General features: G+C 40.9%; 9 protein-coding genes and 1 pseudogene across 14 annotated transcripts in view; 6 read left to right on the forward strand and 4 right to left on the reverse strand.

The window, feature by feature from the left end:
• The first annotated feature begins 11,695 nt into the window (after positions 1-11,695).
• On the forward strand, positions 11,696-34,037 carry stox1 (storkhead box 1). The gene is made up of 4 exons (XM_080036608.1): positions 11,696-12,130; positions 29,231-29,383; positions 29,756-32,471; positions 33,422-34,037. Exons 1-4 carry the CDS (start codon positions 11,797-11,799, stop codon positions 33,573-33,575), a joined length of 3,357 nt encoding a protein of 1,118 aa, XP_079892734.1. The 5' UTR covers positions 11,696-11,796; the 3' UTR covers positions 33,576-34,037.
• A 1,732-nt stretch (positions 34,038-35,769) lies between these two features.
• LOC307257926 (uncharacterized protein) lies at positions 35,770-42,317 on the reverse strand. 2 transcript variants are annotated; one of them, XM_080037289.1, is made up of 2 exons: positions 42,165-42,317; positions 35,770-39,598 (listed from the first exon to the last, which is right to left on the reverse strand). In XM_080037289.1, exon 2 carries the CDS (start codon positions 39,476-39,478, stop codon positions 37,820-37,822), a length of 1,659 nt encoding a protein of 552 aa, XP_079893415.1. In that variant the 5' UTR covers positions 39,479-39,598; positions 42,165-42,317; the 3' UTR covers positions 35,770-37,819. The 2 variants fall into 2 exon arrangements, with proteins under 2 accessions (XP_079893415.1, XP_079893416.1); XM_080037290.1 differs by lacking the exon at positions 42,165-42,317 and adding an exon at positions 41,394-41,462.
• A 1,757-nt stretch (positions 42,318-44,074) lies between these two features.
• ftr14l (finTRIM family, member 14-like) lies at positions 44,075-49,409 on the forward strand. Its single transcript, XM_080037292.1, has 7 exons — positions 44,075-44,680; positions 45,012-45,107; positions 45,699-45,932; positions 46,396-46,555; positions 46,856-47,059; positions 48,085-48,221; positions 48,685-49,409. The coding sequence occupies exons 1-7, from the start codon at positions 44,273-44,275 to the stop codon at positions 49,066-49,068; spliced, it is 1,623 nt and encodes a 540-aa protein (XP_079893418.1). The 5' UTR covers positions 44,075-44,272; the 3' UTR covers positions 49,069-49,409.
• Positions 49,410-51,386: 1,977 nt separating this feature from the next.
• Positions 51,387-81,912, forward strand: LOC307257458 (transmembrane protein 150A). The gene is made up of 8 exons (XM_080036697.1): positions 51,387-51,575; positions 52,703-52,952; positions 60,627-60,674; positions 61,524-61,610; positions 62,834-62,901; positions 68,034-68,161; positions 77,273-77,450; positions 78,096-81,912. The coding sequence occupies exons 2-8, from the start codon at positions 52,888-52,890 to the stop codon at positions 78,344-78,346; spliced, it is 825 nt and encodes a 274-aa protein (XP_079892823.1). The 5' UTR covers positions 51,387-51,575; positions 52,703-52,887; the 3' UTR covers positions 78,347-81,912.
• Positions 81,913-84,634: 2,722 nt separating this feature from the next.
• Positions 84,635-91,781, reverse strand: mat1a (methionine adenosyltransferase 1A; the record flags this gene model as incomplete). The annotated part of the gene is made up of 10 exons (XM_080036843.1): positions 84,635-84,737; positions 85,212-85,399; positions 85,807-85,989; positions 86,230-86,322; positions 86,475-86,600; positions 87,544-87,687; positions 88,164-88,276; positions 88,626-88,748; positions 88,976-89,053; positions 91,715-91,781. The coding sequence occupies 10 exons, from the start codon at positions 91,779-91,781 to the stop codon at positions 84,635-84,637; spliced, it is 1,218 nt and encodes a 405-aa protein (XP_079892969.1).
• Positions 91,782-99,632: 7,851 nt separating this feature from the next.
• LOC307257583 (peroxiredoxin-like 2A) lies at positions 99,633-101,877 on the forward strand (annotated as a pseudogene). The gene is made up of 5 exons: positions 99,633-99,768; positions 100,546-100,637; positions 100,908-101,048; positions 101,463-101,627; positions 101,776-101,877. The product of its transcript is annotated as a peroxiredoxin-like 2A (transcript).
• A 740-nt stretch (positions 101,878-102,617) lies between these two features.
• On the forward strand, positions 102,618-109,960 carry LOC307257421 (peroxiredoxin-like 2A). 3 transcript variants are annotated; one of them, XM_080036650.1, is made up of 7 exons: positions 103,928-103,994; positions 104,907-105,134; positions 106,291-106,464; positions 107,297-107,388; positions 107,777-107,917; positions 108,336-108,500; positions 108,856-109,960. In XM_080036650.1, exons 2-7 carry the CDS (start codon positions 104,948-104,950, stop codon positions 108,949-108,951), a joined length of 855 nt encoding a protein of 284 aa, XP_079892776.1. In that variant the 5' UTR covers positions 103,928-103,994; positions 104,907-104,947; the 3' UTR covers positions 108,952-109,960. The 3 variants fall into 3 exon arrangements, with proteins under 3 accessions (XP_079892775.1, XP_079892774.1, XP_079892776.1); XM_080036649.1 differs by lacking the exons at positions 103,928-103,994; positions 104,907-105,134 and adding an exon at positions 102,618-102,660; XM_080036648.1 differs by lacking the exon at positions 104,907-105,134 and having other exon boundaries at positions 103,873-103,994.
• A 792-nt stretch (positions 109,961-110,752) lies between these two features.
• sfxn3 (sideroflexin 3) lies at positions 110,753-121,575 on the reverse strand. Its single transcript, XM_080037395.1, has 11 exons — positions 121,496-121,575; positions 119,545-119,717; positions 118,682-118,852; positions 117,280-117,378; positions 116,612-116,687; positions 116,390-116,475; positions 115,693-115,820; positions 115,299-115,348; positions 115,039-115,088; positions 114,870-114,917; positions 110,753-114,561 (listed from the first exon to the last, which is right to left on the reverse strand). The coding sequence occupies exons 2-11, from the start codon at positions 119,706-119,708 to the stop codon at positions 114,465-114,467; spliced, it is 969 nt and encodes a 322-aa protein (XP_079893521.1). The 5' UTR covers positions 119,709-119,717; positions 121,496-121,575; the 3' UTR covers positions 110,753-114,464.
• A 2,794-nt stretch (positions 121,576-124,369) lies between these two features.
• On the forward strand, positions 124,370-141,998 carry pdzd7a (PDZ domain containing 7a; the record flags this gene model as incomplete). Its single annotated transcript, XM_080036844.1, has 17 exons — positions 124,370-124,568; positions 124,849-124,986; positions 125,268-125,442; positions 126,433-126,609; positions 127,416-127,563; positions 129,131-129,191; positions 129,955-130,238; positions 130,766-130,997; positions 133,342-133,500; positions 133,920-134,095; positions 134,628-134,719; positions 134,824-134,915; positions 135,048-135,116; positions 136,711-136,938; positions 137,194-137,670; positions 138,009-138,109; positions 141,822-141,998. The coding sequence occupies 17 exons, from the start codon at positions 124,370-124,372 to the stop codon at positions 141,996-141,998; spliced, it is 2,985 nt and encodes a 994-aa protein (XP_079892970.1).
• A 1,733-nt stretch (positions 141,999-143,731) lies between these two features.
• LOC307257811 (leucine zipper putative tumor suppressor 2 homolog) overlaps positions 143,732-144,179 on the reverse strand; it is a 48,592-nt gene continuing 48,144 nt past the window's right edge. For both annotated transcript variants that reach the window (XM_080037151.1, XM_080037150.1), the window contains one exon: positions 143,732-144,179. This exon is cut by the window's right edge and continues 2,718 nt beyond it. The gene's annotated coding sequence lies outside the window, so the exon portion shown is untranslated.

Raw genomic sequence — 144,179 nt, forward strand, 5'->3', positions numbered from 1 at the left:
TGGACTGCTCTGACCTCCCGGTGATGTAATATGTTTGCTCCCTCTCCCGTCACTCCCTACACCAGCAACACTCGCTTTCTTCACTTGTTGCCACTATTGTATGACTGGGTTTGCACTAAAGGTGCAGTCAGTGATTTTTAGAGATAGTTTTTTGTCAAAATCAGTGTATATTTCCACACAACCTGCTCTGTAAACAGGCACTATAGCTATCGTGGGCCCCCTTTGTTTACATGTCCGTTTACAGATAGGCTGTGTATTAACACAACATGGCAACGTGAAAATGGGTTAGGCAAAATATAGAATTGAGAGCTGTCATGGGCAGTTCCTGGTTTCCTTCCATTACGCATTGATTTTAAAATGACAAAGTGTTGACATATAGAGTGCAACATAATAAATAAACAAGTCCCAACAAGCTCACAGGAGCGTTTAGTGTTGTTTTCGTCAAGTAGGCCTATTTATTTTGACAGTCAGCGAAGACAGGCTAATGCTCCCCTTGACCACCAGTATTTGAGCTAAGCTAATCTGGATGAGCAACCTCTGTCTTTTTCTTTATTATAAATGCACGGGCACGCAGTTAAAGGAATGGTTTCTATCGCCTTGTCTCGAACCAAAGAGGGAGGCAACAAGTTATATTACAATTACAAAATATATTTTTGTACTATTCCTTTAAATCTCACCAATCACTCACAAGACCATTTAAATATACTTATGTAAGAGCCTTTTATAACTGTCCCAATAGTGTTAGGCCTATTGCAGCTGTGACACTGGCTGCTAAATACGGTCCCACCCAAAATGAGACCTAGTTCACATTAACTTGACTTAGCGGGAAACATCCCTGTCTGTTTCCAGAGGCCTGTCTATGTCATTTCCTAGAGAACAATGACGATCTGTCACCCAGTACTTTGGTTATGTGGCGGCTTTTGTCCCGGTGTCGAGGCCTGAATGCCTGACAAACAAACTGCATTTGTCCCCCGAGGAACCACATGCAAGCTCCTCCACCCTCAAACTCTTTGCAGCAGCACCAGCTGTGTGTGTGTGTGTGTGTGTGTGTGTGTGTGTGTGTGTGTGTGTGTGTGTGTGTGTGTGTGTGTGTGTGTGTGTGTGTGTGTGTGTGTGTGTGTGTGTGTGTGTACAACTATTTTTGAGTGAACCAATTTGAGTTTTAGACCTCAGAAGTGAGAACGTCTTTGGAAAGTGAGGACATTTTAGCCGGTTCTCACTTTCCGACAGGCCTTTTAAAGGGCTGTTTGAGGGTACTTGGTTAAGATAGGAATAAGATTTAGGTCAAGGGTAGACTGAGGGTTGTGGTAAGGGTCTAGGGAATGCATCATATCAATGAGTGTCCTCACAAGTATAGACCAAAGCCAAGTGTGTGAGCTTTTGCACTTGGCTGTGCATGGTTATGCGTATGCATGCACTTGTGATGTGTGAAATCAGACCCAACCGCAGAGAGCAGGCCAGGTAACCCCACTCCCACACTGCAACAGAAGGCTTTTGTGGACACTTCCCCGCCCCCCAACCCCAAACCCCACACACACACACACACACACACACACACACACACACACACACACACACACACACACACACACACACACACACACACACACACACACACACACACACACACACACAGACACACACACACAGACACACACACACAGACACACACACGCCTGGTATCAAAGAGTGGCTGGACTCACAGGCCGATCTGCTGACAATCAGGCCGTTTCAGTGCGGGGTCGTGGGTTCCAGGGGAAGGGGGCAGACGGGGTTAGTAATAAGAGTTTGGTTTGGAAATTGATCACGTTGCCATTTTTCCCTCCCTGCGCTGATTCTCGCTTTCCATGTAAATCAGATGGTTTTGGGTTTTGGAGCGTGTGCAGATAGAGTATGCTGTTACACTGGCCTCATTGTTGCTTTAACTAATTCTCACTTTTCCATACACTACACTAGGCCTACCCCCTTCTCAAGAGTATAGGCTACTTTGGCAAGTCACTCTTTTGCATTAACACCCTCCGTCCTATGTGCATGTCAAAAGTTCACAGTAAGAGTTATCATGACAAAAGGAGCTCCGCCTGCCTCACACACAGCCCATAGAGTCCCAGCGGGTCGGCTCAGAAGTCACTGTTTGTTGCTAGCTCTCTGTATTGTTTCTGGGCCATCCCGTCTGTGATGGTGACACAAATGCTGCACTCAGCCCAAATGTAGGCAAACAAAACAATGTGTTATGCTTTAAATGTGGATTCAGTTAATATGGAAAAAAGCTTGTTGTCAAAATCTCCTTGACGATCTGCTTCCTCTCTGTACTGTGTGTGTTCGCTGGAAAAAAAAGCAGTGTTAATATAGCCTACAACAGCCTAGGCTCTGTAGACTGGTATGCAAACAAAGTGGCTCGGACCGAACTGTACGGAAAGGTAGACAATCACTGATTTTGACAACAAGCATTCTCCAGAATAGCTGACTCCATCTTTAACCCAAAATCAAATGAATCTTGATTTGAAGTTACTGAACCCCCCCCCCCCCCCCCCCCCCCCGACCGAGTCCTTTTTAACTTCACAGCAGCAGCAGCAAAGCAATCGCTCTGGTGAACTTGGTTTCACCTCAAAAGAAATGTACTAGATTTATTTTTGCGCTCATTATTGTCTGGATGCATTGTGCGGCGTAGAATTGAATTCCCTGGGCAGTTTAATTGTGACTCGAGAGATAAGTCATTCAAACAACAACAAAAGGACCCAGCTTCCCTCACACATCCTTTTCTCGGGGTAAACAAACTTTTTTTTTTCACTATTTGCACATTTCAGAGTTTTGCCAGACACCTCTTTTTACCACTAAAGTCACACAAACAAGTTGACCGCCCACTTACGTGTTGTTTGCTATTCCAGGTAATTGATACATGAGAGGTTCCATTGAGAAAGCTCTGCCTTTCGCCGCGGCAACCTGGAGTGGAGAGAGGGAGGGAGAGGAAGAGGTGGAGAGAGAGACAGATGGAGGGTGAGAGAGAGAGATGGAGGGTGAGAGAGACAGAGAGAGGGAGGGAGGGAGAAAGAGAGAGGGGGAGGGAGGGAGAGAGAGATGGAGGGTGAGAGAGAGAGATAGAGAGAGATGGAGGGACAGAGAGACACAGAGGGAGAGGGAGAAAGAGAGAGGGAGAGAGTGTTAGGTTAGGGGGGGCCCCTGTTCAGCTGGGGCGGCAGGAACCTTGCAGCTTCCTCGGGACGGGAGCGACACAGCTAAGTGGTGTAGCTGGTGAGGAAGCGATCCCCCTCTCTAAAGGCCTTTCCCTGGGAATACTGGGTTACACTGTGAGAAAGTCCCACAGTTGTTTTTGACAGCGAGTGTATTTGGGGCCCGCTCCCATCAGGGAAACGCCCGCCGTCCGTAGACCCTTTAGCACCAGCAGGGCACCGTCAGCCCACTATGTAGTGACAGCTTTCTCTAAGCTTTCTCCACGCCTTTTCAATAAAGTCAGAAAATACATATGTTCTTTTTTCAGTTTGTAGTGTCAGTAGTCAAAGGTCGGACACCTATTCTGGAGAATGCTTGTCGTCAAAATCCCTTTTTTCAAAATCAGTGAATATATCCTCACCTACCTGTCCGTATTGTGTGCGTGCTGAGTCTAGTTTAAATACACAGCTTAGTCTCATAACTGGTTTGTAAACAAAGGGGCACACCATTGCTAGCAACATGTTGTTTACAGAGCCTAGGCTGTGGATAAACACTGGATTTTTTCAGCACACACACACAGTACGGTCAGGTAGCGAGTACACCGAGGGCTCTGCTGGCTGCCTCAGAGAATGAACTGTAGTACTTTTATAACATTTATATATTCATCCAGGTATTCTAGGTCCTGGGACATCCTATTTGTAATATTTTATACAATTCAGCTTTTTTTTCTCAAATGAAACAGGAACTTCCTAGTAGCTAGACTCATAAGGACTCAAGTGCAGCAGTGTAAGTAGGACACTTAACAGGGCTATAACATGCAGGTGGCCCTTTTATGGCAACTGTACACGGCTTCACATCAATTTGAAGTAGGTTTCACATTTCACCGCTTAACAATAGTCACACAAAGCGCAGTATTCATCTGGGCTTAGCATGTACAGTTTGGGGTAAAAACAGATATCCTCTAATTGCCAACTGCATGCTGCCCTGAAGGAAAGTATGTCACTCAATAACATAATCATACAGTGGGAACCCAAGATTGCCAGCACAAGCTTGCTATTTGGAAAAACAAACATTCCCATTGTAAAATTGTATAACATGGCTGTGATGTGGTGCATGCAGACAGGGGTCAAAACGTGTGTGTGTGTGTGTGTGTGTGTGTGTGTGTGTGTGTGTGTGTGTGTGTGTGTGTGTGTGTGTGTGTGTGTGTGTGTGTGTGTGTGTGTGTGTGTGTGTGTGTGTGTGTGTGTGTGTGTGTGTGTGTGTGTGTGTGTGTGTGTGTGTGTGAATGGTAAACACAGGAAACATTTCCATTCAGGCCCAGCTGGTACAATAACTACCAGTCATTGGAAAAGGCTGCAGGTGTGCAGGGTCATCAGGCCGAGAACTTAAACCCTTACATTTAAATATCCGGAACACATGTGCCAAACATCTGAATCCATGCTTGCTTCCACTTCTCTTTCCCCGTGTCTGAGATTCATGTTAATATATCACATGGTAAAATGTTCTGATCTGATTTAAGGCTTCGTCTGAGCTCAGTCCATGTACCTAATAATATACTCTGATGAAAGGATTATTGGCACAGCTATCGTCTCCATAGTAGATCATGTTATCTGTTTAACATGCTAATAAATACATAGACCATCCATCCCCCTCTCAAAAGGCCTTTCCCTGGGAGTACTGGGTTACATAGTGAGAATGTTCCACGGTTGTTTTAGATAGCGTGTAGCCGTACGCTCAAAGGGATAAAATGAAAGTTTGTATGTGATATTTACTATTTTCTTATTTTAGTCAAATCCCAAGGAACCAACAATGAACTGATAACTCTAACAAGTAACGTCTGCATGGCATGTCTTATTCCTTTGTGTCATTGTTTATTTTTATTTTATTTTTATATATATATTTATATTATATTTTATATTGTCCTCCATTGCTGTTCAAAACTCACCACCAGTTTGTAAACGCTGCCATACTGAGAAATACAGAGATGGTTTTGTGGAGCTGATAGGCTTCATCAACTTTGTGTCAAATCATTTGGCGATGGCTTAATTGTAACCGACATTCATTTAAATGAGAAAGTTACGCACCATAGCTTTAAGATCAGCTAAATGTGCCCAGTATTGCGTGCAAGGTGACAGTAACTGTCTTCACCAAGCCTCCTGAATCCTCCAGCTCTGCTTCCTAAACTTCCTTTTCTCTCACAGCTCTAAACAGACAAGGAAGTCTCTGCGAGGCGTTTCCCACATGCCTGACATGTCACTCTGAGCCAGGGGTCGCTGGGAACAGTCGCAGCATGCTCTTCCTAACAACAGTGTCCTCTCTGTGTGCTCTTTCATGAATGCAGTGGTGGACAACGTAGGCTACGCAACACTAGTACTTAAAGTTGCTACAAGGAACTTTTAAATATTTCACATTTTTCCTCTGATGATCATAAATTACATGTAACAGCAAACAAGACCATCAGTGCAAGTACGTTTTTTAAATAGTCATGGGTGTGTGTGTGTGTGTGTGTGTGTGTGTGTGTGTGTGTGTGTGTGTGTGTGTGTGTGTGTGTGTGTGTGTGTGTGTGTGTGTGTGTGTGTGTCAGTGTTATAATATGAGCATGTGTGACTTCATGTGCCGTTCTCTGACCCAATAAAAGTAGGTCTATTTTTTTTTTTACTCCTCGGGCCTTTCACTCACTAATGAAGCTCATATGCTGCACACCTCTTTGATGTTACGTTACCGTGGAGTAGTGCATGCTCTGCTGCTTCAGTTCAAAGCCGCGCTCGTTTAGATCCTGGGTTAATATAGTTACAGGCGGCCTGTGTGTAAATCTAGTGACAGGTGACACGTCGCAGACCAGAATAAGCCTTTAAATTAGTGAAGATTGACAATCAGCAATGTATCTTAATTATTTGGTTCCATAACTCTTCATATGGGGCCACAAGCAGGTCAGAATTGTAGACTAATAAGTCTATCACATGCAATTGTGCTTTCCGTTTTGTAGCATGCTGTCACATTATATAGTGACATTACCTGTGAAGGTGTATTTTAAAAATGTTTGTGTAAGGACAACCTCACTTTCCCCTTTATACCTAACATCCGAACTATAGCATTGTCATTGTAATCAGGATAATGTTAGCATTCTGTTTTAAGCAACAGTGAGCCACTTGTATGGCTGTAGACTCTTAGTTTAGCTTGATAAATTATTCAAGTTTATTGGAAATTCATTTTCGCTTAATAGATCAATTAATAATGTCAGCACTACTTTGATTACATAAACATCTAAGATCAATAGTTCCATCCAGTAGAGTGAACCAGCCCTCTATCTCTGTGCTACTTTGCTACACGTTAACCCGTGATAAATCCATCACTCAGGAACAAAGAAAGCTCCATGGTAACAAAGACAGCGCATTATGGCTTTAGTGAGGTCAGTGTTAGATGGGAGTCGGTTGCACCTGTGAACTCTGCAGTGTGTACATAGTGTGTACAACGTGGATACTAGTTCACACACACACCGCAAAGACTGTGGAGGAAAGATGAGACCAAACGTAAAGACCCTCCCGCATTCTCGCAACCTCAAAGTGCAGCTGCAGACATCTCTCACATGGCTGTGATCTTCGGCACGTCCACAGGGTCCTTTGTGTGTGTGTGGTGTGTGTGTGTGTGTGTGTGTGTGTGTGTGTGTGTGTATCTTCAGCATGTCCACAGGGTCCTTTGTGTGTGTGAGGTTCATAAGGGTGTGTGGGTGTAAACCATCACTCACCACTACACAGCGCCTTCAGTGACTCTAAATCTCTCTCTCTCCTCTTTGTTAAAATGTCTTTTAAATCGCTCAAGAGAGTAAAAAGCAAAACCCTCCTAAAGTGCTCTGCTGGATCCTAGACTTATTAAACCAACATGACTCAATTATAACCCAGACTTAAGTAATCATGTTTTATGGCCAACCCACTATCATTATGTCCGTCTGGCTTCCTACTGACTCCGTAAAGTGAGTCTCTCTCCCCGGCAGGTTTCACTTAAGATGTGCATTGATTTGTGCACCAGAAAAGCACTCGGGTGTGCATACATTACTGTCTTAAATGTCAGTACACACAGGCAGGACTGAAGGCAAAGCAGCCAGGTCTTCCTTTGATCCCGGCTGCGATGGCAGAGTGCTGAAATAATGAAATCGTAATAACAGACTCTACCAGGGACCGATGCAGGGACATGTTCACTCAGGCAGAAAGGATTGGGGTTTTTGTTTTCTGACGGGAGATAAAAGAAAAAAGATCTTAACCAGCAAAAGGGGTTAAAGGAACGACATTTTGCCTACTTCCTTGGCTGAGCTTGATGAGACTACTTGAAGTTATAGGGTAGTTATATTCTAATAGTTTGGGAAATAAGCTCTTGCAGAGAGTTGGATAAAAGACCCCCCTTGAATTTTAAACAAGCTGTGAGGTTAGCTTAATTTAACATAAGAACTGATTGCAGGGGAATAGCTAGCTGGCTTGAGTACAAAAATGCACCTCCCAGTGTCTGTAAGTGTACTAACTAACACACTAACAATCCAATGTTTGTTTATGCTAATTGCCTTCCTGACACGAGACCAATCTTTTAATCTTACTCAGCAAGAACCCACATTTCCTGAAATGTTGTTGTTTTATTTAATGTCTTAACCTTTAACTATGCCGAGTAAAAAAACACAATGTCTAGAGATTAAACTCGACAGTTCAAGACTGCCGTAAAGTTGGAAAGATGTTCACAGATTCAAACTTGTTGGGATCAATCACTCATAAGCAAAAGTTATTACAACACAAACCATGCAAGCTTGACTGATAAATGAACTGCACTGTATAAGAGTGAAGGTATTAAATATTTTTCTCTTCTGTGTCTTGCTTATTATCTGTCTATGTAGTCCTTTCGACAGCCCACAGCACACAGACAGCATTATATTATTAGTCGAGCTTGGAGGAAGTCTGGTTTCAGTAAAAATGCGGTCACTGACTCCACCTTTTTAATACACAATAGCAATCAATCGTAGCTGTGGGGCCTCATTCGTCTTAACTGTCCGAATCGTCATGTCCTTTCTGGAATAGTTTACCATTTGTCACTGAACAAATGGCCCTACACCTGACCCTATAGACCTCTGACCTCAATCATATGACCATATTTGGGTGTGTCCTCTCTTTTTTAAACTAAGATTTAAATTCCTCAGTGCGATCCTAACCCTAACAAAGAGATGATACACCCTCTAAAACACATATAAGGCTTGTGAAAGGTATGTTTTTATTAACGCCAAAGGTATAGGTGTAGGCTATATGTACTAATGTGCAGGAGTTCCGCCGAGATTGGGGACGATTTGGGTCGGATTTATTCTTGGCATGGAGGCAAAGGGGGGAAGCCTTCTGGGGATGTTTTAACCAAAAAATGTCCCAAGAGCCGAAGCTCCTTTATAGCAGGACCAGATGTTTCAGTTTGTAGTTTGTATGTCGAGACCCCCAAATGTTAGGATCAGGATTGCATGTGGTTCAGTGAATATTATCATATTCAAAATATACACTGTGATCACGTCGAGGTCGTTGGCCCTCCAGAAGACACCTGATAGTACTTTGAAATGACTCAATGCACAAGAAGGGGGGAGGGGAGGGGGCAGGGGGAGATATATGTATGCTAATTGAAAATCCGGGGGCCACAGTGCAGGATTTCATGTAATTATGGTAACTCCGTGAACTTTGCTTCTTAATAATCAGTCCCACCAGCAGACTAAACATTTGGAAGAAAGAACCCTTTTAGATTTGTAAAATGCGGGTCGGGCCGGCGGGGCAAGTCCCATTGTCCACACTCGAGATAAAACAAAGTGTGTGTGCCAATATGTTTTATCTGAAAGGGAAGTTGACTGGATGGAACAATGAAAGCATTTCTGCAAGACTTCCATGTTATGCAAACAGTGCTAAGAATGTTTGTACGTGTGTTGTACCACACATGCTTTGCGCCGGTTTCACATTTTTTGTATTTCCTGTAGTCTTGTTCCTGTGTCCTGGGGGTCTCAGACAAACACACACACACACACACACAGTACAGAGTAGACTATGTAATCACAACGTCCCTTGTTATATTCGATTCGGGGGAAATTTGTTGCATTCCCGATTTCTCCAAACTCATTTCCTGGAAGCTCTGTACTGTCTAATGAAGAATTGCTCCAAACAAAGTAACTTCTCATATTTTTTTCTCCAAACTATTCTCTCTCCGCCAGAATCAGTGTGAAGGTCTGTGAACTCTAGCGGCTACGTTACAGCTATAGGAGCCAGGATAAATGAGCCTAGAGCCAAAGGTCTTCTTCCAACTTCTGAGGAAGGTGAGAGAGAGAACAATCTAAACTGACACATAATGAATGGAAGAGAGCATTTGGTAACTCATTATGACGTGATAATGATCATGTCAAACTGTGTGATACGTCTTGCAATAAGGAGATGAGAAAAAACATCACTCTCACACAATCAACATTTGTCCCTTTACCAATGTTCACATCTTGACAAAACGATCTAGTGTTAACGTGATAAGCCTTTATCAGGTTATAGCGGGATACTGATCTGTTTTTTTTATTTCCCTACTGGCATCAATTCGCTGCCAAACCAAAGGCTTGACCGTTCCCACATTTTTTATTATTTTTCATGTCTGTATCAATTTATGCACATTTCCTTCAGACAGATGTTGTATCTCTGGAAACTTCAGGATCTCCACCCAATTTAATATAAAGTTCAGTGTTGGCAGACAGTACAGCGTGAGCCTGCAACGACTGGTCAGTCATATACGTTATTATCACAAAGCTTTAAAAAAATCCTTGGCCAATGGACAATGAATCCCTTCAACTCATTTCTTATTAAAAAACGTGGATCTTTAATCCCACACACACATAATCTTAGCAGAGTTTTTCCCTTTTGCCCTTCCACCTTCCAGTCCTCTCAGCTTTCCCCAGTCAGGCCGGTCCCGGGCCAGGCACATAATTCACCCTGTGTAGGCCGAGGTGATGTGTTCTTTTCATGTACAGAGGAAGCGCAATATCCTGTTCTAAAACCACACTGAGGCAGACTGGCCCCCGGCCGCTCAGGGGCCAGAGTGCTCCTGAAAACTATGGCCACAGGCTCTCTGGGACGTGATATATGAGGTGTGTGTGTGTGTGTGTGTGTGTGTGTGTGTGTCTCATTTTAGTAGCCCCATGTTCTTGGAGACAGATGCACTTTTATTGGAAATGTATTTTACTTGTTATGCTGTTGTTGTGAAAGGCATTATTTGAATTTGCTGTTATAATGACTGGGAATACTCTCTTGAGATGCTTTCTTCCCACACTGGCTCCACAATTGAATTATTTCTGTGGCAACAACAACTTCTTCTCACCGTGAGGTTTTGTGACGGAAATAAATAAAAAACAAATATTATGACAGCCTACACCCTTTGCACAGGGAGTTTCAGCCTCTCCCTTCTGGACAGAGCTTTAGTGAAGGTGTAAAACCAAGCGGTAGCCTATGAAAACAGCTTTCTTCCACTTCCAGATTCCAATCACACTAATGTTAGACACATTTGCTCAACATATTTAGGCAGCCTGTATCTATCATTTATTCATTCATTGTTTTTTTAGAATGTTTTATATAGTTTTTACTTTTCTATGTATGTTAGTGTCTGAAATTGTGTTATGGATGATGCTGCACTTTTTAACTGTGAAACAAATGTACCTAAAGTAACCTGAACCTGAACCTTATATGAATTCATTCTAAGTGACTCAACAGAAGCTACCTCCAATCTGTGTTGGCACTTCAGTATAAGCTTAGCGTCTCCTTTGATGGTCATTTGTGTACAACTTTTTGTGCAGGAAGTATTTTACAAACTCTCCATTCATGTTTCTGGTCCTAATTTAGGCCTTTGCTTCTGCTTTTACTTTGCTGTTGGTGATTCTGGAGAATACTTGTCATCAAAATCGTTTTTAATAAAAAATCAAAATCAGGATATCTCCTTATAATCCGCTACCTGTCGTACTGTTGGTGTTCTGCTAATTAATCCACCTTTAATACACAGCATAGGCTCTGCAAACGGGCATGTTGCTATGGAGGGGGCGGGGGGGGGGGGGGGGGGGGGGGCACTTTGTTAACATACCCTTTATACAGTTTACAGAGCCTAAGCTGTGTAATAACCATAATAACACTTTTCACACACAATATGGACAGGATCATGAGGAGGTTTTCCCTTATTTTGACACAAAATGATGATTGATTAGATTTTCTGCAGACAAAACACACACACACACGCACGCACACACGCACTCGCGCACGCACACACACACACACACGCGCCGCTGAACTGTCAGTGGGGGGTGTATACCTGTTTGACCATCAGCAACATTAGCATTGAGCTGATGAGCGCTCCTCCTCTCTGCCAGCGTCACTCGTTTCCTTGGAAGCGGAGAGAGAAACCGGTCGGTCGTTCCTCGCGCCCCCGGCTCGCTCACTCACTCACTGCGGGACCCAGACGCACACACACACTGGAGGAATGCGTGGCAAAACACCGCTTTTGTTTGGATTTCCAGAGAGGAAACGAAGCCCTTTAACGAGTGCATTCCAATTCTAGCATGAAAACCCCTTTCTGGAACCGATAAAAAGCGATTTATATATAGAAATGTCTCTCCAGCAGCGCGTTGTTCAACTGTCCGCCGCCTCGCTCGCCGTAGTCCTCGGCCCGGACGAGGAGAGTTTACGCGCCGGCGGTGATGGGAAACTCAACGCCAACATCGCGACTGGCCAGGAGATCTTCGCGGACTTTAAGGCGCAAAACGTGCGCAGTTTCTGGAATAAGCGGCTCGTTAAGGCCATAGCCGAAGTGCACTTTCAGGGATGGATGGAAAATCTGGTGCTTTTCATTCAAGGGAACGCGAACAACTTGGAGGTGCTGAGAGAAGCGTGGATGCGTCGGGCTCTGAGATCACCAAAGGGATTTATCATTAAAGCTGTCGGTATGTAGCCTCACGTTTATCACTGTCAATGAACTGTCATCACTTGTATGATAAAGTAACGGGCTGTTATGAGGTTAACCAACTGTCCAGATGCGTCCAGAGTCTAGAAAGTTGCCAGAACCATTCATATGACAGTAGAGTAGTGTTAAAGGCTGAATGCAAAAATGTGAATAGAATAGTATTTTATATGTGATGGCACAGGAAATAAAAACACTACACTTAAGAGTTGCCACTGTCACGCAAGAGCATTATGTGTGTGTTTTTTCTTTTCTTCTGTTGGGAGAGACTGTAGACTTACCACAACCAACAACATGTGTTTACCACACTGAGAGCGACGTGTGAAAGCCATAAACTTTGAACAACACAGAGCTGGCAGGGTCTGACACCCTTCCTCCTCCTTTGGATTTAAAAGTTAGACACAGAAGTTGTTGTGTGATTTCATTTATGAGTCAAGAATAGGTTATCTTCAGTGAGTCCTTCTTTATCTTAACACAACAGGTTTGGACTATTTTTTAATACCCTTATTTTGTCACTGAGGTAACTGCCACTTGTACCTTGGATGCTGCAAGAGTGGACCCTAATTTTAAAGTGTTGAGACGTAAAACTGCCTCAAAACTAAGAATGACAAGCTGATGTCTATTCATTCCATCTCATATTTCAATGTCGTGCAATGCTCCTTTTCTCTGCTGAGTTTTGGAGGATTTTGTGACCCTCCCCCCCCCCTTGTTGTCTACACTGTGGTATATTTACCAAAGCTTGTTAACAAAGCTCTGTATAGCGTGTAATTACCTTTAATCGCTCCCTTTCCAGTGGATCTCCCCTCACAGATGTGTTTTTAGAGCGCCACATATGTAGCGGCACAGGAACAATGAATAGGAACCTTTATGTAGCCCCCCCCTATAGCCATGAGCTCACGGGCTGTAAATGCCTGACAGCACCGGCTGCTGGAGAAAATGACAAACCTTGTGTGTGGCTCTATTAGACTTAATGACAGTATTCTGAAGCGACACACCAGATTGTTCACGTCATTGTTTTGTCTTGATTTGATGTTTTTCTGCAACAAAGCCACTCCACCCAAGAAGTGCACAATCTCTCATACATTTCCTTATTTTATGTGGCATTGTTCAAAGGGAGCCCCAGAGACTCTTGCATTTTTTTGCTGCTGTAATTGTTGTGCATATGAAAAATATCTATCTTGACTCTTGACTTGAAGGTGTAATAGTGTTGGTGCTCGGTTCTACAGATGTTGGGAAAGAAAGCTGCTGCAGGTTCCTTTTGGTTTATGAAACTGTTTCTGAGCAACACACTCACTCACTCACTCACTCACTCACTCACTCACTCACTCACTCACTCACTCACTCACTCACTCACTCACTCACTCACTCACTCACTCACTCACTCACTCACTCCCACACACACACACACACATTGCCTTGCCGCTGTCTGTCTACCTGCTGCCTTTGTGTCAATCCATCAGCTCTTCCACATTGAGCGGCACGGACGCGTGACGTGAGGAATGTGCTTTAAAAGGGAGGATGAGACCACACAAGGGGAGAGACAGGGAGAGGCGTGGAGCGACAGAGTGGCTGGGGGGGTGGGAGGTAGACAGGCCGTCCCGCTGTGAGACAGATTCTGGCCCCTATAAGCTTCACCTCAGCACACAAACAAGCTCCATATGAGCCACTGCAGGCAACGCTAGGCCTGGTTATTTATTAGGTGTGTCTCGATTATTCTACACAACCTTTATTTGATTTGATTTGGTCGATTTCAAAGTCAAGATTCGATTCGATTAGATACTCTTTTTTTAGTTTGTTCAGTTTTCATGATGGATTGCCTCTTTTTTGTAAGTGCAGTCCACGCACGCACACACACACACACACACACACACACACACACACCCCATCCACAAACACATCATCATCATCTCTCCGCGTCTTCCAAACGTGTGGGCTTAAACAACGATTCCACCTTAAATTTCATAGGTCAAGATCGAGATGTCATTTCGATCAATTTCCGACTTACACTCTACTTCGTGACACCCCTATAACTAATGCACAGCCTCAGCGCTAAGGTAAACCCACCCATACAATGCATTGGTTCAGACTCGGATGCAAAGAAGGCGTTGACACCTCATGTGTTTGAGTTTCACACCAGAACCTTGTAAGCAAACACTTGGCTGTGTGTGTGTGTGTGGACATGTCCCCTCCTGCTACTCCTTAACAAATCCTTCACTTCTCACTGCTGCTGCAATTTGTATGGAAATCAGAGCTGGCGTTCTGTCAGAGCCTAGTTTACGGCCTTCTCACTGAGAATGGGTCAGCAGTGAATCACTTTGCGACTAGCTGCCGCTCTTCTGCTACCAAGGATATATTTATGTCCCTCGGTTTTTCATTGCCACCGTGGGTCTGTGGAAGTCAGAGTCTTAGATTGATATCAGGCATGGACTTAAAAGCCTTGACATTGGCCTGGTATAAATATGTCGGCTGGAAAACAGAATTGTTTTGAGTTATGGGCTACAGTGAATTTCAAACAACCTTATTTCCTTTCTAAGGAAGGACAAGGTGGACACGTGGCTTTATTGACGACGTGAGGAGGAAGGCAAAGGAGCTAGTTTACAAGATGTGTAGCTGAAGGTGATCGTGATCGTAAAAAAAAGCTTCCGGACAAAGAAGACACAATCACTTTGATTAAAGCTCTTATGAGGAAGGAACATTTACATGTTTATGAAACGGTGTCATTTTACCTCTGATGGTGATATAAAATTAGACCATTGGTTAAAGCAACGCTATTTTTATATCGCCTAGTTATTATTAATGCCTTTGCTCTGGACCAACTTAAAAAACGACTTACGGCAGGCAGTCCAGAACAGCCTGTGTTACCCAAACGCTACTTGATCAATCAATTTACTTTGTTTTACCATCATCGTATTACCAATATTAATCTGACATTGTCACATATAAACACATTACCTCATCAGGATGCATCCTGCGGTTTCTCTTTCACTCGCTTCCTAAGCAAATGCAAGCGAGTGGACGCTGGTGTCTGAAAAAACACTCTAATTTTTATCCAAGTGTGATGCTAGAATCAACACCAACCGAAATATCCTCGTTGCTGCTTTAATTTGTGCTTAAACCTTTTTGGCCCTGTGTGGTTATCATTGGGGTTATCAGTCTACTATGGGCCTCTTCTTCCAAGGGGGAGAATATGCAGAGCAATAGGTGATGGTTGATGGATGTATGGGATCGTGGTGAGGCTATAGGTAAACAGACAGGGTGAGGATCTAGCATGAACAGCCTGCGTTGTTATTCCTTGTGGGAATGGGCCCCACTGGCACTGGGGATGAACTCTCCGCGTCAAGTCAAGTCAACTCAACTCACAGACATCTGAGTATTGATATTCAGATTGTCTTATTTTATACTCTAACCTGGATCCTCCTAATAATCAGATATGGTTTGCAGTATTCCTTTTTCCGTTTACCATCATTTTTGATAACCCAGACATTTGGAATCACATTGGAAATTATGAGAAAATTTTAGTTTTTCTCCTGAATAAATGTACATCATTGTCATTTTTAACACACCAACCAAAATCAAGCTATGGTGTCTGTAGGCTGTATATTCAAATAGAAATCCAGTTCCCTCAATTGGGTCATATTTATTTACTACAACATACTACTTTATTTATTTTTGTTTAACTAATCTAGTTAAAATTATTTAGCTGGGAGTTGCATTACTCAGCGTTTTTCCCTAAAGGAATAGTTTAACATGTTGTGAAATGTGCTCGTTCACTTTCTTGGCAAGAGTCAGGTGAGAAGATTTATGCCACTGTCAAGCCTCTGCACATCACAATGAGGCTAGAGCTCGGAGGCGAATGGATGATTAACATTAAGACTGAATACAGGTAGAAACGTATAGCCTGGCTCTGCCCAGATTTGACAAGATAAACATGTAAATGAGTCTTATTTAAGGTGCTTGTAGGCAAGGTTTTTCTAACTTTGGCAAGGGCCACGCAGATTAGCTGTACTGCCGTCATAAATTAACCCTCCTTAGAGAAACTTTGAAATGTTTATGAAACAGTTTAATTTTTCCTCTGATGATCATAAATTAACTGTCACAGCAAACGGGACCATCAGTGAAAACAACAGTATTCTTATATCTTTATTATTAATGCCTTTGCTCAGGTTTTGATCTCCAGGGAACTTAGACAAAACGATTTACGGCAGGCTGTAACATCCTGAGTTTCCTAAACGGTACTAAATCGAAGTTTACTTTGCTTCCCCGTCGTCATATTACCATTATTAATCTGACACAGTCACCTGTAGATACAATACTTCGGCACGACCCCGGCACGCGCTTTGGTGCTGGTGTCATAAAAACACTTTTGTAAAAAGATGCCGCTAGTATCTGAAAGTGCCTCGTAACTACTTTAAATAAAATAGATAAAATCAGAATATGGGCTTCAAGAAATCAGTATTCATATAACTAGGGATCTATTGGATCTCTTCAGCGGTTATTGGTGCCTCTTGTATTCATGCCTGACATTTTCCACCCTCTTTAAAAAACTGAATTCATAATTCTGGATGATCTCAGTCTTGATTAGTTATTGATTACATCAGACTAACTAACTTACCAAAATAGGTTCCAATATCAATTTGACACGGCGGATAATGGAGCCAACACCAACAATACACAGTGGGCTTACTAAACGTCTAACTTGACTTTGGCATTAGTGATAATTACCCTACAGCCTACATTATAGCAGAATACTGAGAGTCCAAATTGGCTGTATGGAAATCCAATTTGAATAACTTTGCCAGTATGTTTTTCTGCTAAATGGGATTGATGGATGGATGGATGTATGGATGTATGGATGGATGGATGGATGAATGTATAACCTGAAATTAACATTACTTCTTTATTACCTTCATTTCTTTGTTAGATATGGTTCACCTATAAGATTGCCTTGGTTATTCAAGACAAGAAAAAAGCCCTTACCTTGGCCAGATGTTCTGCTGACCTTCAAAGCAACAACATTTACTCAATGCAAAGGAATGCATCGCAATAAAGTCAATTTATAGCCCCTGCACAACCTGAATAAATTCTGTAAGGTAATAAATTGTTCTTGGAAGCAAAATGTCATCTCAATACCTTGCATTTGTCTTAGAAATAATATTTTTGATATCAACAGTGAAAGGCATGGATGGCTGATTAGAAAATGTAAATAAAAAAATATCTCGTCTGGTCCAAAGCCTACAGTTTTGCGGTTTTTCTCTCAGTGTGTATTCAGTGTTTATTACACAATCTCTGGCCCCGTCTTGTTCACTGTTTGTACTAGCGCTATGCTAACAATACTCCAGCAGATCCACACCCTTAAATCTGGAGTGACTGAAGTCTTTTGGTTGCATTTGTAATCCATTTCCTTCCAACCCAGTTTGAAATTCGGCAGATTCCTAAATTTGTTATTGAAGTATTTCAGAACCAGAGCTCCCGTCCAGTGTCTTCATATGATCCACTGCTTTTTAATGCACAAAAGCTTGCACTTGAAAGTATCTTTGGAAATACAATCACACAGGAATTTGTTATCACAGAGGCGATGTTAGCGTAGGCCTATTATCATTCATCAATGCTAAACGAAGCAAAGAAAACATCCCCTCTAAAAAAAGGTTATAGCAATAACAAAAATATAATGCGATATAACCAGCGACCCATTTGTCTGAGCAGGAGATGTGAATGTAGACAAATCCCACGGGGGAAACCCAAGCAGTCGCTGACAGGGCGTCTTAAGCTGAGGGATAGAGAGGAAACTCCTCAGCTGTTATTGTTGGCGCCGGTCCACTCCAGAGCCGCGGGTGAGTGGCCCAATATTTGGGTCGATAAATGGGGCCGATATGGTTGATTCGCAGTGGGGGTGAGCTTCCTTGCTCAATAGGAAAGGATGTGGCGAACAAATGATGTGCTGAGAGGTAAGGCACGCACACGCATTACTCTCTCAGACATGTGGGTCTCGTCTAAGAATAGAGGTCAAGGTTTATCTGAAGTGTGTAGGCTACTAAACCATTTTATACAAGCTCTAGGAAGAGAAAGCTTTTAGACAAATGCAGCTAGACATATCCAGCCACTGTCTAGAGTAAGTTTGTTTAAAACAACTGAAGATTAATGACAATATACCCATTATGTTATCTGTAAAGCAATCTTAAAGGTGGAGTCAGTGATTCTCGAGAACGCTTGTTGTCAAATTCACTTTTGATTAAATTCAGTGACGGTCTCTTCACGATCCATAACATGTCCGTACTGTGTGTGATTTTGACTGCAAGCATTCTCCAGAATGGCTGAGTCCTCCTTTAAGTCAAAACCTTTCATGTTACAATTCAGTTAATTTCTAAGTCAATTGATTGTTTTGGATAAATATAATTAGGCATTCTTTGAAATACCAAACCAACACTGAAGTCAGACACAGACAGCTCCACAGGGCACCAACACGGGGTATAGCCTACTATTATACGGTAATTGGTTTTCTGAAATAGAAAGATTGAACCAACCGCTGTCACAATCCAGACTCTTCATCATTTGCAGCCTGAAACATATTTTATGTAACAGCTTAATGTTATACTATTAGTGTCAAGTGAGCTAGAGAGTGATTACGTTCCTCCAGTATTGTTTAAAAGCAGTTCAGACGGCAGCATTAACTAGATCTCACACAAATGTGCTTCTATGAGTGTTTTCTTTTCTCGCAAATCAGTGTTTAACCAGAAATAAAATACAGACATATACATTAACATGGGGGTTCTTTAACAATGTTTTCAGTAATAACACATTGTACCCCAGGGGGCATTCCTATCCTGCAGTTTGCCATGTGGAAAGCTCTTCTAGTAACTTAACTCGAACAAAAAAACTGAAATTGTGGCTTGATTTAAATATATCCATATTTTTGTTAAGATGTATCCTAATATAAACAGTTGAATGTTATTAGAAATTGGTTTAATGCTGATCCTTGGAACACTAGCTAAATGTAATTGATAAATGACTAATATAGCTAGTTAGAAGTACATTCATGAAATGATTAAAGAAATAGCTGGTTCAAATGCAGGTGAAATATTTAGCTATAAGTAATAAACAATTAAAACAGTTGTTTCCTCAAAGTAACGGATAAACAGTTAAAATTGAGTAAAGTAAAAACAGTTAGCTAGCCTAATTAATGAAAAATGTTGAGATAGGTAGCTAAAAGTAATGAATAAACTGTTAAAATAGTTAGCTTAAAGTAACCGTTCAAATAGCTTGAATTAAACATATTCTGACCATGACGGGTGGTGCCACAATGTTGGGATGGACTCATGAAGCCTAAACCAGCAACAGAAGCTGGACTGGCCAGTGAGTGAAGAACACCTGGATACTGTAGTGATGTGTGTGTCTCTGTTCCTCCCCTAACAAACCCTTCTGCAGCTAACTGACCTGTGGGCTCGCTTGTTAGCAAAGAGGTCACCACCTTTGACCCGTGCTGCTTAGTTAGGACAGGGTGGGCCATTTAAACTGGGGATTGGGCCCGGCGAGGGGGTGTCATGGTTAATAAGCCCACATCTGGAAGAGTTATGGCCATTAGTGAAGCGCTTTGAGACTCTGACAAAATACCCTCATGAAAGGAGACACCCCCTTGTGTGAAAATACAACACTTTCAAGTGAGAAGTAAAAGGCAGAAATGGGGCCGTGTCGAGCCGGTTTCCAAAACTCAGGAAATGATCTCAAGAGTAAATGAGGCATTTCAGGAATGCTTCATCACCTCATGGTATGGCCAGTTAGATTAAACATACAATCCACATTAAGAAAACTTCAACAGTGCACCATAGCAATGCTCTAGTTGTTCTAAAAATAAGCATTTTGGAGGGGCCTACAGTGTACAGTATGTCCCAAAATAATATGGCGAAAGTGACTTGAGAGGGTCTCATTCATGTACATGTTCAAAGAGGACCGGTGCAGTTTACAGAGGTTGATTTGTAGGCTATGGGACACCTCATTACAACACTGGCTGTCTCTGCGTATAAATGTTTCAGCTCATGGATCCACACACATCCTGCGGCAGAGACAATAGTGGGACTGACTCTAAATAATTCAGAGCAGTCTTTATGAAGCCTCTGGTTTCAACAGGAGAGCATGGATAGATAGTCCCTCACTTAGTCTCTTTGAAAGATGACAAAGTGACATATAGTTCATTTTCATGCACAATAAGAATTTAGTTAAAATACTGTTAGGGGGCGCCTTTAGCTCAGTCGGTAAGGTGTCCCCCTCCCGGGCCGGGCCCAGCAGCAGACTCGGGTTCGATTCCCGCCCGCGGTCGTTCTCTGCATGTCACTCCCCTCTCTGCCCCATTTCACTTCTGTCTCTACACTATCAATAAAGCATAAAAATGCCCAAAAAATATCTTAAAAAAAAAAATAATACTGTTAAAGGAAATGGTTTCAATTGTTTCTAATGTTTTCAGAAATATGTCCATTATGTTTCAATTACAACAAGATACTACTTAAAGCAGCTATGAGGAGCTTTCAGTTTTTGTTGATTCTAGCGGAACCTTCAGACAAAAGCGGTAGTGTTTTTACGACACCAGTGTGCCCATACGCGTGCCTGCGGAGTGTGCATTTGTTTAGTAAATGAGGGAAAAAGTCGGCTAGAGAATAAATTTAATTTCCAAAAATGTAATCATCTCATTGGCTCTGGATGAACTGTCCACAGTCTGAAAAAAATAACAAGTCTGCAAGTCCTCAATTTCATTTTATGTAGGCCTAAGTGCTCCACTCATCTGTGGAGTATCCCTTTAACTGGATGTCTTCTATTGAGATGACATTTTTGGTTAAACCTTTTACACACCATTTCTTAGGTTTGTGATGAAGTAGTTTCTCCGACGATTGGAACACATTTGGCCTGAGTGGGGAGGCAGAGGACATACTGTATATATAGTTTCTATACATCGGGTGATTCTATCAGAAATGTGAAAAACAGGGACATGGCCGTTAAAGAACAAAGCAGAGGTACTGTGGTCGAGGTTTAAATGGCTTTTTCCAGGCGTCTGGCAGCAGCAGCACTGGCAGACTGTGGGGTAAACGTTCAAGTTCATGAAAGCAGACGAGAGCCAGATATACCGGGGTGTGTCCCATAAAGTCCAAAGGTATGAGGTAAAAAGATGAGAAAATAAAGTGTTTGGGCTTTTGAGTCTCGTCTACTGGCACCGTGTGTGTTCGTATCATCTTACGCCAAGCACTTTGTGGGCCGTGTTATAAAATACAGGCTACGTTCACATTGTTATAGGTGGTCTGGTAAACACCTGGTCAGGTGTATTAACCATTTTACAAGACCATGATGATAGGGTTTTACTCTAATTCAATACCAGCCAGGCCTTTTTCTTTTTTTTTACAGTTTTTAGGGCATGAGCTAGATCGCTGTTCAAATTGTTCTCAGGGAGAATCAGATGGTAAAAACATTATTTACTGGCATTGCAGGTGCGGAGATTTTGCAGCCAAGGTCTGCGGCGACCAGATATGTGAGCAAAGATGTTTTTAAAACTCTTGTGAATGTCAATTTTTGAAAAGCTTAGTCACAGCCTGTTTATGCTTTCTTGCCAGCATATGTTAAATGTCAAACAGTCGGTTTACAAAGTATGTCCCAAGGCTATAGCTAGATTATAGAAAAAGCCACAACTACACTCTCTGCTGCTGTTTCTTCTTCTTCTATTTGGCGTTGTATTGCATGTGGCAGGTCGTTGCCACAGTAAAGGTTCCCATGGTGACACCAGTCAACACAAAGCTGGGCCTGTGTTTCCCGTCAATGCTCAAAAGTTTTAGCTCATGAATCCTCTTATGGCTTTGTGTGACTTTTTCTTTTTATCTCTTGGTGTGGTTTGTACTTGTAGATGTGGCATTTCAAAGGTCATCGTTCATAATCCTTGAAAAAAAGGGATAAAATTAGGTTTTACGCAGTCACAATCTTGGCCATATTGACCGGTCAACAAACGTGATTTCTCCAACACTGATTCCAAAGAGGGCACAGTCCGGATTTCACTCTTTTCCTCCCACTTTAACAGTCTTGTTTAATATTTAAACGCGAGCACTCGGGTGAGACAACAGAACCGTCAATGGTTCAGATTAAATATTTACCTAATGGCTTCAAGTTCAGGAAGGAAAGCTGGTTTTACTGTTGTGGATCAATCAATAAAGCTGTAAAATGAACATTGGTGCAGTCTGTCCGTTTTATTGGTTATTGCTGTGAGGAATTCTGAGTAATTACAACAACACTGTCGGCACATCTACATGAGGTAAAGCCTTCGGTGATCGCGCATGGATTTTATACCTTCTGCTGTACATCCAGGTTTTTCTTAATCAACAGCTGAACCATTTATTGGGCGCTTCTTGGGATTTTTCAGAGCTCCTGCACCAGTGTCGGGGGGCGACATCAGTTTGTGAACGCTGCCATACTGAGAAATACAGAGATAGTTTTGTGGAGGTGATAGGCTTAATCAACTTTATGTCATCTCATTTGGCGATGGCTTGAATGTAACGGACATTCATTTATATGAAATAGTTTGTGCACTATACTGTAGCTTTTAAAGATATTTATTAAGGACATGAAAGGGCAGTGTTGTTAGGCTGGCCGAGGTTTGGTTGTTGGGGACATTCGGGCAGAGATTGCTCTGTGAAGGGATCTTTTCACTCAGTTTATTGGGCCATTTAGGCGCAACGCCCAAGTGTGTGTGTTTCTACGCCAGTGAAAGACACTAACTCGTAAACCACTTGCAAAAAGTGTGACGCAAACACACACACACACATGAAGAAGAGGGTGGGGTTATGGAGGCCTGTGTTAGACCAAAAAACAAAGGCAAGTGGTTGTGGGACTGGGAGGGAGTCAGTCATGACATAAATTACATTTGGCTTCTTTCCCGATTTCATGAATTTTCCCGATGAATGTTTGACATTGTCTCAACAGAGACTTAAGTCAGGTCTCTGGCGGACTGACTGCAGACTCACTGGAGCGTGTCCTTCCAAAGGTCCCAGACTATTGGGAGACAGACAGACAGACAGGGATTCTGCCGTTTTGAGCCTCAAGTTCACTTTGAATGCCATGCAGTGTGTGTCCTTAATGAGGGAGAGAGAAGATTAGCCTGTTTGCCCACCGAAGCCTTAAAGATTAGATACTACCAGGATTAGATTGCATGGTCTGTGTGTCATCTGTGTGTGTGTGTGTGTGTGTGTGTGTGTGTGTGTGTGTGTGTGTGTGTGTGTGTGTGTGTCGCTGCAGACACGGTTCGAATCCAGCCCGGGTCGTTCTCTGCATGTCAATCCCCTTCCCGCCCCATTTCATCTCTGCCTCTCCAAACTCTAATATATATATAAAGGCCTATCAAAATCATAAAAAGATAGTTTAGACATAGCACGACCGACCATCATATTAAAACAATATTTCCCAATCTGAGTCAGTGCAGCTCATTGCAGCTCCACACTATACACTATACAGTATATACTGTAGGGCTATACTGGTGTGGTGTGTGAGTGAGTGAGTATATTCTTCCGAGACACTGGACTGTCAGGAGGTAATGCAATCACGTATGAAATGGGACTCATGTGGCTCTGAGGCCAGCCAGAAACACAGTCATGATGTGAATGTACATGTGGCATTGATCAGTTTCTTGAAGCCCAAAAACATGTCAGTTGGGGATGGAGCAGAGAAGGTCTCCGTCAATCATCTCAACAATCCTGAAGTCAGCGTTCTATCCCCCCGGGCAACCGTTTAAATTCTCTCATGCAAAGTTTATGACATGCGGGAAGAAATCAGAATGCATGTTTTTTTAAAGATATGCGTGGAGCGGAATGGACAGCTTGGGCACAGTCATGTTATTTTAATGGTGAATACCATTAAAAGGAAAAAATGTCAGACTTTTTATATAAAGTTGCAATGATCTTTTGATCTCAGACAGTGGCCTATGAATTATGCATTTTATTGGTGGTTTTTATTGAGAAACTCTTGATAGTATGTTGGAGGCTATTGGGAGGGCGTATGAGGTTTAAAAAACACAATCTCTACTCATACGTCCTAAACTAAATCAAATGGAAAGGGAAAATGATTATTTGCCTATACAGTTTTGGCTTTTCTCAAGTCATTGTTTCTACTGGCAGCTTAAGGCCGTCCTTGCCTGGTAAATACCCACATCTTTTTTGAATTCTGCACTGCCCCCCAAAATATGTTAAGCCTTCAAAGGTTTGACAACACTTATGACATCATGCTGACATCACCAGGTTTGTTTTCTCAGACTTGGAGCCAAAGAGGACATTACACAACTCTTCTCGAAGGCTGATTCTAACCTATAGAATCAACAAATGACCATGGTGCTTGAAACAACAATGTTTCTGCCAGCAGTATCTCACTTTAAAGGATTATACTGAACTGAAGCTTCTATAACTTTTGCCTCGACCCAAGTCCTTTGTTTTCCTCCATCTAACTTGTGGCACGGGATTCTGTTGCCATGGCTCCCAGCAGGCTATTCAGTGCAGTGTGTATGACAGTGACAATGAGTGTAATGTCGGCGGCCCGGTCTTAGATTACAGGAACACAGAGCCCTGTTCTCCCCGGAGACAAGTCAACCTCTACCGAACGGTCACGCCCGCTAATCTCAGACTCAATAAACACGGGCACATCCTTTTATAACAACTTTTTCCCACAAATAAACTGCTGTAGGTGGATTTTTTTTTTCTTTTTTTCACACCTACATTGTCGCTCTCACTTTTCTGTTGAATTGTGTTGCTATCAGGCCGCTATTAAAGGTGGAGTCCGCGATTCTGGAGAATGCTTGTTGTCAACATCACTTTTAGTCTCCTAACAACCCAGTGTCAGATATCAGATATTCACTGATATTGACAAAGTGATTTTGACGACAAGCGTTCTCACGAATCGCTGAGTGACTCCACCTTTGAATGGCATGTGGGAAACGGTCTCTTGCTTGAATCTATTTCTGTTTTCAACTCCATAAAGAGAAAACATCATGCTAGCAGGTGTCCAACAGGATATCCTGCTTTGAACCCGGATATGGACAAAAGAGGATAACACTCGTCCACTCTGCCAAAACAGCTTCCATGCTAAAAAAAATGTCTGGGAGGTACTGGTAGTGACTTCTCATTTAGTTTATTGATTCCGTGCTGTTAAGACATTCATTATCTGCCTTCCTCTGACCCTATCACAGCCTGGCTGGCCTTTTGACTGGTTGCTATAAGTGGTTGCTATGTGGACAGCCTGCACCACATTCCTGTATAGGAAGTAGACAACAATGTGGAGCTAAGTCAGCAGCACTAATTCACAGCCCAGGGAGACACACTGCTATTGAGATATCCGCTCCGAGGTTTAGTCAGATTAACGTCTTCTGTCGGAGAGCTCGGCAGAACTTTACAATCCTTCTGTGTGTCATAGGATCACCGACTCCCCTGTCTGTGAGGCTTAATAGCTTTAAGTGGGCTCGCTGTGCTGATAATTGTTTTTTTACTTTAACTTTGACTGAGCTATAGTCTTTGCTGAGGATAAAACAAGTTCTAAGGTTCCTTAAAACACAGGAGGAGGAGCGGTGGTTAAAATACGTTTCCAGATTGTTTTTCCACCAGATTTCCGGATTGGGTTACACCTACTTTTCCTTTAATTGTACAGGAAATGTTGTTTTTTTTAGGCTATGGTCCAATAAATCTACCTGCGTCTCGTCTAATAAGTTATAATTGAGATCGACAGGGCAAAGAGTTCAGTAGGATCGACTTGACATACAATCTGAAATCTGATGACGGCAAAAACCATGTAATTTTATTTTATTACAACTAGACAAACTGTAGGCGTATATATTTTAGAAGAGGTTAATTTGTCCCCCTTAAACTTATATGAAAGAAAATGAAAAAGAGCTAACATTTATATTATATCCTACCTTTAACTATATATTTCCACAACCCTCAAGTGGACCATACCACCTTTACCTTCCTGACCCCTCACCATTTCAGTAGCTTTTGACAATAGAGTCCCCATTTTGTTTACATACCAGTTTACAGAGCCTAGGCTGTGTATTAACACTGGATTTATTTAAGCGCACACACAGTACGGACATGTAGCAGGTCATGAGGAGATATTCACTGATTTTGACCAAAAGTGATTTTTTTTGAAAAAGCATTCTCCAGAATCGCTGACTCCAACTTTAAAGTGTCCTGCACAATTTTGAAACGAAACCTCCGCCCAGTCGCCCATGCAACTAGACTAAACCTTTTTGTTCCTTTTCTAATTATTATTCCCTCTCGTCTGGTTTGTTCTGTCAGATATTTGATTAGTTGTTTATGTTCCTGGCCTCAGCTGAAAGGGTTCAAGTGTGAGGGATGTAAATGTTTAGTTTACACCAAGTGTGGAGCTTGGCCGTGTGTTTTTACTGAATGCCCTCGGGGTGGATGGGAGAATCACTCCCAGTCACACACGCACGCCAGCAGCACGCACGCAAACACACACACACACACACACACGCCACATGTTTAAGCTTAAGTCTCCACATCAAACATTTGTACACAAACTGTTGTTGTCAGCACAAATGGAAACTTGAAATCACATGCGATGCGGTAAAGTGTCTCTGTCAATACATTTTTTTTGCCTCAGGCTTTTTAGCATTACTTTTGTCTCACACAACATGGCAAAGATACAAATAATATTAATATTGAGATAAAATGACATACACAAAAATAAACTATGGCCAAAGTGTCCAATTATTAAGATTTTATATTACATTTTTCAATTAAATTTTCTCTAAGCACTTCTCTAAATTAATGTCCATTCTGATACATGTAAGCTTTGTACTCAAGTTGTATTGGGGTAAACAAAGTAGGCCTACAACAGAGTAACCATTGAGCCCTTATGTTTAAGATCACTGTTTCTTTATCTCATTATCCTTCTTCCACCCACCGGGCTCCTTATATTAACGAGGTGTAACTGATTAACTAAAACCAATTTTCCAGTCATGTGGGTAAGGTTATGTTGGTGCCCTTGTGTGCGCCGCTCCCCAGCCCAGATGCTAATCATTCATTGGCTGTGGGATGTGCTTTGTTTTGGTGCTTTCAATGAGTTTACTTCTCACTTGTAAACACTCTTTGTGCTTTGTATATGGGCATGTTTATCTGTAGAATAAGATCAAGCAGAGAACAAATTGGTGTTGGCCTCTTGTATATACAGTCTATGCTATTGGCATGTCAATATCTTAAATAACGTGTTAAAGAATAAACGTAATGCATTCTTAGGGATCCCACACCCAAAACTTTATCCTTACTACAACCACATCAAAGCCAACCCAAACCACCTCTAATTTCAACCTCAACATTAACATTTGACCTCAACTGTGAACCCAATACTAGCCACCTAAAAACTAAAACCGTAGAAGAAACATTTCTATTATCAAGCTTAAAGGCCTACTTCACCGGTTTGAATATGAAGGTGTATTGAATTCTGAGATCCTATGTAGTATAAATGTGCAAAACATTTTTAAATTGGTTCATCCTAGCCTGAGAAAAGGCAGAAAGAGTTTTTTTTTAACCCTATATTAATCTTACTGTGACATCACAGTAAGATAAATATAGGGTTAAAAAAAAATGACTTTGTAAATATTACTGTGATGTCACAGTAGGATAAATCACAGTAATATTTACAAAGTAAGTTTTTTTTTTAACCCTATATTTATCTTACTGTGATGTCACAGTAAGATTAATATAGGGTTAAAAAAAACACTCTTTCTGCCTTTTCTCAGGCTAGGATGAACCAATTTCAATTTTTTTTGCACATTTATACTACATAGGATCTCAGAATTCAATACACCTTCATATTCAAACCGGTGAAGTAGGCCTTTAAACACAGCCTTGGCCGCAGTTTACAATGGCGGTGCCCTCTTGGGACATCTTTATTGAAGATTTTTTTGCTTCTTTTCTTTCAGCAATTCAGGCCGAACTGGAGAAGTCTAATAGAACTAGTACATGTAGGCCTAGCTCTTCTTTGTTACATGTCGCTGAACAAGATAGCACATTCCTGACTTTAACATGTTAACCAGTTAGGTAACCAATTATTGAAAAATACTAAACTGTGTTAAGGCCAGACACTGTCTGCAGGCAAAAAAAAATAGTTTTCCTAAGCACTGGTCAATTTTTTAGTCTATTTTGCTTCTTGTAGATTGATTGAAACATTTCTGAAAAACATTGTAACACAAACAATAATTGTTAAAGTATAAGTAATCAACTGGCAAAGTTTCAAGATGATGTCTATAAGTTAAAAATGTTACCCTATTCATCTACAGTGTCACGCATGTAGTCGAAAGGGCGGAAGACTCTTGCTGGCCAAAAAAATACTAAACTAAACTAAACTGTTTGCCTGAGGGAACTGAACCACTGCATGTTGGTTCAATTACTGGTCTGCATTGTGTTGATTGTTTTTGATTCTGGTTAGATTTAAAAGCGGCTTAACTTTATGAGTTCAAGACCTTGTGGGTTCTGTCTTACAGGCCCGCCAATGATAGGCTGCAAAGTGATGAAGATTGGTGGAATTTTGATTCGAAACAAATTTTTGTGGACAAATGTTTTCCAAGACCATCTCTCTTTCTCACTCTCTCTCTGTCTCTCTCTCCCTCTCTGTCTGTCTGTCTGTCTGTCTGTCTGTCTCTCTCTCTCTCACACTCACTCTCAATATGTTTGTGTAAGGGCACCTCCTATACGCGTATAGGCCGTATGACATGGGGGGTCAGGATATCTGAGAAAACTGTGGTCATTTCTGTGGGAGTAATGGAATTCCGCGGTCTGTCCCAAATGCTGATGGAATTTCAAAAGCAAGTCAGGCATGGCTCATATAACTCACATAAATAGACCACCTTGGCCATGATTTAGAGGGTGGTCAGACCAGGAATGTCAACTTCAGTACTTTAAAGTTGTTTTCACTGGCATGGGAGACATTTCAGAGGGACCTCGCTAACCCAGGTGTGTTTGTGTATATATGTGCAGCAGCGGGCCCACCTGTTCCACTCACTCATTTCCTCTGTGTGTGTGTGTGTGTGTGTGTGTGTGTGTGTGTGTGTGTTTTTCAGGTGACCTGTCCCCGGTGCAGATGTCCCCCGTCCCACAGTCCCAGTTCATTCCCTTGGCGGAGGTGTTGTGCTCAGTGATCTCCGATATGAATTCCTCCGAAATCATCGTCAACCAGGAAGCTCTTATCAACTACATGAGCAAAGCCCACCCAGGTAAGGACTATTGTTTTATGCTGTATGGTGATAGAAGTCCACTGTCATGTCTATACAGTAAATATGGAGTTAGTCAATAGTTTAGTTTAAGACTTATTGTAATATACCTTTTTCAAGTACTGGTCAATTTTGATATTTTTGCCTATTTTGCTTCCATAATATATCTTCTTTCATACTAGTATTAATGAAAGGTTCACAATGTACATTTAGGTGTTTATTTGACTAAACTTTGTATGTTTGCATCTGTATATTTATCCTATAAAACCATCTCAACATCATTCTTTTTCAATACTCTGAATCAAAAAATCTCAACTTCTAAGGCACTTGCAACTAACTTAAACCATAAAAAAATGTTATGTCTGTTTTTTTCAGGGATAACCATCCCCACTCAGGACATCCTGTACAACGCTCTGGGCTCTCTGATCAAGGAGCGCAAGATCTACCACACGGGCGAGGGCTACTTCATCGTCACGCCTCAGACCTACTTCATCACCAACAACATGGTCCGGGAGAAGAACTGGTGGAGCCCTGGCTCTGCCGACGACCCCCCCTCACCCCCTCCCATCACCTACCTACTGAGCAACGACGCCTGTGTCGAAAAGGCTCAAACCATGCCCGTGGCGCACTGCAAGTCTTGTAGCTGCTTTAGCGTTCCCCAAACATCCACCAATACTAACAATATCGCCCCAAATGTTGCAGCTACGCCTGTCACTCCCTCAACCGTACCAGACCAGCATTCGGTCTCCGTTTCCGTAAGCGAATGCACGGGCAAGAGCTTAAAATGGCCGCGACCGTTAGACCACAAACCCTCCGTGCAGCATCAGTCCACTTCCACAGCGGCGGACTGTCAAGCGAGCGAGATCAGCAAAGCCACCACGGCCACTACGAACGCCACAAGCCGCAAAGAAAAGGACAGCAAACCGGGGAGGAAGTTTGGTTTAAGTTTGTTCCGCAGAAACGTAAATAAAAAGGAGAAGCCGAAGAAGGAATATGCTTCGTTTTCGGGCCAGTTCCCTCCAGAAGAATGGCCAGTGAGAGACGAGGACGACATGAACAACTTACCGCGTGATTTGGAGCACGCCATCATCAAGCGCATCAACCCCGAGCTGACTGTGGACAACTTGACGCGCCACACGGTCCTCATGAAGAAAATGGAGGAGAGGAAAGAGAGGGTGATAGACAGAGTGTTGATGGACAAGGCTCTGGATAAAGACGACAAGGGAGTGGACAAGGGAATGTCTACGGAGATCCTGACATACTCCAAAACCAGGCACCATCACTCGTCTAAGGCTGCGGCGGTGGCGGCGGGCCCGGGGAAAAGGTCTGCTCAGAAGGCCTCTCGGAGCAAACGGAGGGCTCATTCATCCAGAGAGAAGCATAGGGAGAGGGATAAGGCTAGGAATAAGGCTCCCATATGTGTGATTGATGATTTACCCGAGGCGGAGGATTTGATCCCCGCTCGGCTCAGAGTGGAAATCCCCGTCGATGAACCGGATCAAGCGGAAGAAGGTGGTGGGGCCGTGGAGGGGAAATCGCTCTATAAGAAACGCATTGAAAACCCTTTCCAGACCCAGCCAATCAAAGACACCGACACGGTTATTCCCGCGAGCGTCAGCAACAACAATAATAAAGAGAACAGAAGAAGAGATGTGAAAGAGGGCAAGGCTCCGGGCGCCGGAAGGAAGGAACGAATCACGGGTCACCGCTCTAAATCCTGGGACCCCCATCGGGCCAAAGTGATTGTAGCGGGTGAAGAGAGCGCGTTTAAATCGCCTACATCTGAGGACAGGTATGAGTGTGTACAAGAGAGGGACCTTTCTGCCGACATAAAACTAAATCGAGAGCTGCCATTGGACTATAGCTCGGCCTATCCGCAGAGCAGCACCCTCCGGATTGACGACAAGGTCAAGAGGGAAGGAAACGGCAAAGAAGTCTGGGAGATGGAACGTAAAAATTGGCCTTTTCAGGAGGCTGAGTTAAACAGTGTACAAGAACACAGCCAAATTAAAGATGGCGGCCTCTCTAATGTCCAACAATACTCCAATACTAAAGCCAATCTCCCTTCCCATCCCTACGAGCCTGTCATAAACCACCTGTATGACACGAACCCGCCTCCGCCGTGGCCTAAGGCTTCTCTACAGCGAAAACACTCCCTAAAACTCTCAAATAAACTAATAGAAAATGATATTCAAAGTATTCAAAGACCGGGGGAGATGTCTTCAAACCAGCCGGCGTATGAAACTACAGCCACCCAGGAACAACAGCAAATAAAAGCCGTCAATATGAGTAGTTTTAGGGTGCAAAGGGCTGTCAGCCAGGGAGAAAGGTCGGAGGTTACCGCAGATAGCAACCATTTAATAACAGACAGTAACTCATTCATAGAAGATGACTACAGGCTTTATGAGCGAGCGGAAAGTCAAGAGGATGAGGACGCTTGCAGTTCTTTGTGTATGAACGAAGAGGAGATTGTAGATGCCTCAAATGTGTATGGAACGAGTGTGTCGGACTACCATGACCACCAGTCTGTTTACCAAAGCCGAGAGTCCGATTTACAATATCAGGCACCCAACAGTCACTATTACAAGTCCAACTTTCACCAAACAACGCAAGTCACCTCAGTGCAAGATTCAAGGTTCAGCACTTTCAAAGATCTCAGTCCCACAGAAGCTTCCCTTAGCCCAACGAGACCCGGAGAGACCAACTGGAGGCTCCAACATAATCACCATAGGTCACCTGCGACTAGCCCCAGACAAGGTGCATCGATCCTGGGCGAAAGACAACGAGAATATGAGGTCAACGTTGATCTGGATGGTCCAGAACAATCGGAGGTGGTGGACAGCAGTATATTCGACTACTGCCAGACCAGTGAGGTGGATTCAGACACGGAGACGGTGCGTAAGTCAGGTGACGAGGGCGATGGAGAGTCGTCTCACTGGAGGGCGGAGGCCGGGGAAACACAGGAGGACCAGTTTGACGAGACGCACCGAGCCGCTGTCGCCATAACGCCCAGAGGGGCGGAGCTAAGAGAACCGGGGGAGATGGGAGAGAACCAGAGCATGACCGGAGACAGCGGCATAGACTCGCCAAGGTGAGTGGACTCTCATCGACTAACTTTGTTCATATTAGCAGGTTTCCATCGAAGAGAAACTAAAAAGATTAACTTTGTTTTTCAGAGGTCGTCACACATAAACCAAAAATTAACAACTAATATCATTCAAAACAATAACCAAATATTTTAACAACTTCCATGAAGGTGAATCGACCTGAGTCCTAAATAATAAACCTTATTTTTTTTTTTTAAACGGCCCATTCGGACTTTTCATTAGGACAATTGGAATGGATGGTCAAATACATTTTGATGAATACAAATCACGATAAAATGTATTCCTTTCATTTTGTGGCCCATAAATAGACTGCTGTTTTAGAAGTTTCTGTCTCAAAGAAAGTCATTTAACTTCTTCTATCACTATAAATATAGTTGAACTACCTGCAAGCTACTGCAAAATGTATTCAAACTACTCATTTAATAACAAGTTTTATATAGGTCAACAACCAATAGAGAAATTATTCTCACACTTTATAGGCTTAGCTCCACACAAGACGCATCCCGCTGCATTCTGGAGGAGACAGGCAAAACAAACATTAGACTTAGGGTTCGTTAACCTCTGGGTTACATGTCTGCGGTGGGCCTTACTTCCAATTTGAGTTTCTTCCCTTTAAAGTAAGCTGAACAAACACCTTGCGGCCCAATTACAGCGTCCAGTATTTGGACAGAAGGGAGCCATTTTGATAATTGTGTGTAATTGCCGTCAGTGCAGGACTCAATCTTTACTCATGTTATAATCAAAGAGGAAGACATTGAACTGGCTGTGTACCCCCGGTATGTGGGAGCACGTCACCTGGTTTGTCTACCTAATGCAATTTCTAATGTGTAATCTTGATGTATTCTATGCCCCTGTAAAGCACTTAGAATTGGCTTGTGTCTGAATTGTGCTGTATAAATAAACTTGCCTTGCCTAATGCCCAACTTTTTTTTAGGACCCGTGTCAGTCTGGCCTCCAACAACACTGTCATTCTGGAGGGGCTCAAGAGACGAGGCTTTCTGCAAAATTTGGAGAAACTGCATTCAAAAACCAGCACCATGCAACCCAGTCGCTCACTGCTACAGCTCACTCCTGTCATGAACGTATAGTACATTTCAATGGCTGCATACATTTTCAGTGCTAGAAACTTCAATCACTTTTAATTTTCAAAATCCGATGGAACAGATTTACTTCCATATACTGTAAATCTCTGAAAAGGCCAAAACCAAACCATGTGCTTGAATCTTCATTTCTATGCAATAACTATAAGGTCAGACACAACATTTCCATTAAGAAGGGTTCATAATGTGTTGCCTCCTTCCATATATTGATATGTATTAAAAAGGGTCTGTGTACAGTATATATATTGTATTCTTTTTGTAAATATTTTTTAGGTTATATGCTATGCATTATCCATTCACTACTATGTGTTTGTGCTGTTAAATGCACAATGTATTGACAGTGTTTACTTGTGATATAAATGTACAGTTTTCTTTCATTACATGCCTACATGGGTTAAAATGTTCATAACAACATTGACTTCTCCTAGCGTTTTCTTTTTACTCTCTTCATGTAGCAATTACCACAAATAAAAATTGTGTATGTAAACCAAGGCGTCTGTCCTGTCGTTATATAAAACATCTACTATCAACCAAAGTAAGTGACTGCAATAATACTGTAAGTTATTTTCAGCACTGCTAAACTTCAGAGAGCTGAAGTTAAGCATGTTCAATATAAAGAATCCAAACTCAAATATTTTAATTTTTGTGTGTAAACTAGATAGTACGCCTTCTTTTATGTTTTTTTTATGTCAGTCTGGCCAATATGGAGAAACCATACACTTATGTGTTCAGATTTTAAGCATGTTTCAAACTGTGAAAAAAAAGTACGTATATATTTAATTGAGCATTTTCCAACTTTCTAGATCATGTAAACCCTATTCTTTTTGACCCAACCATTCTTTTGAATATAAATGTCTAAATAAGAACTCTTGCTTGAGCTTGAAAAACAGGTTTAAGTGTCTCTAGTGTCATATCAGTGAGGAAAACCAGAAGCTGCTTTGCACCCAGGGGCTACTAAACTCTTTATTTCTGAAGGTTACAGTGACAGCAGATCCCAACCTTGTGTGTGTGTGTGTGTGTGTGAGCGAGAGAGAGTGTGTGTGTGTGTACCTCCACAGGAAACTAAAAGCCTGACTTCCAGCTGTGAAAGAATGTAAACCAGAGTAATGTATGCGCGAGTGTGCAGTCAGGTACTTTCCTCACATTATGTTGATTTATTTAGTTACCATGCCAATGACATTCCTTCATATAGATCTTATTACATCATTATTTCAGCTGCTCCAACGGTTACTGATAGGCTCAGTTCTGGCATGGTTCCAGTTTTGAGACTTTTAATGTTCCAGCTGTAGGAAGGATATGGGTCTATTAAAATTGATGTAAAACACTATGGGATATTATTGCCTACCTCACATCTGGAGTTGGCTTTTTTTCAAGCAGTTTTGCACTTTTGGTTCCATAACATGTCTTCTTTCATCCGAGTATAATTTTTTTTTAATACAGTTGTGGGTGTTCCTATTACTGAATATTGTCTGTTTGCATCTGTATATTTCTCCTATACAAACATCTATAACAGCCATTCTCAACATATTTTTTAAAAACAGAATATCCACTTCTAAAGCAGTTACAATAACTTAAACTTTTCATAATAATTTTTAGCACCATTTTGAAGGTATATACAGAAGGATTTGTTCATGTCTGATTTATGATGCATTTTTAAGACCTGTACATCGCATTTTTTTATTTATAAAATGACAAAGCCGTTTCTAAAATTGGTTCAGTAAACACGTTGGACACATATTTTAAATAAAAAAAGAATCCAAGTTCGGCTTTATTTTACATCTAGATGTTTGATTTTAAAGAGATACACATTTACCCATCAGTAAAATATCACCAAATTTGCATATTTATTCAAACTTTTCTGAAAATTGTAATAGAAAAATTGTCTTAATGTAAGTTTTCAACTGGTAAAGTTTCACGATGATATATCAATACGTTACACATTTTACCCTATTCACCTGTAGTGTCCCGCCTTGATAGAAAGGGGGTTGGACTTTCAAATCTGGTGCTAGAGTGACACCTTGTGGTTAAACCTAAGAAGTGCATGCAAGTCTATTCTGTATTGGCTACTAAAGTCAAAACACTTTTATATAATGGTAGAAAGTAAACTAACATTGTCTCGCCATCATACACCAGTCATTGTCCTACGAAACTAAATAAAAACGGGGCCATTTCGACACCACGGGAGAGTCAACAACCTTTATTTTATCCATATATGTGCCACTCAGAAATTGGGAAGGTGTTACAGGATTTGCCCTTAAGAGAAGCCTATAATATGGATCATTTACAATTTCTTTCTACAATGAGGCCATTGACAAAAATGAAGGGGAAATAAAAATAAAAGACAAAATGGTCGTAACAGTGTAAACACATGGTAATAATATACAAAAGCAAAATAAAAGCAATAGGTATCAAGTGACATCAAATTAAAATGTAGGGTAGGTTAGTTATGAACAACAAAAGACTCCTGAAAAACCCTAACTTTTTCCTCTTTCAATGAACAGCTCGGCATACATTTCTACATAGCATGCAATAAGGCACCTATATCTAACACAAGGAAGAAACCTATGCTACAGTTTTGAAGCACATATTGTTATCCAAATGAAAAGGAAAAAAAAAAGAAAATATTGCTCACCATATGTTCACTCCCATAAAAACTGTATATCTCTCATTCCCTTTCATACAACCCAAGCCATGTCTAAAAAAATACATCAGTTTGTAAAAGATATTTTACACAGAACAGTAAATAGAGCGCAGTCCATTTGGAATTCGGACAAAAATCTTGTAAAAGTCAGATTCTTATGTAGTCTTTTAGTATACACAATCATTTTTTTTTTCTTCTTAGATCAAATTGTGATATTTTACAGATCCAACAGGAGTAAAGTTACCGATATTCTATACACAGGTAATTGTTGAATCAGTCTCCAAAGCAATAAAAAATGTGTTTTTGTAGTATTATTTCATGTACAATTTGTGCTGAGTACAAGGGGAAAATAACTGCACGGTAAATAATTAGGACACGGATCATGTTAGAATATTCTACCCAGTAGGTTTTTATTTTCTATTATGCATCACTTAATGGCTAAACTGCAAGTCATAATAGAAACAGGGTGTAGTCAGCCAGTATTGCTTACTGTACAGCCTATGCAGAAATATGGGGTCAAGTGATTCAGGAGAACGCTTGTTGTCAAAATCACTTTGTGAAAATGAGTGCACACTAAGTACAGACAGATTGTGAGGAGATATTCACTGATTTTGACAAAAAGCATTCTCCAGAGTCGCTGACTCCACCTTTAAACTCGTACACACATAAGATGAAAACCTTATAATTATACAAGATGGCTCATGTCTGATAGTGGAGCCCAAATTCAAGAACAAGCTGCATGAAAACACCCGCAAAATCTTTTTTTTTTAATCTCCAACACTTAAAAAAACAAATTAAAGTCATAAAAAGGGGGAAGAAAGAAAAAAAAAATGGAGACGAAAGTGGATCTTACTATCAAAAATGTAATCTTTTGGAACAGCACACTAGTCACCTATACATATATATATAAAAGAAAATCGTAAAGTATTTACATTGGATTTCTGCTGTTAACTTCTCGTGGGTTATGTAGGGTGAAAAATAAGTAACTAAATCAAAAACAACAGTTCTTGTTCACCAAGTGTGTTGGTAGCGTTGAATAAAGTTGCAGCTGAAAAGCGCATCATGTGCCCACCTGAATGTACACAAACTGAATTCTTCTATCAAAATGACTTAACCAAAGGGATGAGACATATTCTCCCAGGTAACAATTGTATCATGTAGATCTTCAAATCACATTGAATTTTTTTCTTTTCTTTTAAAAGTGTTCAAAAAGGTCCTGGAGCAAAGTGAAGAACAATCACATACAAACAACAGAGGCTCCTTTCACAATCTATTATTTTAAACCCTCTCTTCAAACCGAGCAGAGTCCCCGGTTCAGCTCTGAATGATAGGCTACACAGTCTTTTTCGGCAATTTCATTTTTGAAGACTCGAGTGTTAGCGTGTCCCGTCTCTTCTCAACTGCTCCACTTCCAACATAGCAATGTGCTGACGTGACCATATTTTGTCTATAGAAAGTTGGGGGCCGTTTTTTCCTGTTGATGCTAGGACCCATCGGTAGGACACAAACAGTGGGTAGAGCATGGATATTATTTGCGCTTGAATGGGGTGGTGGGGGAAGGCATATGGAGAGAGTGGACTGTTTGCTGTGCTCACTGATCTACATGGATCCTATGATGTCTGGAGAGGGACGACGAATGGTTAAAGCCTTTTCCGCACTGTGAACATCTGTAGGGCTTTTCCACAGACAGAATGCGCTGTTTTTGGAAGGCTGCGGTGGGGAAGCCCTTGCCCGTGGGAATGGTGGTGTACTGCTGCTGCGGTGGCGGCGGCGGGGACTGTGGCTGCTGCTGTTGCTGCTTGTTCTCCAGATGAACGCGCTGGTGCCTGGCCAGGGACGAGGAGTGATTGAATCTCTTGCCACAGTGGGCGCAGGTGTAGCTCTTGCCCTCCGAGTGGACTCTTTGGTGCCGGGACAGGGAAGAGGAATGATTGAAGCCCTTGTCACAGTGGTGGCACATGTAGGGCTTGTCTCCTTGCTGGTGCACGCGCTGCTGCTTGGGAGGAGTGCCGTAGGACATGGTCTTCCCGGGCGGCGGTGGGGAAAACACTGGGTTTTGCAGGTGGGTCTTGTGGTGGCGAGAGAGGGAAGAGGAGTGGTTGAAGCCCTTGTTGCAATGTCTGCAGGTGTAGGGCTTGCCTCCCGCGTGGACCTGCTGGTGCTTCTTCAGATGGCGTTTGCGGACAAAACTCTTTCTGCACATGTTGCACTTGTACGGCTTCTCGCCCGAGTGGATCCTCTGGTGCTCTCGCAGGGTGGCAGCGGCCGCAAAACACTTGCCGCATTGTGCGCATCTGTGGGGCTTGTCTCCCAGCACGACGGCGGCGTGGGTCTTCTGATGCTGCTTTAGGTTGGAGGTCGTAGCAAAGCCCTTGCCGCACTGGCCACACGTGTACGGCTTCTCTCGTGCGTGGACTTCCTGGTGCTTTTTCAAATGCCTCCTGCGGACGAAGCTCTTCCTACACTGGGTGCACTTGTAGGGCTTGTCCTCCGAATGCATCTTCATGTGTTCTCTCAGAGTAATGGCCGCCGCAAAACTCTTGCCGCACTCCGAGCATCTGTGCGGTTTGTCTGGCAGATGGATCATCTGGTGGGACTTCAGGCTGAAGGCGTCGATGACATCTTTGCCCATGATTTCCACGCCGGCAGTGTAGGGCTTTTCTTTCATGTGGATCTTCATGTGCTGCTTGAGACTGGCCTCCACGGCAAAGCTTTCGCCACAGTGGACACAGATGTATGGGTTGAGGTCCTTGTGGATCTCAAAGTGTTGGTGAAGATCTGCTATGCTGCCAAATATCTCCCCGCACTCGTTGCACTGCAGGCCGTGGGCTTCGTGGATGATCACGCCGTTCTCAGACTCCACCGTTAACTCCCCGCCGTGGTCCGACTCCACTTTCACCACGTGTTCGTTTTCCGCCTTGAGCAGCACCTCGCCCAGCAGAGCCTCGGCCCCCGTCGTCTTGATCTCCGATGCCGAAAAACAATGCATTTCTCCGTGCTCCACCTTAATGTAATCGTGGTCCGATTCGGCCACGATGGCCTCCACACACGCCACGTGCCCGAGCTCTGAGCCCAGACCTTGGATCTTTAAGTCTCCGCCGTGGATCTCCAGCTCCAGTCCACGCTTCCCGTCTTCTGTCATGATCTCTGTCTCGGCGCCGTAGTGCAGGTCGACATTGTGGGCTATGACACACTCCGACCCAAGTGTGTCAAGGCCCGGCGTGTCACATTCAGTCTCTGACTCGGCCATGAGCACACACTCCAACCCCACGACCTCCGTCTTGAGGCCGGATGAGGACGATATTAAGAGAATCGGGTATAAAGTTTGCTTTGTTTAGCGCAGCGCTGGTGCTCTTGTCAGTAGGGAGACCTGCAAAAGAGGAGAAAGAGGAAACATTAATATGTTGTTTGGGATGACTATTTATAAAACACAAAAAAAATTCAAAGCCTAGACTATGCAAAGACTATTAGGTTAACGGTAGACACCGTAGAACTCAACACCACAAAACAATCTTGACAATTTAACAATTGAAACGATAGAAGAAAGGGTGGAGCAATTTGACAAACAATGTGTTGGCACTTAATTCAACCCGGCGGCACAAAGAATATTGGGACAAGATCGGGTCCCAACCTGCATCAAACATGTCTACATGTTATGAGAACCCAAAACTTGTTTGTCTGTCAAACATTGCCACCATTAATATATAAATAGTCAAATATCAAATTACAAAGAAGCCTAAAGATAAAGTAACTAAACTGCTATAAATTGAATTCCTCCAACTACACATTCCATGTATTAAAAAAAAGATTGTCTTGGAATAGATTGATCGGCTATACACATTAAAAGAATTCACTAAATAGTAAAGCTAGTTAGAAATAGACATCCAGCTACCCACTCTACTGGAGAATGAACTATGCTTTTAGTTTGGGACGACCTGCTCAACCTCAACAAACACAAAATAACACTTAGGTGGTGGCACAACAGCAAAGGGAGGATGTGTGGTTTATTATCAGCTGAACAAAGACAAGTCCTTAATGTTTGATGATATTATTTATTCTGTGCTACTGCATAGCAAGTGGCCCATGTTAAATTGATCTATGAGAGCAGCAGAGTATGTTGCAGTAAGCTCATAATATTGAAGGACTGGGTTTAAACGAGAAATGCATATGTTTAGGGCGTTTAGTATACACACAGTTGTGGTTTAGGTGATAAAATGCATTTCCCATAACTGCAAACCTCATCTGTCAAACAGTATGATTCTGCTTAGCAATCCAGGTGATCATTTGCTAGCTAAATTAGCGCTAAAGGTGAGCTCCAACCAGCTAACATAATTGATAAAAATCAAAGTATACTTGAACTCATGATCAAGCTCCCAATACCGACTTAATCCACACGCCAAACCCAGACAGCCAATGCAATATTAATCTATACACTTCGCAGTGCGTTTCAACAGAATACCGATATTAACACCATGAAGCATTTAAAGAGCAAGGGTTTGTTATTAAACATCGAACTGCTCGTTGCTAGCCTACAAAAACAGCTACAAATAGCCTTCATAGCCGCTAGTTAGCTGGCTATGGTCGAGGGGCGACTGGTTAACGACACAACAGCATTGTGTTAGCCGCTAATGTGTTCACGGTTTAGCCCGCTAACTAGCTTAGTAGCAAAAAAAGCATCTGGCTACTAATTGCAAGAAGGACTTCAACTGCAGTATACTTACATTAAAATAAATCGTCGAATTAAGTCGTTTGGGGATATTTTACTGACGCAACTACAGGACGCGGAAATTCCCCTTGTGCAAGCTTTAACAGGCCATCTTGTTGTGTGCCACAGCAGCACATCCAGCTAGCCAAGATTACATGCTCGCCTAAAATGGCTGCCGCGAGCTAATGTTAGCCACGTTAGCTTCCGCCCTTCAAAACATTGAAATCACCGTGGCAACAACCTCCTAACGAAGTCAAAACCATATTAAACGTAGCCTTGCAGCAAATAGAAATCGTAGTTATAAGTATGATGTGAAATATCGCTGAAAGGGATCGCTTGTGCCAATGGCAAGTCGGTTAGCAGGCTAAAGAGCCACACCAAAATGCTGAAACAAAGATGGCTAACCGTGAGGGAGACGAACACTGCTAGAAAAGCCCGGGAAAGGACACCGTTTACTCACATAACAATCAACGTAGAGCAGAAATCCAACAGCAAACACAGGTAAAAACACGTCAAAAATGCATAACCCTATCACACAAGGGCTTTAAATGCCACATAAACGAGGACACGACGACACTTGGCTGGGAAACGTAGCCCTCCTATACTGCGACAAAACCGCACACACGACTCCAATTGGCGGCCTGTAGCAGCTAATACCAGCAGGCTACGTAGCCATGATGCCAAGCTAACGAGCCAGCTAATCCAGTCTGCTAGCACGGCTACAGCAAGCTCCCCAGTTCTGGTACCACTACTATAACACTAAATCGGAATATTTGCTCAAAACGACCATGTTTAGTGTGGTTATGAATACGCAGATAGGTAAATTAAAAAAGGCGGATTAGGCCCAAATCTACAGACATCATTTCTACATAAAATATCCTGGATCAGATTCAAAGCTGAAATAACTCCATATGCCAGTAAATCGCTGCTTTTCCATCAGCACAAAACCTTACAACAAGAATAGTACGAATCAAGGAAGGCCTGTATTTTTCCATTACAAAGTTCGTTACAATCACAACTAGAGACAAATAGAGCCATACAAAGAAATCCAAACACTGAGGACTGTAATAGACAATAAATAAGAGTATATACAGATAAACACACACTTCCCTCTTCAATAACGCTGATACTATTCATGAAAAAGTTGAACTTAAAACGATGAATAACCATCGGGACTGAGGAGGATTACACCGGTTTCAAAATATAATAATTCGTGCAAGCCGACACCCACCTTTATGTCCTTTTTTTAGTTTCGATTGCAGAAGAAAAGAGAAAAAAAAATCGTTTGTTTATACGCTACAAACTCTGGCTTGAGTAGGGGCTTTGCAAGCTGTAGTCAGGCTCGGCAAGCTGCTGTGGCTGAGTGTGTCTTCCTCTCTCTGGGTCTCTGTGCGAGTAGCTGGCGCCACAGCTCATCTGGCGCCAACGTTGAGCTACCGACGCACTTTAGCGAAAGCAACGAAATGTCGCTACAACACAGCACGGCGCAATGTACGCCCCCTGCAGGCTCGGGGTGGTAGTGAAAATAGCACATAAAACACTTTGTTTATGATATTCAATTGAGAATTATTATGAAGGACTAAAAAATAAACAAGATAGTAATGTATTGTAGTCTAATTCCAGTGGCCGAAATAGTGATCCACATCATTTGGCTAGATTTACTGGTTCTAAATCAATATATTTTATTTTCAGTTTTTTAGAACACTTTGAAAAAGTCAGTATATTGCCACAATGGTAGAGCGTATTCATCCTTATTGACAAATATTTTACTAACACCACTGTGATATATAGTGTGGGGAACAATACAAAATGTAAACTATGCTGAGTGGGTGGGTGTCTGCTTGCTAATTGCAAAAATGTGGCAAGCTATGCCACACTACTTTGAAATGATCACATTCAATGTTTATGTGATTTCCCTTCTTAATGTATGAACTAGTTATTTCTTCCACTAAAGTTCCATGGGAATTTAAAAGCTCATAAATCTAAAATTGCCTACAACAGCCATATATTTCTTTGTAGGTTTTTCAGTTGTAGCTTTGAGGAGAATTGTCATCTTGTTAAGATTTCATACAGATGCTAAACAGTTCTTTTAGTATATAGGATACTTTATTTGAGGAATATATTTCATGTAGTAATGAATTAGTCACCAAGATGAGGCTGTTTTCCCATTGCCAGAGTTGGTAAATTAAAATACCCTGATAATATGGGCACCACATACAGTATATGGTACATATCATGGGCAGAAGGAGTCTAAAAATAGTCATAACAGAAACAAACAAAAAGTAAAGGTCATTCATTCCTCACAGTGTAAGGGCTTTATAAATCAACTTTTCTTCATCTAGCCAAGATGTAAAATACCATAAAGCGTGTTAATATCAAAACATATATATAATTATTATTATTTTATTTTACTTCCATTATTTTAAGTTTTAACTTATTCTGGGAATAAGTGAGAAGTGTAATTGTGTCACCAGAATAATATAATGGACCCAACATCTGCTTTGTGTTTGTATATTCCTGTGGTCCTTCAGATGTTTGTGAAGGCGTTCCTGTGCAAACAACAGCCAGATCTAACTTTGAATTTGGTTTGAATCATATGTAGATTATTGCCACCTTTGCAAAACAAATGTAGCAACCACATATAAATGCAGATTTCCTCCCTTTCAAATTTTTCCGATTTCCGAAAATAGATAACCTCAGACACACACACACACACACACACACACACACACACACACACACACACACACACACACACACACACACACACACACACACACACACACACACACACACACACACACACACACATGCCCCTCCCCCCCACACACACACACACACAGACACACCCAGTCCCATGTGCAATATTGACAAAAATATAATTTTATTTAAATACAGCTCTGAAAACAAATTAAGAGACCTCTCCAAATGATCAATATCTCATAGACTTACTGTAACATATAAAGACTTCTGTTTTATGTCAAGTCCTTCGTCAAAGCCTTCTTTGTTTGTTTAAGGCAGTGCATTTGTTGTAACACCCATTCCCTGACTAATAAATGCCCAACCAGGAATACTGGTTTTACAGAGAGAGTAGAGTACATAGCTGACATTCTGTCACACACACAGCGCCAGTCACACAGTTTCACTGAAGCTGTTCGCGTCAAGGAACTAAGGAACTCTAATTTTCTCTCCAAATACAGCCTCCTGATCACTTTTACTCAGCTGTGGATCTGAGCACACTTTACTAAGAGGTTCCAACATTGCTACAGAGCACCTGTGGATATATTTCTGCCGGATATTTTTTTCTAATTTCTTTAATTCTTTTAATTTCTGGCAAAAATGTCCCGCGCAGGCAGTCTGGATTTGGACAGATACAGCACCTTGGAGACAAGTCGTCGCTCCACCGGTCGTAGCACTAGTCAGCCCAGGGCCCAGGCAGCCAGGAACGGTGAAGTGGAGTGTGACTTCTGCACCACACGGAAGGATAAGGCCGAGTTCTCTTGCCTTGTGTGCTTGGCGAACTACTGTGAGACCCATGTGCAGTCTCACTACGACTACCCTGCCCTGATGAAGCACAAGCTGGTGAAAGCCACGGGCCAGATGAGAGAGAAGATGTGTGCGCAGCATGACAAGCTGCTGGAGGCCTTCTGTCGCACAGACCAGACGTCGGTGTGTGTGCTGTGTATGATGGACGAACACAAAGGCCACGACATAGTGCCCGCTGGAACAGAGAGGACCGAGAAACAAGTGAGTGATGAAAACTATCTGGACTTTTTTTTTTAATCAATGAGTTAGTTAGTTAGTAAGTTGGTTTATTAGGATCCCCATTAGCTTCTGAAGTACCAGAGACCTCACACCAGTGAGGTCTCTGGTACTTCCATCCCCAGCAGGAGAGTTAGTTAGTAAAACTAGTGTATACCACGGTGCCCACCATCTCTACCTTTGTGTCCTTGGGCAAGGCACGCACTGCTCCATGGACACCACACTGGCTGACCCTGCGAGGCTGATAGTAATAGTTTGTCTGCATTGTTGTCACCGTCCCCTAATCATGTCAACTTAAATGCAATTCCCTCAACAGAAACAACTTGGCACCACGCTGCACAAATCTCAAGGGAGGATTGACCAGAGAATTAAGAAGTGGCAGGACCTCCGACAGGCTGTGGAAGCAGTTAGAGTAAGTTGCAACACTTTAGACGTAAGATGATGCAGAGAAAAATAGTTTTCTATTGTACAATGTTAAAATCTCTGTAATCTGTTATATTGGAATGATTGCTCCTAACTTCTAGCTTCAACCACTCTACCACTCTGATTAACTATGAGAGTTGTAACTGTTTGTACACATTATTTATTTATCAATTTTGTCCTATATTTATAATTGCATTACCAGTTATTGATTTCTTTTTGTGCAACACTCAGGATTTTGTCTTGTGCTGGTTGCTATGTATCTGTGAGTGTTTAGTTTTGTGTCTGTGTTTGTTATTTGTCAGCGGGAAGCCTGGGATCGGGGAAAAATGGAAAACAAATTATGATATGTAAAACAAGGTTAGATAGGCGTACTATTCCACTTTGTCATTCAATATAAATACTGTATAAAAATAAAAAAATAAAGTAGTGGCACATTTTTAATATTAATCCATAAACAAGCAATATATGGCCAGGCAATAGAAAAACAAATGCACCTTCTTCATAACAGAACCTACTATCATGATAATAATAATTGTCCAATGTTAAAAATTCTCCCCCTCTTTCTCGTGCATCTCCTCAGCACTCTGCTCAAACGGCCCTGGAGGAGAACGAGCGCGTCTTCACCGAGCTGCTGCTTTCCATCGAGAGGAAATACACCGAGGTGAAGCAGAACATCCAGACCCACGAGAAGACGGTGGTGACCCGAGGAGAGACGCTGCTGGACCGGCTGGAGGAGGAGATCACGCTGATGAGGAAGAGACACACGGACCTGGAGAAGCTCTCACACACTGACGACCACATACACTTTCTACAGGTCAGGCTGACTTTTTTTAACTGAAGAACGGTTGTAGTAGGCTATTATGTGATGTTTTGGCTATTTGCTAGACATGTTGTCACCTCACTCATCTCTATCTTCTACCTTCCACCTTATGTGAGTCTGACTTAGTACTTAAAGGTGCAATATGTAACTCTGGTTGAGTCTGAGAAGTGAACATTTTCTAAGGTTTGTTCTCATAGCAAAATAAACTAACCTCCTCACAGGAAAATTGGATTCCTGGAACACTGTTTGAAGTTAGAAAGCAGCAGGGCCCATACATATTCCAGTCAAACGTTTGGTTCCAGGTGCCTCAAAATAATTTGACTTTGATTCATGATTATAGAATTATTTAAAGTATTACATGTGCCCCAAAACGGTTGTATTCTGTAATGTTTAGGCTATTTGCTAGACATATCTCCTCTCTCATCTCCACCTTAAACCTTATTTTCGTTTCTACTAGAGCTGGCAGTCTCTGTCGGGACCCTCTGGATATGAAGATCTCAACAACATCAGTGTCGCTCCAAACTATTCCTTTGAATCCACCAAGAGAGCCATCGCATCGCTGAAGCTCCAAGTAGAAGAAGTCAGCAAGACGGAGATGAGCAAAATCTCAGGAACAGGTGGACTACTTTGTCTTTATTCATTCTCAAGTAGCACTGATGACACTCTACAAAGGGTTTTATTGTTTTATAGGAGTATTGATCCATCTTTTATTTATTTATTCCATGATTATCGAGTTCTCTTGGATTTTAGTTTCTGATTTTAATGTGTTGCTTTGTCTGTCAAGGGGGAGTCTTGTTCGTGATTTTTCTCCTATAAAGCACTTTGTGTTGCCTTCGCTGTGTTCATGTATTCATGTATAACTGCAAGATTGTAGCAGCTTATACTGATATGTTGTGTTTTTATCCGTCTCTTTATAGTGAAGGAAGTCTACATCACGGAGGAAGTCAAGCCAGAGACACGGAGAGAGTCCATTATGAGGGACGAAGTGAAGACGAAGGAAGAACCAAGAATGAGAGAGGAACCATGGATGAGAGAAGAACAAAGGACACAAGATGAATCCAGGTCAAGAGAAGAACCCAGGACCAGGGAGGAACCGAGGACCAGAGGAGACTTAAAGAAATGTGAGTTATTAGATTAGCCTTACAGAGAAACCAGCCTTTGACAGGTTCAGAAAATAAACAGTTTCTAATAAAAAAACAAAACATAAAATGCTTAGCCACATTTTAAATAAATCAAATAAAATGAAGTGTTTGGTTGACGACTCCCAGGTAGGGAAGGATTAGGAAACTTCAAGCACCGACTTTGCAAAGGCAGTATTCTGTAGAAACAAGGTTATAAAGCAGGAATGTGTCCATCCCAAGCAAAGGGATGAGTTATTGATCGGGCGAAACCACTGAAACAAGTGTTACGGAAAGTATGCTGCTTGCTCGCAGAACGGGTTTGGTCGGATGTAAGAAGAAAGCAAGTTACAGTTCAGTATAAAGCAAACACAGGTTTTCCTGCTTTTACTGCGCCCGTGGCAACTAAGCATTTCAACACAATGATGCAAAGGAGTTACAAGCCAAAGGTTTGAGTGGACTAACTTTGTCATTCCTGAACAGATTAGTGTCAGAAGTATTTTAGTTAGTTAGGCAAATTCGTAGCAAAAGAAGAGATGTTGAACTGCGATATTAGGCTCAGATAGAAACATGTCATCTCAAACAAGACACATATCAAAATGTGTAATACATTTAAAGCTATATTGCGTAACTTTTTCATATTAATGCATTACAATCTAGCTATCGTCAAACGAGGTGACACAAGTTGATTAAGCCTATCAGCTCCACAAAACTCTCTCTGCTTTTCTCAGTATGGCAGTGTTTACAAACTGGTGTCGCCCCCTGACACTGGCACAGGAGCTCAGAAAAATCCCAAGAAGTAGAGCCCAAGAAATGTTTCAGTTATTGATTCTACTGCTCAGAGAAAACCTGTACGTACAGCAGAAGTTATAATAACAGCCATGTGCGATTACCGAAGGCAGTGCTGTTGTTTTTACTCAGAATCCCTCTTGGGGGCGACAAAGTTACACACTATAGCTTTACACTGTAAAACCAAGACTTATCAACAACACATAGAGGACTGATTTTTATATTCCTACATTGTTCAGACTCTTGCCAGTTGATTCTGGACGTGAACACCATACACCCGAGCCTTCACCTTTCAGAGGGAAACCGAGCAGCGACCATGAAGAACGAGCCACGGAACTACCCCGACCACCCAGGGAGATTCGACCACTGGCAGCAGGTGAGGGTTTACTGTCCCAGCTGTTTATGTAAAGACAAAGAGGGCAGTTTAAAAGAAGGGGGCATACAACATCTTGAATTCAGACTTCAAGGTGGAGTCAGAAATTCTGGAGGTTGCTTGTTGTTAAAATTACTTTTTGTCAAAATCCGGGAATATCTCTGTCCGTATACTGCGTGTGCGCTGAAAAAAGTCCAGTGTTAGTTCACAGCCTAGTCTCTGAAGACTGGTATGTAAACAAAGTGGCTCACCGTATCTAGCAACATGTCTGTTTACAGAGCCTAGGCTGTGTATTAGCAGCAGTACAGGTAACGGATCATGGGGAGAGATTCACTTATTTTGACAAAAAGTGATGATGACAATTATTTTTTCCAGAATCGCTGACTCCACCTTTAAGAGTAGTCCTGATGCAGAAAGTAAAAACTTGCTCTTTTAATAATAATTCATTCCATCATCTAAATTCCAGGTGTTGTGCAGGGACAGCCTGGCGGACACTCGTTGCTACTGGGAGGTGGACTGGAAGGGGACGGAGGTGGACATGGCCGTCGCCTACAAGGGAATCCGCCGTAAGGGAAACAGCAACGACTGCAGCCTGGGCTGGAACAACAAGTCCTGGAGTCTGTACTGCTCCGAGGCCAAATTCTCCTTCGTGCACAACAACAAAAGCACAGATATCCCGGCACCGCGGTCATCTCGTATCGGCGTCTATGTGGATCAGGCGGCGGGTACACTCGCATTCTACAGTGTCTCTGACGGTGTACGGCTCTTACACAGAGCCCAGGTTACGTTCACAGAGCCCATCTACCCTGCTTTCAGTGTGTGGGGATTTGGTTCTACCATAAGACTGTAGGACAGTGGGAAAGGGGACAGAATGATCTTTATTCAGATCAGATGTACAAAGTATCTATGTACATTTTAAATTAGGGGATTCATTCTTCTTTGTGTTAGAAAGAAATCCATTCATGATTGAACTATGGTATCAGTGCTCCAAAATAATCTGTCTTTGTGGTTTTTATCACTGACTGTTGCTTTGTGTGAATCTATTCTAAAGAGATTATAAATTGTATTTAAGAAAAAAACAATGCTGTTATTGAGCGCCCACACACACACACACACACACACACACACACACACACACACACACACACACACACACACACACACACACACACACACACACACACACACACACACACACACACACACACACACCCACACACACACACACACACACATGCCTTAAATACAATTTATATTATTAATTATAATATATTATTTGAATTTCTTTGTATCATATTAATTTGATTATTACTTTTGATATAATAATAATAATAATAATAATAATAATTTGTATTACTTTAATTTGTATTACTACTATTGTTATGGCATTTGTATGTATATATATTTTTCTTTGCTTTGGCAATATTGTTCTTATATCATTCATGACAATAAAGCTTATTGAATCGAATCGATAATCATGTTATTTTCTTCATGTCTCATATCTTTTTTCTATTATTATTATTATTATTATTATTATTATTATTATTATTATTATTATTATTATTATTATTATTATTATTAATAATAATATTAATAATTTAAAACATGTTATATTGTATAGCTCATTTACATTTCCTGTATGCTTTAAATGCGGTTGAAGTACAAAACTAATCACAGTTTCTAAAACTACCAAGTTCTAACTGATTTATCTGGGGCTTTAAATATGGATTTGCAGAAGACAGCTGTCTCTGTGATGAGGATCTTATGGACAGTAGCTCAACATTACTGGAGTCACAGTTGTTTTTCGCACTTGTGTCAGTCGGTCAGAGTGAACAGTGCAAAGTGTGTGCACTATATGTACAGATTCAGAAGCATATATAAATACACTTTAAGGGTTATATATTAATAGCCCTAGATATTGACAGTGTTAACATGTACAGCAATTATAGCAGGCAGGACATGTATAAGCGCATATAGTGCAGCAGGTGTAAGTATAGCCTACAAGTTATGCAAAGATTGCAAACAGTAAAACATTGTTATTATTATAGGCATATTGAGGCCATTTCTCATCAATCATTACCAGACACTGGGCTAGTGCATACTGCTTTACAGCAGTCATCACTAGGGAAACAGAGACATTAAGAAGTTAAGCTCCAGGTGGCAGCAGAAACACATTTTGTTGGACCCACTGGATTTGATTCTTGGAGCACATACAGACACACACACATAAACACACACACACACACACACACACACACACACACACACACACACACACACACACACACACACAAATCCTTGCTTTACATACTGGGTTTCAAGTTTCACCAATTATTTTAATTGGCCTATACTTGTTGCCTTAGATGTCTCAGTTTATTGTGAGAGAAGAAAAATGGTCCAGTATTATCAATTAACCTCCACTTCACTGCATTATGACAAAGGGTCTGTGGAATAACTGTGATGATGAGCTGAACAAATGTTATAATTTACCCCCCCCCCCCCCAATTAAAAAACAAAACAAATCAGAAACTTAATATTGAATGGTTATGAGCTGAACCAGTGATTTCTGTTTATTAGTGAACTGTTTGAAATGTTTGGTTCATCTGTTCAAATTGCATTGTGCTTGTTTTGTACAAAGGGGCTGATGTGTCTAAGACAACCGAGTTAAACATCATGGACACTGATGTAATGTATTTCTATCAATGAATTGGCAAATGTATGAAACAATAGGACCTGAATCGTTCTTAACTTTTAAACACGATCAATATTATTGCATATGTTAGCATGTTGCTGAGGATCCCGTTTGTCTTTTGAATTGCTTTTAATTGTCTGTATTACTTCAACATATTCAATAATTGTGCATACACATAAAGCCCATCAAGAAGTTGTTTGAGATTAGTCTAAATGAAGAAAAAAAAGTATCATCATGTGTTGGAAACAGTGAAATATTCTAATACTGTAAAATAAAGAAATAATAAAATACACAAAAGGGGCTTTTTTGGTCCTTTTGCTGTGGACGCCGCCCATACGGCGCGCAGCCACACCTGAATGCAACGTCCACCGCTACTACTACAGGGGGGCGGAGTTAAACAGCTGGAGGCTGTGGAGTGTCTCGTGGCGGCGGTGAGTGCATGTGAGCGCGAGCCTTCCCCCACTGCAGGCAAAGCGAGTACGGCTACCAACGGGGAAGAAAAATACTGGATTGATGTAAGAAACAAGATTTGAACGTGCTCAGACGCGGTGGAATAGTTTTTTGGGCTGCCAAAACTGTGGAGGAGACTTCTGCGTACTCAAATATACCAAGAAATAAAAAATAAATTCAACAGGGGAAACTTTCTAGCGCACAGTGAACGCAAGGTGAGTAGTCTCAGATTTTTCCTTTGATGTCCGTCGTTGCTATAGCTAGTAACTAAACTGGAAGGTGAGTCTGCTGGATGCAGATGAGATGGGATGTGTAGCAAACCAGTCACATTTGCATAAAAACAATTACTAAGACAATTGACAAAATAATCAATAGCCTATACATTTTCTGTCATATGACCAATCAATGAATCGACTGTGTTAAAGTCCTACTTGCATGAACTTTTGGTATGTTTTATTTAGATTCTAAAAAACTGTGTTTTGTGTGAAAAAAATATATTAGCTTAGCTAGAAACTAAATTTTTGATAAAATAATTGTAGTGGAGTAAAAAGTCACCTCCACCTCCTGTGTAGAGGAGTAAAAGTAGTCATATAATGTAATTCTCAAGTAAAGCAGAAGTACCCCAAATGTTTACGTAAGTAGCCTACAGTACTTGAGTGAATGTACTTAGTTACTTTCCACCACTGCAATCTAGACATGGCTTGTAAATGAAAAGATATAGCCTGAGTAAACCTAATAGGTCCAAGAAGTAAACCTATGGTATCAGAGTTAAACAACTAATTAACAAGGTAAGCTATCACTCCTATTAAATCAACAAGTGCAACAATGTAAAGGTTCCCAAACAAAGTTTTATCTAAGAAAAAAAATATATAAACTGGTGATTGAATAAAAAAAAGTACTACAAGATTCAGTGTGCAACATTTCTTCATCAAGCTGGTAAATAAACACACAAGATAAAAGATAAGACAATAAAAACTGTAAAAAAGGGACTTAAGACAGTAAAAGCCATAAAACATGAAAAATATAATACACTGTGTGCATGTAGGCCTACTGCGAATGGTTCATTTAGCAATATGTAGGCCTTCTAGACATAATATGAAAGCTTCACAAAAGCATCACATAATCAAGGGACATGTTGCTTTTTCTATTGTAACATCATCCTCTTAAAACGGTCTTTTCTACATTCATTTGCAATGAGCATCACATAACCATGACTACTAGGTATACATCCACTTGAACTGGCAAGGCTTGATGATGATGACAAAGTATAATGGTTACTTTATGATTACTATGGGTACAATATCCTATCCTAAATTTTCCCATTCTCTTTGTCATTCACCAGCTGTAACGACCCATCTGTCCTTCCTGTGCCCTATCCGCCGTCCTGCGTCTTCCAGACATGAATCAATCAGAGGCCGTGCAGATGTCCGTCCCACTCAGTTAAATGTTAGAACTACTTGAGCAGATATCGCTCGGCTGGCCCAAGAGGAAAAAGAAGAAAGGGGCTTTTTACCACGGAGCTGGAAGATGTCTCTCTGGATGATCCTGCCCGTTAGCCTTCCGGTCCTCACCATCACCGGGATATGGGTCGTGTAAGTTTTGAATTGTTTCTATTAAAGGTGGAGTCAGTGATTGTGGAGGATTGTTTGTTGTCAAAATCCCTTTTTGTCAAAATCAGTGAATATCTCATCGTGATCCGCTACCTGTCCGTAAAAAAAAAAACTGGTTCTAATACACAGCCTAGGCTCTGTAAGTGGGCATGTTGCCAGCTATGATGGGCCCCCTTTGTTTACATACCTGTTAACAGAGCCTGGGCTGTGTAATAACACTGGATTTTTTTTCAGTGCACACACAGTATGGATAGGTAGCTGATCAAGAGGAGATATTCTCTCATTTTGACAGAAAGTGAATTTGACAACAAGTGTTCTCCAGAATCACTGACTTCACCTTTAAGTCTATGTCACTATGAAAGCTCAAGTTCCTCATCAATTCAGCTGAGACGGAAATTACGTTTCAACATATATTCCTGATTTGAATAAATGCTAAGTGGGGCTTAACAGTGGCATTAAATCTCAGCATCAACATCACTGATGCACATAATGTGCAATAGGGTAATAAAGCAAATTCGGCCCATATGGCGCTCTGTATAAACCAGTTTACTGCCTAATAGCACCATAAAAACTGGTTTTACACCCACCTGCCATTAACCAATCACAATCATTGACAGATTTATACATTTTACGGTTTGAATATCTAATGAATAACAAGCCTCTCGTCCGGATTTTTTCATCTATTTCTATTTTCTTTCTTTGCAAATTCCATTTAAAGTTGAATACTATGTAGTGATACTAAGTTCATATTCTGACAAAGTACAAATCTGCTGTGTATGTGTAAGCCAGAAGGTTTGGATACCTCAGCCTCTGTTGCCTGTAGCAGAGCAACGCTGCATATTTACCCTGACATTCCTGGTAGCCATGGCAATAGCATGATGTGGATTAACTCTTTCTGGGAACGATCTGGGATTATCACGCCCGTCTTAAAGGTGGAGTCAGCGATCCGGCAAAATCAGTGAATGTCTCCTCACGATCCGCTGCTTTTCTCTAATAAAACAAATCCAGTGTTAATACTCATCCTAGGCTTTGTAAACAGGTATGTTGCTATGCCCCCCTTTGTTTACATACCCGTTTACAGAGCCTAGGCTATTTATTAACACAATTTTTTTTTTTTATGTATGGATTGGACAGGTAGCGGAACGTCAGGAGATATTCACTGATTTTGACAATAAGTGATTTTGACAACAAGCGTTCTCCAGAATTGCTGACTCCACCTTTAAAAGTGATTGTGCAGGTTGGCAGTATACAGTAGATGCGGTTCGTTATGTAAGCAGATGTACAGAGTGAGTGATTAGCTCCCGGTGATGTTGGGACTGACAGCTCTCCTCCCTTCTCTGTTATTACTGTGAGAGCAGGAATGTAAACCCCAGGGGGAGTGAGAGACAGATGGCCCCATTCCAAATCCTTGTAATTCTGATTTAAGGCAACGTGTTACATCTATGATGATTTACATTGGGAGAGTAAGCTGTTGAATCAGATGCCAAAGGTAACTCTGTGCTCACCAACTAAATGTTTCAGCAGCCTGGCCGTTTCACAGTCCAACCAATCAACAATTTGTTCTTCATACGTCATACATAAACTTAAAAAATAAAATGTTAACAATTTTTTACTTTTATTTGTTAATGAATTACACATTTAAACAAAAACAACACAATTCACTTCATTTTATGGCCCAAAATGTGTGTACCGTACTTTTCGGACTATAAGCCGCAACTTTTTCCCCATTTTTCGACCCTGTTATTACACAGCACAGTATATATTCTGTAGCTACTAGGAATGGGCGTTAGTAATCGAGTACTCGAGTACTCCTCGTTTCAAATGAACTCGATTGGTGGATGAGGAAAATCGTTTTTTTTTTTTTTAGTGTCTGTAGCCTTTAGGCCGGCCGGCGGGCCGCCCCTATTTTAAAATGTGTACAAAACGGCACAAAACGGATAAAATAAAGTTTAACAAAATCAAGTATTTTGTTGCAAGTGCAATAAACTGAGCGTTGTGTCAAACATCAACTGCTAATAACTGCCACCTCCGTTCCACCGCGGCGCAGCCTGTGTTCTCCACAGCACCGCGGAGCTGAACACGGTCTCTCCTTTCTTCTCCAGAACATTTTCATGAATATAACTGTCCAATTATTTCAAAGCAGATGATAAAGTTACGTTTATAAAAAGGGGAGATGACACCTGTTACTCTCAGTTAGTAATGAGTAGACTCCAGGTGAGCATGCAAGGTGCTCTCCGCTTGGAAAGAAAAGAAGAAGCAAGGCTTACTTCAGACACATTCGCTCCGAGCCAACAACAGTTAAGAAGCCTTCAATAGGGAATATGGGGATAAGATTCAAAAACCGACCGGTGTAACGTTCCGTTAATGAGGAATTAGTTGCGGTAATTATTCACGGACACGGAGTGAGCATTACGCGGTTGGATATAGGCCTACAACTATCTGCTTTGTTGAGTTATTCATATGTAATTGTAGGACAATCATTTTATATTATCTGCTGCACTTCTTATTTTAAATGGTGACTTAGGCAATTTTATTTTGTTACAACTACAGCCCATGCTTTTTTTCTCCCCATCGCAGACCTACTGGATTGGTTTAAATTGTGGCCCGTCTATTTAATTACTTTCAGTGAGGAAAATGTGTTTTAAACTTGTGGAAAAAAATCCTTAATATCATATGGCAACTGTGACTGTTTGACATAAGCATTGAGCGCTTTATTGCTGTGAACCATTGTTCTGTAGACAGATGCGTTGCGTTCTAAAAATAGAAAAAAGTTTAACGAGGAATCGATTGATCCTCGAGGAATGCAAGCGATCACACGAGTTGCGAAAACACTCGTGCCCATCCCTAATAGCTACTATTGCACTAAATGGTAACACTTACGTACGTTATGCAAATATGCAACTTGTTTGTTGAAATGTTAATAAATGGGAGCTTCCTCAAGCAGCCATCTCTTTCCCAACAATCCCCTCTGTGCACGAACTCTTACATATGGTAATTAAACATTATAACACCTGCGGCTTATAGTCCAGTGCGCCTTATATTACGGAAAGTACGGTAGTTTCATTTACTTTACTTTTTTACATTTTAAAAAATGGCAAAAAAGTAATTTTAACTTATTGAATCACTTTAGCAAGTAGTTGAACTACCAGCAAGCTTCTTCAAAATGTAGTTACACTGTTAGTTTAATCTAGTTCACTACTCCATAACACTGCCAATATAGGTAGTGTTTATTCAGGTGCACAGGCCTTTGCAGAAGAGAAGCTATTAAAGTTGTTATTTAGACCTGCTGTGAGTTGGAGAACTTGCAGGTGTAGATCAGCGCTGGCCATTGACAATTTTCTTTAATTGTTTTGTCTCTGAGGCAGAAAGTTGATCTGAGTGAAGAAGCCAAACGGGGCCGCCTGTCGCCCCATTGCCTTCCTGTAACCTTGACAAGGGCGCCTTGTTTCTAAGAGCAGTCGAGGGCCTTTTTCCCGGGTAGTGGAATGTCAAAGGATGTGACATGTTGCGTAACTCCCTCTTTCACTGTGTGGGTGATGGGTAGTGGTGGTGGGGGTAAGGTAAATACTGTGCAAGGAAGAGAGTTAGCAGAACTTTTACTCAGCATCTGGTGGCCATGCCCATGCAGTGTAGGAGAGGACCAGGCTTATGCCACCCAAGAGTTTTGGATTAATCATTTTTTCCTGACCTTTTATGAATCAAGTAATGTGTTCTAGAACTGAAGTTAGGCTCTGCTGTAGATATTAGCAGTATACTTTTCCCCAGTTAGCTTTAAAATACTGTATATTTTAGGTGCCACAGCCGCCCAGCAAGAGAAGAAACACTAGCCTATACTGCTAAAAACGCATTCATACTAAAGGCATCACACCCTTTTCCTGTGGTCTCTGCATGTGTTATTTTTGCACTGCGTTTTGGAATTTTTTTCTCATTCATACCAGACTTTTCCATGAGACTTTTTTCCTAAATGTTACTGGTTCAACCCCCTGGTAGAAGAGAACGCTGTCTGTCCTACCTATATACTGCTCACAAGGTTGCAATTATATATTACAGCCAGTGCTGAGCTTTGATAGAGGTCTAATTATGTAAACAAACCTATTATTACTTCTCGTCCTGCGGGCACAGAATGCACTATAGTTTAGTGCTAAAAAACACCACTACTGCATTGGAAATAATCTCCCAGAGCTGAACTGCTGCTGTTTAAAGTTGGGAAGCGGACCAAAAATATAAAACAGACCTCAAAAGTTATGGAAAATGTAACAGCTGGCTACAGTTACACTTGCTAATTAAGCCCCTTGGTAATAACATACATTTGTTGTGAGCTACTTTTGTTTTTGTTTTTAAAGGTGCATTATGTAGCTTTCTGTGTGTCAGAGAAGTGAACATTTTCTAAGGTATATATTGATAGCTTGATAATCAAACTTTCCTCACAGCAAAATTGGATCCACTGAACACTGTTTGAAGTTAGAAAGCTTCCTAAAAAATGACTGTTTCACTGTTGTTGTTTACAGCAGCAGGGCCCACAGTTTGGTTTACAAACTTAATCTAGTCTTACCTTTAGTTCCAGGTGTCTCAAAATCATATTGATTTGATTTATGATGATAGAATTATTCATTACTAATTAAATAAAGACTTCATATGTTTTGTAAACTAACAGCAGGCTCTGCAAATGTATGCAAATCCCCCTCCTCTGAAACTGCCTAGTGCACCTTTTTAAGTTAAGCGTCATTTAGGGAGGTGAGCTGGAGACCTGGCATCACTTTACCTGACCGCCATATTCCACTAGCACCAGTTGGTTTCCTCACTGCATTATGCAACAGACAACATGTCTGCCATCTGGAGTGTATGACTACTGCTGCTGCTTCATGGTGATTTACATAGACTAGTGCCAGCCAATAACCAGCCAACCAAATGCTGCTATCATCCTCTCTATAGCGGTCTGTCAATACTAGATGTGCATTTCAGACTCGTAAAGATGAGCATGATAAGATACAAATAGATGCTTAAAGATGTTGATTTCCTAGAAGCAATGAGTGCTTATTTGCCGAATTTGAAGGCATGTTACTTTACCACCACTTCTCAGAATGCTAGCATTATGTGATGGCCACTTACCTGTTCGTCTCGGTGTGCATTTTTTTTTTTTTTTTTTTTTACAATAATTTTTTAGGGCTTTCTGGATCAAATTTAGGGGGGGCTTCAGATGAAATGATTTGACAACTATGTCTTTGTCAGACATAAGATCATTCTTGCCTCGGGATGACATGTGTCTCTGTGCGTGTTAGTGTGTGTCCTCTGGGTAGCGTGTGTGTGTGTGTGTGTGTGTGTGTGTGTGTGTGTGTGTGTGTGTGTGTGTGTGTGTGTGTGTGTGTGTGTGTGTGTGTGTGTGTGTGTGTGTGTGTGTGTGTGTGTGTGTGTGTGTGTGTGTCTGTTTGATAGGCTGCGTCTCCATCCGTCAGTGACCGTTTGTCAGTCGGATACAATCGGCCCCGTAAACAAACTTGATTGGTACTTAACCTTCTACTAAACTACGACTGCGTTCACAAACTCGGACAAATTCTCCCTGCGTGTCATACTCTGACTCTATGTCTTGGCAGTTTAAAATATTGTATTGACCGTTTTGTTTACTGCATATGTGTGTGTGAATACTGAGGGGACAACGTGACAATTGGTTTTACTTCTGGAGCGTCCTCTCGCCCCCATGAGATGTCCAGGTCTAAAAATAATCTCTCGTAATCGAATTTCTTGAATGTGTCAATACGTCATAATACAAGACCACTTATGCATATCCGCCCATGTACATCTGCTCCTCCGTATGACTTCACATCACTAGACATGTATGGACAGAGCAGACACAGTTGAGCTGTTGGGCAAAAGCATCAGGGGCCCGCCACTTAAACCCCAAGGCAGCAATATCTTAAGGCCAGGACACACCAGTCCGACATGTTCCGACCACGCAAAAAATGGAGTCGGCCGTTTCAGGAAGCTCCAGTCTTCCCGTCGCCGCCAAAGAACACACCGAGACGACTGTTTATTTTCCGTACGCTCGCGGGACGTAATGTCTCCACAACAGCAGGCGGCGCTAATCTGTATTGTGGCCCGAAAAAATACGAAAGCCGGAAATGATTGGACATCTCTCTAGAGCATAAACATAGATAGAAATACGTATTTATATTTATGGACCATAAGAGCACAATTTTTAGCAGAGAGTGTCGAGCATGGTGTCGAGCAGTCAACAAGGGTTGATGCATGTGAGTACTCTCAAAACGAAACGAACAAACACATTAAAACGATGGCTAGCTGTTGTTAGCTGTTTGTGCTACCCGCCTCACTTCTGGGCTTCACTGATTCGCTAGCCTTCCACCAATCAAATTGCTCCAAATGAAAGACGGTCGGCCGACAGGCTCAAAACAAGCCCGACGACCTCTACGTCGGCCGACGTCACGGCACACACCAAACAGATTCGTCTTTTTTTTTTACGACGGCGATTATCGGGCTGGTGTGTCCTGGCCTTTAAAGTGAAGTGTTAACTGGTATTTCCTCAGCCCGAAACAGAAACTTATCTGCCGCATCAAGGCAGGACAAGTTTATTTATACACAGACACAAGGCGTATCAAAATTGCATTTAGGAGAGTTAAAAACCGTGCTAAAATAGGCAAACTTGTTAAAAACTGAATGAAATTGCAATTTGACAAGACAATAAAATTTAAATAAAACAAGCATGTAAAAAAGTGACCGGATAAAAAGTAAACAGAAAAGTATCCAGATTTCAAATCAATTTCTCAGTTTTTTTAAAGTGGTTTGTGGACAACTTGGGCATGATAATAAGTGATCATTCATTGTAGCCTCATTGTGCAATATTACTTCAAAGACGAACACATGAGCGGTATTATTAATGGCATTCATAGTAACATATACAACCATTGTGATACAGATTAGTTTTTAACCAAGTGGGACATAACAGTTGAAAATGCTTTTGTGTCTCTGGTGGACACACTATGTAAAAGTTACAATGTTTCTAAAAGACCTTGAACCTGTTTTGGCATTTGTGTTCTTTCTCAGCCACAATAAGCACCCAGAGCTTCCATTTTAAACATGTTATTCAGCTGTGGACTCAAAACGTTCATGCAAGAGAGATTGAAACACACAATTTGGAGTAAGTTGACCCCAAAACAGGCATCAAAGTCTTTATCTGTAGTACAACAAGGGTTTAGCTTTCAAAATACAGTTTTGGTCTTTGGATTCGTCTGGCCATTGACTTCTCTGTATACGAGACATGTCAATGGCCGTTCCAAATAAACACTACTGTTTCCCAATAAACACTACTGTTGTTGTGATGACAGCAATTGAATGAACCCACCGATCTTTCCTCCGTTTGGATAGAGGGAACAGAAAGGGTCAAATGTCAGGCCGCCTGGTTAAACAGGTTAAACAAACAGGTTCCAATCAATGGGAGGTTAGGGTGACACCAGCCTGATCTCGGGAGCCACACATTAGTCTCACTCGCCGATCAGTCAGTCCGGTCAAAAAAAATGCCAATCAGGGCCTGCGTTATGACCTAACGTTCATCTCCTACAGTGGAATCATAAACAATAAGCTCACAATATAACTACATTGGTGCATTTTTATTTTTGCCTAATCATATTTTCGTCTCTTTTGCAGGTATGCCATGGCCCTGTACAACCAGCATGTCTGCCCGGTGGATAACTGGTACGCTGCTCGATCTGTTTTGTGTATTTTGCTTCATCATTCCCGTGTTGATCCGTACACACACTACACAATCTTGTGATTTGCAACTGTCATTGTCTTCCTCCATCTGTTGCTGTATGAAATGCAATTAGCTCTGTTTGGTACATTCAGTAATGGCATTAATTCCTAAGTCGGTCACTCACCAATGTTCATGAGACACTCACAATAAATAAGAAATAAGTGAATTAGGTTAACATAGATATTAACTGTGATTTAACAGAACATTTGTTATTGTGCTTGAGTGACTGGCTATTCCCCTGCACCCTCTCTACCAGCAGAGATACTATTTGATGACACAGTGGTTTCCTGTCATTTCGACTCAATGACCCTAAAAACAAAAGATAGCCTGGCTGTGACCCCACATCATGGCACACTAACATAGAAATAAAAATAAATTGGGGCGCTCCATGACCATATTGGCTCCGGCCTTTGTTGCAGTGGTCGTGGGTTCAAGTCTGACCCGTGGACCTTTACTGCATGTCATCCAGACAGAGAGGGGCTCTGTCTGTTTCCCCATTTCAACTCTGTACTATCTAATAAAGCTTGAAAATGCCAAAAAAGGATCTTTAAAAAATTAAAAGAATTGTCCTCGGACTGCTGATGGTTCAACTAGAAGCTAAATCTGCACTTCTATCTCAGGACGGAAATGTTCATTATGTCTCATATTATATATTTTTTTCTCAGCATTCTAATAATATTGGTGATGAAAATAATTGAAAAATATATATAGCCTATATCTCTGTAGGATTTAGCTCCATATGTGCATTTTCTAACAGTGAGCTTTGCACTGCCTTGTTTTTCTGTTCCCAGGTTGTACAACATGTCGTGTGAAGAGGATCTGTATTTGCAGAGTGGGCCGACCCTGTGCTGCACGCTAGACAATGTACCTCTCATCAGGTCAGCAAGATGCCCAGCCCTACCTCGCTATGTCTGTCCCTCTGTCGTCTTTCTGTCTCTTTGTTTCAAGTTTATGTGTGGAGACTCAAAACAGGAACACTGCCCCATTGTTTCACTTGACCCCTGTCGGCCCGCTGTTGATAAAAAGCAAGTTCTCCTGTGTGTGTGTGTGTGTGTGTGTGTGTGTGTGTGTGTGTGTGTGTGTGTGTGTGTGTGTGTGTGTGTGTGTGTGTGTGTGTGTGTGTGTGTGTGTGTGTGTGTGTGTGTGTGTGAGAGAGAGAGAGAGAACATTCTGAAAATACTTTGGAGCTGAAATATCCTGCCTGGCAGGCAAAGCATAGGTCTGCACTTTACAATGTAAACACACGCACACACACACACACACACACAGACAAACAGACACAGAAAGACAGACACAAGTAAGCACGCACGCATGCACGCACACACACACTGAGGAATCGGCTTACATCTGGGAGGAAACCAAAACAATCCTACTCTTTTGTTTGGCTTCTTGTCCAACTGAGCTGTCAACATCAAAGGCCAGAGTGTAGATTCTGAGGTTGGTTAAGAAAGTTGTTAAAAACAATGCAAATAGATCACTGCTCGTGGTATTATCTATCAATCTATACATATTAATCCGTGAGGGTTGAAAAATGCACATTTTCCAACTATATCACTACAGTATATATTAAAAATAAATGTTTTAATGTTTTATACCGGCAGTAATTGAACAATATTTAAATAATATAAAAGTATTAATCTCTTAGAATTCTATATACAGGTAGGTACACTGGTGTGTGTGCGCGTGCATGTGCGTGTGTGACTTTAGTCAGCTGAGATGCTTTGTAGCCCAGGCGGCACAGACAGCTTGTGTTGACTGTCTGTCTCCGGCCTTCCTCTCCCACAAACGTTTCCCATTCCTAGAGAAGAGGTGAAAAGTCAAAGGCTTGAAGATGGGAAGTTAGGAAGTGTGATTTTGAACCCTTAACCCCCCCCCCCCCCACCACATAACCACACACACCCTCCACTTCCTAATTGCATAGGCAGAAATACGTCTCTTAAAACGTGTTATATTTCATAATGCAAAATAAAGGGGGGAGGGGGGGAGTTTATGGTAATGTTGCTTGTGTGTGTCTGTATGTGTGTGTGCGTGCCTAGGTTGATTCATATTTCATCTCTCTGATGAATTTCTTGATGTATTTCTTTGTTCTCTTTTCTTGCAGTAAATGTGGGACTCTTCCTCCTGAAAGCTGCTTCTTCAGCCTTATATGCAGCACAGGATCATTCATGGGTAAGGCATCGTGTACGCAAACACACACACACACACACACACACACACACACACACACACACACACACACACACACACACACACACACACACACACACACACACACAGACACACACAGGCGCAAACACACTTCTTACTCGTGGAATTCAAATTATTATAATCAAAGGGTTGATGAATAAAAAAGGAGGTATCCCATTCAATTCCTTACCCAAGATGCTAATCATACTAAAGTTTGTTGATCAAACTACATCTGCAGAGGAGAGTTTCGCTGGTAGTACGTCCTAAATGTAGTTGTTTTGATCCAGTCGTTTGCTTATGTTGAGGCCTCAGAGTCACAGTACTCTTTGCTGCGTTGCTGGTGCTGTGTGCAAAACCCCGAACCACACCGAGCAAGAGCCAAAGAAAACCTTGTGTGTGGTCATCTTAAATGAAGGGTGTGGGTGTGGGGGGGGGGGGTTTAGAAATGACAACAAAGTTAACTCCAGAATGGTTTTATACAGAGCTTTGAGCATGTCTGTATTTGGGCACAAGGAAAACAAAACACGAGGACTATATAAAAGGAGAGAATGAGCGTCTGTGTGTGTAGGTTTTTTTGCCAGGCTATACACGTGCTGTACTCTGCGGTAACTGGTGGTTCTGACTACCCTGATCAAGTTAATGTTTCCCAGCTGTGGCTTAGACATGTTCTCTGCGTGTGTGTGTGTGTGTGTGTGTGTGTGTGTGTGTGTGTGTGGGCACATGTGAATAGTGGTAGAGAGGTTCCTCCTTCTCCTTGTTTGTGTTTCCGTGCTGGTCGTTTGCTCGATACATCCGAGAGGGAGGCAAAGACAAATTCACGATAAGGGAATGAAGATTGTTGGTCCAAAAATAACTTATAATGTTGAGAACTGTTTGCAAACCAAAGCTTTGGTCTTTGCCTGTGACAAAGAATGGGAAAGGCCTTGTGAAAAATAATTTTAAGATTATTATTGCTGCTAATATTAGTCTACTGTACTAACCTTAACCCTTAAAAGCATTTTTTCCTATAATCAAATCAACTCAGTTTATTAAAGAAAGAGACAGTGCAAATGTACAAAAACACATGATTATACATGGGTTAAAAATGCCAGAATTAGCCTAAAGCTAACTTTGGCTAATGGTAGCTCCTTGGCCTTGATGTTAAAAAAAGGCTTTTGACTATTATGTGTCTGTGTATATTTCCGAATATGGAGAGATACTATAGATAGATAGATAGATAGATAGATAGATAGATAGATAGATAGATAGATAGATAGGCTACTATACTGTGCTTGAGAGAGGCACCAGACTGTATCAGCATAGTGTGACGTCTGCTCAGGCAGCAGTGAAAGTTTCAGCCATTTGACCAGCGCTGTAAGCCGACCACAAGCCATCCACCACAGTGACTCAGCCTCTCAACCTTTTGTATGTGTTTGTTTAACAGAAGCAGAGGGGAGGCTGCGCACTGCAATGTGATCCTACTGTAAACTATACACCATTTAAGAGACAGTTATGTAGCAGCCAAACTGTGTGTCATTTCAGAGCCTGGGAAAAACTCAATATTTCAGATTTCCTGTCTCTTAACGTTGACACCATTTCTCAGCCATGACGACAGTTTATGTTACGGTTGAGATGACATAGATTTAATGTTGTAAAGTTCCAGTTAAAACTATGTTTAGATACGTGATTTCCTGTGCTGCTACGCACCCACATTGTGTCTGCGGTATCAATGAACTCAAATAAGACTTTAGTGTTTAATGTCATGGAGGCATAAGGGAGCCCTATTCTGGCTGTATAGTTTCTTGATAGGGTTTAACTGAATTCGACATTTTGAAATTTGAAAATCAACTTGTCAGGGCTCTCTGTTTAAAAAAAACTACTTTATGTGACGTGTGTCTTTATGTACATATTTCAGAGACAATGCAGGTACTGTATTCTTCCTCTGCATGGGAGAGAATGCAGCTACGTGTTTGGGTTGAAACATATCTTCCTGTGGGGACTGAAGGGTTTATTTAACTGCGAGGTGTGGTATGGCTGTTGTGACTTTTATTAGAATTTGTGTGTGTGTTTGTGTGTGCTAGCATGTGTGTACGTGCGCGCAACAGTTTTGGTGATATCCCATGGCCATTTGTGAACTCAAAATCAACTCTTTGCTTGCGACAGAAGGGCTGTACGTACGTTATTCTGTGAGCACATTGTTGCAAGGTAACTAGATGATGATAGAGTGACAGTTACTCATTGACTCTGCTTCCTCCTATGGGCTTCCTGATTTTGGAAAATGAGTCAGACTTAAGAAAGGGCTTTTGTGTGCAGGCGACCAAAGCTGGGAAGTGTTAAAGGTGGAGTCAGTGATTCTGGAGAACGCTTGCTGTCAAAATCAGTTTTTGTCAAAATCAGTGAATATCTCCTCATGATCCGCTACATGTCTGTACTGTGTGTGTGCTTGCATACCCGTTTACAGAGACTAGGCTGTGAATAAACACTGGAGTTTCTTTCAGCGCACACACACATTATGGAAACGGAGAGGAGAAGATTTGGACAAAAAGTGATTTTGACAACAAGCATTCTCCAGAATCGCTGACTCCAACTTTAGGGACACAGGCACAAGGTGTTTATGTGAACTTATTCCTGTTGCTAAGCTTTCAAACTACAGCTTTTCCTGTCTGTCGGAGGCAAGGTGGAGGGCAGCTATGTTCTGCTTACTCATCAGACCTTTAACCCTCCAGCTGCTGGTGCCCGTGACCTTCATCAAGACAGAGCATGCCACAAGAAATATCCCAGAGAAAACAGGCGGCACACATGAGCCTCTTGGAGTGCATGGAATAAAAGTGAATCATGGATTTGCTTTATAGACAGTAACGGTGGAAATTTGTCTCATTGTCTTTAACCTTCAGGCCCGGCTTACATCATCTTAGGTTAACTGCTGCTAAATGTCAACCAGTTCAAACATGCTCTTTTGTAATGAGGAAAAAAATACATTTCGTTGAAGTCGGGAAAAAAAACCCACAGCCAGCCCGTCTGCAGCACAAAGACAGAGATGCCATAATCTAATTAAATAAACTGCAGCTGACTTTAGTGTCCTTTTCAACATTAACAATGTGTTCTCCATTTAGGGAGTAAGGGGGGGGGGGGAAAACCCTAAGATTGTTTCCGACCCTAGAGACACTGCTGTTTGTTTTTCCATGATTGTAACTGAAAACATTTTGCCAAGATGTTTTTAGCGTTGTGGGAACAGAGGGCAGCGCAAACAAACAAGAACACACTCTCACTAGGTACGGCGTGAGTTTCTCAACAAACATGACATTGAGGGACATTTCTCAAACTTTATAGAATACTAAATATTATGTTATTTGCAGGTAGATTTTCATGGTAGATTTACATTAAAGCTATATTGCGTAACTTAAAAAAAAAAAAGGAATGTCGGTTACATTCAAGCCATTGCCAAATGAGTTGACACAAAGTTGATTAAGCCCATCAGCTCCACAAAACTCTCTGTATTTCTCAGTATGGCAGCGTTTACAAACTGGTGTTACCCCCCGAAACTGGAGCAAGAGCTCAGAAAAATCCCAAAGAAGCACCCAGGGAGTTTGAGTTGTTGATTCTACTGCTAAGAAGAAACCTGTACCTACAGCAGATGGTATAAAATCCATGCACGATCACAGAAGGATCATGTAGCTGCAACAACAGTGTTGTTGTAATAATTTAGAATACCTCATGTGGGAAACATAAGTTAGGCACTATAGCTTTAAGTCTGTTGCATGATGGCATAACTGTATAATTTACCTCTTATGTTGACCATCAGAATAACTAACACAGGAAACCAAGCAGTGGCTTTTTCTTCTTGACAAATCAACATAGTGATTAAATGTAACGTAATAAGAACAGTCCTAGGAAGGATAATCGTTAGTGGTTCACATGGCGGTTGCCAGGTTATGAAATGTGTCTGGTCACTGAGACGCTGGCCTGGAGCCAGACGGCCCATAACATATCCAAACCCTGACTGCTGCAGACAAAGCTTTACATTGTTAAGTCTTGCTGGGCAGTTTCTCTTTCCCCTTGCCTCTCTGTTGCCACAGTCTCCATTTATCTTCTCTTCTGGGAGCATAGGCCCGTAGATCTTACACAGAGATGGTGACACAGTTAAAACAACAGTGTATGGGCTTCAGCTCAAGACATGGGGGGGCTCCTTGTCCCCCCTCTATTTCTCCAAACCTCCCCTTTTCCAACCCGGCCTCCGCGTCCCGTTACCAACATGCCTAGACAGATTACGCCAAGGAGCTAACAAAAGAGAACATCATTTTGGGGTCACCTCCTCCGTGCACTAACGGTGGCCCCTCGTCACAGCCCATTAGCACATCAGCAGTCATCATGTACTGTACTAAGACTCAGACCAACCCCCACCAAAGTGTGGTTCCCACTTTCCCGCCATTTCCTGTCCCTCACTTTCCTGCTATTTAGGGATTCTGTGGAAGTCTTCAGCCTTCGAGGAATTCTTCTGTTTTTTTAGCTTAATGACGTGCGAGAGAGAGAGTGTTTTGGTTCAACTGAATCATGGCACTTTGAAACAATAACATGCAACAGTGTGCAGGCAAGGCCATACCCAGCATTTTTAAATATGCTACAGAGGTCAAAATTGGCCTTCTGTTCTTTTTACAGTAAATCACATGTCATTTAACTGACGTGCAAAGCATCTTCCAATTTTGAAGTTGGCAGAGAGCATGAGGCCTACACTTGCGGAGAGGGAATTGACTCCAGGTCTCCCGTTAGTCAGTGGTATTACCTACTAAGCTACCAGCTGGCGCCTGGTGTGGCCATTCTTTAAACAAAACAAACAAACTCTGTGATTTCAAACCAACATGACTGTGCTCTCTTGTCGTTTGAAGAAGTCAGAAGGTTCTGCAACTGAGTGTCAAAATGACGCTGCCTGAATGCAGGGATAATTGTCTGGTCGGCTGTATTTTGAATTAATTTTTTTACATAACAAATTAAACAAAACATAAGTAGATAAGGTGCTGGGTACCACTACCTACCTAGCCACTAGCTTATCCTATGAACCACTAATAACTGTTCTCTGTGTCTCTTTATCTCTCTCTCTCTCTCTTTCTCTCTCTCTCTCTCGCTCTCTCTCTATGTAGTCATGGTGATTGTGCTGCTCCGCTACGCCCACGTCATCGAGAAACATCAGAACTGTGTCTTGAACACGGCGAGTCTGTCCACAGGCTGGATCTGTGCTGCTGGACTCATCATGGTGGGAAACTTCCAGGTACAGTGACTAAGAAATACAATGACTAAACGTCAGAATAACAGAAAAAATTAAAGTAACCGTTAGGGGAATTTACGCCAAACAGAAACGGTTTCCATTGAAATGTTTCACAATATTTCTTAGTGACACTGAGCCCTGAGGTAGTAGCTCTGATGCTTTTGCTTTTACTTTATTATTCCTTTAATTACCCCTTCTCTTTCCTCCTGTCTGACGCACACACACACACACACACACACACACACACACACACACACACACACACACACACACACACACACACACACACACACACACACACACACACACACACACACACACACACACACACACACACACACACACACACACACACACACACACACACACACACACACACACACACACACACACACACACACACACACACACACACACACACACACACACACACACACTCTCTCTCTCTCTCAGGTTGTGTTTCCATCACTTCCGAAGACATAACATAGAGTTACATTAAGTTCTTGGAGACTTGCCATTACCATAACCTCTACTTGCCTAACTTGTATTTTACAGTAACCCTATAGTACCCTTTTGTTAAAATCTTTACTGCCTCCATAGACACAGACCCACTCTGCTCTTTCTGGTAGTCAAGTGTTAAAACTCGGGCACTGAGTAAGGAAGTCCAACCTGAATTCCTTCCCCGTAGATATTTGTTCTTCGGGAAGGAATTTCTTGAAGTTTAAATATTTGGATCCCTGGCTGGATGCCTCAACTGTGTGTCCACTGTGTGTGCGTGTGCGTGTGCGTGTGCGTGTGCGTGTGCGTGTGTGTGTGTGTGTGTGTTTCTCTTTGAAGAGAGAGAGAGAGAGATCCTTGGTATTTTTGTAAAATAATTTGGAGTGAATGTTGAATGTCCTTCTGGTTTTGTCTCGTTTTGGTTTCAACTTTTAAAGGATAGTTTACGGGAAATGGCGGCCGAGGACATGTTAAAATGGGTCAGTTTTGTTACTAAATCTAAAATATGTGCAAAAGTTTCAATTTTGAATGATAAAAAAGGTTTCATTATGAGGTAAAAATATTGTCTGGATAAATGTATCTGTTGCCGTTGTTGGCTAATTCTCAGAAGGCTGTAGGAGAAAACCGTTTACAATGTATAACAGCCATGTAAGAATCCAACAGTTTTAAAGCTTTCATTAACTATGGATACATATGATACCACACAAGGGAAGAATTGAAAGATACAAACAAACTATTAACAATGCAAACGATGTATTAGTGGTCAGACCTAAGCTACAGTACACCTGTTCACATGACTGTTTAAGTGGTCTCACTTCTCTGAATTTTCTTTGCAATTTTTTTCTACAAACACAAGCCTGTGTATTCAGCTACAGCCCTGTTTCTGTTTCTGAGATTCTGTTGACTTGGCACCATATGTTCACTGTTAATCAAATAGAGTTGGTAGGAAAAGCTGAGGCTCAGGCTGTGCCACTGTTACTGTCTAAGGTTGGTGGATAAAGGTAATATAAGAAATAGGTCATTGATATGCTGAAACAGGAGCTCTACTGACCTGTAAGTTGATAATATAACAAGGTAAGTCTCAAACAATGACTCAATAGCCAGTGCTTCCTAATATGGGATTGACAGGAGTAGGTTTGGACAGGACATCTTAGTTAAACTGCTGATGTCTGTTCACTCTTGAACCAAAACGAAATACCCCGAATTGTAATAACGTTGACTTAACCTCTCACAAGAGTATCATGGGGAAGGAGTGCAGTGTCAGTTTGTCTGCCATTACATAAAGGTCCTGTTTACCTTCTTCCCGCGCCTCCTTGAGGGCCCCTTGCTCTGCAGAACTGGGAGAGAAAAAAAAAATTACGGGAAAAAGCCAGGGGGAAGTGAGTCATCAAGTCAGTCCATGCATGGAGAGGATCTGGGCAGAGAGGGTGTGTGAAGCAGAGGCCCCATTTCTAACCAATCGCACACGCTCACATACTTACTGCCATTTCTTCCAGTCGGGGGTTATTCCCGTGGGATAGAAATAGAAATGTCATTGATGGTGAAAGAACAGCTTTAACCACATGATAGAACTAAAATTCTGCTGAAAAATTAAGCACATTTCCAATTCAACACGCTACAAAAGCCTACGGATGTCAACAAGTAGGAATTAGAGGAGGAGACAGAAGCCAAACTCTGATGAACCCAATCGATCAAAGAGAGGAAGTAGGGCTGCACGATGTTGAACAATATCTAATCGCGACTATTTGGACTTCTACGGCAATTGAAATATGGTTTTCGATATGAAAGGGAATGAAAATGTCTACATAATTATTCTCCTCTTTAATCCAGAAACTTATTTAAATGAATATGTTGGGAATTTTGCAGTGGTCTATGCCAAACACAATTGTTTTCTGATGTTGTGTATGCCAGGACAACTCGGCAGCATCACAATATTTGAATGAAAGTGATAATGACTCTTTTAAAGAACATTATGCCTCCTGCGATTTAAAAATAGCAGTAGTCTATATTGAAATTTCGATTTAAGTTTCGATTCATTGTCCAGCCCTTAGTGAAGGCACCAAATCCCATCATGGCAACTTATTCAGTGGTGGCTATGGCTCAAGTTTGTAGAGGAATGTTATGTAAGGTTTTGGCAGTAGAGTTGTGGTGTGGCCACTGGGGTTTTTCCTGTTGGGCGGTCTGATGGTTTGGGCAGAGAACGCTCATAAATACATGATGGAGAAGAATATCACTGCATTATAGAGGTTCATGAGAGTGACACAGAGAAAGGAAGAGGACAAGGAAAACTTTTCTGGACTGCTATAGACAACAGACTTTTACAGATGATGCCTATTGTCAGCAAGGCCTTGTTGCTTTTTTAAAATTTAAATTATTTTATATAAATAAAAGTGCGTAACTTTTTAATTCAAATAAATGTATGTTACATTCAAGCCATCATCAAACAAGTTGACACAAAGTTGATTAAGCCTATCAGCTCCACACAACTATCTCTGTATTTCTCAGTATGGCAGCGTTTACAAACTGGTGTCGCCCCCCCGACACTGGAAGGAGCTCAGAAAAATCCCAGGAACCGTTCAAGAAATGTTTCAGTTGTTGATTCTACTGCTAAGAAAAAAAACCTGGACATAGAGCAGAAGGCATAATATCCATGCGTGATCACAGAAGGCATACCTCATGTAGACGCACTAACAGTGTTGTTGTGTTTTTTTTCAGAATTCGTCATGAGTGTGACATAAGTTACACACTATAGCTTTAAAGGCTTGTTTTCATTGGCAGTCCTTTTGCAGTCCTTTTGCACAACATAAAAATACATCATGTACGTACTTCTGATAAAAGCATATTACATTATAATCTTAAGAAAATCTAATGAAAGCACATTATAGTCTTACATGCCCACTGTCAGCCAAGGCCTGGTTGCTCTTGCTCATGTGCTCTCTCTTTTCCATTTCTAGCTTGCATATTTTACTCAGTAGTTTTGTTTATTTATATGTTTGTGTGGGGGGGGGGGATCAAGACACAAACAATATTGGTGAACAATGATCTGTTTGTGAAAACCATCTGCATCTTGTAAATTACCTCCCCTTGTCTCTAAACCATTCTGATCCCCAATTATTCAAATGGACATAACTTTTTCCAGGATGCTTAGACAGACAAGAAGTATTAAATATTCCAACACTACACCCAAAAGCAACTTTGTGTGGACCTTAAATAACTTCAACAAGTTTTACTGCTGTGATATTTATCCCAAAAACTGAATTAGCTTAGATGAATAAATGTAGAAAAAGGCCTTATAAGCAGGCCCTTGTTTCTGTATTTTGTAGCGCTGAAGGTCTGTTAAAAGTGATTTTGCAATACAGTAGTTGATGGTGGTTATGGTGGCTTTTTCTGTTATACATTTTGTCAGGCGTTTGGGACAGCAGGTTTGTGGTTAACAGTTAGAAGTCGACTAAAGTTTCGATTTATCTCATCTCGTTCAATTTCCCGAAAATGAAAACGTAAGCCGACAGAGAAGCAATTTTAGGCTTGTTCCCACATGTGTAATCCTCACACACCTCTTAACACCCTGCTGCTTCCAACAGTCTGTATCACCGCAATACGCAATCAGTCACTAACATGTCACTGTTTTCACACGCAGCACACTCTAAAAGTATTGATTTTTCGATGGCGGGGTTCAAAAGAAATAAATAAATCCACTCACTGCACTCACATTAACGTCTGTGAAGCAATTCCCACCGCTGGGACTCTAGGCTCTGCTGATAACAACATTGCTCTGTGTGTGAACACCATTTGCTATTCATTTATGCAGGGGAACTGCTGATCTCGCTTAGTCATCAAGACGCATTTTAAATAAGAACAAATACCGCAGAAGGTCGCGTCCCAAGACCTTTCAGAATGACATTGAAGGAGAAGTGGGTTTTGAAGTGACAGCAGTTTTTAGAAGATATGATGGGAGTGCCACATAGTCTGACCATGGTGACGGATCAAGGCTCAGATAAATGTAGTTCCTGAAAAAAATATGTATATATACAAAAATATGATTCCATAATGAGAACCCAGTCTTCTCCCCTATCTTCATCATGCCTCCTTTATATCTTCACTGCTACTTCATTGTTTATTTGGGCGCACTCACACTAGCACCAGTTACCCCGAACCGTGCCGAAGTACGATTGCTCCCTTTCCCAGTCCCCGCCGTCCTGCTCTGACACTGCTCCAAGTATAACCAGGCCTTTAGCACGGTTACCTCTTGTAGGTCATCGCATAATAATACCATACAGCAAACACATTGATTGACATCTTCAAAAAACACGCGATTGGGCTTTGGGTTTTTGTGTGTTAGACACTTGTATAGAGTCGAAGGTTGTATCGTTTTGTAATATTTTCATCTGGCCAAATCTGAAGCAAACATTCCGCTCTGCATCAGACCAACCTGAATGCAAAAGTGTTTTTTTAATGTCCATCTACATCTGTCCATAGTCTCATCTAAACTGATGGTGGGGCCACTGTCCACTATGGAAGTGTACTGTACATGAGCTTGACTTTAGGCGTTGAACGTACTTGGGCACGGTACGGCTTGCCTAGTGTGAGGGGCACTTTACACGGTGAAAACGTGAGTTTTCCCGTTTTTGGTTTAAAAAAAAAAACCCCCGTTCAGACACAATTTATCTGACATCTTCACCCGTACACAAAGTTTTCAGAGGAAACGGGCCGAAATCGCTGAAGTAGCAGCCATGCCAAGCCAATAGTCAGCGGTGACACAGCCTAGTAGATAGCTCTTCCGGTACAATTTGATGCATAAAACCTTACTGTAACCGAAAATTAATGCCACTAACGTTCATAAAGCGGTTGGTGTAAGCTTGGGGTTACAAATATTGTAAAAGACAAGCTTATTTCACCGCATTGAACTCGGAAAAACAGCAGACTTGCTGATAGTGAAGGGGCTTCGTGAGCAGTATATACCTTCCTGTTAGGCGTACTTCAGAATAAAAGTCAACTCACGTGTGTCCAGCGAAATGCTATGAATGTTTAGCCAGTGAAATGCTTTTACTGTGAAGCCGTAGCCTTAATGCTCCTTTTGTTGAACAGTAGCCTAACTTAACCGCTGCACGCTGATAGTGTTTTTTTAATGTAGAGAGAGCCGTGTCCCTGGCATATAGAAGTGACACACGTTTATTTAGCTAGAAAAACAGGCAGAGCACAACTCTTTCCCTATTTGCTTGTAGGAGCGATTGGTGGCACGATAACAAATTCATCAGCAACAGCACAACGTCCATGAGCACAATGAATACAGCTCGGTGATCCGCCATTGTTGTTGTTGTTTTCCAACTGGCGCACATGGACCTACAAAGACGGCGCATGCCTATTTATATCCAAACGCAATGCGCATGTGTGAGGGCGGAGCCGTGACGTCAGCGTTATCAGGGGAAATGGTTTCGGTGTTTACAGGAAACCAAAACCGTTAAGTTTTCCAAAAAATCCTCCCTCGGAGGTGATCTCAAAAATCTGCGGTTCATGCCTGCGTTTGCGTTTGCGTTTGCTGTTTTCCTGTAAATGATATAGTGCAACCGCAGAAATTTTTCTGCGTATGCACCGTTTTGCGTGGCCGTGTAAAGTGCCCCTGAGTGCGCCCTTATTGCTCCTGCTGCCACATTTTAGACCACTTCACTGCTCACTCAGCCCATTCAGGTCTTTGTTTCATCTCAAACCTTTCATGTCCCCACCTGTCCGCCTCCCTATCATCATCTTTGACCCAAGTGCTGCAATACACGGACACACAAACAAGCTGTGTGTGTGTGTGTGTGTGTGTGTGTGTGTGTGTGTGTGTGTGTGTGTGTGTGTGTGTGTGTGTGTGTGTGTGTGTGTGTGTGTGTGTGTGTGTGTGTGTGTGTGTGTGTGTGTGTGTGTGTGTGTGTGTGTGTGTGTGTGTGTGTGTGTGTGTGTGTGTGTGTGTGTGTTAGGCTGCAAATAACAATTATTTTCCTATATTCAGAAAATGCCCATCACAATTTTTAAAAGCCAAGATTGCTTGTTTTTATCTGAAACTCGGACCAAAACATATTCAGCATCTAATACATACAATGTAGAAGCTGGAACTAGGTAATGTTTAGTATTTATGTTAGGGGGGAAAAAAACTCAGTAGAACAAAGCATATGGTTGTTGTTTTTGCATGCATTTGCGTGTGTGTGTTTTTCCATTAGGCTACTAAGGGGCACTTTACACGGTGAAAACGTGAGTTTTCCCGTTTTTGGTTTAAAAAAAAAAAACCCGTTCAGACACAATTTATCTGACATCTTCACCCGTACACAAAGTTTTCAGAGGAAACGGGCCGAAATCGCTGAAGTAGCAGCCATGCCAAGCCAATAGTCAGCGGTGACACAGCCTAGTAGATAGCTCTTCCGGTACAATTTGATGCATAAAACCTTACTGTAACCGAAAATTAATGCCACTAACGTTCATAAAGCGGTTGGTGTAAGCTTGGGGTTACAAATATTGTAAAAGACAAGCTTTCTGTCCTCTTATTTCACCGCATTGAACTCGGAAAAACAGCAGACTTGCTGATAGTGAAGGGGCTTCGTGAGCGGATATTTTCCTGTTAGGCGTACTTCAAAATAAAAGTCAACTCACGTGTGTCCAGCGAAATGCTATGAATGTTTAGCCAGTGAAATGCTTTTACTGTGAAGCCGTAGCCTTAATGCTCCTTTTGTTGAACAGTAGCCTAACTTAACCGCTGCACGCTGATAGTGTTTTTTTAATGTAGAGCCGTGTCCCTGGCATATAGAAGTGACACACGTTTATTTAGCTAGAAAAACAGGCAGAGCACAACTCTTTCCCTATTTGCTTGTAGGAGCGATTGGTGGCACGATAACAAATGCATCAGCAACAGCACAACGTCCATGAGCACAACGAATACAGCTCGGTGATCCGCCATTGTTGTTGTTGTTTTCCAACTGGCGCACGTGGACCTACAAAGACGGCGCATGCCTATTTATATCCAAACGCAATGCGCATGTGTGAGGGTGGAGCCGTGACGTCAGCGTTATTAGGGGAAATGGTTTCGGTGTTTACAGGAAACCAAAACCGTTAAGTTTTCCAAAAAATCCTCCCTCGGAGGTGATCTCAAAAATCTGCGGTTCATGCCTGCGTTTGCGTTTGCGTTTGCTGTTTTCCTGTAAATGATATAGTGCAACCGCAGAAATTTTTCTGCGTATGCACCGTTTTGCGTGGCCGTGTAAAGTGCCCTAGTATAGTGAGTAACAGATTGGCTGCAGTACAGCACTCAGACCCCCACTGTGCCAGTCTGAGATAGTTACAGTAGGAATAGGATTTTGTAAGAGCCATTTTACTGCGGAGGGGAACTGTATTAAAATAGTTTTTTTTCCACTGGGAACGAAGCACACGCGATTGTTTGTTTTCCCATTCCCACCCCATCTTTACTTCTACTGTACCTTTTGGAGATGTCACAGGCAGATCCCAGGAAGACTGATATTGCTCTGTGTGCCTTTTACGTGTTTATGTTGAACTGGTCTAATAAGAATCTTACTGTCACTTCAAGGATTTGCCAACTGCACAAGAATGTTCAGCATGCGCTCGCCGGGTCAATGGACAAATGGCTTAGAGGCTAAAACGAAATAACTTTTGGCATTTGGCTGTAATGATCTCTGAGAATTACGTGGGCCAGAGGGACATTTTTTATTCCCAACACAAGCCTTTAACTTTTTGGCATCAGCCAAGAAAAACAATTCTGCTTAAATTACTCTGTTTCTCAGAGATGTTTTTCTACCCGCCATGGTTAATGCTCCACTGAATGTCTTATCTATTCTGATCAGTACATCTGAGGTGTGTGTGTGTGTGTGTGTGTGTGTGTGTGTGTGTGTGTGTGTGTGTGTGTGTGTGTGTGTGTGTGTGTGTGTGTGTGTGTGTGTGTGTGTGTGTGTGTGTGTGTGTGTGTGTGTGTGTGTGTGTGTGTGTGTGTGTGTGTGTGTGTGTGTGTGTGTGTGTGTGTGTGTGTGTGTGTGTGAGCTGTAGTCACATGGTGCTTAGCTCTTGTGTATTGTTTCTTATCGTTCTTGTGACCAGCAGGGAAAAGGCAGCGTTGTGTTACTGCTTCTGTCTTTTAATACATGTCACCAGTGTATCATTCTCACTTATTGTTCTTTGGTTCCTTTGTACAAAAAGTTCTTAAAGAGACTTCAAACAAACTATTACATAACACCCAATTGCTGCAGAAGCTGTCTGATGTTGCCCCCTTCTGATCATGGCTGCTCCTATTTTTTGTCTTACAGTCTTGGGGAAGCTACTTTGAAAGAATAGCTTTGTAAACTAGCAATTACTTCAACTGGAAGAAGTTGAAAGCAAAGGAGAAAGCTAGTTTAGTTAACTAAAGTTACTTAGAAATAGTAGTACTACTTTGTAATGCCTGTAGTTTGTGGTCTCAGTAGTAAACATTCTACACAGAAAATGGCAAAACAGTTATTTAAATAACAAATATGAATGTTGTTGAACTGCCAGCATGTTACTGCAAAATGTAGTTAAACCCATAATTTCATTAGATGTTATTCCCTTCTCTCGAGCAGTGCCCATTTTAACACAACCCTCTGTTCTCTCTTTACATGACAGGTGGATTATGCCAAAGTCCTCCACTATGTCGGAGCGGGCATTGCGTTCCCCACCAGCATGCTGTTTGTGTCTCTGCAGTCTGCGCTGACGTACCGACTGGCCAAGACCCAGGGAGAGTACAACGTGGGCCACCTCCGCCTCACCATGTCCCTGATGGCCTTCATAGCCCTGGTGCTCAGTATCCTCTCACATAAAGGAAATGTGTTGTATCGTAGTGTCTGCTCCAGACACTGTGACAGATGGCAGTTTGTAATGCTTTAGAATAGAGTGTAGGAGTGTAATGTAAGGAGTGTGAATGTAGGAGAGAGACATCCCCCTCAAAACGATATCACAACAGTTTCCCTCCAGTGGTTGATGTTAAATCCTGTCTTGTTTATGGCCTGTTTTTATTGAGTTATACATGTAGAATCAAATATTAATGGAGGATATGTCGTCAAACAGATATGTTTTACATGGAAACTCTTAATTTCAAATATAGACTCTTTCAACATTTTGGGATTTAAATGTATGTACTTTCTTGCTGATAGCTGAGAGAGAAGGTTCATATCACTCTCCTGTCTGTATGATAAGTATGAAGCAGCAGCCAGCATTCTGTTGGCTTAGCCTAGGGATTGTTGCTACAAACAGAGTTTCAGAAAGTTACTGTGCCTGTCTGGTCAAGAACTACTCAAAATGTCAAACTATTCTTTAAAGTTTAACTGTATAAATGTCTAAACCTCCTCATACGCAAGTAGTATTGCTTCTGTCAGTAAATAATTTATTTTTTAAATGGATTTTAATGTCACCCTTCTTTGCTGTTGCTGTCCTTAACCCATGTTTTCAGGCGGTGTGTTCTTCTGTCAGGAGAGCTTCGTCCTCCAGCACGCGGCGGCCATCTTTGAATGGGTCTTCTGCGTCATCGTCATGCTGTTTTACGGGACTTTTGCCTTCGAGTTTGCCGGCATGTCTGGAAGTACGGTGGCGGTGCTGGCCAGAGGGGGGGCACTAGGACCCGGGGGCAGAGAACACAAGGTGGACGCATTGGGAGGGCCCGGTCCACATCCACACCAACCCGATCACATGTCCATACTGTAGCCAACCGGCAGGTCTTTATGCCACGCAGCTACTCGCTTTCAAACTCTGGTTGTCGAAGGGGTTTTAATTACTCACTTCCAGCCATATTCGTCTGACTTTTTGGAATGAACCACCAGGCCAGTGCAGCAGTCACCGTTTCAAGGCAAAAAGTGGATTTCTGGTCAAATCAGACAGAGCTTGGTGTCGCTCAAGAACTTGTTTGCATTTTTTGCACATTGCATTTGAGTGTGAAACCAAATTTTGTTCAGAAACTGAATCCTAGTCCTCAGCGAGCGACAATTAGAGGAGCATTTTTACGTCAGTCAGATCAAGGAAAATGTAGGCCTACTATTCCCCCCTGAGATTTTGCAACATTTCTCAACAGGTGTCCGCTTCCACTTCAGCTGACTGCCATGGAGCGTTCAATGTACATAGAGGAGCTAGGCTGCTGGACGGCCAAGCTGACAGTATTATAGTAGTGAGGTAGACAGACAGAGAGAGCGACAGAGAGAGAGAGAGAGAGAGAGAGCGACAGGCAGAGAGATAGAGTGTTGCTGTGAGAAAAAGGGTCAGACAGGAGTCTTGTACCCTTTTGAGAGAATGGATGAATGCAATAAGTTCAAAGAATCAGGCAAACAGAAGAGTATATGAATGTTTTTGTCAACCCTGGAGACGGACCAGGGCAGCGGTCAATCATTTACACCTGACTTAAAGGTGCAGTCAGCAATTCTGGAGAACATTAGTGGTCAAAATCACTTTTTGTCAAAATCAGCGGATCATCATGGAGATACAAAAAAAAGTCATCTTTAAGAAATATTTTTGATATTCACAAATCAATTGTCTCTTAAGTCAAATACACCTTCATAGTGCCAAATCAACCTGAGAATTACTACACCTTGCTCTACATAGATTTAAGCAGTTTTTGGGTGAATGTTTAGATTATTCAGTCTGCATACTTTATTTCTGCGGGATGTGTAAGAAAGCGCCGGAAAGTTTGTTTGTTTTGTGGTCAAAATTGCTTCATGCTACTTTAAAAAAACGCATCATCAACAACATTATGTTACCAGCAAATCCACATATGCAATTCTAAGTGTCAATTGTATTTCTGTTGTCTGGATGCTCATGGTTGATGTGCCAAAAACGCTTCTTTTTTTTATACCAGATGCCTCAAAAATTCACACCTTTCATGGCTGAGTCTGTCCTTTTTATTGTTAGGAACACAACACTATACCAACCTTTAAATAGTATTTGTTATAACTTCCTCTCTGTGTAGTTCTGCCAAACTAAAGGATATGAAAGAGAGATGCTACAGTGTCCAGAGGCCAAATGCCTAGCAGCTAATTCAAGCCAGAGCTCTGAGTTTATTGAGTTAAGTGACGAGGCATCACACGTGTCTTCAGTTCCTCCGGGCGAATGTCTGCATCTCATTATTCCTCAAGGAGGACGAGCAGAGCGTGGGTCTTACTACTCAGTTTTTCCACTGAGTTTTCTTTTCAGCTACGAACTATGATTTAAAAAAATATATAAGTCGTAACTGAGAAGCTGTGTGCTGCCACCGTGTTACTGTGTTACACCAGAATGAACCAAATATCAGTTTGCCTGTGGCGTCGGTGCTTAAACACAAAATGCCTTATTTTTTTTATTTAATTTAATTTAAACTGTTGCGTACTGCAAACAAAGTGCCCAGGCCTCATGGGTTTTGTAAGACACCAATATTTAGTTGCATCATTTCAAATAATTCTCTACATGTCTTAAGCAAAACATTCTGCCTTCTTTCCCAGGCTTGACCAAGAAGATGAATCACAAGAAAGGTTCCCTTCTTTAAGGACAACTCAAGTTTTTATCCAACCAAAATAAATCAGCATAAATAGAAGATGTTTGACTAAAAAGTACATCCTTCAAATCACCACAAACGAGCAAGAAAACACTAAATGAATCTCATTCTCAATCAGTCTTAGTGTGTAGTGAAGCTGAGATAGAGTTTTCTAAATGAAAGCAATAAGATGGAGGCCTGGCGTCACTCCGAGCGTTATTGACTGTTGAATTACAAGGGAGCGGAAGGTTGCATGTAAGCATGTGAGTGCCAGGAATACTAAAGCAGATATTTTCCCGCACAAATTTAATTTACATTGGAAACTGCTCTCTGCCTCTAGCTACGCTGATATCATATTTTAACATAAGTCAGTTTAGTTCTGCCATGTTTTCATATCTTATTTTTATCCTTTCAGTTGCCCGTCTGTGCAGATACTCAAACGCTGCCTGTATTCATTGACTTTCTATGACGTTTTTTGCCATGTTACGCCATAATTACTGTTTATGTTTTTAGAAAATGTTCAACATCTCATTCTAACATTAACGCACTCTGAGAAAAGCAGAGAGTTTACAACAGCAGTAGTCTTCTCCGAAGGACTTAAAAAACGCTGTAAAAAAATATCACTCTCACTGAACCACAAAGGGGCCACATGTTGGCCAGAGGTTTTGTTAATGCCAGTATTTTGGGAGCGAGTGGTTTAGACCTTTCAAAAACAGTTTAGCAGTGGGACTGAAATGGCTGATGATTCAGACTGAACGTATGAATGCTCTCAACATCACCAGCAGCAGCAGCAGCAGCACTAGTCACTTGCCTCCCTCTACTGGTCAAACTGGGAATCGCAGGAGTTTGTGTCGCAAACAGAGCTTTACTTTGAAGGCTCAATTGCAGGATGTCTTGTTTTCTACTTGAAAAATTGCATATTTTCTTGAATATCTCACAGCCAATAAGGTCCAGTCAGCTGCATTTGTTTTTTTCTTTGTAATATATGTAGAGGCTAAGTCGTGTGAGTGCCAGCCTGTGCTTTTGCCTTTATTTCAGAAGAGAACTTCAACTATTCAGCCAAAAGATAATGCTGCTATCGCAACACGTTTTGTCATAACATTATTTTTTTGCCTTGGTATGCATGTGACTCATCTATGCATAGTGCTGCCCATATTTTTAGTTGAACACTGCAAGAAAGATTTCTCCTTTTCAGTCAAATTCACAATGTCAAAATGTCCTCATTTCACCTCGTTACTGATCCGTCTGAACTTTGCACTCAGGAAAATGTTAGGACACCAGCTGCATTGTTCTCCTCCTGCTCCTGCCTTCAGTTGTCTTTGTTTTATTAGAACTCGCTAAATGTCCATGAGGATTTATTTAGTTTTTTGTGTCGTATAGTAAGTATACTGTATGTGCAACTGCTTTTTTTCCCCCACAGTTGTGGGATCGATGGTTAGTCGGGATGTTATAGATTATTTTTGTTAATCGCTCTGCAAAGCTTAAGAAAAAAAAATCTAAAAATGTTTCCTGAATAGTTAGCTTGTGGGGAATGCAAACGCTGTTCACGGTTTAATATCCGCATGATAAACTAGCGCAGTCATGCAATCATTACATCTTTGGTGAGAGCGTTCTGACAAACTAACTAGAAATCTGTTACTCAATACTCAAATGCAAAATGCTCCCTATGTGCCTTATTATTTTGATAATGAAAACCAAAGAGGTTAAGGTTGTAAATTCTATTTCTATTTTGATGAAAAAAGTCATATGATTTTGTACATACATGCCTTAAAGCTCAAGAAATAAATGTTTTAAAAAAAGCATAAATGTCCTTGTAATTATTTGCACATATAACTTTAAAGCTACAGTGTGTAACTTTTTTCATATATATATGTATGTTGATTACATTCAAGCCATCGCCAAACGAGTTGACACAAAGTTAATTAAGCCCATCAGCTCCACAAAACTCTCTCTGTATTCCTCAGGTTGGCAGCATTTACTGGTGTCGCCCCCTGACACTGGCGCACAAGGTTCCCTAGAAGTGCCCAAGAAATGTTTCAGTTGATTCTACTGCAAGAAAAAAACCTGGACCTACAGCAGAAGGTATACAATCCATGCGCGATCACCTAAGGCTTATCTCATGTTGATACGCCAAACAGTGTTGTTGTTATTACTCAGAACTACTCACGGGGGCGTCAGAAGTTACACACTATAGCTTTAATGTAGCATGTTGTGGAAAGGACCAGACAACAGTTCATATCTTTCATTTTCTTTATTGTTTTTTGTACTATTTACATTGTCCACTTTTTTTCTGGCAGAAGATTACACAGATGATCACATTAAACCGAGATAAACTTCTTTTAGAAAAAACACTGTCTGCTGTAGATGAAAGCACGGGTTGTCATGGTCACTGCAGAGACAGGAAGTTATAAGGAGAGTATTTCCTCTGTAAGGAAATAATTAGATCAAACACTTTGTGATTATGTAACGGTGTCGCTTCTAAATGCCCCGTGAGACATATTTGAATGAACACTCCCTTTTTTCCTCTAAAATTCCACTAAAAAGGATCTCTGTCTGTAACTAGGCAATGGCCAAATATGCCTTTTACAGGGTTCCCACACATTTATATCAACTTGCAGGAACGGTAAGACATGGGTGGTCCACTAAACACTTTAAGTATCAACAGTGTGGAGCATGGCCTGCAGTTAAAAGCACAAACAAACCGAATATGCAAATCAGAAGAAAAGAGAGAAGGGCAGGATGAAAACACAACAGCATGGCTATTTTACATGTGACTATGTATCATTATGCGTTTCAAGAAATGTTATGATCGGTCTATTGGCGATTGTAACGGGGCAAGCAGCTTCCTATATAGAACACGTCACAAAATAAGACTTATTTTACAGTCGTGACGAGAAAAAAATAAGATGACATTTTCTTCAAGCCTTTGGTTGAGCAATTGTTACATTCCTGACTCATTCGTCTGAAAGTCGTGGGTGTAACTGAAGCACCGAGGTTGTTTTTCCTTTAATCCTACTGGTCACATAAAGGGACATTCACAGCTTTGAGGTAAAACATTCAATATTTTATTTGCTGTGTTGTATCTTTACGTAATCAGCAAATATCTTAAGACTATGGTGATTGCATGTGTACTTTTCTAAAGCATTTTGTTACTGAGACGTCTTCTGCAGTGTCCAGTTATATATCCGTCGGCTAGAACCGCTTTAAAGCTCAATCATCCCTAACTTTGGCTTTTGTTATCTCCAGGTAAAAAATAAAAAAGGGCAAAAAGTACTATCAGTTGATGGAGATGTCAGTCGTAGCCCATTACAGTTTTTTTTCGATCGCTAAACCACAGTGGGCACAACTGTAGCTCAATGTGCAAAACTCTAACTACAGTCTGCGCTACCAACAGTCACTGGAGCTGAACAGTTCACTTCACCTGCAAAATAGGCTCAGTGCAGCAAACACTATGAATTGTCCTCACTGAGATGACACATACTGTCAATCAGAACAAACTCAGAGTATAAACACTAGCATCAAACCCCAATACTCAAATTACAAACTTTTAATCTTTACAGTTTGAATAATTTCAGTTACTTCACATAAGTAATATTTTCTTTGAGGAAAGAGTGAAATTATTTAACGTGAAATTGTTTATTCTATAACACACCAGTTTATTTTAGGTAAACAAAAAGAAATGAAAATCAGAAGTTTGCTTCAATAGATAAATATTTTGTATATTTAATTGATAACATTTCCAAATGTAGTATTTATCTATAAAAATATTCTATAATTCTAATACAGAAATCAATTCCTGTACTGTTGTCATTTGCTGTAAGGATACAAATCTAAGCTGTTTGTTTGCTGTAAAATCCGTATTACAGATGCAACTTTAGATCTTTGCAGTTGCACCCTCACCCTACCTCTCTCAATGATAGACCATGATTCACAACAGGGTCTATCAGTGTAGCCCTTACTGTATTTCATCAGAAATTAGAGCTCAATGTCTTCTAGGTATTCCTCCACACATCCACACTCTCACTGCCACTCTTCTCCCTCCAACAACCTGTCCATTTCCCAAAAAATATTTTTGAGCTTTCCCTATACTGTATATACAGTATGTTCACTAACAAGTCTAAAACAAGACACCTTCTTAGTGTTTCAGTTGAAATTGCAATCAGCAGTGTTTGAAATGCACTAGGCTGATATCCATTCTGTATTGAATGTGTGGTTTACAGTTGTGACAGCAGTTTGTTAGCATTTGAAAAAAGTGCTAGAAATCCATAGTGTTGTGCAGGCTGTGGTTAAGCCATGAGATAAGTGTGTAGATTTTTGAAAATTGTGTTTAAGCAATGAAAAATGAGCTAGAGTTTGGTCCACATGAACCGCTGCTGTTCATAGTGTTGTTAGTGTTTTGCACTTGTCGCTCCAGTTGTGCCCACTGTGGTTTAGCAATCGGAAAAAAACTGTAACATGTGTTTGTGTTCAGCCTCCAGATGAGTTGCACCAGACACTTAATAGACAAGCTTTTTGGGAACCTCCCAACTGAACCCTGTTCGGCCGAAGTGTCCGTAAGCGGCGGTCTCCTGGTAGATGGGCCTCTTCAGATGCAGTTCCCTAAGGAAGAAACAGAATTGAAAAATGCAAGGGGTGAGACATCACATGTTAAAGCCAGACACTGCAGGGGAATAGGGTAAAAATACTAGCTTGAAGATATCATGAAATCATTTTGCCAGTTGATTACCAAAACAAAATCTGACATTTTTGAATGAATACTGTATGTAAATTTGGTATTGATTAATGATTCTTCGAGACATGTCGCGTCACTGAATATTTAGACCCGTCTGTAATGACATACAGCAAAGTATTTGAGGGAAAGGTCCGTGTAGATAAGGGCTACTATCTTAAAGCCACTATGTGTACCGTTTAATAATGTCCATCTTTGGAGACTCCAAGTGGTCATTTAAAAGAATGCACTGAATCAGCACAGTGGCCTCACTCATTTTCACAGAGATTGTCAATTTTCCAAAAACAAAAATGTATGCAACCAGGCTTATTTTAAGAATATATATATATAAAAAGAAGCAATACACCGTGGCTTGGACAGTCTCGTCTTGGATATAGAGGTGATATTTGCATGTGTACCTGACGATGACTCCTGGCCGCAGATCAAAGTTGTTGTTGACGATATGCAGCAGCTCTGTCTCTGTCTTCTGGGATGAACCGTATGTAAACACGGAGACGGACAGCGGCTTGGCCACTCCGATGGCATAAGACACCTGACACAGGCACACAGGGAGATAGAAAGGTTATAAGCATGTGTTAAGGTGAAACACTAAAGGCAAAAACATTATTCTGAAGGGTTAGGGTTAGGTTAGAAGGATACGTTCATATCTTGTTAAATGTCTGATTTATGATTCATTTTGCTCTTAAAAATGTGCTGAAAATGCATTTTCAAGACCTGTACATAGTATTTTTTTAGTTAAAAAAATTAAAAAAGAGGCATCCAAAATATATTCAGTAAAAAATGTGGACACTAATATGTCGTAAAAATGTAAGAAAATATTAAATGATGAGTCTTTTAATTTGGCTTTATCCATAGATGCAAATTACATGAATAATTAATTAGATATTGCCAAATGTTGCATCTACATTCAGGGGCACTGTAACAACAACAAAGGCTCACCTGAACCAGAACCCTCCTGCAGAGTTTGGCCTTCACCAGAGACTTGGCGACCCAGCGCGCGGCGTAGGCAGCCGAGCGGTCCACCTTAGAGAAGTCTTTACCAGAGAACGCTCCACCGCCGTGAGCGCCCCAACCGCCGTATGTGTCTACGATGATCTTCCTCCCTGTCACGCCGGCATCGCCCTGGGGGACAACGAAAAAACAACAAAAATACAAAAATTAAGACAGGTGTGGATATGAACTTGAATCAGAGGTGACTTTAAATTGTTTTCTACATCAGTGTTACTCAAATTGTAATTCTTTTTATAGGCTTTTTAAATTTTTCAATAAAATATGTCAAAGGGGGTAAGCCTTACATTAATGAAAAAAGTTTGAGAAGCACTTTTCTAGATGAAATAAGCAGACGTTATTGGCGATGGTTACCTGGGGTCCTCCAATGACGAAGCGACCGCTGGGCTGGAGGTGATAGATCGTCTGGTCGTCCAAATATTTAGCCGGAACCACGGCATCGATCACCTGATAGAAGCAATGCAACATTTGTTAAGTATGTATCGGCAAAGTATCTTTCTGTCTGTCTGTCTGTCTGTCTGTCCGTCCGTCCGTCCGTCCGTCCGTCCGTCCATCCATCCCTCTAAAGCCCAGTTATAGATGCAGTTATGGGGCTTTACCTTCTCCTTGAGGACGGTCTGCTGTTCGTACATAGAGATGTTGTCGTCGTGCTGGACAGAGATCACGATGGTGTGGACTCTCTTTGGGATCACAGCTCCGTCCTTCTGCTCGTAATGTACTGTCACCTGGGGAAAAACGTTTGAGAACAATGTGAGAATTTGAACGTAAAATGTGGCTGTATCTGTAATAAGCCTACGATATCAAGTTTTTTTTAAAGTTTTTTATTTATCAAGGATTTATTTGTAAGATTTTAAATACAAAGCACCGTTTAAAATATTGCAAAGTGATGAAGATATTTAAAAGAAGGATGATTTTGTTTTAAAGTAATATAGAATATAGACTTATTTAAAGAAAACAAATGAAATCAAAGCAAATGAGTGGATGTACACAATTGCAAAGTCACGTAATAAACATACATTTCTGAAGCTTTTGGTGCTAGTGTGGAGAACAGCTAACAATGTAGTTGCTTTGTTAATTCATTAATAAAATAATACTTATTAGGTCTGTTCCAATCCGGGTTTAATCTTAAACTCTGTGGTCAAATACACTAATGTTGAACAGCCTTACTTTGACCTGGGACACAATGGCATTAGGCTCTAATGGTGACAGTGGCTTACTGCCTCTAAGTCAGTCAGAAAGTCTATTATTTCTACACAAAGAGCCTTAGCCTAAATACTAGCAGTAGCTAATGCTGATCCGATTCTGTCTGCTGGCACTCAGATACATCTCTTGGAAAGAAACCCAGAGTAGAAACAATAAAGAAATTCACAAACTAATTTACTGAACTTTTAATTTTTCATTTAAATGAGTGGCTTTTCAGCTATTACGTATAACTGTAAACCAAAACTAAAATAGAGTGAATGCAGACAGCAGGAAACAGGTTTTCAAAATTTATTTTACATCACAACAATTGATTCTTACTCCAGAAAAGTTTGTATGTGACATTTGAATGTTTTGCCCGTTTTTAAAATTAATTAATGGATACAACAACAAAAATCACAATTAAAAGACTGTGGAGTTGTTTTCCTGTGTATGTCGTAATACATTCTACAACACATAACAACTCACCTGTGTTTTGGAGTCAGGACGCAGCCAGGTGACGGCGCCGCTGCGTCTGAGTTCGGCCATCTTGGAGTTGAGTTTGTGGGCGAGGACGATGGTAAGAGGCATGCACTCCTCCGTCTCATCGGTGGCGTAGCCGAACATCAGGCCCTGAGGGAAACACAAAGGTACACTGAGTGCATGTACTCTTAAGTTCTGTATTTCAAACCTTTTGGTACAATATTAGCATCATGATTCATAAATAAATAAATCGTGATATTTATTTTTGTGATAACTATCGTATCGTCAGCTATCTATGTTTAGAGGGAGAAAAGTAGATGTTGCCACAATTTGCCAAGTTTTGAATGTGTATCACGTTTTTTAAAGTAAATAGTTTTGACTCAATTTGTCGGCTGAATTTTCAATATAATGCGATGTGATGTGTTCAGACCAGATCGTACCCAGCAACTTGTAGTTCATCTCTGTTTTTACATTTTCAGTGAACTACGTCACATTGCAAATGCAAAAGCAGGTTTTTAACCTAAAACTGAAACAAAAATGTATTCCACCAACTTTGTAGTTTTAAGTCAAATGAACTGTGTATACTTGCCATGTGTCGCTCTAACCCAAAGCACACACTGACCCACCTGGTCTCCTGCTCCGATGTCCTCCTCATGTCTGTCAACATGGACGCCCTGAGCAATGTCCGGGCTCTGCTGCTCCAGAGCCACCAGCACGTTACACGTCTTATAGTCAAAACCTACGGAAGGAAGAAGTGAATATTGTATTGGATATATACTGTATATATATTTAATTATTTTCATAAAAAAATAAACATATTAATAGTATAAAAATACATTATTTTTTAACTATTATTATTTCATTATATTATATTATAATTTATGTTGACAAATAATCAAATAATTACGAATTTAATCATTTTTATTTTTTATATTATTCTTTATATTTCTTTCATGTATTTCCTACTTTTTATGTATAGCTATGGACCTATTTGAGAGTCCGAAATAAGGATTGAAAGATGATATAAAGAGGAAAAACGCAGACAATCCTATTTCAGTCTCAATGGATTTCCAAGTGAATTCCTTCACCTTTCTCTGAGTTGTCGTAGCCGATGTGTTTGATGGTGTCCCTCACAACCTTCTGGTAGTCCACGTTGGCCCGGGACGTGATCTCTCCACACAGTAGCACCATGCCGGTCTTACACACCGTCTCTGGCAATACAAAAAACAAACACATTCCCAATTCAACCTTTTTTAAAATTTTTTTGATACTTTTTTATTATCAGTTTTAAAGAAAAAAACACACACATATTGTATGTGCTGACATTGATATAAATAAGCATTTATTTAGTGTGTATAGAAAAAAGAAACCAAGCTAACAGAAAATAAAAAGTATATGTATCGTTATACAGTTGGCTATATGTGAAAGGTTTACTCACCACAGGCTACTTTGGCATCAGGGTCCTGCTTCAGGTGGGCATCCAGGACCGCATCGCTGATCTGGTCGCAAATCTTGTCTGTCGAGAAAAACAACAACAAGCAAAAGAGTTTAGATTCAGATCCCAAATAGTTTGATTTAACAATGTAATTGCACTGCGTTTTTTTAGGCCCATTTATAGTATGTTCTATCCTGATCTCTAAGTTATAACTATTATTTTGAGTTTGTTTGGGAGATATTGTAAGAGAAAAAGAGACATTCGAGGACAGGAAAAAATGTGTTTTTTGGCATTTTATCTCATAGATTTTTTGGTATCAAATGACCAGACATAGCTTGAGCGTCCAGTATCTCTATCTCAAAAGGCAGCACACTAATATACAGTAGTTGTATCAGTTGGATTTGAATGCAGCAGTAGTAGGACAATGCCACACAGTCCGCTCCATTCATCTCCCTCTGTCATCCTGCTGAAGCAACACATGGCTACATCAGAAACAACATCAACATCCCTTCACATCGGCCTCAATGTGAGCTTTAACCACAACAGAGCAATAAAAGCAGTATTAAATGTTTTTCATGTAATTACTTTGAAGACAGTTTTACAGTCTGATGCATACGTGACACGTGTCACTAAATATCTTGGTGAGCTCTGACTCCGATCCCACAAAAAAATGTTCCACTTATCTGTGGGAAAGTCCCAGACCTCGAGGTGTGTTATCAAATCAAAAGGTGTGCGCTGCAGCCTTATACCAAGGACACACAGAAAGTTCTCAGAATTCACAAAAACAGTGCATGGAAATTCTAAGCCCTCTTAAGATTTTTTATCATTAGATTTCAGCTCATTTCAAAGATCTTTCTCAACAGTTAAGGCCGTAACAAGATTAATATGAGAACACAATGACGTGGAAATACTTCATATGGGCTGGCACTCCTCCCTTTTTAGTCAATTTACACAAGGTAAAATGAAATGTGTCTTTTCGCTAATGCTAGTGTAAGAAAGCACATGTAGAGTCGACTATGATTAACAGAAGGGATGGAACATTTTCTTAAAGATCAAGCCATCTGCTCCTGGCTCTATTACATCACACATCTAAAATGACAGATTCCATTTTAACTGATTATGATCATGTGTGTTTGTCTGTCTCCTCCTTTCCTTCCTGTCAGTTCCTCTTTATACCATCTGCTTTCTGAGTGAAGTTAAGTTGCTTTATTTTTCCATTAACACCAGTCATCATTGAAACTAGTCTTTTCGCATATCCCCTCTGAAGACACCACACTCCATAGGGGGGTCCATGCCAAGGGTCAGCCATAGTAGAGCGCCCCTGGAGCAGTTTGGAGTTAGGTGCCTTGCTCAAGGACACAACGGTAGAGTTGGTGGGCATCCACCGTAGATGTAATACAGATATGAAACCCTACTTATGGAGTAACATTTTCTTAATTGATTTAACTTTTATTTATACAGGTAATCTCAATGAAACACAGGGGTCCATTCTCAAGAGAGACATTTGAGACCTATGTTGTTGTGACATATAATATCACCAGCCTCTACAAAAACATTTTCTGTTTTGTATCAAACATAACAAATATCAATAAGTACTTGAATGCAACATTCAACGATTCAATCTATTTTCTAACAAACTCTATATGGTGGGCTCTCGGTTTGTCACTTTCTGTCATTATCTGTGAATGTGCACAGCTGGTTTACTCTGTTGATTTAGCGCAGGGGACTTTGTAAGATTACATATTTGTGAACTTGTTACAACACACAGGCAGGAGGGGGGGGTTTGGGAGGCTGTCTAAGGGCCATAGGACCAGAGGGTAGAGGGCATCTTAACTTTTGTTATTCTAATGTTATTAATTATACACTTGCATCAAACCTCCACTGAACCTGCACATTTAAAAAAAAATATTGTTAAGAATGAATAAAAAAATGTATTGTATCACAACAAAATGTGTCAGTCTGTGGAATGATTGGAATGATGAGCTGAAATGTAAGACTTTATCCAAACTAAAGAAAAAGCTCAGAAACCAAGTAAAGCAGAAACTATGACACGTTTAAGATTGGTTGTTCTGTAGCAGTATTTTGTCAAACGATCACTAAAGTCATTTTGCCACTTGCATCCCAAAACTAGCATGGGGTTCACATGTCACTTTTTCTTCAGCTGTTCAACCTTACACCAGGCTATCTCAGAAACACACACACACAAACACACACACACGCACGTGCACACACACAGACCCAAACCCACATGCACACACACAAACAAACACACACACACACACACACACACACACACACACACACACACACACACACACACACACACACACACGTCCTGAAGCCCATAACTGAGAGTGAGAGTGAGGGGCAGTAAACACGTGCTGCTGTGAATGGAATACCAACCATGCCTAGGGAGTAAATAGCAGTGTTGAGTGATGTTGTAAGCTGACATGGGAGTCCAACTATAGAGTATAGAGTGTGTTTATCATTTATATGCATGTTTATGTTTATTGCAAAATGACATGGCAGCTTCTGTGGAAATGTTTGGCCTAGTTATGTACGTATATGAAAAAGGTAAAGATGGGTTATTGAAGTTGTATCTTTTGGAAATATTGTTTAAAAAGATTTGTCACTTTTATTCAATAATTTTTCATTGTCACCCACACACACACAAACACACACACACACGCACGCACGCACACACACACACAAACATACACACACAGGTAGCGCAAGACTCACCTGGATGTCCCTCTCCCACTGACTCCGACGTGAACATAAAAGAGCCATCGTCTGGTAAATCACTCATTTTTAGTTTTTTTCTTCTCTGCAACACCAGGTAGAAATAAAAGGTTCCTCAGTTGCCACCAACGTGTGTGTGTGTGTGTGTGTGTGTGTGTGTGTGTGTGTGTGTGTGTGTGTGTGTCCAGAGAGATCTGAAGGCTGCTTTATATTCCTGCTGGTTTCTCTTAAAGGGATAAGTGGAGAAAGGAAGGGAGGCCAACAGCCCTGCAGCCACTACAAAGTCTAACCCTACAAAACTCCACGTCTGTGACCACATGGCCCAATATATATATGGCTAAGTGAACACACACGCGCACACACACACACACACTCCCCCCTGTCACCCACCCACACGCACACACACACACACACACACATACTGTATGTCATATGAATCCATTGGGACAGTCCATTCTGGGGGGGAGTGGATGATGGGAGGGCATTTCAGCTCCAGGAAATTGGCTTGTTAACCCTTTGTTTACAGTATGATGCTGGATTGTGTGTTTACAGTAGTCACCTCTACTTTGACAGCTCTGCTTTAGTGTGTGATGGTCTATGGGGGGTAAGGGGATGGGGAGGGGGGTCAGGAAAAGATTATTGATGTCAACTTCAAAACGATGCATTAATTCCTGTTTAAAGTTTGTTCGGAGCAATAGTCCAATAGTGTTGAAAGATCACAAAGCAAATGCACTGGAAATGGATTGGATTTAAAGGTCACACATTAGGCACATTTTTTAAGTTAAAATTGTAATTTGGGATCCTGCTAGAAAGTCTTTTAATGGTGTAGTGTCCGGAATATTTTTTTATATATATATATTTCTCAAAGTTCCATTGCTGCATCTCCTCTATTCAGCCTCTGTCTGAAGCGCTCTGTATCTTTAAGCCCCGCCCGCAAAAAAGCCCAGTCTGCTCTGATTGGCCCTGAATCTAACGGCCTGATAGATTCAGGTGTATCTTTGGAGGTGTGCTTATCACAGGTGGAAGTAATGCTACGTTAAGCTGGTAAAGAGGGGCACGGCTTCACCTCTTATGACATCATAAGGGGAAATCTGTAGTGTAATGAAGTAGAAATTCAAAGCATCTTAACAAAAAAAAGGTATCTAAACGTGCACTTCCATACAACACTAGATACGTAGTTAGTTACTTTCCATCATCTGCCCGTAATTAAGTTTGAAGCAGGCGCCATTGTTGTCTCTCAGCTCTTTTCCATCTGAATCACGGCCCGAGGCTTTTGTCTGTTCTGTACACAACAGCAGAAAATACAGATCCATTTCCTGAGAGAAGATCAAATAATGAAGATGGGCCTCCTCGATATCTCCAGAGCTTTCAGGTGACTCACTCACTCACTGTGCAGAAGACCGGCAACACTGTTTGTGACGCAAGAAGACACACACACACACACACACACACACACACACACACACACACCTGGAGAAAACAATGGGGCTGTCCAGCACGCAGAGTCACATGCTCTGTGGCTTTTCATATGGTGCGCAGACAGAGATAAGCAGCAAATCTCTCTTTATTGTAACGTAAACAGACCAGAGGGACAAGCCCTTTCCCTGCATCTCGTCCTCATCTGGCTCTAATTTCACTCTGTGTTGAGTTGGCCTCGCAAAATGAGACCAGAATTTTAACTAGCTCTCAGCAGTGAATACATCAGCATTCTTTCTTACTGCTTTAAGCCTCATTTAAAGCTATAGTGTGTAACGTTTCATAAAAATGAATGTCAGATACATTCAAGCCATCGCCAAAGGAGTTGACACAAAGTTGATTCAGCCTATCAGCTCCTCTGTATTTCTCAGTATGGCAGCGTTTGCAAGCTGGTGTCGCCCCCCGACACTGGTGCAGGAGCTCAGAAAACCCAAAGAAGTGCCTAGTACTAAATGATTCCGTTTTTGATTTTAACGCTGAGAAAAACCCCTTGACGTACAGCAGAAGCTGAAATAAAACAAAAATAAAACATTTTTGAATTATAAATGGCCTCCATTTCCTTTGTGCATCATATTGTGCGACAATAACAGCACACTCAAAAATGAGGTTGCGTTTTTAGTGTGCACAATACTTCTCCAAATGTATATTAATACTTATACTTTTCTTGGTATGTAGAATGGTCTGGACACACCAACTGTTTCCAGGAAGACAGAGGTCAGAGGACACAGATACATGTCACAGACGTGAACTATCTTAAACTACAGAAGACATAAAAGTCCTTCAGCCGAGTGCTACAGAGAGACAGTCCGAGGGCCCAGTGCGCAACCCCTGAGCGATACATCACTGTTTATTTTGGCCGGACTAGGCTCTTGTTACGTGTGCACATGTGAACCCTCTCTCAAGTTTTTGTGGTTCAAACATTCGTTAATGACTTACCGGGGGAAAAACCAGTACCATCTTGCTGATTTTTTCAAAATCAACACGATGGTACTGGTTAAGTTGAAAGATAACGGCTTTCAGAGTTTTGACAACGTGACAGAAAGAAGAGGATGAATGTGGTAGTTTAAAATATACTGTTATTCCTACAACTACTGTGAACAGCGCAGCTTTAATACATCAAAGGGATAGTCTGTAAAGTTGAAGTAAGGTTGTATGAGGTACTTATAGTTAGTCTGCTACCTTATGGAGACGGCGCAGCCACTAAAAGGAGTTTGGGGGAGACATGGCTGTAGTCAGCCTTGTATTGTTGCAGAGGGGGCCAGCAGAAAATGCTTTTTTGGAAATATATAAATGTCTACCTCAAAAGTAAATATCTGTTCAATCAAACGCTAAATTTAGGATTTTTTCACTGATTATTTGCGGACTGATACACAGCACTGCACTGGCAGACGGCCATTTATTTTTGCACTTTTTCAAGCATAGTTCCCCCATGTATTATTAAGTCAACTCACGCCAGCTTTCATTCATATCAAACTACAGTGCAATTACAGCGAGCTGTAGGGTCATTCACATGAATTTATTAACATGATCTTACAGGTAATTTTGGAGAGACATACCCTGCGTTCCAAATCACATACTTTTTCTTTTTACTACACATACTAAAGTAGCCTACAGAAGAGTTTAAGGGCCACAGGAGAGAAAGAAAATCAGAAAAGGAAGATTTTTTTTTCCATTATGTCGAGAAATGTCCAGAATAAAGATGAATACTCCAAAATTCTATTGGAGTTAGTTATATATTTTCAGCATCCTAAATCTTTTTCTGGCATACTAAATAGTATGGAAGTATGGGGATTGGAACACAGGGAGTGTCTACTAAAATGAAGGTTATTTCTTCTGCTTTAAGGGCCAATTGGTGTGAAGAGGTGGATTTATGAAACCCGCTAAGGACACATTCTAGATAAAGTGTAAAGCTCAAATCCTCATGAACCTTCAACCGCATCCCCTCACAATAACAATAGTAAAATGATAAATGGACTGATGAACTTTGTGTTTGGTTTCAAATATTAACACCTAATCGTCTAACCACTACGGGGATTTCCAGTTGATGGCCCTCCAAAGTGACATGCTAAACCAACTAGAGAAACAACAACAACCAAACATTGTGCATTCATCTCTAATCAATCGACCAAGTCTCCTCCCTCTCTCTGATTGGCCACTTGAAATGTGTAACAGACTGTTTCCATTTAAAAGCCGGGGTCAGGGTTTCTGGGGTCACTACGGGGTTTGCGACTCAGTCAGACTCAAACTTGTCAGAACAGGTTGAGATAACGAAAGCTGGCACCCTCGGGTGGGTGGGATGGGGGGATGGTGGGGGGTGTTAACACCTGTTTGTCTTTCCCCAGGTTCAAGGACACACAGTTTACATCTGAGCTTGCGACTGGTTGCCAACCAGTTTCATCTGGACAGGCAGAATACGTTGGAACCTGCCAGTCTTGGGACAGTTTAGAGATTGTGGAGTTATTAGTGTGTAGGACCGCGACTTATTGTATATCACTATATGTCACCGGAATTAGTTTACTGTACGTTGTGTATAGATATTTCTATTTATCAGTGTTGTTCAGCATTTTTATAGACTTTTACAGCCTTACCTTGTGATCTTCGTTACAATCATTTCTGGTTTTAGGTTTGTATTTATCTGACATTTCACCTGAAAACTATTGATATGGGTGTCAGGTGTAGTTTGGGCATTATAGAAATATTCATATTAGCAATTTTCTTCACTCAAAGTTCACTCAAGCTCAAACACAGACAGTCTGTCATCGTCATCAAACAGACGTTCACAGCTTGGCCCAGATCCCTCCATCTCTATCGAACTGGGACAGTAATTACTATGGCACTGCCCTGTCCTTCATTCACTCCTGCCCAGCTCTGCTCTCTGATTGGCCGAACTGGCACAATAAGAACCGGACAATTCAACCAATGACTGCTAGCGGGAACAACACACAAGAGGTGGGGTGCAAACCGTCAGCTGTGATTGGCTGTTGGTCCATCACACTCCCCCCCATCATAGAGCAGCCTTGGTTTGAGAAGAGACTGTTCTGTGTTTGTGTGTATGTTTAGGTGTGTGTGTGTGTGTGTGTGTGTGTGTGTGTGTGTGTGTGTGTGAGTGTATGCATGAGCGAGCGAGCAGAAAAACAGTCTGACATAACCAAAGGCCTCATTTGAACTTCACAGGTGTTTTGCGATGTGTGAATCATTCAATGCACTTTTTTCTATTTTTTCTAATTTCTTTTGTCATATAGTTTGTGGGAAAATACAGTAGACTAGCCCTCCATTAAGTTCTTGAGTAAATTATATATAATTGTTTACAACAACAAACGCAAGTATCCAGGAACACCCCCATATGGCCGGAGCAGGGCAGCCGGAGGGAGTGCAGCAACTGGGCCTATGGACTGTCACACTATCCTTTTGCTTTTCCAGCCCATGTTGGACCCTCAGCACATTCCTGTGTGACGCTGCCACCAATGACTGAAATATAACCACCACAACAACATACATAACACTCTGATTGTCTGTCAATGGTTTCCTGTAGGACAGTGTAATTAAGGCGAGACACCACACGTGAATAGGGTAACAATTTGAACTTATGGATATCATCATGAAACTTTGACAGTTGATAACTTACATTAAAACATTTTTTCTATTGTTGTGCCTACAGCAGTGCTTAAAAGTACAATAGAAACCTAAGAGGAAAAGTGAGGCCTACTTCCCCTTTTCAAAGCCTGATAAGGAACTCTTGGGGCCTACATGGGTAAAATAAAGCCTGGATTTGAGTTTTCTGGAGGCAAAACCCCCCAGAACAAGGGGTCATAAAACGAAGGAACCCAGCCCTAGTTTCATCACTCCTGATAAGGTTTGGTACCCCCATTGGCTGAGATCTTCCAGTCAACCATGTGACCATGCTATGATAAAACCAGCAAGCACCCCACACACGTCACAGTTAGGACGTCTCCGCCACGTGATTGCGTCGCCATTGGTGACCCCCTTCACGTGACGAAAACGTCACAAGCGGACATTTTTGGCTTTGGGCAGTGTCCACCCCCCCTTTCTTTTTGACACACACACACACACACACACACACACACACACACACACACACACACACACACACACACACACACACACACACACACACACACACACACACACACACACACACACACACACACAGGTACATACACATGTACTATAGCCTGTGGGTTTGATTCTAAACTGTTCTTATTATTGCTTGTGCTATGTCTGCTTTCTTACATTAGATTAGTTCATGGTTATTGACTTATGTGTATCGTTTTAATCAACGTGCCTAAGTAAATACACCCTTACATTTTGATTTTAAGAAGCAGTGTCTGTGATATTTGTGTCTTGTATTTCACTAATGGCTGGTAAATAAGGTCTATGCTCGAATATTCACTCCTTCATTATCTTAAATGTACATTGTAACCAACTTTGACATTTTAAAAGGTAAATCCCTTTAACATTATGAGACTGTTTTTCTGATTTGATTCAAAGTTCCCTTTTTCAAAGGGTGGTGCTCCATAGTTATTAATAAGTAATTTGATTAGCTGGACTAATTAAATTGATCATTAATTAACAATTTTTCTTAATATTATAATTTCCTTGAAATGAATAATATTCTTGACTTTGACCAAATCTACCCCTTATGAATTCCCAACATTTGTTTAACTTTTTTTTTTAAATCAATATCTTATCTAATACCGCTGTTATCACAAAAAAGGGCCATAAAATAGAGACAGAATGTTTTTGAAAATAGACACGATCATTACAAAAAACTGGAACCCTGAAAAAACTCTAATCTTTTACCCTGTTTATATCTTCTTCAATTATGGATGGAGCCCAATCAGATTTTCGAAAGTTTGCTTCACAAACTTTCCCAATATTCTTCTGACCTTATGTAAATGTGTAAATAGAAAGATTTCAGCCTGAGTAATGTGAGAAATTGATGCTGATTTATGTTTAAATCTTAACTGAATCTCTTAGTTTTTTTTGGCCAGGAGGTTGGTTTTAACAAGCAACAATTTGAAGGCATTTCTGTAGATTTCTCACTAATAAATGAGATGAGAAAAATAAATGTCTGATTTGTGTGTTCTGTAGTGTCACTGGCCTCCTGCAGGGGGTGTCCTTTACTTTTTTTTCAAATAAATTTTTTACGGTCTCCACTTCCACTATCCGTTTGATGCAACAGTTAAAATGAGACATTCAGATGATGCTCATGAACTTAATCAACGTGATCAGGAGGCAGAAGAGCTGTTTAGGCCGACATCGTTCTCAAATACAGAACTATAGATAGTGTCCCCTACATTTATGAAATTAAAAAATTAAGTTTGTTTAGCTTTGCATTTTCCATATTATTATGGTTTTAAACTGCAATTATTGAACAAAGTTGAAGTAGAAGAGATGAGGCAAGAGGGTACAGATCTTTTAGTATGGTTATTTGAACATAAACGTTTTTGTTTGCAGACTTTTAAATGTCTTTTTTTGTATTGGTATCATGTCATTCTTTGTGAGATGGGTCACTTAGTGGCATTTCATGTAAATACAAAATCATTCATTCATTCATATGTATGTGAGCAGCTGGAACATAATCAAGGGGACAATACAGTATCAAAATGACATAGAGTAAATGTTCAAAAATGCAGAGGTAGTCTTGCTTTGAAGAGAGCTCCACTCTGCACCACTGGTACCTGGTACTGAGGCTTCAGCTCAACTTGAGCCTGTTTCACGCCCGTCTTTGAGGCATTCCTCTCCTGCTACGCTCCACATAATAACGGCTTTCACTGTGATTGGACTGATCTGATCTTAGAGGGCTTAAGGGGGGGCTGCTCCAAAACATCAGATTCCTATAGGCATTGGAAGCAGAGCACTGGCCTGGTGAGTGTAACCTGTTTCTTTTGAATGTTTTCTTTGTTGTTTTTTTGTTGTTGACATATTGTACATTATCTGATGTTAAGTTAAATGTTAAGCCATTTAAAACTTGACTATTTCATGTTGTTGCTATTTTTCTTTTGTTAATATAAGGAATGTGGGGCTGTTGTTAATCCAAGCTAATTGTGAATGATTGTCGAGCGGTCACATGGAACGGTGAATTCCTGCTTTCTGAGCAAAAGCAAAAAAAAAATATTCTAGAAAATCTTTATATTTGTGGTTAGTAAAGAACCTAAGACACATATGTTGTATATAGGTTGTTGTTGTTCTACAAGCTGTTTACTTTTACGCAAAAGCCAAGTAAATATAGAAGTAATGGTTGACTGATAAAGTCAAAAAAGTTCTTGTAGCAGAAGCATATTGGAAAATTAATCTTTTTGAATGTTGCAAAAAAGACAAATTTCAATGTAGCCTTGTGTTACAGTAATTAACATATAAAGGAACTTAACTTAACTTAATGTTTTTCTCTGTAGGTGGCCTGTTTAGTGAGTGTAGGACCATGGCTGTGACTGTGGCTATGGTGGTGAAGTTTGTAGCAGATCTCATCAGCTCTATTACAGACTGGTTCCAGACGGTACCAGCCTGGGCCGACCTGAGAGTGCTGGAGAACACAGAACTGAAGACCACAGGAGGAGGTGAGTCAGGCTGCACTTTAGCACTGAAAAGGGTTTTTAAATAACTTCCCCTTTTTGTCTTACTAACACTTGGCTGACAAAGATAGCTGAGGCCTCAAATTGACTTGACTACAGATACACTTTAAAATACATATTAACACAGAACACGTTTTTTGGACCCCATCAAGGATCTCTAAACATCCAGTATTAATAGGAAACATGATTTTACCACTAGCATAAACCTATCCTTTCATCCCTCTGAACCCTTTGTTCTTAAAAACATGCCGGAAATTTATTTTTAAGACCTGTACATAGTATTTTTGTATTTGTAAAATGAAAAAAAAAGGCTGTATCCAAAATATTTTGTCAATATGTCTTCATAATGATATAAAGATTTTAACTCTGGCTTCATCCACCATCTAGATTTTTAGTATAGCAATATGCAAATGCACGCCTAATTAGTTAGAATTGGCCATATTTGCACATTTACTCAAACATTTCTGATTACATTGCAATACAAAAAATAAATGTTTTAATGTCAGTAATATACTGGAAAAGTTTAATGAGGATATATCTAAGTGTCGCTTTAACTTTGATCAACACAAAACCCAGTTGAGGAAGTTGTCATCAGATACATCAACCCACAAACTCTTATCTGAACAAAAGGGTGAACACATCATTCTTAAGGCACGAGATAGTTTACAGACTTCTTCATTTGAAGACTATGAGTTTATCCTTTAAAGAGAAAAGTCAGCGACTTTTGGATTCACTTATATAATGCTGTATATTATTTTTCAGTCCATGAGCGATATGAGGCCAAAACTCTGTGGGAGAAGACTGGAGCTGTGGTCATGGTCGTACGGCGACCTGGGTGACTATTGTGCAGAGAGGTATGAGTCGATGTGCCTCTGTGTGTGTGTGTGTGTGTGTGTGTGTGTGTGTGTGTGTATGTATTTATTAAAGGAATAGTTCAACATTTTGTATTTTGACTTGTTGCCTCACTCTCAGGTTCAAGACAATGCGACGGAAACCATTCCTTTAACTGTGTGTGCATTATTAAAGAAGAAATGGGCAAAGGTCGCTCAACACTGGTAGTCAATAGGTAGCGTTAGCCTACCTCCATCCATCTTACTTGATCCCCCCTGTGCTTCTGTCTCTAGGAGGCTACTGAGCTGTCCTCTCTGAAGTCCCAGCTGCAGGACCTCGAGGTTCCTCTGTTCGCCGTGGTGAAGGAAAACATCGGCAAAGAGCTGGACTGCTTCAAGAAGAACTTCAGTGGGAAGGTCTACGTGGATCAGAAGGTCTGGTCCCCTATAACAGGGCTTTTAGATATTAAAGGTGGAGTCAGCGGTTCTGGAGAACAATTTTGTCAAAATCAATGAACATCTGTCATCTGCTCATAATCCGCTACCTGTCCGTACTGTGTGCGCTGAAAAATGGTGTTAATACATTGCCTACTAGGCTCTGTAAACTGGCATGTAAACAAAGAGTACACAACGGGGGCCAACAGGTAGCTAGCAAGATGCCGGTTTAGAGATTTTTATTGCACACACAGTATTCACAGGGTACAGGTAGCAGTTCCTGAGGATATTTTCACTTATTTTGACAACAAGTGTTCTCCAGAATCGCTGACTCCTATTTAAGAGGGAAACTGTAGGTGAGTGTTACATGATTGATATGACATAATTGAAGATGCTTTTCTACATCCTTCACAGAGAAATTTCTACGGCCCTAAATTGAGGCGGATGTTTCTGTCCATGTTCTTGCGTGTTGGGGTGTGGAGGAACCTGTGGCGGGCGTACAGGAGGGGCTTCAGAGGAAACCTGCGCGGAGAGGGGCTAGTCCTGGGGGGAGTGTTCGTCATTGGGCCTGGAGATCAGGTAGGCAGTAACTTATATAAATAGGTATCGATAAATTACTGTATGTTTTTGTTTCAGGCTACTATATTTATACATTTTCAGTGTATATAAATGTAACAATAACTGATGTTTTTTAAAGGGTTATGATCGTGTGTTTTTTCCCCGTTAGGGTATTCTACTGGAGCACCGCGAGAAGGAGTTTGGGGATAAAGTGAATGCACTGGCAGTTCTCAGAACAGCCCGCACAATGCGAGACAACATGGCGACATAGAATTAAAAAAAATGTGAACCCATGAATGAATGGACTGTTTGTTAGTGTGGCATTATTATGTAATACTGGCTGCAGCATGGTATTTCTTTGAGCCTAACCCGGAAGTCACACACACTGTGTAGACCTACTCTATGTTACATCTGTTTTGGTTATGTAGCCTAAAATATTTTTGACTGCATTCACCTATTAATACTGTATGTTATTCAATGTATCACAATGTGCCACTTTTAACTGTTCACTGACCCACTGTCTGCACTTCTTGTCTTGTTGCTGTGTTGGCCTTTTGTGTGTTTTAATGAAGATTTGTTTCTAAACTCTGCTGAGAGGACAGCTCTGATGCTTTCACACAAATCACAACACCGTTAACAAGACAGTTTTGGCCTGATGTGAGGGAGATTGAACCGTTGGAGTGATTAAATGCATTTTTATGTTTGCCATCTAATAAAACAACAAACAAGTCATACTTACAGTACAATTATCTGCTTATTTGTGATGTCCGTGTATCGTGGTTTGCCACATTTCGTCTTACTCCTCTCACTTTTTCCCATTCCCTTGACCCTAATAGTTTTCCATGTTGGCCTACCTTATTTTGCCCATGGAGCGATTGTAAGGTGTTGCCTCGCCATCATCATGCTGAAAAACTAATTGGTTCAAATCTTCTTAGCGAGCCAACTAATCTGGTTCGATTAGTTTTCCTGCTCTGTGGATCGTCTAGTACGCCTGCGCAGAGATCTGTTTACAAAACCTGTTGGGGAGACGCTGCCTGTCGCCTCATTGATTCTGGTGAGTGTACCTTTATTACCAGGCTTCTACATTAACCTTTAATCGAAGTAACAGCTTAGAAACGGGGTGCACCTGCTTCAATTAGCTCCCGACCAGGCCTAAATAAACGAAGAGATACCTAACCGTTAGCCCGAGCTAACCGCTAATTTATCAACGGTCGCTGTCGCCGTGTGTGCCATCTCTTAACACAGTAACGAAAGAACAGTGTTTATTTATTATCCTGTCATTACCACAAGAAATTATGAATGTTAAAATACACTAGTCGTTTACCGTTTCAATGTGTAACCTGCAGAGTCATCACGTAATAATGTATGAACGTAATCTATTACGCATTAAGTTTTACAGCACCAAGGTCATCATATGCTGCTGCAGTCTGTCCCATGCAGCCTAGTGGACAACGTATTCATTCAGACATCCGACCTAAAGTGAAAGTATGCTATCAATTTCACAGAGTTTAATAACAGACGTAAAAAAAAAAAAAGGGTATGACCAAGTTTTTTTTTACTATCAAAAAAGTTAAAAAAATGTTTTCATAATTTTTTTAAACTGTATTGAAATATACAAGATTTGAAATGGACTCTGAAAGATTAACTGAGCTAGGCCTATATATTTTTTTTGTGTTGTTTTTTAGGCTAGTTGATTAATTCTGAGTATGAATACTATGGATGTAGGCCTGTGTAATCCAGCAAATGTAATATTGTTGTGAAATAAAGATGCCAGGAGGAGTATCTACTAACTACACCAAAATAGCCCAGAGGGCTTATAAAGGATGCCCACTAACATTAAAATACAATAAGGCAAGGTAAAGAAATAAAGGTAACGGAAGAAAAAAAAAATATATATATATGGATAAAAAATTAAAAACAAAGACAACTACAAAATCATGATGCAAATGCAAAATACAAACGCATTTAAGTTCATATGGACAAAAAGAGAAAATAAAGAAATAACTGACAAATAAAAAATCTTTAGGTACTTTCCACCACGAGCTACTTCATGATCATCATTTCCTGACACTTTATTAATAAAACACAGTGATGGATTTATTAGACTTGTCCATTGTTTCCAAAAGGATATTGTGCAACATGACTCATGACATCGCGCTTGGCCGTACCAGTGATGACAGACAGCTCTTTCAACTTTGCACACGCTTTCAAGATATCTAGACCAATGCAGGCTCTCTATTGGCTGCTGCTGCTCTTATCTCCTGCAGCCATCTGTCATAATGTGTTGAGCACAAAGTCATTTAGCTGATTCACTGTTTGAAACTGAAGCGGAGCTGAAGGGGCAAAAAGTACTTCTTCTTCTTCGCCAGATTTGGAAACGGGACAGAAGTCAGTATAATTAGACGTTCTTCTTACTTTTTGACACTACATCAATTTGATCCTTTATTTGACTCTTATGCAATATTTAAAATGTAATTCAAAGTGCATGTATTTCTGTGTTGAGCATGCTACACACTGCGCCTTTAAACCACTATCTATGCTTTAAACGGATATGTCTGTGTTGATGTGTGCGTTGTTTACCAAACACTAGATTGCTTAGGGTGCAACAATAGGGAGTGTGTGTTTCCAAACGGAAAGCTGCCTTTACCCCAGTGAGACTCTTGATACTTCCTGCTTTCATGTTGATCACATATTTTACTGAGTAAATAATAACTGTCTGACTGGTTTTATTAAAGGTATAGTGTGTCTGTCTAGTTGAAAATGAAGAAAGATGCTGTAACAACGCATAATGTAATACAATGGCAACAATACTTTTTCACTTCATTATTCAATAATATGTATTATGTTAAACAACATGAATGCAATAATACATTTCTCCGCATTTTGTAGTAAATTATTACATAATAAAGTATTAGTTATTAGACAATGCCGGGGAGGGTTGCATTTTTTTAACGAAAATGTTCAATCATATGGTGCAAAATGGATGTCTTCCTCTCTACCGGCTTTAACATTTGACAAAAAAAAGGAAGAAAAGATTATAAAAATGTTTCATCCTAAAAATATTTAATTGCTCGTCTTATCTTGCATGTAAGGACATATATTTCATATTGCATTCAGGCTGTTTATCACACAATGCAGAAGATTATTTCATATTGAAGTCAAAATGTATTTTATTTTCATATCATTGTGTTGTATTATTCCATAATGCATTGTTACAATGTCAGATACCAAAGCATTTTTCTTCTAGATCAGTTACAAACTTATCATAGAAAATACATTTTCTTAACTTCTTTCTTTCAGTCTAGCCTTGCTTGTAGTCAGAGGTTCAGACCCGCTGCTGCATGGCTCTGTGCAGGACTTCAGCAGCTTTGAAGTGGAGACTGCACCACCTGCGCTGCTCTGCCCTGTCTCTTAGCAACTCCACGGCAACCAGGCCCCCGTCTCTAAGAACCCAGACTGCTCTGTTTCACCAGAGTCAAGCCAAAGCCAGTCCAGACCCAAACAAGCCCGCTCCAGGCAAGGATGTGTGTGTGACTGCCCAATGCCCATGCCTGCACAGCTAGCTAATGGCTATCAGCCGTAACCCTTCACTCACTTTAAGTGTGTCTTAGAAACAGTGCTCTATTAGGCGTGACCTGTGCACACAGTGTGTCCCCTGATAACGATTTGTATCCCTCAAGGCTGTTTTGATAAGAGTTATGGAATCTGGATAAAGTTGTAATGTTGGAATTGACTCGGGAATGAAGTTTATCCCACTGATTGAAAGATTCACTAATTAAAAGAGAAACAGTTAGGTTGCTTGAAAGAAAATTGATTGGCATTGGCAACTATTAGCGATTGTGTAATAATTGTTTTACTAATCTTAAATTAATTCGAACCAAGATGGCAAGATTTACTTAAAAAAGAAAAACTGTCCCTGAACCTATAAATAATTCAAAGCTGTTTCAGCGTGACTCATCAAGAAAAACAACCAAGCTAGCGTCTACAGACTGTGACTATCTAATCGAGCTGAGGAGCGTGCCATCTCGTCCAGTGTGTGAGCTATGTGAGCTATTTAATCTCAACGTGAATCAGTCAGTGAGGCGGGAAGAGGCCCTGCTCTTAAAATAAAAAAAATGCACCACATTGACAGAGTGATGCAGCACTATGCTCCAAAATAATATTCTGCAAGATGGGTCTTGTTGGCCTCCGGGAGATCTGATGTCTCCTTGTGTGAGATTGAAAGAGATTTGCGATGAAATGTGCAAATATCACCTATTCTGCACATCCACCTTTCCAGCCTCGATGGGCAATGTGAAAGAAATCTGCAAAAACGATATTGTCAAAGTAAAGAATGTGTCTTTTTTCCTACGTCTGGGTATTGAAGTTTGACACAGTTTTGGCTCCATAACATTGAGTATAGAAAAAATATCATGCTGTTCAATAACAAACTTGAATACCTAAGGGAAAAATCTCATCCACTTCAGTGGGCCAATAAGCATGAAATGCTTGATGTGAAAGAGCTGGTGATTGACTGTGACGAGGCATGTATTTCATTAAATGGCTATCTAAAAAAATAACGTGCAGGAACCAGTATTGAAATCGGTATCTGTATCGATATCTAGAATGACCCAGTCCTACTTTTGCCGTATGATGATGTCAGACTAGTCTAGTGACAGTTGTCTCGCCTGTCTTTGTGCTGCAGTGTCTGGCCAGGAGGGGGAGCTGATCCAGATGGGAATGTGGTCGTTGGGTCTTGGAGCAATAGGAGCCGCGTTAGCCGGAATCTTCCTCGCCAACACTGACCTGTGTCTGTCTAAAGCTTCCAACGCAACTCTGGAGTTCCTGGAGGATGCCGACCTGCGCTCCACCGTAGATGGTGGGTAAAAACCTAAAAAAATAAAACTCTCCAAACTTTTATTGTATTCTATAGAATTCTTTTGCCCACAATAGGCCTGTTCACAAGATCCCACGCCTGTTCCAATGGACATAACTTTTCTCGGATGCTTAGACATAAAGGAGTAGCACGGAATTTCGAGAGGTTGCAATTAGATATTCCAACATTATCCACAAAAGTGACATTGTGTGGACCTTGAACAACTTCAACAAGTTTGATTGCTGTGATTCATAGGCCAATAAACTAAAATATAGAAGAAGAAAAAAGGCTCTGGACCGACCGCCTGTCTTTTTTTTAAATCAATATTTATGTGTTTTTTGCTAATTAACTATGAGTGTAGTTAATATATTTTTTGTGTGTCTGGATCTTAACTGTTCTGAAAGGGTTAACAACAGCGGCTGTTGCTAAACCCATTAGGAGGATAATTAACATGAGAACAAGAATGTGCTGTTTCATATACGGTTGCATGTTTGTATGTATTGTACATGCAATGAATGTGGTTTTGTGGCATTCAAGGCAAAGCTGCTTACTCAGATCTGCTGGTATTACAGATTATGCCACTTTAAAGGTATTTGGTCTAAGCTTAAGGTCGAGCTCTGCGTTGCTCTTGAGCCTTTTCAACATATAGACGTGTCATGTGACTGAGAACATTTAGCTTTTTCTCACAAACACAGACATACTGTTTGTTATCTTCCACATTTTCACATAATTGTATTATTGTGTGTCAGTAAAACCCTCAAAATGTAGTTATATCAGAATTATGTCAGATTGGAACCTTGTCTTAGAAATGTTCTGTTTCTTGTTTTGTCTGCAGGTGACGAGGTCATTAAAGCGAGGAGCCTGTGGGAGAGGAACGGGGCTGTGGTCATGGCCGTGCGGCGACCCGGATGATTTTTGTGCAGAGAGGTAACTGAGGTTATACAGTCGCCTATATAAAGGTCACCTGATATGCAAAAATCACTTTTTCAAGTTTTTACAACATTAATACGGGTCCCAGGTGAGAACAAACAACCCTTTCTCTGTTGCTCCACCTTTCTGAAAACATGTGTTCAAAAACCCCAGAGAGATTTTTTCTCCCCATATGACATCATAAGGGGAGAAGCCATGAAAAAAAAACATGAAACTAGTTTCTAGTAGAAACCTAAATTACAACTTTGAACAAGACAAATTACCATAATATGTTACCTTTAAACTGTGTGTGTGTGTGTGTGTGTGTGTGTGTGTGTGTGTGTGTGTGTGTGTGTGTGTGTGTGTGTGTGTGTGTGTGTGTGTGTGTGTGTCTCTCTCTGTGTAGGAGGCCGCTGAGCTGTCCTCTCTGAAGCCCCAGCTTGAGGAGCTTGGGGTCCCTCTGGTTGCCGTGGTGAAGGAGAACTTCGGCACAGAGATCCAGGACTTCAGACCGCACTTCGCTGGGGAAATCTACATAGACGAGAATGTAAATAAGATACTCACCCTGATGTCTTTTTTCTTTTGAAGATTGGCACTCTGATAATGATAAACTTGACCCATAACTCTGCAATAATACAGTGAAACGTATGGCTCTATTCATTTACATAATAATATTTTTGAATAACCCTTTAATTGTTTTGTCTATTCTCAAATGGTCGATTGTTTATCACTTTGTTTCTTTCTGATTTCTATGATAGAACATTCTGGAAAATGAAAAATTGAGACACACGTCTTGAGAACTAGATTTGAAGTGATCCCTCTAAATGACTGTATTCTTTTGCCACGGGACAACTAGAGAATGATATGAAGTGATAATACTATGATATTGTTACATGTAAAAAGCCCAGTCAGCTCACCCTTTCCCGTATGTTAAACTCATTTAAACTAAACCTTATGATTTGCAGAAACACTTCTACGGGCCTCTGCAGAGGAGGATGGGCGGTCTGGGGTTCATGCGTCTCGGTGTGTGGCAGAACTTCATGCGGGCCTGGAAGTCTGGCTACCAGGGCAACATGCACGGAGAGGGCTTCATCCTGGGGGGTGTGTTTGTCATCGGAGCAGGAGAGCAGGTAGAGTAGCAAACAGTAGATACACAACTTCACCCACATAACATAAATGAGGGCTGATAGGCCTAGTTCACTTTGTGTGAACTCATTTGGCAATGGCTTGAATGTAACCCTCATTCATTTATATGAAAAGGTTATGCACTTTATCACTTGTTTAATACTCAATACTGACCGAAAGGTGTACGTTGAAGCATTTTCTTTATACACCTACCCTTTTTTTACACTTTATTTTATACATATTTTTTCTTAGGTCCCTCTGGATCTTATCAACCTTATCAAATGTATGAATATTTTTATATTATTATCAGTGGAGCATTCTGAAGCGTGATTTATAACTGTGCGTGGTTTTGTTTTTAAGGGGATCCTGCTGGAGCATCGCGAGAAGGAGTTCGGCAACAAAGTGGAGACCGCAGACGTCTTAGAGGCCATCAAGAAAATAGTGCCAGTGAAATAAGTCTCCATAGCAACCTGCACGTGCACTGTATTTAGATCAAAACTAGATTCAAGAAATAACTTACACCTCCAACTTGAATGAATTTAGAGAGCTTTGGCTTATGTTTAGCCATGTTTAGTTGCTGTCAAAGTTCATCACGCAACTATTGATATTAATAGGACATACAAGTCTTTTGTTGTCTAATATCACAATACTTTCTGTCTTTTTGCACATGGATACGAATATTGAGCTGTGAAATGCAGGGCGGATTATTACCTCTGCAGACGGGTATTAAAAATAGGTAGGAAGGGACTTAAAGGTGGAGTCAGTGATTCTGGAGAACGCTTGTTGTCAGAATCCCTTTTTTTCAAAATCAGTAAATATCTCCTCAAGATCCACTACTTGTCTATACTGTGTACATCCTATAGGCTTTGTGAACAGGTATATTGCCAGACACGTTCAGCCCCCTTTTCTTTCATACAAGAAGAGCCTAGGTTGGGTGTTAATTTTTAATTTTTTCTTCAGCCAACACACACAGTATGGACAGGTGGCAGATTGTGAGGGGATTTTGTCAGATTTTGACAAAAAAGTGATTTTGAAAACAATCATTCTCCAGAATGGCTGACTCCATCTTTTAAAAGGCAGCATTTTCATTCAGGTACATCAAACATCTCATTCTGAAATCTGCCCTTTAGAGGAGCATGCACGTCAATGTAAAGGCTGAAATACAAATTAGATGAATAATTCTGTGAACTATGATGATGCTATCTCCGTTTGCTTCTCCTGTATCAGGCACCTAAATAGACCTCCGACATGGCAGATAAGTGTGTGTGTGTGGTCTGTGTGTGTGATAATGACAACTTGACTCTAAACTCAGCAGTGAGACGGGCAGGTTTGATGCTCTAACACACACAGGTTCCGTCCGCTGTCGCCGTGTCGACGAGGTGTTTGTGGTGTCTGAATCAGGGGTTGCTTGTTTGTGTGTGTGTGTGTGTTTGAGAGAGAGAGTGTGTGTATCTACAAGTGAAAATATGCAGAAATTAAAAGTAATAAATAAAGAAGATTGTCATCATATTTTCCCTGTGTGCTTATTACACACACACGCACGCACACACACACACGCACGCACACACACACACACACACACACTCTATGTGCTCCTTGTCCGGCGGGTTCAGATGCATTTTAAGCTATTGGAATGTTTGACCAGACGATTTGTTTGCTGTTCAAAATTAGTACAGTAAGTTTCTCAGCATCCATATCCTAAATTACAGTCATGTGACTTTTTGGTATAATCTCTCATATATACATATCATGCATTTATATAGGACGGTAGAAAATTGCACTTCAGATGACTTGGACTGCAGCGCTAAGATTATTTTCATGCTTAAAAGTAAATAGAATGTTTTCTGATTTAAACAAGACAGACAGCTTTCTGACTTGTTCAAGTTTGTGTAAATGTTTTAGTTTAATAATCAAGTGGTTTATTCATCAAGTTGTTTGTACTGACCAGTTGCCCTAAATATACATTAGAACAACTTAAAGGCCTACTTCACCGGTTGGAATATGAAGGTGTATTGAACTCGGAGATCCTATGAAGTATAAATGTGCAATTTTTTTTAAAATCGGATCATCCTAGCCTGAGAAAAGGCAGAAAGAGTGTTTTATGGTCTCACTGTCTAACCCTACAGTTCTCTTTCTGTGACATCACAGAAAGAGAAATAGGTTTCAAGTTGAATGAACAAAGGTTATCACATCAGTTCATATTATGGCATTTCTTCAAGAGGAGGACAATATTCAATATAAAAAAAACATTCATGAATACACAAATACACAATGTTTATTAATATGAAACTGAACCGACAAGTTTGGACATTAATGTTACACATTTTTATTCTATTGCTCGAGTAAAATACATTTCACACCAAGGAAATATATTTCAACACAATACAAAACAAGAGGGAGAAAACACTGTGCACCAATACTGACGGGACTGCTTGTGTGTGAGTTGTACTGTATGTACATGACATCACCAAAACATTCGTGGAGTGTAACAACAACAGATTGTCTTTACATTTGTGCCTTTAATATGCAAATATTTGACATTTATATTGTCATGGCAAGCAAAACTAATATTCAACTGTGCTGCGTTGTCAAGTTTGATGGGAGATTTTATTGTAACATCATTAAAATAGTTGCGAAACGTGACCTTCAACTTAACTATAATGTGCGTTTATTTATATATTCAGTCTGTCTATGGTGTGTTAACAAAGATGTTTTTTGAAACTTGAAATATTTGGTGTGCTGTTGAGTGTTGCAGTGGCAAAGTTGAAGACCACTTCTGTAGATAATTATTATTTTTTTGCATGAGAAAAGTCTGGCAAAAAAAAGAAGGTCCAAATGTTAAAGCTTAAAACGGAAAAAAATAAACTTAAAAAGCTACACACTTCAATCCTGTACATTTCATACCCGGTCCGGTCTTTGGCTAGATCTATGGGTCCGACATGTGACGCTGGTACAGTACAGTCACAATCTGAGAGATACATGTTTACAAATGGGGTTTTTTGAATGTCAATTAACAGCCCTCCAGTTTTTGTTCTTTAAACTTTTGCGCCATTATTTCAAAAGCAGAAAAATACAGAGGAAAAAAGCAGACATTAAAAAGGTGCTATGAGGAACTTTGAAATATTTCAGAAAGTTTTATTTTTCCTCTGATGATCATAAATTACATGTAAAAGCAAACGAGACCATCAGTGCAAAGAATGCTATTTTTATATAGTTTTTCTTAGTGCCTTTGTCATGGGTATATGCTCACCCAGGAACAACAGCTGGCGTCTTCAAAACACTACCACTTTTGTCCAAAGGGGCAGCAAGAATGAACACAAACTGAAAGTTCCTCAGAGCACCTTTAATGGATTAGTTATGAGCAATGGAAGCTGCCAGACAATGAATAAAAAGCGAATAAGCAGTAACATTATCCAGCATGTTAAACCAATACAATCTTATTTAAACAGCAACACAATTCAAAGCAAAAGGTTATATATATTATATAGTGCAGTTTCACCCTCGGAACACAACCCAGCAACACACAATATCTACCATCAGCAGCACTGATAGCAGGAAACATGTCTCGACTGAGAAATAGTTTTGATTGTTGCTAAAGGGGATAAGTGTTCATGTGAAAATATGAACGACAATGCAGAGTAACAGAGCAGTTTAAATAGGAGTTAGATTTCAAAATAAGATATCCATAATTTCAAAAATAAAACGTCCACATTCTCATACAGCAGTAAGAATGTTGAACTATTATTTGAAGACGCTCTTTTTCAGGATGGTTACATCTGGATAAACTAGCGCTTTGGAATATGATCCTTCAATTTCAGGATTGCACGTCAACACAATCATCAGCGTATTTCAGTCTGAAAAGAAGTCCATTCATTCAAATGCAATAGTTGTGCATTTGCTAACAGTCCCCTAACATATTTCGATAAGTTTCCTTAAAAAAAATGATGGATTGAGGAACTCCAAATTTCAGCAACAAGTTACCCCAGACACTAGATGGAGATTCATTTTACAATCTTACTGGATTTTTGACCAACATACACAACACACATCACTCGACACAAAACATTAAAATATAGTCGGTGTCAATCAACTCAGGCCAACTTGAGAAACCCTCTCCTAACCTGAGAGCTCCTTAGCCCTAAAGCGAGATGTGCATTCGCTCATTTTCAACTCATTACACACCAGCAGCTGACATTGTTTTTCCTGTGCATATGCTGGACCATCTGCTGGATTCTCTAACAGAGGACCACCTTCAAATCCATTCAATTCCTCATGCAAATGTGCTGCATAAATTGTAATTCCTATATATATATATTTATATAATATTTCCAAGAAAAATATATACTTATTCTTACATAATCCAGACAGACGACACTGGGATATATATTATTTATACACCATCATCATCATCACTATCTAACCACACTGAACAGTCATGTGTCTGTGAGAACGAATTTGATCAGAGAAGCTCAAACTCAGCCAAACTTTCCTAATTTAACAAAGCAACAACAAAGGCGTCGCACACAGTTACCCGCAACCCTGACCCAGACAATTAGTATTTTGACTTTGAAACGCAACATTAGCTACTTTCATTAGGTACAATGCGACATCCACGGCTTTAGCGTACAGACACATTTGCAGGAGGCAGGTGACCTGTTGCATACATAAACCCTGCATCTCCAACTTAAAGGATCTTTGAATTATTTTTAAAGGTTCAAGTAAAAGTGTGGGCATTAACGTTTTCACAAAACCACATAAATACATTATTTCGTTGTCCCTCTTTTCTGGAACTCTGTATTTAAACACACACTTAGCCAAACTATAAGGACATTCAATGGCCCATCACTCATCTACTGCATAGCAACAACAACACCGTATATCCCTCCACCCGACACAACCACTAAACAATCTACAACAATCAATGACCACACTAGTCCATAAAGTGATCTAAAAATGATAAAGGCCTTTTTGCCACTGTCACGGCAAACACTTCCCTGTTCGCTGATTAACTTTACGGCTGTGCTCAGTGAGTTTTGCAGTATAATTTCAACACATTGTCTCTGCCATATGTTTGTACTTAGCACCTCATTACCTGGGCTATCAATATGAAGGGCATAAGTACACTTAGAGGAGAGTTGAGTATAATAACAAGCTGCACAGGATAGTGAGTAATACAACATAAGAGAAAGTTATTTATCAAGAGTTGACTATATAAAGGTAAATAACGCGCTGGTTTTTACGGTATAACTACATAGTGGGCAATAATTGCTGGCAAGAACGTTAAAATATATAGTAGTATAGTCAGTGTGTAACGGCTTAAAATATCACTTTTCAAAACATAGGACGCAAACACGACTAGGCAAGAAGTGGAAAGAGGACATCTTAGTGATGGGGAGTGGGCGCAAGGCAAAACAGATAATGTGACATTCAGAAGCAATAACGTCAGGCAACTTACAAGCAAGATCCTTCGTCTTAAACTGGAGCTACAAATGGTTTATCAGAGGACTTAAAACTAACAGGGAACTGAATGTAACGTTAAAATATGGGGGAGTGAAACACAAATCAGTAACTTCATGAACTGCCGCCCCGAAGGCAGTTTTGATCCAAGGAAGACGGTAAACACATCGGGACACAATAATAAAAAATATATATCAGTCAGTTTTTTTTCCTTTTTTTTTTTTTTTAAAGGAGAGAACTGTTAGGGATCTTACTGTCAAAAGTGTTGTGTATCCCTCCGCTCTTAAACATGGTGCAGTTCCATACGGTCAAATTTAAAACAACAAATGCAGCAGTACACAAAACAAAAACAATGCATAAATAGATCTTTTGCCCTCCCAGTTGTGCCCACAGGCAAACATACATGTGTGTATATATGTGTGTGTGTGTGTGTGTGTGTGTGTGTGTGTGTGTGTGTGTGTGTGTGTGTGTGTGTGAGTGTGTGTGTGTGAGTGTGTGTGTGTTGGCTGGTCCTACAGGCCCTTGTTGAAGTAGACGGTTTTGGTGTTGGGACTGATCTCTCGTATCCTCTCCTGCAATTCTGGTTCCAGGCCGCTCACGCTGATAGAGCTACAAAGAGATGGTTGAACAATTATTAATATGGGTGGATATGATATTTATTTTTCTTTTTTCTGTGGGTGTTAACTGGTAATAGTTGTGTTTAATGTATGACATTTTTAGTTCTAGTTGGAAAGTTTATGTGTTGAGGGTGCTGTAAAATGTTTTCTTTATTTTGTGCAAAGTAGTAGTAGTATGTTGTGTGTGGATATTTGACCAGAAATGTGTTTTTTGTTGGTGTCATGTAATTCTATGTGGGATGGGTTATTTTGTAGCATTTGTAGCAAAAATAAATCATCAATTCATTCATATTAACATACCTTTTCTGTGGGAAGAGAGCGCAGCACAGAGGAGTCGCAAACACCAGACTGAAAACAAGAGACAGAGAGGGCTGTTTAATACGAAGTCATTTGTTGCCTTTTAGTTGCAGATATTTGCAAATCCGTAATAAAAAAAATTTATGAAAAAAAAAATCACTTCAACACTTACCACAGGCCGACGAGCCCCACCTGGACTGGAGCGTTTAGAATAGGGAACCGCTAAAGGGAGAGAAATAAATAAATCAAAAAAATGACTATCTGCAGTGAATTGGAACATTAGAACACATTTCTCTGCAGGGAGTGTCAGATAACAGTTGAACGTTTGTGTAACAGGTGGAATGCAACAGGACTCGCAAAACACCAGCAGACCCAGTAAATCCCCAGACTGAGCAAACAGCAGGGTGACAGTCAGGCATGCAGTCTGCTTACCTTCATGAAAGCCTTCTTCTCCAGAGCGTTCATTATGACAGGGGGAATAGCTGTGGAAAAAAAATAAAATCAGGAAAGAGTGTAATATTCATGAATTAATTTTATTGCCTCGTTTTTGGTCTGTACCATCTCCTGTGGAAATATACTACACTCTTTACTTTCTAAATGCTCCACTATATTCACCAGCTGATCACTGACTGCGTCTGTCATGGCTAAACAATGAGCTGTTAACTCAGAAAAGTCAAGCTGTACACTGATAATTCGACCCCTTTCAAATATTCAGTTTTCACGTTGTCATTTTAGGCCTTGTTAGAAAGTTTATTTGAAAGTTTAGAAAATGTGTTGTGATAAAAAAGATTGATTAATAAACCAGCAGCTCTCATGTTGTCATTACCCATGGCTGGCACTGCCATGCCGATCCTGGACACCACCACCTGCATGATGGCCTGTTTGGCAGCGTTGGGAGACTCTCCTAACCGGTTTCCATTCTCATCCGTCACAGGGATACCGAACTTCAACTCCCTGGAAGAAGAGAGAGTGTGTGGGGTGAGTGGGGTTAATGCAGAGTAGTTGTAGCAGCACTCATAGTTCCTAAAAAGCACCTAATTCTGCGTTTTCACTGAGCAGTACAGTTTGGTTTGGTACAGAATGGTAACCCTAGATCTGGTAGGCGTGGTATATGCCGGATGGTGATAGTCGTTGAACGGCGCTGGCTCTTATAAACAGTCTGTGCTCTGGCCGTGGCAGCTACGTAACTATCTTGACATCATAGCAGCTGGCCATTTGTGGACAGTGTAGCCGGCCAATGAATTCAATGAAGATGAAAAACGCTACACAATCAACAGAATGCTGCGCGACGGAATTTGACTGAAAACACACATCAGTTTAATTCTTGCAAAAAAAATTATGACTCTGATCCACCCTTTTGGGACGGATTGGTACCCCAATGAAAGGGGGACAAAAATGTGTTCGGCACGGTACCCTTATTTTTGTACCCTTCCAAACTTTTGACCGTGGAAACGCAAATAAATGTGTTCTGTGCCAAACTTCACTGCTCAGTGGAAACAAGGCTTTTACTCTGGATAACTCACCTCTGTCTCATGAAGGGAATGTTGATACAGTTAGCAGCAGCAACAGCAGCAAACGGGACAAACCGTCCAGCGATGGGAGGGAGACGCTGAGGGGCAGAATCAAAGAAACATTCAGGAAAAAAATCATCAAATCTCTGCACACATTTATAATATTGTGCATGCAGATCAGTGTGTATGTATGTTTGGCTTGATATGTGTATTCGATTGAAACACAGGCCTTACTGCAGCTAGAGACTTGAATCCTAGGGCAGTGATTACAGCTCCAGTAGTGGCACTAACGTAGGCTGCAGCAAGCTGACTGCAAAGACACAAGATGCATTAGACACATGTTCACACATATTTCACTCACATCCTTTTGAAACATTTTCATACATCATAAATAGACTTATTCTACAGAACAGGAAGACAGCTGCTGAGAATCTATCAGAGACACTATGGTGTAAGATAGTGTTGCCTCAGTAAGTGTGACAATTCATGCTCTATAACTGAGACATCTTCACAAAAATTGATACGGAAAAGCAATACTCAATAACATTCATCTTAAATGACATGCGTAATCAATGATAATGCATTTTCATGTCCTTAAAAGGCACCCCTCCTATTCCTAGTTAACACATGCATTTGATGCATTTACTGCAGCATGGCGCAGGATGCATTTTGTGGCACTACAGATCGACTTTCCAAATGCATGCCGACCTGAAAGCAACCGGGAGCATGTAACTTATGTCAGCATGACGAGTGCACGGTGGTGACATGGGGCTGAACATGCTAAACAGTGGAGCGTAATACCGCTGTGTGATGGAAGGGGAGTGGACAGCCGCTCCCTCCATACAGACACTAGTGTTTAGAACAGGACTGATCTAGAGGGGACAGAGAGAAGTCCTCCATACTTGGTGGTCAGGGGGGCGTCTCCACTGCGGTTGGTGTAGTTGACCACAGCGTTGAAGGACTGGTTGACCCACTGCCAGAACACCACGGCTGGAGTCGTCCTGGGAACACAAGCGGGAAGACAACAGAGTTTAACGATTAAGTGTATGATAACAAAGTCTATGACAAATTATTATTTCTGGCACTGCAGCAAAAGAGTTTGCCACACATTAGTACAGAGTTAGAGTTAGTCATATTTGTACAGTAGCATTATTCATAACTGTCTATAGCTGGAGATATTTTTGTGTGCTACACAGTAGAAATAGTGTGCACTTACCCAAAATCATAACTAATTTCACACTGACACCAACAAATGGTTTACGCTATGAGTCAACCCCCCAGTTTAGTTGTATTATGCAAAAGTGAAAGATATTTTTCATTTCTGTAGTTGAGCATTGTTAACAACAGAAACACTTTTTTACTGTGAAATCATCTTGAAAAGTCAAAATGTATTCATTTAGCCAAAAAGTTTGTATCAGAGGGTTTAGCAATGCGCATTACAAGATAAAACACCATTCACCCTTACATGTCTTATTTGATCACTTTGTGTCTATTTTGACCTTTTTTATGAATTTGACATGTCAGACGTTGGCGCCCTCCAGTGTTAGTATGGAAGATTGATCTCCATGACGCCACAGTGACTAATTCATTTCACAATTCCACTTTTAATGAACTTCAGCTGTCGATTGGGAAAAGAGAACGCAGTTATGTAATTGGCTGTCGTACAGTCTAAATGACACTGACATTTTTTTCTATTTATTTATCTAAATTATTCTGTAAATAGCTCATTTTCACTGGATAAATATCTAAAAATAGTACATTGATTAACAAAATTGTAAATTGAATCGGGTTACTTTCAGCAAAGCCTTATCACATGACTTGACTGTCCCTAGATTTATCCATATCCTGTAGTGAGGCAGATATGACATGATTCATTCTTAAAGAGGATTTTCACTCTGAAGGGATTAAAACCACTATTTTTATATGCAGAGCTGTATTAAGGTTACATTTCAATCACACAGAAGCAGTATCATATTTATTTGACATATTGGCCGATGCCAAATGTCTCTCTATTTAGTTAATCTTTTAAAAAATGCCCCTCTTTCTTTGCAGCACTAAGCACTTTATAATTCTACTCTATTTTATAAATGTTTTACTATTATTGTCATGTCTATTTTAATGGATGTCTATTTTGCAAGTCATTTTTTATTATTGTAAAGCCCTTTGAGCTGCATTTCTTGTACGAAAAGGGCTACACAAATAAAGTTTATTTAAAACATATTTACACATTTCTATTTTTTCTATTTTCCTTGGCTCAAGTTATTTCATTGACACACTCAACCATGATTTGAACCTTGACCGTACCTGTAGAAGGTGAGCATGGAGCCAGTGATGGACATGTTCATTGGCACCTGAGCAGACATCCTGCCGATCACAAACATCTTCTCTCCGGTGTCGGGGTGGAAGGCCGAGTCGTAGACGTATTTGGCTTTCCAGAGCTCGTCCTCCGTCAGACCGGGTTTTGCTTTCCCAGCTCTGAAACAGTCACAACGTAGGAGCGATGTAGTGTTTCCAACAACATTTAAAACAACAGCAGTCACATAAACGCAGAAGAATGAAAATTTGCAACATGAAATTACCATGAAATGAATGTACATTTGCCCTCTTACTTATATGTGAAACTATTTTATCAAGACAAAATATGGAAAAATGATATTTAAATTGATTTAGTCCGTCTGCATCTCCACCTCAGTGTAAATGACACAACAAGCCACAAATTATTGTCTGTTTTCCAATGTACATACTTCCCTGCTATTAAGTATGACATAAATAGATTGAGGATGTCCCAATACATGTGGTCAAGTGTAGCATACTGAAAAATACCCAGATGCCCTATTAAATCTGATTTTTAGTGTGGAAAATAGCATCCTTTTTTAAGCGATTCTAACCCAAAATCTACTGCGCACTGAAAGTTACGTGACATCAACAGAGCCTATGAGTGAAATCCACCAGGGATGCAATGGATATATAAGCAAGTTAACAATGTGTTTTATGACATAATAAACAAGTAAAACTTTGTCCCAATTGTATGCCTACTGCATGCAAACAACATACGTTTTATGGTCAGCTTTAGTATATAGAAGAATATTTGATTTGGAACGCAGGGCTTGTTTTTATTGTCACACCCAATCAACCTCACAAGTGTTAACATTTATACTCCATCCTACCTGTAGTCTTCCACGATGGCTCTGGCCTCATCCAGAGTCTCAGAGGACAGCAGGACTGTCCGGGGGTCTGTCACCATGAAGAAGTGTTTGGCGCGGCCCATAAACGTGCCCTGGTCCCATCGCGGCTCCTGGATGTTTATGCTGAGGGAAAGATCTTCAGACATCCTGGCTTTCTGTGATCATTAGAAGACAGACAACATGTTCATTAGTATTCACAGTCACACACTATGTTACAAATCCATACAACAGTCTATGGGAATGTTTTTCAGCTAATTCCAGGATGATTTCAATTAAGTGTTGTTGCAGCCGTACAGGTGAAATTATTGTTATTAAAAATGAACGCTTGGCTGAACAGTAAGCTTTCACCTCTATTCCATAAATAGCTCTGCTGCAGTCAGTGTGGAGCTACTATGAGGTGAAGCCTGAAGCCCCCTCCCCCATCACTCAACAGCAAACAACCCTGTTAAACTACACATATTATCCCTAAAGGAACAACCGTCAAGCAGACTGTGTTTACTTTCCATTTGCATGTTATGCCGACCATTACATTTCAAAATATAAAAGGACAGACTTATAAAAAGAGAGCCCTAATTTGTGGTTCAAGCTGTCAAGTTAAAAAATGACAAGTCTACCGTTGCCTTTAAAAGCATGTAGCAGAATGAGGCTGTAATCAAACCTCTTGTATCAGTTGTGGCTGTGTGTACGTACAAGATAAAAACAAAAGAAAAATAAACTGCTTGAAATGAAGCGCTTGTGGTGTTTGTATCGGTTGAATATAATGCCGCTGAATACAACTAACAATCATCCCAAAGATATTTAGTTTACTGTCTCTCAAAGCAAATGAAAGACAGCAAATCAGAATCAAATTCATTCATTTATTTTACGTACAAGGAATTTTTCTTGGCCTGGAAGACGTTCACAGTATGAACTATGTAATATCAGTAGTATAACATGTGCAATGCAAAAACGTGCACTGTACAGGGATAGTAGTCAGTTGAAAGTGTTGAGTGTAAAAGACAGATGTGGGTGGGGGAGAGTCATAGGAATCGTGACATTTAAAAGGCGCTGCTGGCTGGAGCAATTAAACATAAGAAATATTTGCCTGATAAATTACCTCAATAAGTTAATGATTATTAAAGAAGTAGACCCATAATCCTGTCATCAGTCATAATAACTATTAGTTGCAGCTCTTTAACTTTGTAAGTGCATACCATGGACTTATAATAAAAGGTGCACACAAGAGAAAGTGCTGTGGGCGAGCACACACACTAAACTTAGACAACAATGTATGTGCAGGTTATATGCAACATTCCTGAAGAGCAGTGTGTACTCAGGCAGCCCGTACAGACCATAACAAGGACATGACTAACATGTGCAGACTGCAAATGAATGCAGAAAATACAAGAGGGAGATATCTATTTGGATTCAAAGATACAAGTTGAGATAGTTGTTGTTTAGCTCATTTAAATACACTTTAACCTGAAAGGCATAACGTGTAACCGCTGAGACAGATTCAGTGTGTCACGTTGTGAGTAGGGGATCAAAGAAATAGCGTGACACAGTCGTTGACAGGTGGGATTGGGGAAGTCACGACACGATGTGTATGTCAGAATGCCACCAGCTAACGAATGATGCTAATATGCTAGCAAGTTAGCAGATAATGCCATTTCAGCTCACTCGCTTGACAACATCATTAATAAAACGGGACAGGACAACTTAGGTTAAACTTATGCTAAGATAAACGGGACATTAAACATGTTTCGCGCCATCAAAAGTCAAAACAAATGACTCATAGGTAAACTATCTAGCCAGGTAGTATCCATGCTAACTAATGTGCTAGCACTTTAGTTGGCTTTGTCAGGGCAAATATCGAGATGCAGTAAACGTTAACTTAGTCGGGTTGTGAGTTTAATTCATTAGATATGTCCATTTAGTCTGCACCGGCACGTACCTGGTTTGCTTGCTCTGTTTTTCGAAAATGTATGACCTCTCAATATCACAGCACCGCCGGGTGGAGCTGTGCTGCCTTCGAGTACTACTTAAAGTATCGTAAAGCACAGGCTCAACGCAAATGGCAGGGAGGTAGATTTTTTTTTTAAAGTAGGACTATTAGGCCTACTTTGTGTTCTGCTATGGGCTAGCCACGCAACTAAAATTAACGGAAATAAACTAGCTTATAAATTGTATCGGCCTACATTTCATAGTTATAATATTTTCTATGATTGAACTTTCTTATTAATATTTGAGAAAATCGATCAAGCACGCTCAAATCAATTGTATAGAAGTTGAGGGCTGAAAATCCGAGCTTCAAAGAGGCCCTTGAATGCAGCAATAGCGGGGGCGGTGTGAGTCACGAAGGATGTGAGTCGTTGGAAACTCCTGGGCGTGGTACGGAGACAACCTAACATGATTGGTTAAAAAACAGCTGACCGACCCAAGGATGTTCATAGTTAGAGCAGGGGTCGAAAGTAATGAGAAAAAGTAATCTAAATGTTACAAATACGAAAAATACACTTTTTGAAATGATTTGGGGGAATGTTTGCTATTCAGGCCACAGAATGCAGCTGTAACTTGCACTCCTCCCATCTTTTGTTTGTGTTGCACAATCTTTAAAAATAAATTTCTCAGTATCAATGCAGTACAGTACATATAATGAAAACAATAAAATAAAAATAAGGATGTACATCTAACATCTTAACTCCTCCAATTATAATAGTAAATATTAATTTAAGTAAATGATGTGTGTATGAATGTCGCAGTAAAACAGTTTTTCTCATTCCTACATAGTATACGAAATATATATATATATATATATATATATATATATATATATATATATATATATATATATATATATATATATATATAGGCCTGTATAGGGTGCCTGAAAAGCATGAGTAGCATAATGTTTTTTTTTGTGATCTCAACTTTAATCATTTTGAAGAAATAATCCAATAAAATAAAATAAAACTGTACTATAGGCCTAATTAACCACACCAACAGAAAGACGAAATCACATGTTCACGGTCAGGATATCCCAAAGTTGACTCTGGGATGCCCTATTCCTGGTAAAGCTCCAGTGTATTGACTGTTATTAATATGACTGATTATCAGTTACACCGTCGACCACCGGGTGGGGTTGTTTACCCACGTCATGGTAAAGAAGATCTACAGCTCAGTGTTTCCACATGCACCTTCCTCTTAATGGCTTTATAAACACATCAACCTCACTGTTTACCTGAGGACAGACTGACTAGAGTCGGTGCTACTGTCATTTTAGAGCAATTAGTATCTACTTAATCACCACTAGTCTCGCGCTAATGACTGAACACAGCTGCAGGGGCTTTGTGAAAGGCTTACTTACACCTCCCTCCTAAGATAATGGTCACCTGGAGAACAAATGAGGCGACACTAATACCCCGGACGTCCAATAATGCGTCAGTGAGAGCGCACGCGGGACAACATGGACCCAGCACAGGTAGGCCTAACCATAGATATATATAGAACTAATATATCCATGGGCCTAACACTTTAGTTTTCAATGACAGGATGTTTGCAGTTGTTTTTTACGGGCGTTTTTTAAAGTCCAAGGGATTAACGGGACTAATTTTAGATGCATTGAAGTGTAGCCTACCGTATGTGGCAGATGTTGCTGAAAGGCTATTTTTGACTAAACAATGTCAACAGGTGGCTTAGAAGGTTAGTTTGTTTTTTAAAATTGAATGGATAGATGATAATTAACTGGTAACTACCATATATAACTTGGCCACTTGTTTATTTAGCGCTTAGTCGCTGTCCAAGGTGCTGAATGTTAGAAAGACACGTGAGGCTTCTAAAGCCAAATTCATAAAAAAGAAATGGACTCCAGCAATGACGCTACTTATATAATTAAATATGCCGTAATGGTAGGGATCTGTTTGGTCTGTCTTTAATAATGTATTATTTGTTGTGTTTTTCTTTGTTTTATATGCATTTGCTTCGTACTTATATCCATCCCCTATCATCTGATTCATATTATGATGAATAGGAAGATAGCCTATCTCATACATGAATTTATGATGAGATTAAAATTATACAATGCTAAAGATGGTGGGTGTATTATATTTGTATCCCTATTTTCTATTTTCTTTTCTTGATATGTAGGCCTATGTATAATCATACTGCATTGATGCTGAGAAAGTGAAATAATTAGTGCAAAAAAAACAACAACAAAAACACATTTAGGCCTAGTTTAATGAAAGTACAATGTTATTTATATTCCTTGTTATTTTTTTTTTCCTTTTCAAGTTCCAAGGTTATGGGTCATATACGTATACCAAAGTGGGGGAGTTTTGTTATCCCACTTAAAGCCTACTCATCACAGCATATTCCTTCTCACAACAGATATCCATTTAATTAAACATGACCCAAGGGGAATCACCATGCATCGATGACTCCTGTGGACAGGCGTGTAGCTGAAACAAGCATCACCATGGGCAGCATGGAGATGGATTCAGAAGCTGCGAAGAAAACTAGTGGATTATTAACAACTTTTTTAACCCGACAAAGATATTTAGGATTCCACAGTCAACAGTTTCGTCATTAAGCGCTACTTTTTTGCAATTATTTCAAAAGGCATTTTATGTTTTTACATTCACCTGTATCTTTAAGTTTGACTGAGTTTTTTTTAAAGATTTATTCAATGGCAACGTTTGGGTAGTAGACCTCCATCAGCCTATCACCCACTTCCCCAAATTCCCCAAGATCGCACCTCTTCCATCTTAACAGCGGACCCTAGATACCCTCTTGTCTGGATGACTAAACGAAGAATAGCCGGACTGATAGCATGGCTCACTCCTCTCAGCCCGCTGGCTGGAGGGAGATGACAAATGGAGGGGGGCCCGGGCACCCCCACTACACCAATGGAGGCCACAGCGGGGGTTCCCACAGCAACACACGCTACAGGCACAAGAAGCAGCACCGCCACAGACACAGGTCCTCCTCGCCTATGGGACGGGTCATCCTCATCAACTCACCTGTTGACGGTGAGTCCCTGACATGATAACCGAAGTGGAAAATCATTTGCTTGCTTTTTAGTTTCATCTGCGGTGATCTAATCTAGTACACAATTGGACTAGATTAAGGTGGTCAGAAAACTGTTGCATATAACCTTCTTACCAGCAAAACATTTTAGTTTAGTCCTGTCGGCCATGAGAGCTACCCATAGGCTCCAATACCGAATATGTTTGCGCAGACACGGACATATAGCCGTCTTTAAGGGGACTGACCTTTTCAGTGTGTTTTGTGCATTGTGTGTGTCTGCAGGAGGGGATGACTGTGAAGACATCCACACAGTGACGGTTGATAAGAGTCTAGATGGTCGTCTGGGATTCAGTGTCCGCGGCGGCTCAGAACACGGACTGGGCATATTCGTCAGCAAGGTGGATGACGACAGCTCTGCAGGTTAGGAGCAAGTCTGTCACTGTGTGAATGTATTTCTCATGTCTACGACGAGTCTATTCTCTAAGGGGAGAATTATTTATCGACATAGATTGATATATCGATTCACAGGCGAAATAATGAACCTTATCGATGCAACGCCCAAACATTGATGCATATTGCCGTCTTTAAATTTATTAGATCTAATATCGTATCATGATGAAACCAGCGATTTACACATCTACTATTCTCTAGTGTGCTTTCATTGTGTATATTACATCATGAGTTCCCCCCTGTGTCTTTAGCGCAGGCCGGGCTGTCTGTGGGGGATAAGCTGGTGGAGGTGAACGGGGTGAGTCTGGAGAACATCACCATGAGCAGCGCGGTGAAGGTCCTGACTGGAAACAACAGACTCAGGATGGTGGTGAGACGGGTCGGAAAGATCCCCGGCATCCGCTACTCCAAGGAGAAGACCACATGGTTAGTTTGAGATGAAAATATATCATACAAACAGACAATTTACAACATACATATGTAAAAATCATTCTGCCATAACCTCTTCAGAATAGTGCTATTAAGTGCTTTAGAAGTTGAGATTTTTTTTGGTTGAGATTATAGCAGTTAAAGATGGTTTTGTACAGACACAAACTGACACGGTTTAGTAAAATAAACACCTATATGTATATTTTGGACATTGTATTTATACTAGTATAAAGGAAGACATGTTATGGAAACAAACTAGCCTAAAATCTCAAAATTGATCAGTGTCTCGCTTTAATTTAACAACTGAATAATATGACTTTGTAAACAGGCTACAACCTTGTTATTACCACCACTGACCTTTGCTTGGCTCCAGTTATCTTTCTTTAGGGATATTCAGTATCTGGGTTTCATGTGGCAGCGGTGGATGGATTACTGCTATGACCTTTATCGCTATCTGATTAATCGACTTTGACAGACCTTAGATCAGTGAAGAAAGGGAAAGAATGTTTATGTGGATGTTTTCATGTGTGTATATGTCCCCATTTGCACTTGTGTGTGTGTGTGTGTGTGTGTGTGTGTGTGTGTGTGTGTGTGTGTGCATGTGCGTGTGTGTGTGTATGTGCGTGTGTGTGTGTGTGTGTGCGTGTGTGTGTATCTGTCTGTCTTTGTGTGGGGTGTGTCTGTCTGTGTTTGTGTGTGTGTGTGAGCGTGTGTGTGTGTGTGTGTGTGTGTGTGTGTGTGTGTGTGTGTGTGTGTGTGTGTGCATGTGCGTGTGTGTGTGTATGTGCGTGTGTGTGTGTGTGTGTGTGTGTGCGTGTGTGTGTGTGTATCTGTCTGTCTTTGTGTGGGGTGTGTCTGTCTGTGTTTGTGTGTGTGTGTGAGCGTGTGTGTTTGTGTGTGTGTGTCTGTCTGTGTTTGTGTGTGTGTGTGTCTTTGTGTGTGTGTGTGTGTGTGTGTGTGTGTGTGTGTTGTGCGCGTGTTTTGCAGGGTGGATCTGATTCACCGGCGCATGGTGGTGGAGGAGAGCGGTCGCACCCCGTCAGAGGCCAGCTCAGACAGCGCTCTCCGTAGGATCGTTCATCTCTTCACCACGTCTGATGACTACTGCCTGGGCTTCAACATCAGAGGAGGCAAAGAGTTCGGACTGGGGATTTACGTTTCAAAGTATGAACTATGTGCAGTTTAGTTTAAAAAAAATGTTCAGATTAAGCTAGTTTCAAACCCGATCAGGCCGGAAAAAAATTATTAATCTCTTGTAAACTCATTTGGGCTGCAGGCTCCCTGGGTAAACACCTGCATTGGCCTTGAGTAAAGAAGAAGGGAGGTTGATAATAGCAGATTTTCCCCCACAGTAACTAAATATAACATTGTAATCTCCTTTGAAGTTTATTTTTTTCATTTTTTTCTGTTTTGCATTAGATCAAAGCAACCAGCCTTCAATTAAAATGGCCATTACAACAACAATTGTTAAGCAACTCCTTTGATGAGCTTGTGGTGTGGACGAGACGAACATAACACCATTTATAAAAAACAACTCGTACTGAGGCAGACAAAATATACATCTAATACATGTAAATATACGCACATCATAATTAAAAGCAGTGTAGAAAATGAAAAAAAAAGTGTTAACCGATATAAGAAGTCAAGTATGGCCTCGTACTGAGTGAGGCCTCAGTTTACCCTTTCATCAAGGAAATGTACTGTTATGAAGTACTCAGGTTAAACAGATGTATATAATGTATATCTCCTGTTTATTTATTTATTTATTTATTTTTTGGGGCATTTTTATGCTTTATTGATAGTGTAGAGACAGAGTTGAAATGGGGTAGAGAGGGGAGTGACATGCAGAGAACGGCCGCGGGCTGGAATCGAATCCGGGTCCACTGCTGGCCGAGGCCCATGGGGGGGACGCCCTACCAACTGAGCTAAGGGCGCCCCCTATATCTCCTGTTTCCATGTGTCTATTCCAGGTTGGACCCTGGTGGACTTGCAGAGCAGCATGGCATCAAAATGGGCGATCAAATCCTTTCAGCAAACGGCATTACCTTTGATGACATCACCCATAGCAACGCAGTGGAGGTCCTAAAGAGCCACACCCACATCATGTTGACCATCAGGGTGAGAAACACAATGTTACTCAGGCCGGCCGTCGCCGTCAAGGGGGTAAACCTGTATTGTCCCAGGCCCTGTAGGGGAGGGGTGCACAGGGAGACCCTCACAGAAAAAAACAAAAAACAAAAACTTCTCTGACAAATAAAGAGAAAAAGACAAAGAAGAGACTAATTTGTCTGCTTTGCTTTCTAATAGTATGAAGACAATCATGTCCTTGGCATGTGAAAGACTCTCAAGTGTCCCAAAACACTCTGTAAATGCAGGTTTAAGTCTGATCTCAGAAATGTCTCCCCTTGGTCCTTTACACAGATGTAGTGCAGGGTTGTAAGGCAGCGTTAATCAATCGCACAGGTTTAAACAGAACAATTGATTGTGTGCTTTAAGTGTCGTGACAGCGTAATAAATGTTACAGTGTGTTAAACAACACCAGCTCCTCTTGTGTAGTGGAGTGGACAGCTGGCCTACAGCCCTTGAATTCCTTATGTGTTTCTCTGTACGCGTGCATGTGTGCAAGCCTGTGCCACTTAACCTGTGTCATTTTTAGATACAGGAATTGTGTACGTGGTTGTGTGTATGAATGGGGCTCTATGCGTGTATTGCAGTGTGTTTGAGTGTGTGTGTGTGTGTGTGTGTGTGTGTGTGTGTGTGTGTGTGTGTGTGTCTCTCTCTCTCTTAGCTCCCTGACATTGCAGCGTGCTCATTTTACTCCTCTGATCTCAGGTTCCACGTGTGAGAAACAGCCAGGGACGACGTTCATTATTCAAAGGCTCAGGGATCAGGTTATAATCAACAGAAAGCCTAATTTCATGTCTTCCTTATGTCCTGTAAGCCCATTGATGGGTTAGAGTCACACATAGTGGAGCCAGGGCTAATTTTAGTTTCTTAACACTCACACATTAGGATATCCAAAGCTTCTGTTCTGTGGAAAATTGCAGAGGTAACCTGGAGAGTCCTCTCTTTGAACTGAAGCTGTGTATTGATGAGGCAATCTCTTAAAATAGACTGAAGACGCTATTGGACACCGATGCTTGATACAAAATATCTCATTACTTTGATATAAAATGAATCGCTCATTCCTTTTAAATAGTCAACTTGGTAAACCTCAACACCCCTTAAGGATATGATTTTGTTTTTTACTTTCCCCCGCACATTTCAGCTAAAAGGAGAGCAGTTTTAATAAACTATCAAAGCAATTAACATTGATGTAAGACCTGTGACAAACAGTATAAGTACTAACTAATGCATTTTAAACTAAATGATAGAGGCCGAAAAGAAGTCAAAAGTTTTGGGCTATGTTGCTGTGCAGAATTGAAGATATCCAGGAGTGCAACCTGTAGGTCTGACTCTGACACTGACAAATGATTGCTTGTCTCATTTTTATGGATGGGAATAGCTTCGGTCCAGACTGAAATATCACTATTGCAGGATGACTCCTATACTGACTATGATGATCCCTTGGACATTCTGCTTAATAGGCTTTCAGTGTAGACATGTGCAAACGAAAGGTCTATGATTATGGTGGCATGGCCGTTTAGGTTTTTACTGAATATTTTTTGTTTTTGCATGCCCACAGGAAGCTGGGAGGTATCCTGCATACAAGGAGATGGTAGCAGAATACGGCTGGCTTGACAAACGTATGTTGACAGGTTAAAAAACTAGTTTGTCAAAAAATTAAATTTTGCAAGATAGAGATATTGTTTAAGATTAGTTTTTACCGAGATGATGAATTAGTGTGTAAAGAATGATCTCCTAAACTATATATTGAAGATCCAAATAATAAAGATGTTACCTGGTGATTTGGAGTTTGTCATTTTAATTTCCATTTGCGAACCCCCACGTGTTGGATTCTTCTTGGAAAAAGTGGAACATTGGCCCCGATGTAGCCTGCTTATTCCAAATACCGGTCATTCAATTTCGTCACTGATAAACCAGTTCAGTCATCTGCAACCTGACATCTGGGTTAAGATGCAGAGTGGTTACAAAAAAAAGGAACAGAAGAAGGAGTTTAGAGGATTAAGGACACATGATGGCATGATTCAAACAGAGCAGACTGAGTAAAATTAAGAAATAAAGCTTCCTGTGAGAATGTGTAACCTCACAGCTGTTGAGTGTTCTGCTAACAAATTTGCCAGTTTGAGGCCTCCAAGTGGCTCACTGGTAGAGCTGTACCACTAAGGCAGCGGTCCTTGTTGCAGCTTACCAGGGTTCGACTCCAGCCCAGTCCTTAGATTGCATGTCTTACCACTCCCCATTTTAAACTTGTGCTAAAAAAAAATCCAATAAAGTGAAAACCCCAACATAATATCTTTAAAAGCATGTGGGCAGTTTAATAAGGCATTGATTGTACAACAACATTTAAACACACTCTAATCCCCACAATGGATTGTTTCATTACAGTGGGCAACGGGGGCCCTGCACCTTCCTCCCAGGGTTCAGACTCCACCTCCTCTGCCTCTTCGTGGTCGTCCAGCACCCCCCTCTCCTCCCTCAGTGGTCTGTCCCAAGTTATGTTCCCTCCCTTCGGCTCAGACATGGTGGATGTGGCTATCTCCACAGAGGACCGGTCCCGACGGACAAGCAGCAGCGCCCCGCGAACTGCAGACACCTCCATGCAGACGGACCCCAACCCTCCAAACTACCCGGACCACCCATCGCCTAATGGGTCGTACCGCGACAGGCAGGTCTGTGTGTGCTAAGCATGGGCAATAATAGGGCATAGTGCAATCTTTATCGGCATTTCAGCACTTTATGAACTTGTGCAATAGGACAATGTTCAATAACACTAGCACTTTTAATAAATTGTTGTCCAAATCAGTAAATATTTCCTCGTGATACACTATCTGTACATACTGAGTGTGCGCTGCTAAAATAATCTGGTGTTAATGCACACCCTAGGCTCTGTAAACTTGTATGTAAACAAGTACGTATACAAAGTTGGCCCACCGTAGCTTGCAACATGCCCGTTTACAGAGCCTAGGCTTATTTTAGGCTATTAACACGGGATTTCTTTTCAGCGCACACACGTTGCGGATCGTGAGGTGATAGTCACTGATTTTGACAAAAAGTGATTTTGACAACAAGCATGCTAAAGGGACCGAAGATGTTTTAATAAACCACCAACTATACTCTTGCATATTTACACAAATGTCCATCAATATGCACTGTCTCTATATTTTAAATTAATACATCTCAACTCTCTCAATCTCAGGTCACGACAGAAACAAGTCGGGCCTGGGGGGCCACAGTGCTGCTGAAGGACACAGTGATTCGTGGGAAAGGGGAACGACCGAGTGAGATGGGAGGAGCCAGACCACGGAGCAGGACGCTGTCATCGGGGGACCAGGAAGTAGAAAAACACTCTCCTAAGACGGCGGCGCTCATGGCCCTCAGCAAACCTCGTAAACCAATCAGACGCTCCCAGAGCCACATCACTGTGTCAGGTGAGACCCGCTGACTAGTTTTTTATTTAACCTTTAGTCTTTTGTAATTTTTGATAATTTTTTTAGTTTTTCTTTTCCGTTAGAGGTTGAATGCTAAATTGGATGAACTGATGTCTCAGTTGATATGAGTTTAATTCTAGATAGCTTAGTAGATGTTGGTGGATGAGCAACAATAATTTTATATGTTTGAGGTAATTTTAGGCGAGACATTGTGAAAACTGAGCTAGATCGATGTACAAACTGTTTCTTTAGAACATTCTGAACACATTATTTTTGAACATTTCTTTTTTCAGGCACAAACTCATTACAATATGTATGATACATGTTGTGATGTTGTCACAAGCATTTTGTCATAATTCCAAACATTTTGACTTAGTGATGGTACTGCATAAAAAGTCAAAAGATCACCAACTTTCAAAGCCACAGGCCATGATTGTCTGTACCAAACACCATCGGGCAATCCATCAGGTTTTTGGGGGTACAGTTTATCAAGGACATGTCCATATCTTGCCCCATGCTACTAGCGTTGCTAATGTACTGTATCATAAAACCCATAAATATCTGCCTCAACAAAGCAGTATCAGTCAGGTTGTACTCTGTATTGCGGTTGTTGATGGTAGTCGCGGCATCATCCATCTAAGTGGGCAAATCAACCATTCTAGAATCAGAGCACGTTGAGTATTGATGGGACAATCCGCTTCAGTTGATTTTTTGACACAAGCTCCACTCACCGTGTAACGAGATCCACTCCCACACCCTCCACAGATCCTACCGCAGGGCATCATTCACATAAATTACCCCTCATCCTTCTATCAATCTGGGAGGTAAACAAGAACATCCAGACTCTGCATGGCTGATAAAAAAAGCCAAAGTTAAAGCTATAGTGCGTAGTTTCTGTTGCCCCCATGAGGAATTCTGAGTAATTACAACAACACTGTCGGTGCATCTACAAAAGCTAAGCCTTCAGTGTTAGTGCATAGATATTATTCCTTTGCTGTACGTCCATGTTTTTTCTTAGCAGTAGAATCAAAAAACGTAAACATTTTGTGGCCGCTTCTTGAGCTCCTGCGCCAGTGTTAAGGTGTAACACAACTTTGTGACAACTCGTTTGGCAATGGCTTGAATGCAACCGACATTCATTTATATGAAAAATGTACGCACTATATCTTTAAAGGCTGGGACAGAATTGGTCTAAGAGCACAAACAAAGTTAACGCAGACTAGTGTGATTAATCGCTGCCATTTTAATCTCATCTGTTGCCCCGCTGTGTGAGGAATGAATAAGAACAAGCATATTGAGAAATATCCACAGGATCTCTGGCGGGGGCTGTTGAGCTATTAGCCTTTCCTTTTCAATTTACCTAGCTCATTCATACATCCAGGACCCGACGTGGGCTTGGGGCAAAGCCCAGGGCCTGATTGGACATTTGTTATGTAAGCTGGAGCATCTCACTGTAGTGTCTGCAATAGATGGGTGAGTGTGTGTGTGTGTGTGTGTGTGTGTGTGTGTGTGTGTGTGTGCGTGTGCATGTGCGTGTGCTTGTGAGTGTGTGTGGGTGGGTGTGTGTGTGTGTGTGTGTGTGTGTGTGTGTGTGTGTGTGTGTGTGGGGGGGGGGGGTGGGTGTGGGTGTGGGTGTGGGTGTGTGTGTGTGGGTGTGGGTGTGGGTGTGGGTGTGGGTGTGTGTGTTTGTGGGTGGGTGGGGGTTCAGGTTGATGTAGCTGCAATACATCAGTATTACCGTGTTACTTTCCACGGTGGCAGATTTACTGCAGTGGATAGCAGGGCTGACTGGAAGAGAAATGAACAGTCTGTACTCATAGCGGAGAGTGTGTATCACCAAACAGTTGGAGCGTGGAGCGGAGCAAAGCCTAATGAATTATGTTTTCAACGCCAGGGATGCAAAGAGATGCAGAATGCCTTCTTCTTGCTATGGTTCAACAATGCTTGTGCAAGATATAGCTGCAGTCTGCTCTTATATAGTTAGTCAGATAAGGTTAAGTTTGTTTAGTTTAATTACTTGTTAGTATTTTTATGCCTCCCTGGCAGAAATACCGGTAACACTTTACAATAAGGAACACAAAATTGTAGTAACTACTAAATAGTTATGCGTTACCTACTACATTTAAATATGTATATATATATTTTAGTAACTACTACATTTTTTAAATGTACGATATAGTAGGTAATGCATAACTCTGTAGTAGTTACTAAACATAAAATTAAAATGAAAAAATGTAGTAGTTACTAAAAAAACAAAACAACTATGTAGTAGTTACTAAATCTGTTCTGTTAAAAGCGATAGAACTAAATACCATCTTGTCTTCTCTTTTCTCTCCACCTTCAGAGGACAGTCAGAAGAAGAGACAGAGGCAACAGAAGACCAAGAGTTCAGTGGAGGGTAAAACCAGCCTGCAGCGATCCAAAACATTCGTCAACCAGTTATTTAAGAAAGACCGTAAAGACAAGAGTCGCTCCAAGTCCCCGTCTCACCGTGCTGACAAAGGTAAAGACACAGCCACAGGACATTATTTTGTCTCCTGGCACAATTCCTGCCTCCATCAGAACAAAATAAGTGTTTTTAAAGTCTTTGATGTCTGGAATCAGATTCCTCAGACTTTTACTCCTGGTATTCATCTAATACTTTATTCTATGTCAGTTAACATCCGTTTTGGCCATCAGTGGTTAGATTGGATGGGAACCTCCAGATATCAGATATAGATCAACAGTGATATAGTTTTGGAAGATGTTCACCAGAAGATTTTGCATGATCTGAAATTTGACTGATTCATAAACATTTAAAAGTTCCTCGTAGGAGATTTAAATTAAATTTTTTTCAAACATGTAGCAGTGTAACATCCATGACACTCAGCACATCTACTGTTCTGCTTCTTGTTATTTGCAATCCTCTCCTCCATTCCTTAGATAAAGAACGGGGCCGTCCCTTCCAGCTCTTGACCTCTCCTAGGGAGTCCCGTGCTGGGGTTAAAGACAGCGGCCCCCCCCTGCCCCGACCGGAGACCCTGGAGCACGTAGAGGACATGGCCAAGAAACTGCTCATCCAGGACGAGGTGGCTGCTGTGATGAGACACTGTCGCAGAGTGAGTTAGAAATCTGAAATGACCGTCTCTAACCACTCTACCGTGTGTGTTCCTCTCACAGGCTTAAGTGTGCAGCATTGTTCCTCTGTGTCACTGAGTGTCCTTTAGTGATGGATGTGTCTGGCTGCAGCTGTGCCAAAAGACGGATTTAGTCCCGCCATTTATGATTAGGATCATATATCAGCTATCATATGATCCCCTTGTCTTTCGCGGGCCATCCCACACTCACTGGCCAATTTCAGGGGATGAGCTCCTTGGCCGGCTCTTTGCCAAAGCTGTAGAAGATATCCAGTCTACTTACAGCACAGTGTGATTTACCTGTCAATACAGTAACTAAACACCAACGACTGAGAACAGCAGTTAATATTTACTGTACATGCAACATATCCGTCATGGAAATATATTGTCTTGTCTGGAGGAAATGTGCAATAAATGAGACCATTTTGTTTTTTTGTTCTTTTGATGAAAAAGTGCTTTTATGATTTTAACACCTTTAGTTTGTCTTTGTACATCAATCTAATCTTTCCTTCAGTTTTTGTCCGACAATGTGATCGAAGACTTGGTGCGACCGCTTTTGGCAATCCTGGACAGGCCAGAGAAACTGCTACTTCTCAGAGAAATAAGGTGAGTGCTATACGGTATTATGTGTATACATCGTACATGTATGTGTATGTGTAGTGTGAATTTGTATATGGGTAAAGCTAACATACTGATTCTATCCTTTGCAGGATGCTGATCCCTCTGACTGAGTTGGGTCGGTTTGACAGCATGGTCATGCCCTTTGAGCTGGAGGCGTACGATGTTCTTAAGAATCGCTCTGGTAAGCGACATCACTTTTCAGATTTTCTCAACTGAAATACAAACTTTAAAAAAATGGCACTTTAGAAGATTGCTGCTTTAGGAAATTGGTTCAATATCTTTAGTTGTTTGTTTTATTTTATTCTAATAACAGGGCGTTCCCCAGCTCTGCGCTCCCCTCGCAGTGGGACCCCCAGACGTCACCTCATCACCCCCGTCCCAGGTAAACACACACCTGACACCTGCTCTGTCTGGTTTACTGGCCTTTCTATAATCCTAGGACACAAGATACATAAGGAGCTTAAACCTCTCAGCTTTTCAATCAACCCTATTTCAAACTCTCAAATAGGACCTTACCAATACATCAAAAGTAAAGAAATATATAAAATAAATATATAAAAAATAATATTTAAAATATACATTCAATATCCAATACATGAGCAAATTTAAGAATTGCCAGAGTATACATAGTCCAGATGAGTAGCCTAAGTTCTTAAACAAACACGTACGCACGCACGCACACACGCACGCACGCACGCACGCACGCACGCACACACACACACACACACACACACACACACACACACACACACACACACACACACACATTGTCTCAGGTTTCCCGTGCTGAAGCAGAGGCTTGTGTTACATCTGCTAACAGAAAGGACTGAGACGGTCCTCTTCAGCCACAGTGACACTTTCACAATACAAAGCTGCTTTTAGCTTTTTCCTCATTCAAGAGTCATCAAGACACAATCAATACAGATTCACTTTAAACAGACTGCAGCCACCTCACTGTCTAAAGTCACAGGTCAGGGGGTCACAGGGTCAGAATTTAGAAAGCACATTACTGAGGGTTCAGTGTATTTTACTGCTTAGGTGACCAAACTTGCATGGCTAGAGACTCAAAATTGGAAATGTTTTCACAAGTTCTTTTGTCTGACTCCCTGACTTCTTGCAGTAATAAAGTGTTGAAAGAAACATCTCAGAACAACTTAGTTAGTTTGTAGGGATAACTAATTGTTCATCTTTAGATGAAACAGCACATTTCTGCAGCTCTGAACATCAGTTTGGTTTTAATTTTTTAATTTTTTAAATAAAAATATATTTTTTTTAGAATAAATTATGAATATAAGTGCCATCTCCAAGAGATTTAATGATTAGAAACTGGTTCTTTAAAAAAAATTCTATCCGCCCGAACAGTGCATCCATATTTTGAAGTCTAATGTTGTTTTTATGCCACTGTTGTCTCCTAACAATTTAGATTTAGTGTTGTTTATTCAATATTTATACCAACATTTCTATGTCCAATCTTATGATTAAATCCAAACCATATTTAGTCATTCAGGCAGTGTACTGCATTGTGAGTAATGTAGGTGCAAGGTTCTTAAAAGGAAGAGGAATGTGTGGAATAAAAATGATGCTATCTCTGGTTCTGCTGCATCGATTCTTATACGTCTATGTCAAACTGTCCTTGGGACTCAGTTTTCTCTACACTATGAATAATCTTCACTGTTTTTATTGGCAGAAGTTCCCCATCAGATTTTTTTTGTTTTTACTTTTGCTAGACTGAACTTCTTGGTTTAAAGTTGCAGTCAGTAATCCTGGACTATGCTTGAAATAATATTAAAAAAGTCGCTCCAATCTAATCAAAATTAGCGAATATCTCCTCACAATCCACTTCCTGTCCATACTGGTGTGTTGTGCGCTGAAAAAAAAATCTGGTGTTCATACACAGCCTAGGCTCTGTAAACTGGTATGTAAACAAAGGGAATTAGAAACCAGAATCGCTGACTGCACCTTTAATGTTTGTCCAGACTACAGAGGGGGGTTCCAGCTGCAGCCGGCCCAGGACACACTGCGGGAGCATCAGTTGGTTGAGGAGTTGGAGCGATTACGTATCTCCGGCCGTCAGTCGGGACATGTTCCCCCGTCCTGGGCCTTCACTCCTCTGCTGGATGTTCCTGTGGACGGATACCCTTCCTCCACTGGGAGGTCCCGCTCACTGAGCCCCTCACCCAGCCACAGCTCCAACTACACACAGGGTAAAAGCAGCTTTTTAAGAGTTAAATTCAGGCACTTATCCAGCAATTTCAAAATATAAGTTCAACTTTTTCAAGAACTCTTTAAAGATATATGGGGGAAATTTTCAATAATATGACCAAGAAAATAACTAAAGACAGTTCTTTCTTGAGTCACTCTGATCAATATGGAGAAAATGCAGTATTTTGGGGTAACGTGTTTAGATTAGTCAAACATTGGAAATAGATTTAAGACCAAGCATTTTCTCAACTGTCCAGACTCTGTTCGAACCCCGTCTCCGCACGACACCCACACTAGACGCCAACCCCATCGCTCCCCAATAAGAGGACAGAACGGAGGAACCCCATCCCGGCACGATGAGGTCTCCTTACTGTCTGTGTCTGACAGAGGAGAGGTGGCTCCAGATCGAGGCCGTTCTCCGGTGAGGAACGGCCGTGGGGGCGCGCAGAGAGAGGCCAGTCCCGACAGCATAGCTCCCACACGGGGCAGACGGCAGCAGGCTACGGGATACACAGAGGTCAGCGTACACGTCCCACCTCAGCGCAAAGGGAGAACACCACTGGTAGATGTATTTGAGACTCAAAGAGACAAGAGTCCATCTACAGGTAGAGGCAGTAGCCAGCAGGTGAATGGACATGCAGAGAATGGTCACGGTGTTAAGAGAAGATCCACTCTGCCACCCGAGGAGTATGAAATCAACACTTTGACCATCTCCAAGGCTAAGCAGTCACTGGGTAAGTACAACACAGACATACATTTTACACAAGTTTAAACTGAATGTATTCTTTCTAAAATTATATTCATTCTTAATTTTTGAACAATGTATTTGTGTTCAATATGCTGGAATTACAGCGGTCCATATGACTGTTTCACTTTCCCATGTCCATTACATCACCAGTAGAGGTCAGGCCATCCCTTACTACAGAACTGAAAGGGATTGGGAAGAGTTAAATGCTTGGATGATAACTCTGTGTGTGTGTGTGTGTGTGTGTGTGTGTGTGTGTGTGTGTGTGTGTGTGTGTGTGTGTGTGTGTGTGTGTGTGTGTGTGTGTGTGTGTGTGTGTGTGTACAGGTATTAGCATCTCTGGAGGTATGGAGTCCAGAGTCCAGCCCATGATCAAGATTGAGAAAATCTTCCCAGGAGGAGCTGCGTCCGCAAACGAGGCTCTGAAGGTGAGAATCAGTTATGTTCTGCTACAAAACGAAACACTTCATTATATTAGACAAGATTGACTTTATTATATACACCTTGGTGCAAATTGGTCCCTGTCCTTTCCCAATAATGAACACAAGAACACACACTACACAAAGCAAAACACAACAATAAAACCTAGAAATACACATTAGAGACAGAATGTAATGCGAATAACAAGTAGCAGAAAATAAGTTAAATAAGTAGTTCACAAGAGAAAATCTAAAATAACAAGTGTTCTCAATAAAATCAGCTTGTGTTCAATGCCTGAATGGCAGAGGGAATAAATGACTTCTTCAAAGATGTTGCAGCTAGCCCCAGGGACCCTGAATCTACGTCCAGATGGGAGCAGCAATTACAACAAGTTTTAATTTATATGGTAAAACGCTTTAAAAAAACAAAAACACAAAAGTCAAATATATGATTAGGATTGTTTTGCCCTAAAGTGAAATGTGTTCTTACATAACACACTGATTGTAAAGCACATTAAACAGCCTGTGCTATGTTTATTAGTATTATGCTGCTACAGTATATACAGGCCTCATAGGTGAGTGAGTCAATGACGGTGGTGTGCAGTGAAGAGTGGAGAGTCAAGTAGCTCATCGACTCCATTATTAATGAAGTGCACAGGTGCTGCTCTGCTAATGTATTGCTAATGTATTGACTGCACAGTAACTTAACAGTCGTCCGTGATCTTGGCCTGGTTCACTTAAACAACAGGATACACACACACACTCATTCACAACAGTTAAACACAAGCTAATTCTTGACTAGAGGCAAATATATAGCGGCAAAAAAACACTTGAATTGAGATCCTCTAAAGGATTGTGTGTGTGTGTGTGTGTGTGTGTGTGTGTGTGTGAAACAGAATATCTACTGTTATAGGTCATGTACACGTGCTTGTGTGGGTTAATTTGCATGTGTTTCCTAACAGCTAGCTATCAATTGACAGCTGCTACCCATCTGTCAGTCCCCATGCACACAGACATAAAGTGCAGTATAACATTAAAAGGATAAGATATAATTTGAGAGAAAACAAAAAATCAGTAACACAGCAACACAAGTGTCAGGAATGGCACATAAAGCAGGATATTGTGGATTGTAAAAATCAGAACTTGGCAAGACTGAACAATGCTAGTAGCTCCGTGAGACTGCACATAGCCACAGTGTACTTTGAGCTCAGTTCTTCAATAATGGTAACATTCTGATCTTAGGTAAATGTTTAGTGAATTAGAAAGCTTACGTGCTCATTTTCAATACACAGAAAGTTCAGCTGGGGCCATGGGAATGTTATTAGGTTGGAAATGAAATATTGGTGTATATATACAGTATATTTATATCAAGATATAGGCTGGGTAAAAAGTTTGACTTGCTAATAATACCACATTTCATGGTAATCCATCACAAATAGTTGCAGAGATATTGAAGTCTGGACTGAAGTGGTGGACCGACCGACATACCAACATACTGACTTCATCCCAAGGGCCATGACACTAGCATGGCTTCAAACAGAGAAGTTCTTAGTTCTCTCAGGCAGCGATTGCTGTAGCCTACACTATCTGTTGTCTGTACCCGACACCTCACAACTTGGCATGTCACCTTTTCCATATCAGCTGTTTGGCTCAGTGCTATCTCCCCCTACTCTGCACACCAGAGCAGGTCTCTGTTAACATGCATCCTGTCCCCCTTTGACCCACGATAACATACAATCAGTGAAGAATGTTGTTTTGTGTGTGTGTGTGTGTGTGTGTGTGTGTGTGTGTGTGTGTTTGTAAATGCTGTGGCCATGTGTGCACATACTTTCCTGTTTGTATGTCTCTACCACCTGCTTTTATCAGCGGAAATCTGGACAGGAGTGTGTCATGTGCCTGAATTGACCTCATTGTTTAAGAGGGCGTGTAGTAAATACTGCAACATGTGACAGACCTTTTCCAAAAAAAAGATAGCTTACCACATGAATTTTTTTTAAATCTTTTTCTGTGAACAGTTCTGTATCTAAATAGATTTCACTTAACCAAAGATACACGTAACAAATACTCCTCCTCTCCTTATCTATAATGAAGTTGAATTTATTTGCAACGGCCTGGTAAACCACTTTATAAATGCTTTCCCTGATCCTTCCGTGCGAGCTGTAGTCATTTTTATACAGGCCATGTTATTTTTGGATCGGGACGTTCCATTGGCTAGAAAAAAAGAGGAAAACCTCACCAAAGCGCTCCATAAATGGCCGTAAAGAGGATGCAGCAGGCAGATTAGGTTTTGATTTAATTCAAATAAATTACTTTTCAAAAAATAGAAAAAGCACCTTTAATCTCCTCTTTGGTTAAATGGATCTAAATCTTTTGATACCGTTCTCACGGAAAGGCTACGAGGTCATTGATAAACACCAGACCGTCCGATGAACCGTAAGAACAACCTGTCAGGACAAACTCAGGGCCATGGTGGAGCCCATAAGGGGGAGAGAGTGGGAACGCTTTCTAGGGCCCAGCAACTAGGAAGTGCCTATGGTCTTTGGAGGCCAAGAACCTTACAAAGCTAAACTTTACTTTGAACCAACCAACTGATCATAGCAAAACAAACATTTTATACGGTTACCTGAGCGAAATATATCCGATTTCATCTTCAAATAGTGCGTACACATCTTCAATAGTATGAGGGTTTATTCCCCTTTTGAGTGCAATTTCAAAAGATCAACCAAACGAGACACCAAAAAATATGTTTTTACACAGATTTTTCAGTCAGCAAAAGCTATCAGCAGCAAATTCATTTCACCACCCTTCACCGAGTAAGTCTCTCTCCGAATACATATTTGTGTTTTTGTATGAATGAGCGCATGCACACACGTTGATAGCACTGATCTAATCTCCTAATGACTGGAAAGGAAAAGGGAAAATGACATGATGTGTTGAGGTATAACAATGGCCAGGCGTCCTTGCTAGTGTGTGTGTGTTGTGTGTTGCTAACCTTCAGTGAGGCTGAGCGCACGAGGCAGGTGCATCCTCCCATACGCTGGTGACATCGGGGGAAGTTCCTCTCCTCCGGGCTAGAAGGTTTTACCATTCTCCTCTCGCATCCTGCAGGAAACAGCAGTCTGAGCTGTGTGTGTGTGTGTGTGTGTGTGTGTGTGTGTGTGGTTGTCTTAGATGTTATTTTTTCAACAACCTTGTACTGAAGGTGCCTCACTTTGTATATGTATGCAGTTATGGCCTTGAGTTTAAAATATTAATTGAACGGAAGAGCCATAAATAGAGCCATAAATCAGGTTCTTGCTATATGACACAATTACTTCAGATATATGGAAACTTTTTAGAATATTGCTTTGTAAAAAAAAAATAATGATACAGAAAACTATATGTTATGATAGGAGTTTTCCTTAGTCCAGTTTAGGGTCTAAGGGCAAAGGGTGTACGGACTGTGAAGCCCACTGAGGCAAATGGCTATTCGTGATATTGGGCTATAGAGACAAAAACTGATTTGATTGGATAGATATAGAGGGAGGGAGGAAAACATATTATAAATAATAATAACGATAACAGATGAAACTCATGTAGCCATTTTCAAGACCTCAAACTTCCAATATATTATACATTGAAAATATATTCGTCATCATGAAATATAAATGATAATAAATAAATTCTGTGTTTACATAAAGTTTTGAATGGTTAAACTTTTTACCTGTGATTGCGTTGGCAGGCCGGGTACGAGCTGTTGTCCGTGGACGGGGAGAGTCTTCAGGGAGTGACACATCAGCACGCGGTGGACGTTATTCGGCGGGCGTTCAGCAACAAGGCCAAAGACCCCATGCTGTTTGTAGTCAAGATTCCCAAGGTTACTATCACCCCAAGCAGCCCCCGGAGACCTGCAGACTAACAGTAGTGTGAATGCAGCTCGAGGCATGAAGGACACCAAACCCATTGGCTCAGTGAATTAACTATGGGATTCACTACAGAAGAGGAAATATGGGACATGGATCTCCTGGTTGTCGTGGAAAGGAATCATTTGTTCTACGAAAAGACAATGTTATGACACATAGGTAGCAGGAGATGTGTCAAAGAGAAAGATGAACATTGTGAAGCAGGTTTCTGAACTGACTTTATAACTGATTTATCAGTCCATTGTAAAAAAAAATCACTTTTGCAATGATAAAAAGTAAGTTTCTAAATGTTAAAATTCTATGACTTTTATAATATTCTTATAGTGTTTTTAGCAATTATTTGTTTTTGAAAACATTTATCTTGAATAAAAAAAACAATATATGAACAAATCAATTTCTCAACTTTTAGAATAGTGCTAATGGAAAGTTTAGTTATTGCAGGTGCTTTAGAAGTTGAGATTTTGAGTATTGAAAAAAAAATCTAATATTAGGTGATGGTCGTTAAAGATGGTTGTATAGGATAAATACACAGATGCAAACAGATAAGGTCTAGTAAAATAAACAACCAAATGTACATTTGTACCTTTAATTTAAACTAGTATGAAATAAGACATGTATGTGATGGAAGCAAAACAGCCAAAAATCTGGAAATTGACCAGTGCTTGAAAAACAATGTTTTTGCCTTTCGTTGGACACGTGGCGACTTCACCATGACCCTCCGATCACACTGTCTGTCTGGAGCCAGCGGTCTGACTGTCTGTACTGTTCAGTCGGAGCATCTTGGTCCAGCCGGCCTGCCAGAGGGAGATTACCCCAGCACCGAGTTATGAGATTTATAGATGTATGTCCAGATTAAACCCCTGTATTATGGCAAAACTGATAGTTTGGGTTTTAGTGGATGTCTGGGGGGATTATTACAAATTGCTGCTCAGTATTTTCTGTGTTTTTGCATTTTTTCTGGCAGAAGTGCTCGTGCTCTGGATTCAGTCCGCCACTTTAGGGGCTTAATTACACCATGCTGCGGACTGAGCTTATGCAGACATGTCAATGGGAAATGCAGGACATGAGAGGCCCGAGTGGCACAGTTTAAAGCTATAGTGCGTGACTTTTTTCAAATATAAGTGAATGTCGGTTACATTCGAGCCATCGCCAAAGAGTGGACACAAATTTGATTAAGAATATCAGCTCCACAAAACTCTCTCTGTGTTTCTCAGTATGGCAGCAGGGGCTCAGAAAAATCCCAAGAAGAGCCCAAGAAATGTTTCAGTTGTTGATTCTACTGCTAAGAAAAAAACCTGGACGTACAGCAGGAGGAACGGAAATCCATGCGTAGATGTAGATGCGCCGACAGTGTACGTAAACCCTCAGAATTCCTCAGGGGAGGTTACGGCAGAAGTTACGCACTATAGCTTTAAATCAGATGAAGGTAAAGGAGATGCGGGCAGGAAAATGACTACAATATACAGTATCTGCACAGTGCCTTAGTTATTGCAGTGAGGGTAACACTTATAGATGTATCGTAAACTGGTTTTAATAAGAGCTAGAAGAGCTCAAGGTCAAGTGTTTCAAATCAGACACGCAATAAAATCTAAAGAGGAAATGAAGTCCGTTTATGCCTTTGAGTTATTACAGAGCACTTTAGATATTTGACCTGAATGCAATAAACTTATTCAGTAAACCTTGCTCACCCATGATGTGTTTCAGAGGGGACAAAAGGCTATTAAATCACTTTAAGATGTGACAACTTGTTCTTTAATTAAAAACAGTCATTTGTACAAGAAATGTACACATAAAAATATACATAGACAACTACATACTTTATGAGTTACGGAAGACACAAACGTAAGTAAATCAACACAAAAAGGATGGTAAAAATGCCACAGAAAAAAAGAAAAGAAAAAAGAAAAACATGTTACGTTGCTTTGGTCTAGTCACAGTGGCTACAATAGATATTTTGTCTAAATAAAAGACAATGTCACTCTGTTATACTATTTAGTGTTTTACATATTTACACAGAAAGCGATGAGGAGAACTGAGATATGAAGGGAAGATATAACGGAAGTCTTGCACATTTCAGTGAGGGAATCGGTTTGGTTTGCAACACCTGTGTGCTTGCTGCGGATTTGTACCTGCACTGCATCTGTAGTGAGTAAAGTAACAGTCTAGGTCTGGTTAAC

This window comes from Ammodytes marinus (genome assembly GCF_949987685.1).
Source record: "Ammodytes marinus genome assembly, chromosome: 11".
NCBI classification, from domain to species: Eukaryota; Metazoa; Chordata; class Actinopteri; order Uranoscopiformes; family Ammodytidae; genus Ammodytes; species Ammodytes marinus.

What these genes read in the sequence shown, in the direction of transcription:
- sfxn3 (XM_080037395.1), bottom strand. Translation starts at nt 119,708, where the DNA reads ATGTCTGAAGATCTTTCCCTCAGCATAAACATCCAGGAGCCGCGATGG. An exon ending in ATTCCCTTCATGAGACAGAG is followed by an intron (nt 115,821 to 116,389) that starts GTGAGTTATCCA and finishes CTCTTCTTCCAG; the next exon opens with GGAGTTGAAGTTCGGTATCC. An exon ending in CATGGCAGTGCCAGCCATGG is followed by an intron (nt 115,349 to 115,692) that starts GTAATGACAACA and finishes TTTTTTCCACAG; the next exon opens with CTATTCCCCCTGTCATAATG.
- stox1 (XM_080036608.1), top strand. Translation starts at nt 11,797, where the DNA reads ATGTCTCTCCAGCAGCGCGTTGTTCAACTGTCCGCCGCCTCGCTCGCC. An exon ending in ATTTATCATTAAAGCTGTCG is followed by an intron (nt 12,131 to 29,230) that starts GTATGTAGCCTC and finishes TGTGTTTTTCAG; the next exon opens with GTGACCTGTCCCCGGTGCAG. An exon ending in CATGAGCAAAGCCCACCCAG is followed by an intron (nt 29,384 to 29,755) that starts GTAAGGACTATT and finishes TGTTTTTTTCAG; the next exon opens with GGATAACCATCCCCACTCAG.
- LOC307257458 (XM_080036697.1), top strand. Translation starts at nt 52,888, where the DNA reads ATGTCTCTCTGGATGATCCTGCCCGTTAGCCTTCCGGTCCTCACCATC. An exon ending in ATCACCGGGATATGGGTCGT is followed by an intron (nt 52,953 to 60,626) that starts GTAAGTTTTGAA and finishes TCTCTTTTGCAG; the next exon opens with GTATGCCATGGCCCTGTACA. An exon ending in CTTCATAGCCCTGGTGCTCA is followed by an intron (nt 77,451 to 78,095) that starts GTATCCTCTCAC and finishes CCATGTTTTCAG; the next exon opens with GCGGTGTGTTCTTCTGTCAG.
- LOC307257926 (XM_080037289.1), bottom strand. Translation starts at nt 39,478, where the DNA reads ATGGCCGAGTCAGAGACTGAATGTGACACGCCGGGCCTTGACACACTT.
- ftr14l (XM_080037292.1), top strand. Translation starts at nt 44,273, where the DNA reads ATGTCCCGCGCAGGCAGTCTGGATTTGGACAGATACAGCACCTTGGAG. An exon ending in GAGCAAAATCTCAGGAACAG is followed by an intron (nt 46,556 to 46,855) that starts GTGGACTACTTT and finishes GTCTCTTTATAG; the next exon opens with TGAAGGAAGTCTACATCACG. An exon ending in GATTCGACCACTGGCAGCAG is followed by an intron (nt 48,222 to 48,684) that starts GTGAGGGTTTAC and finishes TCTAAATTCCAG; the next exon opens with GTGTTGTGCAGGGACAGCCT.